Genomic DNA, 131,283 nt, shown 5'->3' with positions numbered 1-131,283 from the left:
TTATAGGTTGTTGATGTCTTTGAAGAAGTATTTCTCTGAGACATAAAACTGAATTAATTTAAAACTAAAGCAAAAGCTAAATAAATCAATTAAGTTGGATTTAATAGGTTCCATTAATTTACCCACACCCTTAATTCAAGTCAGTGTGATGATAGATTGTTCGTCATTACTAGAAACTCTTTTTGAGTTTCTCGGTGGAGGGCATGCTTAACTGAAAACAAAATTAAAAAGCAATTTAAAAATACATTAATTAATTATTTTATGAAGAGATAAATGTTTTGAAGAATAATTTTTTTACAAGGAGAAAACTGGTGTAATGTATGGGCCATGCAATAAGAAAATAATCACCCTATATTATGTAAATGGTTAATGCAAGTTGGAAAAGACCACTACCCAGTTTTCGGATTTACAGTCCTCCGCTTTTCCTTTATAAATAATTGTAAACGAATATTATCAGTATTCTAATTAGAAGAAAAAAGCTTATACATGTTAGACAAAAGGAACTATCATTAAAGAGTAGAAATTTATATTAATCAAAAAAAAACTATGAATATCATGTTGTCAATTTTTATTTATTATCATATTATAATTAAAAAGCAAGAAAACCAACCCAACTAATAAATCCTACGCCTAATATAACTTGCTTAAGGTTCATATATTTACAAGATACAATTTAATTAAAATGATCATTAGCTAGGATCAAGTTATAATTATAGCTAACATTTCCCTTATAGTTGTTGGTAGCCTTGATTAACCTCGCAAGCAGATGACAGAATGATTGCATGAATGCATTGCAGAGGCCATGGATGAGTGTAATTCTTGGTTTTATCGAAAAGTTCATTTGTTACAGAAATTAGACTACTTGATGATAATAAAATTTAAGAACAGGACATATATGTTTCCTCAAAAAGCACAGTTACATATTAAAGGACCTTAGAGAGGATAACTACATGAATTGACATTGCCATTGACATGGAAAATTAGGTGATCCTTGTAAAGATTGTGGAGCAAAACAGAACCTAGTCCTACTCCAGCAAAAAATAAGCTAGTCTACTCTTGAAAGATACAGATAATAGGATTATGCCAATGTAAGGGTAAAAAGAAATGTTCAAAGAATTATGGAACTGCTGTTTTTACATATTACTAGTAATTAAAACGTCAAGTTCATTAGTAACCTGCCACTTGTTTTGTCTTAAAGAAAAAGAAATAGATTAGCATGATAAGAAACGAACCAATCAATTACTCTTGAAAGATTTGCAAAATACTCTGAATGAAAAGAAAATTATCCATCTCAAAATAAGATAAAAGGCAAAAAACAGTTTCAATCTCCTCCCACAAATCTCTTCTTATTACGACTGCCATTCAACCCATTGTTGAATGAAAATAACCCGAACCAATCTAAAACAGGAGCAAACCCCATCAACAACTCCCCTACTTCTTTATGGAGACCTGGAACGGGAATTCTATGGAATTGTCACCAGTGCCAACGACGATGGTGTGCTGGCCTGCAGGTAAAGCAACATAGGCTGATCCGGTGACGATGCTCAAAGTGTTGCATGAAATAAGCTTGAAGGTCACCACCTCCGTCGCGCCGGCGGCCACGAACACGCTCTGGAATCCAATCACCTGCTTGATGGGAGCATCATCAAGACCCTGCGGTGGACGTGAGAACAGGATCACGGTTTCGGTACCGTCGACCTTCCCGGTGTTGGTCACAGAAACATCAATGGTGATATCCTCCTGGTTGCATGCGAGGTCACTGATGCGAGCTCCGTGGCATGGCGGGATGTATGCCGAGTGGTTGTAACTGAGCTGCACGCAGTGCTGGTTGAATTGCAGCTTCTTGCTCAACCCCTTCTGAGTTGAGGTCACGGCATACGTGAACTGAGTGTAGCTGAGACCGTAGCCAAATTGGTAGATGGTCGAGCCGTTGTAGAACTTGTAGGTCCTTCCAGGGTAGTCAAGCTCATCAATGGGACGAAGGTTCATTGATGTCATGGGCAGCTGAGAAACATAGTCACCTGGGTACCACGTAACTGGAAGCCTTCCTCCTGTGAAAAGTTATCAGCAAAATAAAATAATTAATGAAATTCAAGTACATAAGCAATATCAACATGTGGAAAGAACTAAAAAATAATAATATATATATATATATATATATACCTGGATTGTGTTTGCCATAGAGAACATCTGCAATGGCAGCACCACCTTGTTCGCCAGGGTAACCAGCCCAGACAATGGCATCAATGTCATTAGAATTGTGGAATTCAGTAACATTCACACCTCCAGCTGAGAGGATGAGAAGAACAACAGGGCCCTTTGATGCTTGAGCTACTTGCCGGACGAGCATATTTTGGGAACCAGGAAGATCAAGATCAAGACGGTCGAGGCCCTCGCTCTCGACATCCAGATCAAGACCTATGGCGATGATCGTAGCATCGGCATCCCTCGCAACCCTGACTGCAGGGAAGATGAATGTCTCATTCTTGCATAAAACATCAGCACAACCCATCTGGTACGTAACATTGGCATACGCCTTTAGGCCATCAAAGGGCGAGACCAACTTGCATGGAACACCTTCACAAAAAAGTTCGCAAGATGAACACCATTAGAACCTATAGTGAATTGCACCAAATACTCATTCCACTTGGTCATTTTTCAAAAGAGAAGCCATGTCTCACCTGCATAATTTCCGATCATGACCGAGGTGGCATTAGCATGAGGGCCGACGATGGCAATATTCTTGTGCTTATCGGTGCTTAGAGGCAAAGCACTGTTAACATTCTTGAGCAAGACAATCCCTTTCCTTGCTGCATCTGCTGCCAAATCAAGATGCTCCTTGGAACAAATATCTTTGGCATTTAGTGAGTCATAAGCAGGTTGGCCATCAAACCAACCAAGCCTCATGAGAACAATGAAGTCATTAATCAAGGCGCTGTCCATATCACTTTCTTTAACCAAACCCTGCAATGATGCCGACTCAAGGTACTTTTGATAGTAGGACTGGCAATCCATGTCCAACCCTGAATGTCAAGTGACCACAAGGTAAAGTATTTGCAGAAGCAATTAGTTAAACATCATAAGGCAGTTCCTTAATATCTAACTCGAAATATTCAAAAAAAAAATAATTGGTTGATATCAAAATATTACCAGCTTTTAAGACTTGAGCAACTCCATCATATGGAGTGTCATCCAAGAACTTCTGACTCTCAACTATAGTCTGGATTGAATCGCAATCAGAAACAATATAACTGCAAAAAGGAAAGAGCAAAACAAACTAGATAAATGAATAAAGTATAGCACGAAATGATGAATACTAAACCAAATTCAATTGTAATTGATTTCTGAAAAAACAAGTGAAGATTTAAATCATGGAAAATAACAAAATTTATGAGATTTTCTTTTGTCAAAAAGATCGTGTCTTTATAAAGTGCAGAAGGATATTGTAACTGATTGCAGATCGCAATATGAAAGAACTGAAGATCTAATGATAGTTCAACATATCAGAATTAAAAATTCCTAATCAAGTTGAAAAAGAATGATGATTGTAAAGTACCCATGGAGATTCCAGTCCCCTCTGATTGTTCCTCTCAAAAGCCTTGCATCAGCACATGTTGGGATGCCCCAAATATTATTATACGAGCACATCACACTGCTAACATCACCATCCTTAACGCACATCTCAAAAGGACGAAGGAACGTCTCAACCATATCTTGTTCAGTAGCCTATAAATTTGCAAGGCATGTAGTAATCAGGAGCAAACACTCCAATATACCAGCAAATATAGAACATCAAAAAGTAGCAGTAAAACTTACATTAGCACTGAAACGGAACCGATCGATGAGCATGTTACCCTTATCGGTCCATTTGTCGAGATCATATGCAGCATAGTGTTTGCAGCAAGCTGAAACCTTGAGCGGTCTGGTATTTGGATCCTGGGCAGTTTCTTGGCCCTCAACATCCTGCAAGCCCCTGACATAGTTGACAGCATAGCGACCGGCGACGTAGGGATCTTCACCAGGAGTCTCTAGTGTTCTTCCCCATCTTGGATCCCTGACCACGTTGATGTTAGGGCTCCAAAATGTGAGACCTGCCACCCCAAGATTGTTCATAGCCCTTGCCTCTGTGGAGACAGCCTATAAATAAAACAACACAATGCATTAGATATTGATCCATCTACTATTAGACCATTGATGTAATTCTTCAATGTATACCTACCTTGTAAGCATTGATAAAGATCACATGGAATGTAAGATCAGAGTAATGACAGGACTAATCTTATTTTGTAAAGACCATATAATGCGAAAAGGCTGTCTTTTTTTAAGAAAATGTTACTTACAAGTACTACTATTAGGAATAGATAATCATATCGTATTAGAAGGAACGACATAAGATTAATAAATTGATAGATTGCATCCATGATCAATATCATCACCTGGCCAATGGCCTTCCACAAGGACTCATTGAAGGAGGAGGTGGTGGTGATCGGAGTTGGGAAGCTTGTCGCAGCCGGCACGATCTTGCCAAACTTCGACCCATCGCCGACGTTGGAGACGCCATGCAGGGCCTCGGACCACCAGTTGTACTCCGGGATACCGACACGAGGGGCACCCTTGTTCAGGCTGCCGAGCAGCTGGGCCTTCTCGGCGAGCGTCAAGCTATCAGTCAAGTGCTTCGCCCTCTGGTAGTACGACAAGGATTTATCGCAGTAGCCCAACCTGGTCATGTCGAGGCCGGCTGCTTTCAGGCGATTGGCGTCGCAAACGTACTTGTAGTTGTAGAGCGGCGTGTTTGGGTCGGCCGCGGTGGCGGAGGTGGCGAAGGCCACGAGGAGAAGGAGAAGAGCATAGAGAGAAGAAGAAGACATTGTGACCTCGCACCCTCTCTCTGATGCTTATAGGAGGGAGGGGGAGTGGAAGAAGGAGACGTGGAATGAGGCTGTGTGATGGGTATTTATAGTGGGGAGAAGTTGGAGAGAGATTGAGAGAAGAAATGGAGGGCCTCTAGTTTGAAATTTGAACTCGAGATAAAAACAAAATTATCTCCGTATCTTACCAAAACCTTCATTCAGTTAAGAGTTGAGATTAGATTTTCCCTGAAAAACAGAAGCATCTCTTATCCGCATGACTACCTAAAATCCGAAATTGGACCTGATTTGAAAATTTGATTGGTTATTCGTTTTGTATTTTCTGACCTTACAGAGCCTAGTCCATGTAGCATCCTGGTTTAATTTGGATCGACAAAACATGAGACCATTCGACGAAGATTAGGACCCAACTTCAACTTGCTTCAATCTTTTAAACTTTTAACCCTTTTATTTTGTGTAGGGTTGCAAATCGGTTGATATTTGTTGCAAAGTTTTAGCAAGGCCTATCTAACAACTAATCTCTGAATGATAGAAAAGCTTTTCAATCAATCATATCAGTTGTTCAACACTTCAATTTTATTTATTTATGTGTTTATTATTATTATTATTATTATTATTATTATTATTATTTTTTTTTTTTTTTTTTTTTTTTTTGAGATCGAGAACCAACTCACTCAATACTTTGTATGCAAAATTTCTCAAAATACACCCTCTTCAATTAGAATGTGCAATTTGGATGCTTTCTTCTTTGATGAGAACACGACCATTTATAACTCAGGACTTGTTGGAGTAAATGAGTCAAATTCATCTGAATTAATACCACAAGCCATGTCGATGGTTGTATCCTTCGAGCTAAAGAAGGATACACATTTCTTCACACTCGGCATCCACCAGATCATTACTACATAGATCTAAAAGCGACCAGTAGATGATCCAATAGTCACCAGGTGCAAAGAAAGGCCTATCCTTCGTTCCCGCCAAGGATACAACCACCGGGTATCAGTCACTCTCCATGATCTGCTCCTCTCATCTACACCTTGTGATTGAAATTGCTTCTTGTTGTCGTTCACTTGTCGTACCAACAATTGGTCGAAAGGTATTGGTGGAGTTCTGAGATGGTTTTATAAACTAATTCAAAAACTTTGTTTGCTTACTAGTAAAGACGAACAATTTTTTTCTAGAATAGCAATTCTCCAAACAAAATCTTATTTTTTTTGGAATAATAATTCTCCAAATAACAGTTTAAAAAGGTGACGACACTCAAGTATTCGTAGCAGTTCTAAGATTTGCTACAATTGTGATACCACCTCCTCAACAGCCTAACCGATATCTGAACGTAGGCATAAAAGAACACCAATTCCTAAAAGAAATGCTATCGTTGCTAGATCAATCTACTTGATATTTAATTCAGCCAGCAACCTTAACGTTCTTGTTAGACTAAGGATTCAAATCTATTCAAATCTAATTACAAGTACCACGATCAGTCCATTGTCGGCCCTAAGGAATCCGTGCTATAGTGACCCCTAGTCCACATAAGTTATAGGTTAGGTCCGCCCTGGTATCATTTGTAACAACTCAGATGTTAGCCTAGCTCGATTAACTCGCTCCTCGACTATAACAATATATACATATTATACCACTATAAGAAAAAGAGGCTTTCCCAACTACTGTGATCTGCCGATGCTAGAAAGAAGCGTCACTATTTAGTCACCGCGCCAAAATTTGTCGACACTTGTTAGTAGTATCGGTATATTACAACGCTTAAAAGCATTGGAAGTGGAAAGCCAGGCGATCAATGACGGTTTTTACAAATAAGATAACTAAGACGATGCTTGTAAGCATCGTCGGAAGCCTAGGGATAGGCGATACTTACAAGCGTCGTTGTAGATAGGACAAAGCTAACTAAGACAATGCATATGAGCGTCGTCGGAATTCTAAAAAAGACAACGCCATAGGCGTTGTCATACACTAATTAGGTTAAGATGATACTTATAAGCATCGTCGGAAACCTAAGCTAAGGTGATGCTTATAAGTGTTGTCGAAAGCCTAAGTCGTCGGAGGCCTAGGGATCGACGACGCTTGTAAGCGTCATCGGGCCCCATAAATCCTTGATTTTTCCCCCACCTAGCTGCCATTATCCCTATTTTCAACCCCCTTTCTTCCCCGACCCAGCCTCCATCTCCGTTGAGCTTCGCCTCCGCCCATCCATGGAGGTCTCCTTCTCCTCCTCCCCCTCTCCCTCTCCCTCTCCAGTGCCTCCCACTTCCTCCTCCCCCTCCTTGCTGCCTATACCCACCGCCAATCTACGGTGTTCTTCGAAGATCCGGCCAACCACCCTCCTCCGGTCGACTGCCTCGTCAGTTGCGGATCTCTGCCGGCTTTTCTCTATGCTGATAAGTTTCTATTTCTAGAATATTTTCCTTCTTAGTTGCTACTTTGATTTTGCTCTAGAATTTTAGAAAACCTAGAGATTTCTTTAATTTCTTGCTAATTTCTTCCTGATTTAGTTCAAATGGAGGGCTTCACACCGGGGGGGGGGGGGGGGGGGGGGGGGGGCCTTATATGTTTTGAAGTCCTGATTTTGGTGCCTCCGGACTTGGATATCTCACCTACATCATGGTTAATATGGAGGAATTTAGTTTTCCAAGCAAAATTCAAAACTAAAACATAGTTGACATGGGATTTGATGGATCTCGTCCTGTTAATCTCTTAATATCGTTTGAAGAGAAGTGGACAGGTTAGTTTATGCTAATTTCTTGGTTTTCCAGTATTGGTGAAGACCTTGCCGTTAATGATGGAAGATTTTGACTGATTTATATCATTCTAGAGTATGTGGTTAGCCAACTTAAGTACTAAGTGATTTTTGCTAATTCTTGTGGAGTATCTTCCTGATTGCATATAGGGGCACTTGGCATGACAGCATATGCCCTATTAAAATTTCATTTGAAATATATTAATGTAGACTTAAGCAAACTCTGAGTGGAAACACTTTCAATACTACAGACTTTTTTTTTTAAAGTCAACAAGAATAAAATTTTTAGGCAGGCAGATATATTAAAGAGAAAAATCCTTTGTTGATTGGCTCAAGCATATTTTCAAAATTTTTAACAGATTTTGGAAAAATATTTTGGCTTTTAATATTTAAGAAAAAGAAGCAAGACAAGAAAATCAATTTAAAGTATGGCCCTATTAGAACCCTTCAATTAATATCCAAATTTTCAGTACAATCTATATCCAAAAATATATCAAAGCATATATACAATATAACTTGCAAAATTTGTATATTCATTTTCCTCCACTTTCTCACTTAGTGTCTAATTTTGTTTCTCACCTTCTCACATAGCGCAAAATCTGTTTATCAAAGCATACATATGTAGGTATGTATATGTATAACAACACACCCATATGTTTGGCAAAGTAATAAAACAAGTTTAAAGGTTTTAGCCCTTTAAATTGATTTGACAGTGCAGAACCACTATTTTAAGCACAGTAAATACGAGATCAACTCATGGCGACAGTTGGGAAGAGATGGCGTTGGAGAACGTAGAGGAGGAAGTCGGTTGTTGATCATCCTTTCAAAATATATGGGAGAAGTCAGAACCCGGCAAACAAAGGGATGGGGGCCACCGTGTATTGACTTTGACTGTGCGGACTCCTGAGTGGACTAATCGAGGGATCTCGGTGGCGTAACATTGCGTCCTAACTTAGATGTATGATGTATCGTAGTTAGATTGGCCTAAAATAAGGGAAACTACGATTTAACTCAGAGCTATCTGATAGATCTGCAACAACTTATTTAAACTTATCTTTTCCCCAAACATAAAACGAACTTACCTCGTCTCTTTTCAACCTCTATAAAGTCCCCGACTCCTCATATCACTTCGTTGGCGGCATTCGTTAGCGCTTCTCTTTCCATCACAAAGGAGAAGAGAGGTCAAAGATGGCTCCCTTCCATCTCTTCTTCCTTCTCTCCTGTGCTGCCGCCATTATCTCCCCCTCCTTCTGTCGTTCCCTTGCACCGAGTCTAACCTCAACACCGAGCCGATCTCTCGCTGCCGCCCCGCTCGGTCCAACGCTCGGCCCCATCCAGACCAATGGGAAGAACTTCAGCAAGGTCTGCGACCCGGCCCGCTTCCAAGAACTAGATCTCGCCATTGATGAGTTCCCTTACTGTGACAAGTCACTACCATATGAGGTGAGGGTGAAGGACCTCATCGGCCGGATGACGCTCGCCGAGAAGGTCGCACAGCTCGGCGACAAGGCCGATGGCGTGCAGCGGATCGCGCTCCCCAAGTACCACTGGTGGTCCGAGGCGCTCCATGGCATTGCCACCACTGGGTTTGGCACCCATTTCGGTGACATTGTCCCCGGTGCCACCAGCTTCCCTACCCCGATCCTCACCGCCGCCTCATTCAACGAGTCCTTGTGGAAAAAGGTTGCTCAGGTATGTAACAAGTTCATAGCTTTCGATCTTCATAAGTTCTTGGGTGTTATTGTTGTACCTTTTTTTGTATTACTTGTGTTGCACCCGTTTATATATTTTGATGTGCATGTTTGGAGGTTTGTGATAATAAGTTACATGCATTGGGTTTAATACCGTATATGTTAATAAGAGAATGGGTAGTTATGGCTAGAACAAAATTTTCTGTTAACGATTTTCCTTTTTTTTTTTTGCATCTTAAAAAAAAAAAAAAAGATTGCCGTTCTTTCTTGGGTGATGCTGTCCGTTTTACGTCTTTATAATGGAGTGTTGCAAACGTATATCGTATAAGGTAATTAGGTAAAGAACTTTTTACATTTTATGTATACATACATGTTTTTGTTTGTTCCATTTATTTGATTTAAACAAGACACTAAAGTTTAAAAACAAATAGAGGTGAAATACTTTACATGCCCTACTTGTTCTACAATTGATGTCTTGCTCACTTCTTTGGACTGAAAAAGCTTTGATTCTGCAATTAGTGAAGAAGGTATGTCTTGTACTGGTGGGAACGGCCTAGAGGAAGAGGGCCGTGCCGTCAACTCCGGTGATCTATAAAGATAATTCTTTGGAACTGTAGGGGGGCGGGGAAACCTTCCTTTGCCCTAGCTTTTCGTAAATTAATGCAGCAGTATAGTTCAGACATATGTGTTTTGTTCGAAATCCGATTATCCGGAAGAAGTCTACAGAAGGCTAGGAGAGCAATTCCGAGATCTTGGGGGTTCTATGCCGTAGAATCCCAAGGGCTGTCAGCAGGTGGCATTATAGTTACTTGGAAATTGAATTGCTGTACTTTGGATATTTTCAACATGTGCAATTAAGAAGTCATTATGGTGGTATCTGAGGGGTGTGAGCGGCCTTGGATTTTTGCAGCAGTTTATGCCAGTACAGATTACAGGGTTCGGAGGATATTTTGGGAGGAGGCATCGATGTTGGTTGATCAGGGTGCTCCAGTATTGATAGCAAGAGATTTCAATTGCATTGATGATTCACAGGAAAAGATGGGGAGGAAGGCTTTCAGTCATAATAGGAAGGTGAGGGAATTTCAAGAGTTCATTTCGGCGAATGGTTTGATTAACCTTGGTTTTGAGGGCCCAAGGTACATTTGGTGCAACAATCAACAAGGTTCGGCACGGGTTTGGGAGAGATTGGATAAAGCATTTGCTACTGCCAATTGGATTCAGGACTTTTCAGAGTATCGGGTGTGTCATTTGCCGAGGATTGCCTCGGATCACAGCCCTATATTGGTGAGCATAGAGATCTATACACCAAACCACTGTCCTTTCAGATTTGAGAAGTTTTGGTACTGCTATCCTCAGTCATGGGAAGTAGTGAGTGAGGCATGGGGTATGCCAGTCAGGGGGGATGCGATGTATCGAGTGAATCGAAGGTTGGAGTTGACTAGGAGACTTCTATTGAGGTGGAATAAGGAAGAGGTTGGAAATATTTTCAGAAGGGTTGAGGAAATTGAGGAGGCCATTTCTAGGCTACAGTCTTAAGAAGCATCGAGAGGAGGATTGTCGGTTGGGGAGATGACAGAGCTCAGATCACTTTTATCTATGCATGATTCTCTACTCCGTCAATAGGACATCTTTTGGAGGCAGAAGTCAAGGGTTCAATGGATTTTGGAGGGGGATCGGAACACCAAATTCTTTCATCAATCGACATTGATCAGGCGGCAGAGGAACAGGATCAGGGCTATCAGAGGAGATGATGGACAGATGACGGAGGATCCGGATATGATCAGTCGTGTTCTGGAGTAGTTCTTTAGAGCTAGATGGACTGAGCATACCGGGTGTGGGAGTCCTACCGATTTGGTGTTGCCCTCGATGGGGGTTTCGGCGGAGGAGTCCTCAGCATTGATTAGGCCGGTGTCGGGGAGGGAGATCCAGGAGGCAGTTTGGTCCCTTGCGGGGGTAAGGCACCCAGTCCAGATGGCATCCCTCCGGTGTTTTTCCGCAAGTACTGGATGTTAGTCGGGCAGGATGTGATTGAGGCTATCCACCAGTTTTTCAGTACGACGATGATGTCTCTTGATTGGCAGAGGATTTTTGTTACTTTGATCCCCAAGCGACAGGGTCCTACTGAGCCGGGCCACTTCTGCCCTATCAGTTTGTGCACTACTTTGTATAAGGCTACGGCGAAGATTTTAGCAGTGAGATTGAGAGATATATTAACTAGGCTTATCAGTCCAGAGTAGGGAGCCTTTGTTGCTGGGCGGAGTCTATATGTCATGTCTTACTCCTTTGCCCGAGGGCGGTATAGATTTGGAGCTGTTTGTCTGCGCTGTTACCCCTGAGATGGGAGTTAGTGAAGGATTTATTACAATTCTTGAGGGACTCTTCCAGGAGGCCTAGTACAGCTGAGCTGGGGGTAGTGGTTGCCTATCTAGCTTATCATATATGGCTGGATAGGAACGGACGCTTGTTCGAGGGGAGAGGGTTGCTCCCGAGGATTGTGGTGGACAGAGCCGTGACCCAGGTTGCGGAGATCTTTTCTGTGACTCCATCAACTTTATCTGAGTTGGCCAGGGATATATGGGGTACCTTTTCTGTTGTTGCAGCGCCTAGGTATGCTTTTCTCTCCTGGGTACCCCCTGGTTATCTTAAGGTGAACTTTGATGGCGGTATGCCAATGGATAGAGCTTCTGGTGGAGCAGGCTTTGTTGTTAGGGACCATTATGGCAGATTGATTGCAGCTGGAGATCAGAGCACACCTGATCTGACTGTTATTGGGGCGGAGCTATGGGCTGCTTGGGAGGGCATCCGGTATGCAAGATGTGTGCTGGGTGCCGACAGATTGTGTATTGAGGGAGACTCTGCCACAGTGATTGACTAGATACGGGGAGTAGATAGGTATGGTGACGGTCATCTGTTGATTCAGAAGATTCTCAGATTGGTCCAGGAGATGTTCGCTGTCCAGATTGGTCATATGTTTCATGAGGTGAACAGAGCTGCGGACTGGGTAGCCTCATACGTGGCACGTCATTCTGGGGACGTCATCTGGACGAGTTTAGGGGGTGTTCCTCACCTGTTGCATTGTTTACTTTCCTTTGATTTGGCTGGATATACTCAAACTTGATTTATTGGATTTGAAATGCCGTTTTGACCGCAAAAAAAAATAAAAGCTTTGGATTTTTTAAGCACATGCTGGTCTCGGGCCTGTCATGACTCTTAATCGAGTAGCTAGAAGCCTTTTGAGTAGTAGTGGATTATGGAAGTGAAATATATTTTTTTTCTACTAAGTATATGTCATTATTGATTGTTTGTTTATTATTATAATTAATTGCCGTTTGTTTTCTAAATTATAGGCTATATCCACAGAAGGAAGGGCGATGTACAATCTTGGCCATTCTGGGTTGACCTTTTGGAGCCCCAACATCAATGTTGTTAGAGATCCAAGATGGGGAAGAGCTCTTGAGACACCGGGGGAGGATCCCTTCATGATTGGCCGCTATGCTATTAACTTCGTAAGAGGTTTGCAGGATGTTGAGCAAACCGAGGGTTATCAAGATTTTAGCTCTAGGCCTCTTAAGGTTTCAGGCTGCTGCAAGCACTTTGCTGCCTATGATCTTGACAAATGGTTCTTCGAAGATCGGCATAAGTTTGACGCCAGGGTAATGCTATAGATTTCAAATCTTGATTCATTTCCACCATAATTGTTCTGTTTAGATAATGTCAAAGTTTGTTTTATTTGTTGATTCTTCTATTATATATATGACTCATTTATATTATAAGTGAATAACATAAAACCGGTCTTTAACTAATTAATTTCTTCGCTATCTATTTTAGTAGCTCCTCTTTAATTTTCTTCATTTTTATATAATCTCAGAAGTGGTCTATTTTCTAGGGTTCAGTTGCCAATGAAGAATTTGTTTTCCTAGAAGTGACAAACTATGAAGAAATTCTAGAAAGAAGAATTAAAGTTTACATGCTCAATCAATATATTGGTCTACTACAACTTACATGCAATCTCAATGATCTTTTTACATAATATATTTGTTTTACTGAATATAGTTTGTTAATTTAAATTTATGAACTAACAGAAAAATATTTTTCCTAATGAGCATACTTTTTTATCTAAATCTATATTCTATAGGTTAATATTTATTTTTGTGAACTCTAACGATATTTCTTGAGTTGTTTTAAGGTGACCGAGCAAGACATGGTAGAGACATTTATGCGACCCTTCGAAGTGTGTGTCAAGGAAGGTGATGTCAGTAGTGTCATGTGCTCCTTCAACAAAATCAATGGCATTCCAGCTTGTGCTGACACCAATCTACTGACTCGAACCTTCCGAGAGGAATATAAGTTTAATGGGTAAGATTTTCCTTTCATATGTTGTGGTGGATTTCCATCGTTTTGTTTTTCTTTATTTGTTCTTTTATATAATGCCACCATCTTATAATCCTGGTTCTATAGATGCTAATGTGTAATATTTTCCAGCTACATTGTTTCTGACTGTGACTCGCTCGATGTCATATATCGTGTAATGAATTGGCTTGGTGACACCCAAGAGGATGCCATTGGCCAAACTTTGAAAGCTGGCAAGTCATAAGCTTCCTTCTAGTTTCTGTTTTTCTCTCTCTCTTTTTTCGTTTTTGTTCTCCCTGAAAAGAATTCCTCTCTATCTTTTCTATTTAGCATCAGATAAATGTTCCTAGATTAAGTTCTGTGATGTTGTAGGATTGGATTTGAATTGTGGATGGGGCCAATATAACATCTACCAACACTGGGGGGAGTCAGCAGTGGCTCAAGGAAAAGTGAGGGAGACCGACATTGATAGAGCTTTGACGAACCTTTACATGGTTCTCATGAGGACTGGATTCTTTGACAACATACCGGCTTATGAGAACCTCGGATCGAAAGATATTTGCAGCAACGAGAACATTGAGTTGGCCACCGAGGCTGCAAGGCAAGGAATCGTCCTGCTAAAGAACAATAATACATTGCCTTTGAATCCAAAGAAAATTAAGCTCGCTGCATTGGTCGGCCCTCATGCCAACGCCACCACTCCCATGATTGGAAACTATAATGGTATTTGGTCGAACACATTGTCCAGTTCCTGTAAGCTCTTACAACATTTGTGTTTGATGTAATTCCTTTGCCGATGTAGGTATTCCATGCCGATACACATCTCCATTTGATGCCATTGGAAAGGATGTTAAGGTTGATTACCAGCAAGGATGTGATGTTCTTTGCACGAATGTGGCTGCGTTTCCCTCGGCGGTAGCTTCTGCGAAGAATGCCGACGTCACATTCATTTTCGCAGGGTTGAGTCTCGACGTGGAAGCCGAAGAACGAGATCGGATGGATCTCCTCCTTCCTGGCAATCAAACTGATCTCATCAATCAAGTTGTAGCTGCTTCTAAGGGCCCCGTTGTTCTGGTGATCTTATCAGGTGGTGCTCTTGATATCACCTTCGCTGAGAACAATCCTAAGATTGGTGCCATCATCTGGGCTGGCTACCCTGGTGAGGAGGGAGGTCAAGCCATTGCCGATATCATCTTTGGACGCTACAATCCTGGTAATCTATTTTACTGATTAAATATTCTTGGATTAATTTCTTCTACTTTCATGGTGGAGATTTAGTCGTAATATTGTTATGTGACAAACCATTTTAACAGCCGGAAAGCTCCCATTGACGTGGTACAAGAATGACTACGTCGAAGCACTCCCCATGAACTCCATGCAGCTGCGACCAGTCGACGAGTTGGGCTACCCCGGTAGAACCTACAAGTTCTTCAACGGCACTGTCCTCTACCCCTTCGGCTATGGACTCAGCTACACTGTCTTCAACTACGGCGCCATCAACACCACCACTAGCTCCCTCGCCATGAAGTTGAGCTCCCCGCATTTCTGCAAGCCCCTCACCTACATGACTAACTTCACCGCTCCCCCTTGCCCATCCCTCAACACCCTCGACTACGGGTGCACCGAGGAGATCAGCTTTGATGTTGAGGTGAAGAACACGGGGAACATGGATGGGTACCACACCGCGTTGGTGTACTCGAAGCCTCCGCCGGAGGTCGCCAATGCCCCCATGAAGCAGCTGGTGGCATTCCAGAGGGTGTTCGTCCCTGCGAAGCAGTCAGCTACGTTGAGCTTTTCCTTCAATGCTTGCAAGGCGTTGGCGTTGGTGGAGAAGACGGCTTACGTCGTGTTGCCTGCAGGGAAGCACACCATTGTGGTCGGAGATGGCCCCGATTCGGTTTCCTTCCCAGTGGAAGCCATTATCGTTGCTGTTAGGGTTTAGCATTTTCGACAGAGACCAGCTATAGCAGGTTCCTAGTGTCATCTTTATTAGGGCTTTAGCTTTCTCTGAGAGCCTATTAGGTTCGTATATCTTAATTTCTTGAAGGAACTTCTTGTTCCTTTAATTGATGATCTTGTATTGACAATTATAATCAGAAGACTTTTTATTGTTACATTTCTTCCTTACCAGATAATTACGTGTTTTAAACCAATATTCCATGCAAAGATGCCAAGCAAGTAAAAATTATATTCTGCTCTAAGTGACAATTTTTTTCAAAACGATGGATAAGTATGGAAGTTTTGGCTTCTTCAAATTAATTTTCACTTCCAATGTGAGGCCTTTTGTGAAGAGGTGACGTGATTGTTTTAATGTCTTGGGTTGGTTATTTCTGGGAATGGTTTTCTTGGGCCATTAAGGACAATTATTGGGGTACCTCTAGGTTACCAAAACTAGACAATAATTGGTAAGGATGGCGCATATAGACTCACCCAAAAAAATTAATCTAACCAGATCCGATTTATATTACACTTGGTTGAAGGATTTTTTGTTTTGAGTTGAGTACGGATTAAAACTTTTGACTCGGTTTTTAAATGGGTCAGGTATGGATTTTCTGGATCAAAAAAAGTAACGTTTTATTTAGGCCGGGATACTTTAGGTTGAGTTTAAATCATGACCATGGACGAGGATTTTATAAGTGGACAAGGATTGCAGTAGACGTGCACTACAAAAAAATTGATCTTTCCCGATGTTTTTTACATTTTTTGCCGACGCTTATAAGCGTCGGTAAAGACCCACCCCACGCTATGCAAAACGTCGCCGAAGCGTTGCCTATATCTGAGTAGGAAAAATTTGTCCCGAAGCTTTTGAAACGCATCGTAAAAGGTTGATTTTTGACGACGCTTTTAAGCGTCGCTAAAAGTACCAAAGCCAACGCTTAAAAGCGTCACCGTTAGCCTTAAATTTAAAAAAAAAAATTATTTTTCCATAAAGAATCAAAACATACTCCAATGGACTGGGAGAAGAAGTCGCCGGCGGGGGCCTACGGGAAGAGGAGCCAGCGGGGGCTTCGCCCAAGAGGCCAAGAATAGCTACTTCCACCTGCCGGCGCGAGAAGCGTTCTTCGCCGGTTCGCCCTCGCGAGTCGCGCCCCAGCCCCGATGGGAGATGTCCTGCGGCTCCTGCCGAGAGAGGAGAGTCTCTCTCAGAAATGAAGAGCCTCTCTCTCTCAGCTCTCTGGCTCCCCTTCTTTCTCTGGAGAGGACCCAACTCCCTCTCCTCTCTCACGATCTCCTTCTCCAGCTACCTCCGAGCCACTTGATTAGTAACCAATTCCATCCTCAGCTGCTAATCCGAACATAATTAGTAACCGAAAAACAAAGAATCAGAGTCCTCACAAAAAAAAAACCTTTTGTAACACTCTCCGTCCCCCACGGAGGATTAGGGTTTGGGAAGCGGAGGTAAAAGCTGGCTAGCAAATTCCTGTGGAAAAAACGAATCTGAGAAATAGAGGAGAGGGAGATAGCGTGCCTTCTTGAGGGCTAGCGCGAGCCCTCACCCGCACGTTCTGCCACTGCTCCTGCGCATCATCCTCGCAGCTATCGACAACCCCATCCCTTTCCTCCTCCTTCTTCTCCCGCCGCTGACGGTGGGGCGATGCTTCTCCTTGTCGGGCTTCGCCAGCTGCTGGCGACTCTTCTTCGGCTCGCCGTCGGGCTTGAGCTTGGTGCGCTGGATGAGGGAGCTGAGGTAGCGGCTTCGACGCTCGAGCTCCTCCGAGGCGCCCTCCATTATCTTCCGCTCCTCTCTCATCGGGAGCTGAGGTAGCGGCTTCAACGCTCGAGCTCCTCCGAGGCGCCCTCCATCGTCTTCCGCGGATCCGCTCTTCGGATGAGGAAGAGGAGAGATTTTTAAGGGATTATGTCGGCGCAGGATCAGCTAGGGCATCGGGAGGGAAGCGAGCGGTTTTGAAGGGATTTGGCCTTTGACGACGCTTATAAGCGTCGTCTTAGGTCCAGACTTTTGCCGACGCTCTAAAGCGTCGTCGATTCTCAAAATGTACCAACGCTTTTTATAAGCGTCGGCAAAGTCAGGCGCTGAACTAAACTTTTACGACGCTTCTCCATTGCGTCGGAAAAAAAGCGTCGAAAAATCTCACTTTTCTTGTAGTGGTGCTAGGCAATGACTCAAGGATTGAACCTAAGAAATGAGAATAAGATATGAGTCAAATAGTCAAATCAAGTCATGCGAGTTGGCCTATGGATAGAACATTAATAGAAGGATTTCGATGTGTTATTCGGGAAAGGTTGGGTATGTGTCATGGTTTCATTTGCATATTGTTATTCTAGCTTGATCTGACTTGAACCTGACCCAACTTAACCCAATGCTACTCCTAATTCAGCGAGATTTTGGAAGGAAGTGGCTTGTGTGAAATCTGGTACTACATTTACTATGATTCTGGACACTCAGAAATCCTAGTTTTGCCCTTGCCAAACTTGCGAAGAAACACACAAACATGGGAACTATAAATCACGTACGTCCTTTAAGATCCAGTCAGGAAGCTGAACTTGCGACTCAAATTTGTAGAGAGCGTCAGAAGTCACACTACAACTGAAATACCACTACCGTATCCTACCAGCCAGCCTAACAGGCACAGGATTGTGCTCATGAATAAAAACAGACTAGGATTCTCATGCAATTTATCAGAAAGGGGAGAGGATCCAAGCTGTCGTTCCAACAAGCTTTCGATCTTCTGAGAATCTGATGTTTTTGATCTCGCTAGGAATTCCTTACTCCCGCCCGGGTGGCAAGTTGTTGAGATCTAAACAGAAGTCGTTTCACCAAATCGGCTGCTTCAAATTTAAACTCAAAACTAGGTCGCCCTCCCTTTCTCCTATAAAACCCTCGCTGCCTCATTTATCTTCTTCGCTCTTCTTCATTCCTCCATCTCCTCATACCAAAGAGAAAGAAGAAAGGAAAGATGGCACCCTTCCGTCTCTTCTTTCTGCTTTCCGTTGCCACCATTATCTCCCCTTCGCTCTCCCGCTTCCTTCCCCAGAGCGCAACCCCTACCCCAGCCCAAAACCAGTCTCTTGCCGCTGCTCTGCCACCTTCGAAGCTCGGCCCCATCGAGTCCAACGGGAGGAACTACACCAAGGTGTGCGATTCCGCCCGCTTCGCCGACATGGGCCTCGACATGGACGACTTCACGTACTGCGATGGGTCCCTGCCGTATGAGGTGAGGGTGGAGGACCTCATTGGCAGGATGACGCTAGCCGAGAAGGTCGCCCAGCTTGGCGACCGGGCTGATGGAGTCGGCCGGATTGGGCTCGCCAACTATCGCTGGTGGTCGGAGGCTCTGCATGGCGTCTCGGACATCGGCCATGGAACGTACTTTGGTGACGTCGTCCTGGGTGCCACGAGCTTCCCTACCCCAATCCTCACTGCCGCCTCCTTCAATGAGTCTTTGTGGTTGAGGATCGGTCAGGTATGCATAAATTCAAATCATCACATCTATAAAAGAATCTTGATCTATTTTATTCAATTAGTTTAGAATGCATGGAGGACTAATCAAAGTGTTAGATATACGATGTGCATGAGACTTAATACATCAACTTAAGATCATTCAGGTTATTGTTATCTTGGTAGTTTATACATGAGGTTTACGAAAAATATTACAAAATACAAACACTTTACCTTGAACAACACAGTTTTCTACGCAATGTTGGCCGCAAACAGGTCCATTAATTGTTACATTCTAGATGCCTGTGGTGCCTATAGCTAGGTGGTATGTGTGTGCTCCGTTACCAAATATATCTCCAAAAGATTAAGCTTTGAAATTGTCAATATTTTTATCGGCTGGGAATCTTGATTCCAAGTTTCTCTCTTTATTTGTTTTACATTTTCTACTGTAAAACTTTGCCTTTTAATGATTATTAAGTTCCAAAAAAACTTTTAATTTTCGAACTTTAACTGGGCTTGGCTTGCATTGCCTCTGTATGATGCATTTCCGTTTGGTTTCACACCCATGAGTCTAGTTACTCAGTCCAGCGATCTATCTTATTTTTAGCATGTCACGATTAGACCTAGTTTATTATAAGTGCATAACGCAATCTATTTCCTTCCCTCCAGTAGGTTTCTTCAATATCTTGCAGTGTTGTGATAAGTATTACTTGTGCTTTGGCTGTAGGTCACTTCCACGGAAGCAAGGGCTATGTATAATTTAGGCCACAGTGGATTGACCTTCTGGAGTCCAAATATCAATCTCGTCAGAGATCCAAGATGGGGCAGAGCTCTAGAGACACCAGGAGAGGATCCGTTCATGGCTGGCCGCTACTCCGTCAACTTTGTCAGGGGCATGCAGGATGTCGAGGGATCAGAGGTTGCTAAGGACGCGAACTCCAGGCCCCTCAAGACTTCAGCTTGTTGCAAACACTACGCTGCCTATGATGTTGACAATTGGTTCTTCCACGAACGATACTCTTTTGATGCTAGGGTAATGCTTTAGATGATAAACTTTGACTCGCTTCTATTAGTTTTCTAATTATTTTACATATAACATATCATTTATTAAGTGTATATAAACAATATATCGACTGATAGATTCTTAGTTTTGTATTCTAACAAAACAAAGCTTCTTTATTGGTTTGAAGGTCACCGAGCAAGACATGGTTGAGACCTTCGTTCGCCCCTTTGAAATGTGTGTCAAGGAAGGTGATGCCAGTAGTATCATGTGCTCCTACAATCTCGTCAATGGCATACCAGTGTGCGCGGATGCCAGGCTCTTGTCTCAGACCATCCGTAATGATTGGCAATTTCATGGGTAAGATGAAACCTTCTGTTCTTTCACCACCTTATAATCGCTAGATTAATTCATATATACTGACATATATCTTTCAGATATATTGTCTCCGATTGCGACTCGATTGCGGTAATGGTTGAAAATGTCAAATGGCAAGGTGATACTGCTGAGGATGCCGTCGCTCAAGTGATGAAAGCTGGCAAGTTTTCTAACATCTCATGTAGCTTCTTTTTTTAACATTTGATGAATCAGTGCTAAACTAAATTCCATATGCTACAGGATTGGATTTGGATTGTGGATATCCCAAGGATCCATATTATGAGACCTACACCATGTCGGCAGTGGCCCAAGGGAAAGTCAGGGAATCCGATATTGATAATGCTCTAAAGAACCTGTACATAGTCCTCATGAGGGCTGGTTTCTTCGACGGCTTGCCGGCCTACGAGTCTCTCGGAGAGAAGGATATCTGCACCAATGGGAACATTGAGTTGGCCACTGATGCTGCCAGGCAAGGAATTGTCCTTCTGAAGAACAATCTCACATTGCCTTTGGACGCAAAGAAGCTTGACCTTGTCTCCTTGGTTGGTCCCCATGTCCAAACCACCAAGACTATGATTGGAAATTACGCAGGTACTTTATCAAACACTCTCTACTTCGAATCATTCATCCAAATAAATATGTTTGATGTAATGTTTTCCCGGTTTTTTTGTTTTTTTGTTTGGGTGGATCTAGGCGTACCCTGTCGATACACATCACCTTTTGATGCCATTACCAAGGAGGTTAAAGTTGACTACAAGCAGGGTTGTGCTAATGTGGCTTGCACCTCCCAAGATAGTATTGTCTGGGCTGTCAACTCTGCGAAGACCGCCAATGCCACAATCATCATTGCAGGGTTGGATCTCGGGGTGGAAGCTGAAAGTCTAGACCGGACAAATCTTCTCCTTCCTGGCTTCCAAACCAAGCTTATCAACGATGTTGCAGATGCTTCGAAAGGCCCTGTAGTTTTGGTGATCTTATCCGGTGGAGGTGTTGATGTCTCCTTTGCCCAGAACAATCCTAAGATTGGTGCCATCCTCTGGGCTGGATACCCTGGTGAGGAAGGAGGCAAAGCCATATCTGATGTCATCTTTGGACGCTACAATCCAGGTAATTAACTAGTTGTTGCCCTCAGCTTAATATAAAGTTTAATTATAATCATTCTTAAATCTTGCAGTAGCTAGATTAATATGATTGTTTCTAACAAAGAAAAGTCTTTTCAATTGATTTATTTGAATACACTCCATTTCATTTGACAGGAGGAAGGCTACCCTTGACATGGTACAAGAATGACTATGTTGACATTCTCCCCATGACCTCCATGCAACTACGTCCAATCGATCAGCTGGGTTACCCTGGTAGAACCTACAAGTTCTTCAATGGCACCGTCCTCTACCCCTTCGGCTATGGCCTCAGTTACACTACTTTCGAGTACAGCAAACTCAATTACGAGACGAGCTCCATCACCATTAACGTGAACTCCACGGACTACTGCAAGCCGCTCTCCTTGAAGCCCAACGTCACTGCTCCACCCTGCCCGGCTATCAATGTCGTCAGTTTGCCATGCGAGGAGGAGATCACCTTCGACATCGAGGTGGCCAACACGGGCAATATGGATGGCAGTGAAGTTGTTCAGGTGTACTCGAAGCCTCCGCCGGAGGTCGCTGATGCCCCCTTGACGCAGTTGGTGGCATACCAGAGGGTGTTCGTGCCGGCGAAAGGAAGGAGTAAGGTGAGCTTCAGCCTAAATGCCTGCAAGGCATTGGCCTTGGTGGAGAAGACGGCATACGTTGTGGTGCCTTCAGGGAAGAGCACCATTGTGATTGGCAATGGCGATGGGGAAATTTCTTTTCCAGTGGAGGTCAAGCTCCAAGTTTAGGTAGATCTTACGTTGTTTGAGTGGCATTCAATGAGTGGTTGAATGATTTTTTTAGGATCTTTAAGCTTCCTACTTGGAACTCCTGGTTCCTCTGTTTTGTGATCTAATAAAGCGGTATTTAATGCATGCTTTTTGTTCATAGGAAACATTAAGGAAATTTTAGTCGTTTGCTGTCAACGACCTTGTTGAAGAGCATAGTTTATTCGTCATGTTTAACAATGTTCCATGGTAATAAGATTCTGATAACCTGAGGTAAAGGAGTTGGACTTGTTTGGCTTAGTACTTGGGATTCAAAATGACCAATATTCCCATCCAACGCTGGTTATTTTGATTAAAAATTCTGATTAAATCATCCAATAAGGCTAATTTCATCTTATCTGCTGCTATAAAATTTAAAGCAAATCATCCCCAGTACTACAAGAATACTGTTCAATATTATCCATGAAATCTTAAATATATTTTTAGATTATCTTCTGGGATTCAGATATTTCAAAAGAACTATTATGATCATTGAAAATTGTTGTATGATAATCTTTTAGATGATGCCATATCCCTTATAACTTTCCTTTCAGAAGGGAACACAAAGTTGACCGATGACGACCCCCATATGACAAGGTTTTTTTTTTTAAATTTTTATCTCAATAAGCCTTGGATCCACCAAGTTTGCTTCAACGAAGAAAAAGGGGGAACAGGAAGAAAAATAATATTCCTTAAGAAATTGACAGCTACCAGCGTTAGTGCTAGTCCTCTGTTATGATATTGGATCTCAGTCACTTTTACCTAACCATCCATTTGAAAGTGGAATTTGAGCTAAAACACAAGTCACCAACAATTGAACTTTGAGGTGAAACTCTTGTAAGAGATCAGCACATAACAATCTTGAATCCTGATTAACTCTCATGGACTGCTATATGGTTGCAATCTCAGTGGGACCAGCAACTTGAAGAGTGGTTCCGTTTCCACCTCATTGAAGAGTTACCTTTTTTGCTCTCTTTTCCTTTTTATTTATATGCTGTGTGGTGCTTACAATCATGTTTACAAAAAGTGATAGGGAAGTACTGAGATAATATATCAATAGAGAAAGAGAGAGAGAGAGAGAGAGAGAGAGAGAGAGAGAGAGAGAGAATATAAGAATGTATTCGGGAAAAAATAAAAGAAGAATAATAAATAACATTATGGAAGATCAAGTGTGTGAAGAAGATTATATAGAAGAATGGATGAAGGGGAAAGATTATATAGTGCATGCGTCTACTCTGTGTGTGTGTGTGTGTAAGAGAGAGAGAGAGAGAGAGAGAGTGAGCATGAGCTACATATGTTTACATTGAGTACTAAAAAGCACTGATATGGTTACATGTTACCACACTAGATAAACTACACTAAAACAACAGTTGCTCTGAGCTCCAAAGCATCATAAGTTTAACAAGCTACACAAAAATAGAAAGCACACTTTAACATATCAAAGGCTCTACATCGCCCTCTACCTAGTGAACATAGAAAAAGGTCCAATATCAGCAATCCAGTCATGGCTTTCCACCTCGACGAGCTCTGATGCTCGCACCAGGTGTTGCAGGCACGCTTCCAACGATGGGGCTGGATCCAAAGATCGGCGTGCCAAAACTAAAGCCCCCAGGAACCATACCCGAGCCGCCGCCACCACCACCACCAAGCCCAGGAGAAGTAATGATGCCCCCAAACCCAAAGAAATTCTGAGGCTTGTAAGGTTTAGGCTTGCTCTGAATGTTTCTTCCCTCAAGGCACACTGCAAAGGTGGCCAGGAGGAGAGCAAGGATCAGCACCATCTCATTAGTAGACCTCTCCATGTCTTGGTCCCTCAAAGGAGCTTGCATGGATGGTGAGGTGGTGTACCAATCCCATTTTATAGCAAAAGCAATAATAACTCAGGACCAGCTTAGCAGTGGCCAGAGCCTTTAAGTGGATTTTTATTACCAGCTCAGTTGCCATGTGAGCCTCCTTCATGGCCTTTGCTTTCTAGTGGACCTAAGACTGGTTTGTGGACACCTGGTTTCCTCTGACTGGTCCAGGACTGTAGAATTTCAAGGGTCCATCTGAAGCTAGTGATACGCATACTGCTCAAATCTCAATCTAGAAATCTGTAGTGGGTTTAATTACATCTATGCAAAAAAAGAAAGAAAGAAAGAAAAAACAAACTACCAACCATAAGGTTGCATTTGATGCAAAGACTGAGGAACAATTGATGTGTTAGATGGACACCTAGTTGGACGTCTTAAAGGAGAGAAGAAGGGAATTATTGGAAGGTCAAGATTGACTCACCTTCCTTTCTCTTCCAGGCAATGAAGGAGCTCTGAACCGGGACTTGCCAGTCCTCTGGAGATCCTACAAGGTGAGGGGACGGTCATTTCACCAAAACAAAAAAAAAAGGAAAAATGAAAAAGAAAAGAAAGAAATAGAGCAAGAAGAGAACTATAATTGTTTATACCTTTTTGTTTTGTATTTATCTATTAGTGATGCAAAAGTTCAAAGAGAAGGAGATCACCTCGGGCAAATTAGGGTTGTTATATGGTTCGATCAAGTCTTTAAGGTTTAAAAGTTTCTTTTGCTGTGTCAAAAGATTTTGTTTTGATCTGCAAGCAGAGTGCCTCTTATCATGGCGCTGGAAAAGGGATTGTTTCAAAAGTTTTGTTTCAAAAGAGAGGAAGAAGGGACCGAGAGGTTTAGCTTCACTTAAATTCCAATACTATCCTTTTACTTTTTCCCAAGAAGCATTCATTTAGTAGCCATCTCATCTTTCCAGATAAGCTGTTCCAAAAAGTTTTGGTCCCATGAAACGACTCAACTAGCATTTTGTAGTAAATAACCATGTCAGAATATTAATGAAGTTTAAATTCCTAGCACCAGAACCCCAACCACCAACTAGTGCAGTTCCACTTGTGGTGCCTGGCAGACCAGCAAACATTAATGCAGAACTATGAAAGAAATAAGGATGGGAGGAGGTGGAAAAAAATCTTAAGGGCCCCCCATCTGACATGGAGATAATATGTCTGACTACAATACTTTATTTTTAAGATCAAAATTTAAGGGCTGTTATGGTAATACAACCATGTCTTTGGCAGAGATAACCCTCCAAAGTCATGTAAGCACAAGCAGGGATCATTGAGGATCCTTTTTAAGTTCAACTCAGTTGGATTAAGCTTCAAATTCCACTTTCAAGGTAATGTCCAAATGTAATCACATCATTTATATTGTCTAAGCACCAAACAGAAATAAGTATGTGGAACTAAAACATGACGAAGAAATTAACATGCTAGTTTGCATGAGCGGAGCTGTCAATATTGCAGCTAATACAAAAGATCAACTAACGAGATCTTAAAGAAAACTCTCTTATGTGCTGTTGGATGATAAGTACTAAGAAGGTAAGCTAAATCATCAGGAACCACTCTTATTATGTCGTTAACACACAGCTACTTTTGCTGAAACATATTAGTTAGGACTGCAGCATATATATGCACAGAAATGGCACTTACACAATCTACAGGAAATATTTAAAATTAATAAATGCGTTCTTTAATGCAATCAAAGCAAATTTTTAGGTAAGAGCTAGTGAAACAGCTAGCCATACATTCACTGGACAATATTAATGGGTTATGACAATTTAGCAGAACCTCTATTGCTAAAGCTACAAAGGGAAACTATGGCAGACAAAAGTTAACAAACATGGCATATTTTTCCCAAAAAACTAGCATGGCATAAAATGTGCAAATTAATCAAACATTATGCATAGGAAAATTGATTCTGTGAAGAGATACATCCATATAGAATTTCTTTCCAGTATAGAGATAAAACTGGTAATATAGAATACCTGGGAGGAGACAACCAAAAAAAGAAAAATAAATAAATGGTCACGAAAGAATGGAGAAAATAAAGATAGCAACGTTTTGACAAATAAAGTCTAGAGTTTTCAATGTGCAAAGTGGAATTAAGATGCTGCACTGAAACTTAATGATAAATTAAATATGAGTAAGGAACCAAATATGGATTAAATTACAAGAAAGTTGAAGGTTCACTTGGTCTAATTCTCATATGAATTGATGAGGAGGTTGGGGATATGACTGAAAAAACAAGGATGGAAGCAGCGGTGAGCTATATTTCAGGAGTCTAAAAAGATTTCTGAGATAAGGTTGAGGTTTTGCCAGACATGATCCAAATATGAACATACAAACTTTTCTGACATCTTTAACTTGGGTAACTAAAACACAGGCTCAGGCATTGAGGTCAGTCGATAATGCTCAAAGTAGTTATTTGAAATTCAATGATTTTCACATTTATCACATTATAATAAGCACAAATAAGCTGGTGGATTTGTTGATAATGATGTCTCTATCACATGAGCATTTTCTTCATGAACTAGAAGGAAAACTAATTTTAGTATGACAATTTGATTGTAAAGGGAAAAGTGTAAGTGCTTCTAAAGGTGATGGTACCTTTTTTATATTTCTTGGTCAAGATTTTTAACTTCAGATTCCAGTTCTTATCACCTTTTCCGGTGAAGATCAATGTAAAACCTCTGAGTTGTTCCCGAATGCTGTTGGAATGTACAAACTTGCTAGGCTGGTTTTAAAGATGGCAATCATTCTACTCTGCTTGCCAATTCCAAAACACCTAAAGGACCAATCATCATATTCTAGCAAAGTATTATATATTTTGAGTTAATGATTTAATTGATTCTCTACTTTTGTTCAGCTAACTCTACTGCTCGGCATTACATCCTTCCAATTTGATTAACTTCTCCATCTCATATAATACACAACGAATTTCTCTGCTTTGAGCATGAAAACTCTCTCTGCCCATCAAGAATTCATGAACAACCCCATCCACCTCCACCCAACTGCAACCTGCAATCTTCCGAACCTGTAAATCATTCATCTTCCTTCTCACCTGTCCTGCATCATCCCATCGCCCAGACTCATTGAAAATGTTAGAGATAAGTGTGTAAAACCCGCTATCTTGAGGGCCCAATTCAATTATTTTTCTCCATACACGATCAGCCACTTCAACTTTCTTATGAATTCTACATGCACTGAGCAGGGTCTTCCAGATAACTGCATTAGGTTCCACCAGCATCTTCTCCACAAACTCCAATGCCTCTTGCAAAAGCCCGGCACGGGCTAAAAGGTCAATCATGCACCCATGGTGTCTTATGTTCGGAGTTATCTTGTAGTAATTGGTAAAGAGATCAAAAATCATCTGGCCCTCATTGACCAAACCTACATGTGCACAAGCACTTAAAACACCAATGAACGTGATATCATTAGGGGTCCTAAGGGAATCCTCTTGCATTCTTGAGAAAAAACAAAGGGCTTCCCTGCCACGACCATGGGCTGCAAGACCAAAGATGATAGAATTCCAAGCTGACAATTCCTTATGCTTGAGCTTTTCAAAGATGCCAACAGCATCCTCAATGCAGCCACATTTTGAGTACATGTCCACAAGAGCCGAACCAAGGACCGAATCCACTTCCATACCCATCTTGTCCATGTAAGCATGGATCCACCTCCCCTGACTGAGAGCACCAAGCTGTGCAACCGCTGGAAGAATGCTCACAAGCGTGATTTTATTCGGTGCCACACCTGCAATTTGCATCTCGAGGAAAAGGTCCAAGGCCTCCTTGAACTGGCCATTCTGTGCATATCCTGATATCATAGCTGTCCAAGTGATCACACTCCACTCTGGCCTCATCTGGTCAAAGATGCCCCGAGCAACTTCCACGCTGCCGCATCTCAAGTACCCAGATATCAATGAATTCCATGAGAACTCATTCCTCTCAGGCATTGAATCAAAGAGGTCCTGAGCAATCTCCATCTGCCCATGTCTTGCATACCCATCAACCATAACGCTCCAAGAAACTACATTTCTCTCACCCATTCCATCGAAAACCTTTCGGGCAGTCTTCAAATCCCCGATTTTTATAAACCCAATGATCAAATCATTCTGAGAAACAACATCTGGGACGTTGCATTCCGCAAACAGTTTATGAGCATCATGGCAAGCAAGGCACTTTGCATACATTCGAACAAGAGATCTCTGAACAAAAACATCACAAAGGACGCCTCTTTTGACAGCCTGCGTGTGGAACTGCCGGCCTTCTTCCAAGGCAGAGAGAACACGGCATGCTTTGAAGAGGGAGCGGAAGGTGAGACAATTGAGAGTGAGAGCGCCATCAGAGAGAAGCCGGTGGAATTTGAGGATTGTGCGTTCTGGAGTGATGACAGGAAGGGGGTGATGGGGTTCCTTGGGAGCTCTGCGGATTCTCTTTGGAAATCTTCCATGTTGTTGAGGAGGAGGCGGCAATTGATACTGAGAGAACGGCGCGAACATTTCAAACTTCGACGGCTTGTTAACGGTCAAATATGTAAATGGGTTTCTTCTCCCTTTGATGCTTGATATTTATCCTGTGGAGCTAACTTGCTCAGCGCAAGTCCTTTCCATCGAGAGAAAAAAAAAAAAGTGAGAGAGAAAGTTAGTAATTTTTACCTACAATATTTTTTAAAAATAGAAAGTTTATTTTTTAACACCACCATCAGCATCATCTCCACTACTACCCCATTGCATTGGTGATAACCCCCATCACTACCATGATCATGACACTACCGTATCTATTGTCACCAAGTATGCCATATTGATATTGCCCCACAAGACTACAACTAACACTATCACCATCCTATTACCTCCACTACTACCCCCACTTCTACCATCATCATATTAATATTTTTAAAATAATTAACTATATCAAATATATTTATAATTTAAAATTCTGAAAAATAAATTTTTATTTTTAATTATAATAATTAAAAATTAAAAATGATGCCCAATGACATCTTAGAATATTAGTTATTTTTTTAAAAAAAATTATTCTCTTTTTATCATTGGGCACCAACTTGCTCAATTCCCTTGTCCAATCCTTTGTCATGTCATGGCAAAATTATTATCATAATAGACATAAGTCATAGGGTAATAACACCATCATGGTTACTAAAATCCTTTGAAAAGCCCATATAATTTTATATTAGGCTACAATATTCAAATATTTATTTGCGTAATATTTAGTTGCTGTATTATTGTACTAACTGTTCATTATCGTAAGTGCTTATGATGGCCTTTTAAAAAGCAAAATGATGGCATTATGGATTTCCTTTTATTTGAAATATCATTTTACACTTAAATGGTTGCACTCTAGATATTTTAGAAAATAACATAAAATTGCAAAAAATTCTTGTGGACTACGGCAATGTGAAAATAATGACCGTTTTTATAATGTTAAGTGGTCATAATATATAGCATCTTTTTTGGGTTATCAAACGCGTTTGAATTCTTAAATTAACAAAGATGCCCTTAAAATGGCCTGTTGTTACTGTCATCTAAAACCATGCCTCAATCTCCTGAAATGATAGACTCCATCGCAACAACTCATTCAATTAAAAGAAGCTAAAAAAATAAGAACTGATGCAAGAAACCAGGAGAGTAGAACGCTATGGTTGAAAGATTCCAAAAATCTGGAAGGTTAGGGGATAGACAATCCCCACCCATATAGGAAACTCCTCTCTTTTGCCTTGATATTTTTGTATAAATAATCTACAGAAGTTGATACTTATATAGCCTTAGGTCTCGCAATCAGTATACTAATCCCAATCAATTAACAATAAAGGATTTCCAACTCTGGAGACTGGCAGGGGATAAATGAAGAGAAGAAAACTCCATGTTTAGCTTTATATCCATCAAATTTTGTACAATGATACAACAATCTAGCATCAGCCAATAAGTTCAAATGCAACCATCAGCTACTCCTAACTTATGATTTATGTTTTTCTTCTCTCTTCAGAATAATGGTGGCAGTACCTCTTCAGATCAGAGCCCAAATCCAATTGGCAAATCCCAACTCAAACTTGAGGATCTCATACTACATTTATATTTTTCTTAACTTATGATTTATGTTTTTCTTTCCTCTTCAGAATAATGGTGGCAAGGGTATATAGAAAAAAACCCAATGTATATCGCTACAACCAAAACATAATGTTACACAAAACATAAAGACACATCACCTCCATGAGCTGCCCATGGTGGTTTTTTTTTTCCAAAAAGATAATTTACAACAATATCACATGCAATGTACATTGAATTGCCAAGAAAATTAAGAAACTGCAGCTGAATATGAGGCAAGCAGAAACTATACTGCTCGGCAAAATGCCTAACAACAGATCTTCAGATAACCATCTTCTGTTCCAACAAGAAATAATCGTGAGAAAGGAAGCACACTGATGGTGGAGAGCACCGAGAGGTTTCTCATCCCCTTATCAGCAGAATACAGCTTCTGAAGTGAGAGCCAATGTTGTCCACCCTGCTGCCAAGAGACCATTCATCAGTGTATAAATCAAGGAAACAATGAGTGATTATTGTGTGGATATTTTTCAAAAAAGTGAGAAGCAGAGATGGTGTCAGGTCCAAAAATATTGGAACCTCTTCTGTAAGGTTCCAAGGGAGGTCAATAATGGAGGTTGCTGAAGCTCAGACCGAAACAGTGGGGTCCTTAATAAATGAACCCCACCACAAACTCTATGTGGTCAAAGACCACAATGTTGTCATTAAGGATTCAAGAATGAAGCATGTTCAAAATCATAATATGTATTACTCCATTTAGAAAGCAAGACAGACTAATGTTTACATACTTCAGTGGTTGATCTAGAAAGAGAGGTCAGTGCAATCTTATTTCTGGAAACTGAGAGTACATCCTGACCCCAAATGGCGAAGCTGAAGATGCCGTCGGAATGGCCTCTAAAAACATTCAATTGAGAAGCCAAGTTCCTGCCATACAGTGTTGAGAAAAAATTCAGTCAAGGTACAAGCATTCATTGCTCTGCTTATATACTGTTTCCTGCAATTTGAATAATTTAATGTGCTTCCTTGATGTTGTTGTGCCACTTAGGTGAGCAAAGTGTTTCCAAGAAGTAATAAATAGCAAGCCATTGAATAATTAGAAAATCAAGGCAGAAAGACAGGAAAAGTGTGTGTAACATTTCTTTTGCAGCAAGGAACTTGGAATATTCAATACTTCAAACATATGAGGTGCACATTTAAATAAAAGTCTTAAGGCACTCAGTGCCTACTGCTTACCGTTTCCTTAAAAAGAATTTAAAGAAAAGGTGCACATTCAGTGACTAGCTGCCAAAAATTTGGACTTTGTTTTCCTTTTTCTTTTCTTGAGAAAATTTTAAATAACATTATAAGCTTCATTTCAATTCAAAAATATGAGCTGAAAAGTTGTTCAGCAGGAAGGTGGACGAGGTTGTACTAAGCATGAATAAGAAAAACATGAAGTCATTGATATACCAAAACTTTAAAAAATTACAAAGAAAGAGCCGGTAATATACATTTTAATATGTGATGGAATTTGATGACGAAGAGTCAAGTGACTCCTCTACCTTTTTCTTTATTCTGGATGCTACTCAATTCTCTAATAAAGCAAACATTCCATTTCAAAATAAAAGTTCTTTTGCCATCGGATACAGCAAAAGTAGAATAAGACTATAAAATATGAATAGATGGTAATGGTCAAATGATAGTACCTTCTCAGATCCCAAACTCGCAAGGTTTTATCTAGAGAGCTGGATACAAGCAAATGATCCTCTGGTGATACTAACTGTATACACAAAAGTTTAACTGACAATTAGATAATAGTCAAAATGATATCTGGTTAACTGCTTTACAAAGCATACTTTAGTAATGTAGCCATCATGTGCTCGCCAAAGAGCAACAATATTTCCACTCCTTGCATCAAGCAACCTACAATGTCCTGAACTTAGCCCAGCAGCAATCCAAGATGGCGAAGCTACAGCTCTCTCTGCTTGAAGCTTTTCAGAACCACAGGGGCAAATGGCTGACACAAGTGATGAAAAAGAATACTCAGCTACATCACTCTTCCACAGGTGCAGTTTCCGGTCTTGAACAACATCAATGAACCTGCATGCAGTAACATTATAAACAATAATATGCATATACATTGGCATATAAGTACAAGCATGTCTTTAAAAAAGATTCTTTTTTTAAGCATACATGTTTTTATAAAGAGGAAACAAGAAAGGATGGGGAAATATAGCAAAGTAACTTGATGGACTATAAAAATGACAACCAAACCTTTTCCCACTAAAATAGTCTTTGGAGCCAGACCCAGTTGAGCGGGCTACATAGAACTAGAATGAGAAGATTTTTTACAACTGGTTGTCAACCTAACAACGACATTTCACATCTTGTGTCAAAACATACTAGTCTATTCCAGTAGTGGCCATGCAATTTTTCCACCAAAAGAAAAGGTCATGCTTATGCCGAAGTGCACAATTCCTTGCTGAAGGATAGTTATGGTAATATGAAACTCTGCCCTCTAGCTATAGTCGAAAGCCGTAGGTCTGCAAGCAACGCAAGCACAAATTTAATATCAAAATGAAATACATCAAAGCAAGATATGCTGAACCGGCCGGAACCGGTCCAGTACAGCCCTTGAAATCGGTTCCGACCCCATCTGGGTCAGAACCGATGGGGTCGGAACCGATCGATTCCAAGTCCGTACTGGTACGAACCAGGCCGATTCCCACCGGTACAGGTTAATTTTGAATTTTGCCGCACGCAGCCTTCTCTGCAGCCGGCAGCGGGTGGCCACTATGGCCAGACACTGTCTTCCTTTCGGCCACAGCGCCATGTGCTGTGGCTGAAAGTGGCACAGGGCCACGCGTTTTTCCGACAGCACGTGGCTGTTCAATCACTTTGAGTTTGGCCTCTCCCCGCTTGGCTATAAAAGCCGAACGAGGAACACATTTCAGAGGCAAGGGAAGGGAAGGGAAGGGATTAGCCAAAAAATTGAGGAAGGAAAGGGAAGGGTTGGGATTAGCCCAAAAAATAGAGGAAGGGAAGGAAAAGGTAGGGATTAATCAACAAAAGATGGAGGAAGGGAAGGAAAAGGAAGGCATCCAGCAGAGGAAGGAAGGGCGGATGGATCCTTCAGAGGCCGCGTAAAAAATATTAAGGAGGTGAGAGAGCATCGTTTCCCTTCCAAAAAAAATTCAACAAAGGCTAATTAAGGTGTGATTTCTTTTCCTTATATTATTTTTTTAATATTTCTTTTAATGTACTTAAAAAAATGTCAAAAATTGCAAAAAATAGAAAATGATGCCCAATATTTCCATTTCGTCTTGAATTTTTTATATGTTATAGATCTATGGACGATGTGCATGGTGACGTTAATTTTTTAGAATATATATATATAATTTATATTTAATTAAAAATAAAAAAGTTTAAAAATTAATTTTTAATAAAAAAATAAAAAAATAAAAAATAAAAAATAGTAGAATGTTGTACATAATTTAGAAGTCATTTTAGAGGCAAAATTTCTTTTAGTAAATTTAAAATAATTAAAAAATTAAAAATTAATTTAAAATTTAAAAAGAAACATGCTCCTTGAAGCCATTTAGGAGGACAGCATGCAGCTGCAAATGACCTCGCATATGGAGCAGGATCCATAGATGTATCAAGTTCCGAATCTTTCTATTATCCGTGGCCTCAGGCAGCCTATGGATATGGTGCATCGGAGTCATCTTCCGGTGGCTACCATTCTGCACAGCCCGAAGGGTCTTACAAGTAGAATTTTGCTGCCGGCATATTCGGATGCCCCCTCCACAGCCATATTATCAACAACAGGACACCTTTTAGAGCCAGAGCTTCAGCAAGAGATCCAAGAGTTCTTATAACCCGACGCGCATTCCTCAGGAATTGAGCATATAAGACTACAACGCCGCTTGATTAGAAGGATGGGTTAATCTGCCTCGTTATTATGCTGAAGATTTGAATATCCACGAGAAGCATTGCCATTCGATCCGATTTTAGATATCCGATAGTGCTTTAAATGTATGTAATTGATTGCATCTTAATTTGAAGATATTTTATGTTCATCTCATGATTTCAATCATTTGGAAGTAATAAGATGCATCATCTAGTTTAAACCTTAAACCTAAACATAGAAACATCAAAAAAAAAATCCAAAAAAGAGAACTCCCAAAAAAAAAAAGGCATCGGGGCCGAAACCCGGCCGAACCAGCCGAACCGGTACGGTACCGGTTCGATTCGGTATGGTACTGGTACGGGTGCCCACCGGTACATTGGTACGGTCGGTACGGCGGACTTTGCATCAAAGGTTAGAAGTCAACCGAGTATGTACAAAATTTAGATCAGAAATCAGAAGGGTTGGATGGTCACGTAGATAGCATATCTAGTTATCTAAACCAAAAAACACGTTTTCGCAAGATTCGCCTCTCGGTACTGGACCTCGTACTAGTGCCACACTAGCACTATGTCGGTATAGTATGGTATAGGATCTTTCGGCATACCGAGTATCGGTACGCCACCCATACCGGGTACCGGTACTAAACCGATATAGTATGGTACGTCTTGTATCTCTCAACTTTCTGATTAAAATTATCGTAGCTTATCCAATAACTTGAACTGTTTTGACATAGTGATGGCTTTTTCAGATAAATGCAGTAGGCACATTATCGAGCATGCAGCTAACAAAAATCCTAAGTGTAGTCGTAGCAACATATATATGTCCACTGCATTGTCATGTTGCTACATCTACATGCCTCTTCAATTTTTCTGGACTTCCGATGGTTAGAGAAATTACCAGAAGTTCTATATAATAAAATATAAGTATCTCCAGGCACAAGAGAAGCAAATAACACCATCTAAACAAGAAGATAAACACCATTATATATAGCACAAAATCAGTTCAACGATATGAAATTGTCTGGAAAACTCATTCCAAGAAAACCATATTTTTAACATGTGGCCGATAATGAATTTAAAATTACCTGACTGAACCGTTTCCCATGCCAGCTATAAGCTTATCATCAGACTCTATGTGATTCATGCATGTGTACAAACTACCACTGAATGCATTAGACAGTATTCCGCCGGAGAGTGCATTTGGAGTAAGCATGTTGGGCTGCTCCGTGTTCACCTTGGTTGACAACGACAGTGGGAAATTTGTTGATGATTCAGCATATGCTGCTATCAGCTTCCCAGTTTGTCCATTCCATATATGGATGGTACCATCACAAGAAGCTATCCTTCCACCAACAGACAATATGCAGATAGAGTTCACCACCTATAAAGAAATAAAAACTTTCAAAATAGTAGTAGCAGAGAAAGAAACATATGAAGACAAGGAGATAAACCTGAAAGGCAAGTGAAATCTACATCACAAAACTATAATAATATTTTTTTTCCTCATGGAAAGATGGAAAATGAAGGCTTCCTGATCTTAAAGAAAGAATATCGCAATTAGCATTAACAATGTACCAATGAGATCCTCAAAGAAAATACAATAGAGGAAGCTAACCTCATCATGGCCATAATAGCCAGATATGCAGTTCATTCTAGGCAATTCCCACTTCTGAACACTTCCTTTGAATCCAGGACCAACTCCTCCAGTATAAACTGTGCATTCATCATGACAAACAGCTAAAGATCTCAGAGCTCCAGGATGAGCACGGGCAGAGTAAAGAATTGACGCTTTGATCTTCCAAGGAAGTTCATCTTTTGAGCCTCCACTGCGCCCAAGAAAATCAGGAACATCCCAACTAGCATCAGGACTGGGGAACCAAAACCATGGTTCATGGCTCCCAAGGTTTGAGGTTACTGAATGATTTCCTGATGCAGTTGGTTGATGCTCATTTACAAGCCTGGAATTTATCGCCGACATGCCACTTTTAACTGCTTGCGATTGCGGAATAGACCAACCAACACCATTAAGCAATAGTTTGGCAGGATTGTACTCTGACGAAGAAATTTTTCCAAAAGCAAGCATCTGAGGGTTCAAATTTTCACCAACACTTCTACAAGTTTCCCCAGAAGACTCCCACTTAAAATAAAAGCGTAAGACAGATTAGAATGATGATTTATAAGTATACAGGATAGGATATCTACAAGAAGATAGCCTTGGGATCACCAACAAACTAAGACATGCTCTTGGGCTCCTTGGCAGTTCAAGAGAAGCATGTTTACCTTCCAATTGTAAATCTTGTGAAGAATTTGCTCTAAAAGAAACCATGTGGGACAACACTTGCGAAGATTCTCTATGCCAATAAGGGAAGCAAGTGGAGGATACAAAAGCAAGCTGCAAAACATTCACACAACTTCATATATCATTACATCATCAGGGAACCTGTAGGAGTTCTACAAAATTATAAAACAAAGTAGCTTTCAGATAACGACTTTGATATTGTTTTCACCTACATAAGGTCTCTTCGGGTTTCAATCTGAAACTTTTCATCTATCTTTAATCGAGAAACCTTAGAATCTCTCCCATCGGGACCAGTTCCATAAGTTGCTGCTTGAGAAAAGGCCAGCTCATCAAACAGATCTTTAAGTCGCGGCATGACAAATACAGAAGTATATTCTGGTCCAATCCTTTGACAGACTGCAATGAGTGTAGTTGCAGCAACCTAGCCAAGATAGCAGATAGTTTGAGTAAATATAAAAAAAGAAATAATATGAGAAAGAAAAAGAACTGACATGTGATAACACACTATAAAACGAGAAATGGATCCCAAGGAAAACAAAGGATAAAGAACGTCGGGTTAGTTGCCTGAATCACGGAAAGATCCATACGAGTCTGCATTAAAACCTTCACATGGAGGAAGATTTGGTCCTGCAAATTTAAGAAAAGAACAATAAACAAGATGAAGAACTTTCGAATTAAGTGAATAAATAAAATAAGCAGAATCAACGAAAACTACTTAAACCTGAATTAACTCCTTAAGGATCGTGTCTACAGGCAGGACCAAGACCAAACCATCCAAGGTAGAAAAGCTATCGATTAAAGTTAAAGCATTCCAGCCGTGCACAGGCTCAGGCTTATTCATCCGAGAAACATCGATGCTTGAGAGAATAACATTCCTTAGTAAAGGCAGAAGCTGCCTGACAATAAAATTTTCTCCAAGAAGACCACCTGTTAATCAAATGATCCATGGTAGATTATGAATACTAACAACCATCGAAAACAGAAAATCAATAAAAGGGAATCTCATAACAAACTGAAATACCAATTCTAACCAGAGCATCAATTCCATCAGCGCAAAGTACTTTCCCAAAACAGTGGATTAGTGGTAAAATTGTCTGGAACATGATTCTGATGTTAATAATAATCCAATATTGTGTAATTATATTTGAGAGAGGTCTTAATCAAGAAGCTCATCCTGCAAAACTCACCTGATGAACTGTAATGGGAACACCAAGCTCTTCGCTAGAACCAATCAAAAGGACAGCAGCAGCAGAAGCAGATATCTTGTTAGGTGAGTTGCATAAACTAGAGATCACTAAAGGATGTATCTTCTCTAGATATGCTTGTTTCCCCAATCGGTTCCACAAGTCCTGCACAAAGGAATCTTGAAGGAGAGAGACCTTCAGATGTGAATATTCTGATACCTGGAGTGAAAATCATAACATACAGGTGATCAGAATGTGTAAACTATTATGCCCACACAAAATGCTGCATGCAAATTGGCAAAACCAGTAAAAAGTAAGCAAGCTACATGAAATCGTCCTATTGGTTTTTTTCTTAACCGGCCTGTAAAATCTTCTGAATGATGGGCAAAATCAAAGCTTTTATTGCTTGAATGCTCAAGCACTTCAGAAACTCTTTCAGCAGACATAAAGCTGATTCAGTTTCAACATCCGACAAAGGTGATGTGATAAGTGGTAAGCAGTAGGGCGCACACATTTCTGCAGCAAATCTTCCCATAGCTTTCAGGGCTCCTTCACTTGCAAGCTTAGCAGCATATTGAAGGCGATGCCCAGTTTTAGTCAACAGCTGAAGTGGGGAAAGAAACAAATATGCAGACCTGACTGTTGGAGGAAAGTAATGCGACTCCAGAAAGCATTTCGCTGATGGTCTCCTGGACAGAGAATGAAGCACTGAGAGGCAGTGAAGCATCGGATATTATGATGCATAAAATACTAGAGATACTAACAGGATGAGCTTATTGTGAAGGAAACATTATGGGTAAATAATAAAGAGAGACACACTGTGGTTATTACTTCATTTCATTTTCCTTCTCCCAATATGGGAGTTTAGTTCTCCCACTTCCATTGTGAATAATCACAGTTTCAGTGTTAAGAGACCTTCTATATGGTCAAGAGTCCATCTAACTTGTTCTGTTTTTACCTAATCCTATATTATTTCAGAGCATAGTTTTTAATCACAGAATGTCAAATACCTCTTCCAGTCCCTCTGGATGGATGCTTCAACAAGAAGTGCAATGTGAGGAGGCAGTTCCTGCAATGCTCCTGGTATGATGCCATTTTCCTTGTATGCAGCTAATGAAACAGGGTCAAAAAGTGGCCTCTTCAAATAAAGTTCAGCCAGTATGCACCCAATGGAGAATATGTCCTCTGCAAGATCTTCAGAACATACTCCCAAAGAGGATGCTTTCTGTCTCCAGTGCAAAAACTCTTGAAAGCCCATTGAACCACTATCATCAGACTCAAAATATTCAAGAAGACAACCTAAATTAAAATCAGATGGAATTGAGGGAGCACTGGAAGGTGATTCTAAATTCTCCATTTTGGAAGGCTCATTTAGTGGAACTACCACGGGTGAAAAATTCTCAAAAAATTTTTCTACATAATGATAGCTTGGATTTAAATAGCGCGCAGATTCACAAAATAAAGAAGCTTCTTCTAAATCTTCCAAATAACCAGTTCCTGAAGGGAGATGATCCTGAGAAGTAAAGTGCAACCGACTGGCATTATCAGAAGACATACTTAAGTTTTTCTCATTATCATTTCCTCGAACTTGATACTTATTGCATGATTCTTCATGGCTATGATAACGAGAGTGAGGTACCGTTCCATGGCGCTTAGGATGTGGTTTCATAAAGAGCTGTCGACGCCCCATAGATTTCAGCATTAATGGATCAGATGCAGGCAACATTACATTCTTGGCAGTAATAGATGCTTGGCCAGAAAGCTTGTAACCAAAGGTTATGTCGATCCAGTGATGAATTTCTCGTGATACACGATCGCTTTCTAATGCAGCTCGATGTAATGAGATAAATTCTTCAGGAGATGCAGCCCATGATGGCACAGCCAGATCACTCATCTCAGAATGGATAGAGGAGAAAATTCGAGGGTCACTGTAAAACTCAGGAATGCACTCATCTGGAGTCCACTGGTAAAGCCTTTGCATGTTAGATGGATACTCATTAGGCTCATAGACAGAGCGCACAGCAGAACGAAGTATTCTCAAAGGCAGCCTTCTGGCTTTGTAACTGCAGACTGCTAATTCAGAAAGGCATTCATCAGAAACATGGTGGGGAATTTCTGATGTTGAATATGTGAAATCCAATTGCTCATCACCTTTTGCCAACCTCCATTTGCTCTTCTTGAGATCCCTCCAACCAGCATCAGAATTTTCATCTGGCTTTACACTGAAATCTATGACCCAAGGCATCACTGTATGAAATGTATGATCCCCCCACCTCCTCCCAGCTAATCTATTTAAGACAAGAAGGTATTCATAGTTGCTCAATTCACCTCTCCACCACCGCTTGAAATCGGAATGCCAATCCATAGACATTGGCAGCTTCAAATCAGCATAAATAGCTTGACAAGGACAGTTCTCCATGCAGCAACATGCCCTCAAACAAGCAGGTTCTTTCAAACTCAGGCGACCTTTCAGAAGACACATATCGCTCACGCTCAGCCATGACCAACATGAATTGGTTAACTGGATGGTGGAGGGGCATATGTTTCCATGAGCAACCCCCAAACCATGCATGTATGCTAAAGCAGAAAGCACCTGATAAATTAAAAACCTAATGTGCCAATCTGACTTCAATGCCTTGGGGCTATAGTGCAGAACATTGTCCAGAGTGTTTGGAGCCTTAGCATGCAATGAATAATCATATGAAGGTGTTTTCAGAATACCTAAAACAGGGGCAATATTAGGATGTCTCACACTGGTAGGAATAGTGCTCTTGCTGAATGCAGGAAAACCAACTAACTTTAAAAACTCTGTACCATAATCCCCAGCTAATTTTCCTTCCATTAGGAGATTTAGGGATGAAATCACAAAGTCTTCAGTCAATTCAGATGTATATTTGCAAATTAGATCTTTGATTGTGGCAGAGGAACCCCTGTAGACATGAGCAAATGGACTCAATGCAGAGATCACTCTTAAACATGTCCCCTGTTTGTAAGCAATGGTGGTGGAACCTTCAATATTCTGGGCCACCAGGCCTTCCCCTGAACATAGGGAGTCATCTCCGGACAAAGATGGCACGCCATCACTGAGAATACCAGCATCAAGTTCAGCTTGACAATGACCTTGTTCTGATGAGGACATCTCATCTTTACCATCTGTGAAATCATTGTTCAAATAGTTGTGGCCACTGCAGGAAGTGAGGTCAAGTATACATCATAAAGCTCTTTAGGTGTCAATTTTGCACATTCCCAGAGATAGGGATACTCGGTTAACATACATAAATGAAAAACATGATGACTTACAATTTTGCAACCAAGAATCTTTTATCATCATTAGGTATCCCCACAAGCTCAAATTGAGAAGAGACCTCCTCACTGCAATTCAGCACTACAGATTTCCAGCATGAGACATGAAGGGAAAACAAGTTGACAGGAAGGGAAAAAAAGCAAAAACTTCAAATTAATGTGACAAAAAGAGATAGATGGGAAAATTTAATTTACCCTGCAGTATTGTCTGCTCCCCGGTTCAAATATGACTGCAGCGATAGAAAGATTATGAGTCAAAAAAAAAAAATCAGAATGATACATCAGTCATGGAGCAACTTTATAGCAGTCTCAGACAAGAAGAAAGAAAATGGCAGGCACATTTAACACTTAAAACTAACAAGATCAACTAGTCCAACACAAGAATATAGGATTGGAGGAACATACGTTATCCTCTATGTCTTAACCAAAAGGAACTAAAATAATGAATTTATGGCAATTTTGAATGAATGAAGTCGTACAGATCTTATTAGACCTATTTGAATTTTAAAATAACCACATCATTTCTGCATCCAAATTGAGAGAAGGTACTATATGGCAAAGACAGCAGTTATTTTTAATCACCATCTACTCAGTGTAGAATGGTCAATTTTACTACACGTCATACAGCTCAGAGATCTCAATTACTTAAATTACACCAGTCCTTGACAAACATCTTTAAGTATTCTTTAGTATGACTTGGACACCATTGTACCTCACAAAAAAAAGAAAAAGAAAAGAAAATCCTGAGGGTAACATTAAACCATTCTAACTTTACGATATTTTTTTTCCATGTCATCGAGTGAAATATCTAAATTGACAGTAAATTCTTTTATGTCACTTGAAAACAGGGACTTCAGGAAACTTAAAAACCAAAGTGTTGATTTGTTGGTGAAACAACTCAGTTTTCTTGCTGAGACATTCCCATGTGCATGTTCATTTTAATATGTGTTAGTATTCATTTTAAAACCTAACTTTCGATGCTCAGTAGCTGGGTCATTATCTGGATAGGAAACTAAGCTTCATATTCAGATTTCCTTTAAGGGTTTTTGGGTACATAGAAGAGCAATACTTGCTCTAACTTATATAGATATAGCCATCTTTTGGCAATTAGTTACTTCTTTAGAGCATGATGGGTAATTTAATGTAAGCACAGCAGCACTGATGAATTTAACAATCAAAATTAAACTTTAATGGTTAAATGATTAAAAAGAAAATTTATTTATTGGTGCAAAACTATCCAATATCATCTTCAACACAAGAAAAAATATGATTCACATGTTTCATTGTGTATCCTTAAAGTATCTATGAAAAAAGATTGTGCTGTTTCGACAACAAAGCATGCCACTTGTTCGCACATTAGAGATGTCATGCGAAGCATGATAAGTTACTTGCTAATCCCACTAATATACAAAGATAGGACTGAAAGGCCGCTGAAGGTGCAATATATTACTTGCTTCATCCAATTCGATAGCCCTCTTCAACACCCAACTTCTATCTATCCTTTTCCAACTTATGAATACTAAATATCACCCAGGGTCCATCTAATCTCTTTTCCCTTAAATCAATCAAACCCCAACAAAACAGTCTATTAGTTACAAACCACATGGCGTAAGAATTCAGAAAAGCAGCATGTTTGCTGAAAGCATGCACTAATGTTAGTTAGCGAACAAAAAGATCAAATATTTAGAACAAACTCCGGAGGAGAGAAGTAGCCAACTAAAAAGTAAAGTGCAAGGAACGAGATTTCGCTGGGTAATACACTAAAACCTCTGTTAAACAAAAAAAAAGTTCGAATTTTTGAAGCCGGATCTGGGAGGGAAAAGAACCACACATAAAATCAACGAGAAGGAGGAAATTTCGCTAAAGAAGACACAAAACCCTCAGTTAGGAGACAAAAGGATCTAATCTCTGGAACTTGTTGACGATAAAGAAGCGAAATTCTGTAAAAGGAGCGATGAGACTGAGACCTGGACGACAGCGGTGGAGCCAAAGGGCAGGGCGGAGTCGGAGACCCCATAGCGGAAGACGAGATCCGCCGAGAGATCGGACCGGACGACGCGCTCCAAGCACTCGAAGCACGGAAGCGTCGCGCCGTCCATCGCTCTCCCTGGAGGCAGACCAGAGCGCGGCGGCGACGGCGTGAGGATCTCGCCGGAGCTCCGCCCTTGGCCGAATAGAACAAGGAAAGGGAAGTAGCGGCGCGTCCAAGGGGATGTAAGTGGAACCATTGGGGAGATATGAGCCGTCTGATTGGTGGTTCTCATTGGAGATTAGATCATCCATCAGACGGCTTGGATCTCTTTGATCTGAGATCAGTGGGCTCTCAGGTCTCGCAGGCCCACTAGCAACTGGCCCCCAATTAATTAAAGCCCAACTTAGCAAGCACAAGTAACAAAGAGGCACCTTGCTACGTGGAGAAGATTCTCGTAATATTGGAATAATATTGTCTAGTTAACTTTTTTTTTTTCTCGGCCTTAAATTGATGGAATTAGGCCCTGTTTGGGGGAGCTTTTGGAGGGCCAAAAAGCACTTTCTGGCCCTCTAAAAGTACTTTTAAATAAAAATTGGTGTTTGGTAAATTTTTCGGAAAGCTGTTTCAGCTTTTGCGGGAAGCTGAAAACAGCTTTTGGGGAGAAGCTCCAATTTGGAGCTTTCCGAAAATGCTGTTTTCAGCTTTGTCGGAAAGCTGTTTTTTGGACCAAAATACCCCCATTTAAATCTCACTTTTTTCCCCAAAACCCTCATCCCACCTCTTCCTCTCTCACCCATCCTCTCCCTCTCCCTCTCTATCTTCTTCTTCCTCTCAACACCGCCGCCTCTGTTTCTTCTTCCTCTTTTTTTTTCTTTTTTTTTTTGTTTTGGGAGCTCGTGGCTGCCCACGGTGGCAGCCACCATGCCAGCCACCACCCATAGCCGGCGACCCTTCTATATTTCAATGAAATAAAATAATAAATAAATAAATAAATAAATAAATAATAATAATGAGTGAGTGGCAAATAATTTGATCTAAATAAATAAATAAATAAAAATATTAGTAATTATTTAACCAATTTTATCACCTAGCTAGAAAATTTGTTAAAGAGATAAATGGTCATTAGAAGGATGAAAAATTGATTTACACTAATAATTATAATATTTTATATATTTATTATTGTATTATACTATAAATATAATATTATATTACATTATATCATAATACATTGATATATTATGTTAAATAATTTAATATTATATTAAATTATTATTCTACAATACATAATGTTATAGTACTATATTATAATAATATTATATTATATTACATTAATATTATATTATATCATATATTTATGTATTAATACATATTATATTTTATTATGCTCTGTTGTATACTACTGGTAATGTCCTTTATTGTCATTTTGTCACACAAAAGTACTTTCTCAGTTTGTTTACCAAATACATGTTAAAATGCCACAGCACTTTAAAAATGTAGTTACCAAACAGCAAACAGCTTTTTATAAACGCTCTGCTTCAAACAGCTCTACTTCCAACAGCTCTACTTCCAAAAGCTCTACTACTAACAGCTCCCCCAAACAGGGCCTTAGACTAAGGCCCTGTTTGAGGGAGCTTTTGGAGGGCCAAAAAGCACTTTTTGGCCCTTCAAAAGCACTTTCAGATAAAAAATGGTGTTTGGTAAAATTTTCGGAAAGCTGTTTCAGCTTTTGCGGGAAGCTGAAAACAGTTTTTGGGGAGAAGCTCCAATTTGGAGCTTTCCGAAAACGTTGTTTTCAGCTTTGTCGGGAAGCTATTTTTTTGACCAAAATACCTCATTTAAATCTCACTTTTTTCCTCCAAAACCCCCATCCCGCCTCTTCCTCTCTCAACCATCTCCTTCCTCTCCTTCTCTTTCTTCTTCTTCCTCTCAACGCCGCCGTCACTGTTCCTTCTTCCTTTTCTTTTTTTTTTCTTTTTTTTTTGTTTTGGGAGCTTGTGGTTGCCCATGGTGGCAGCCACCATGCCACCATGCCGGCCACCACCCATGGTCGGCGCCCCCTCTATATTTCAATAAAATAAAATAATAAATAAATAAATAAATAAAATAAAAAATAATAATGGGTGAGTGGCAAATAATCTGATCTAAATAAATAAATAAATAAATAATATTAGTAATTTTTTAACCAATTTTATCACCTAGCTAGAAAATTTATTAGAGAGATAAATGGTTATTAGAAGGATGAAAAATTAATTTACACTAATAATTATAATATTTTATATATTTATTATTATATTATTCTATAAATATAATATTATATTACATTATATCATAATACATTGATATGTTATGTTAAATAATTTAATATTATATTAAATTATCATTCTATAATACATAATGTTATAGTACTATATTATAATAATATTATATTACATTACATTAATATTATATTATATCATATATTTATGTATTAATACATATTATATTTTATTATGCTCTGTTGTATACTACTGGTAATGTCCTTTATTGTCATTTTGTCACACAAAAGTACTTTCTCAGTTTGTTTACCAAATACATGTTAAAATGCCACAGCACTTTAAAAATGTAGTTACCAAACAGCAAACAGCTTTTTATAAACGCTCTGCTTCAAACAGCTCTACTTCCAAAAGCTCTACTACTAACAGCTCCCCCAAACAGGGCCTTAGACTAAGGCCCTGTTTGAGGGAGCTTTTGGAGGGCCAAAAAGCACTTTTTGGCCCTTCAAAAGCACTTTCAGATAAAAAATGGTGTTTGGTAAAATTTTCGGAAAGCTGTTTCAGCTTTTGCGGGAAGCTGAAAACAGTTTTTGGGGAGAAGCTCCAATTTGGAGCTTTCCGAAAACGTTGTTTTCAGCTTTGTCGGGAAGCTATTTTTTTGACCAAAATACCTCATTTAAATCTCACTTTTTTCCTCCAAAACCCCCATCCCGCCTCTTCCTCTCTCAACCATCTCCTTCCTCTCCTTCTCTTTCTTCTTCTTCCTCTCAACGCCGCCGTCACTGTTCCTTCTCCATTTTCTTTTTTTTTTCTTTTTTTTTTTTGTTTTGGGAGCTTGTGGTTGCCCATGGTGGCAGCCACCATGCCACCATGCCGGCCACCACCCATGGCCGGCGCCCCCTCTATATTTCAATAAAATAAAATAATAAATAAATAAATAAATAAAATAAAAAATAATAATGGGTGAGTGGCAAATAATCTGATCTAAATAAATAAATAAATAAATAATATTAGTAATTTTTTAACCAATTTTATCACCTAGCTAGAAAATTTATTAGAGAGATAAATGGTTATTAGAAGGATGAAAAATTAATTTACACTAATAATTATAATATTTTATATATTTATTATTATATTATTCTATAAATATAATATTATATTACATTATATCATAATACATTGATATGTTATGTTAAATAATTTAATATTATATTAAATTATCATTCTATAATACATAATGTTATAGTACTATATTATAATAATATTATATTACATTACATTAATATTATATTATATCATATATTTATGTATTAATACATATTATATTTTATTATGCTCTGTTGTATACTACTGGTAATGTCCTTTATTGTCATTTTGTCACACAAAAGTACTTTCTCAGTTTGTTTACCAAATACATGTTAAAATGCCACAGCACTTTAAAAATGTAGTTACCAAACAGCAAACAGCTTTTTATAAACGCTCTGCTTCAAACAGCTCTACTTCCAAAAGCTCTACTACTAACAGCTCCCCCAAACAGGGCCTTAGACTAAGGCCCTGTTTGAGGGAGCTTTTGGAGGGCCAAAAAGCACTTTTTGGCCCTTCAAAAGCACTTTCAGATAAAAAATGGTGTTTGGTAAAATTTTCGGAAAGCTGTTTCAGCTTTTGCGGGAAGCTGAAAACAGTTTTTGGGGAGAAGCTCCAATTTGGAGCTTTCCGAAAACGTTGTTTTCAGCTTTGTCGGGAAGCTATTTTTTTGACCAAAATACCTCATTTAAATCTCACTTTTTTCCTCCAAAACCCCCATCCCGCCTCTTCCTCTCTCAACCATCTCCTTCCTCTCCTTCTCTTTCTTCTTCTTCCTCTCAACGCCGCCGTCACTGTTCCTTCTCCATTTTCTTTTTTTTTTCTTTTTTTTTTTTGTTTTGGGAGCTTGTGGTTGCCCATGGTGGCAGCCACCATGCCACCATGCCGGCCACCACCCATGGCCGGCGCCCCCTCTATATTTCAATAAAATAAAATAATAAATAAATAAATAAATAAAATAAAAAATAATAATGGGTGAGTGGCAAATAATCTGATCTAAATAAATAAATAAATAAATAATATTAGTAATTTTTTAACCAATTTTATCACCTAGCTAGAAAATTTATTAGAGAGATAAATGGTTATTAGAAGGATGAAAAATTAATTTACACTAATAATTATAATATTTTATATATTTATTATTATATTATTCTATAAATATAATATTATATTACATTATATCATAATACATTGATATGTTATGTTAAATAATTTAATATTATATTAAATTATCATTCTATAATACATAATGTTATAGTACTATATTATAATAATATTATTGATGACCCAAAGATTGATTCAAAGATTGATTTTGATGATCACAAAACCTTGAAGTATAAATACTAATGTTTGTGTTGCAAGGAGAAAGATATTTATTTTGCAAGGAACATAGCAAGTTGGAAGAATGCAAGAAGGCCTCCAAAGTTCTCAAGAAAAGTTGGAAGAAAGCTACAATTCATTGGCCCAAGCTTCAAGTTCAAAGAATTCAAGTTGAAGGAGCAAATTCAAAGAAAAATTCAAAAGAATAGTCCTCGAGTCGACTCCTGGAAGTTTCGAGTCGACTCTGGCACTCTAGAGTTTCAAGGAACAGTGCTCGAGTCGACTCCGGGACTCTACGAGTCGACTCCGACTGAGAACAAACAAAAAGACAGAGAGTTGATTTTCTGCGCTACAGTGATCTCGAGTCGACTCCCAACTTCAGGAGTCGACTCCCAACTTCAGGAGTCGACTCCCAGCTACAGTGCCGGCAGACTACTATTCACAGATCAACTCCTGTTTCAGCCGAGTCGACTCCTACTTCAGCCGAGTCGACTCGAGCACGCTGGGAGGCATAACGGCTAGTTTTTTCTTGATTCCAACGGCTCTATTTTTGTCTCTAACGGCTAGATTTTTGTTGGGACTCCCTCTAAAGCTATAAAATCAAGAGAAGAGCTAGGGGAGAAGGTATGGAAGTGGGAGAAAACATTTAGGGAAGAGATTTGAAAGAGATTACAAGGAAAATCTTCCATAAGCACAAAAGGGCCATTCAAAGTAAAATAGAGAGAAGAAGAGCATCCAAGTGAATCCCAAAGCTTCCTCTCCATCCGTGTGCTGCCTCGGAGATCCTCTACTTCGTGCAAAATCAGAAGAGGGGGCAAGTGAAGAAGAAGCCGAGTTCCTCCATCTACAAATTAGTTTGAGGGCTTCTTCTCTTTTCTTTACTTATTTACATTTGCTATATTTGCTTATTTGAGAAGCTTGTATTTGATTTAAACTCTTGTTCTAATATCTTGTAACTTGATTCAATCAAGGGATTGAATCAAGGGGTTAAGGTTTGTTGGTGAGCCAAAGGGAAAAACCAACGTTGTAAGGTTGTGGTTGGTGAGCCTTTGGGGAAAACCAACCGGGTTGATTGTGAACCCGGAAAACAATCATTGTAAGGTTGTGGTTGGTGAGCCTTTGGGAAAACCAACTGGGTTGGATTGTGAGCCCGTGAAAATAATCGGTTGGTTCTAGTCGGTGAGCCTGTGAAAACCGACCGAGTTCGTTGTGATCTCGCAAAACAACAAGTTGGGTTGTGAGCTTGTAAAACAACCGACTGTAATCTAAGGGATTATAGTGAAATTTCCAAGAGGTCTTGGGGAGTGGATGTAGGTGCTGGGGTGCACCGAACCACTATACATCTTTGTGTTTGTGATGCTTTATCTCTTGTATTTCATGCCTTCCATTCATGCTTGATTGTGTAATATCTCTAGATTTGTTTCTATAGAGTTATAAGTGATTTGCTTAGCTTCCACTCCATTCTTACCATACACATAGATTAAAATTGATCATACAACTATAAGTTAATGTTAGATCAATTGCACCCTAAAGCCATAGTATAATTGCTCTAGCTTAATCTTCCACTGCTTTACTTGTAATTGCCTAGAGCTTAAGTAAATAACATCTTATTATTCCGCTGCATTCTATTCAAAGTAAAAATTAGGGAACATAATTTTTAGAAAACCCAATTCACCCCCCCTCTTGGGTTGTCACCTTGGGCAACAAGTGGTATCAGAGCAGGTGCTCAAGATTAATTGTTGATCTCACGATCAAGAGCCAAAGATCATGACAACTCAAATAGATAGTTTTCTAGGAGAGGGACAGTTAATTGATAGGCCTCCACTGTTTAATGGCATAGACTACACATATTGGAAAGCACGCATGCGCATTTTTATTCAATCACAAAACTATTATTTATGGAAAATCATAATAAATGACCTTCACACACTCTCTCAAACTATTAATGAAAAGGACTTAGCACAATTGAATGCTAATGCTATGAACATATTATATTGTGCTATTCATAAAACGAAGTTTAATGAAATTTCTGCATGCTTATCTGCTAAGGAGATCTGGGATACTTTAGAAAATATTTATGATAAATCTCAGATTAGCTCACATGTGCTTCAATTGCATACTAACAATGAGATTGCAGAATCCTTCACAGTAGCCGAGTCGACTCCCAGTTTGTCCGAGTCGACTCCTAGAGAAGAACAGTCTGAAAGGCAGAGACACATTCTTGAAGACCCTGTGAACGAGTCGACTCCAAGTAGTTCCGAGTCGACTCCCAAGTTAGCCGAGTCGACTCCGACAAGGCCCGAGTCGACTCCGAGGCAGAACAATTCAAAAGACAGAGAATTATCTTTTAGGCCTCTGAGAACGAGACGTCTCCCGAAGATCTCGAGTCGACTCTCAAGTCAGTCGAGTCGACTCCATGTAAACTCGAGTCGACTCGAGGAAGAAATAACAGCAAGAAAATTCAAAAGCTTCCTAAAGTCAAAGAAGAAGAGGAAGCAAGAAGAAAGGAAGAAAGAGATAAAAAGCAAGAAAGCTAGAAGCAACAATGAACTACAAGAGGTAACTAACTTATGTTTTATGGCACTAGAAAATAAAGTAAAATCTGAATCTAGTGAATTTCATGAAGAATTTTCTTATGATGAACTTTTAAATGCTTTCCATGATTTGTATGGTGAATGTAGAAAATTAGCTATGAAAAATAAAAATCTTAAAAAGCTAAATTTGCAAATTTCAAAAGAAAGAAATTCTATTGCTGAAATACAAGACAAACTAAATTCTGAAAATAAAAGCTTAAGGTTAAATTCAGAAGAATTGATTCAAAAAAATCATAGCTTAATCAAAACAAACCAAAACTTGAGTAAAGAAGTTAACCAACTGAAATCTCTTATTAACAAGTTCACTGTAAGTTCAGAAAGATTAAAAATGATGTTTGAAAGCCAACATGCTGATTTTGATAAATCAAAATTTTGGCTTGATTCCTTCACTTAGCAATGAATCCCTAAAGAAAAATGTTTTGAATTTATCAAGCAAACCATTAAATAAGATAACATATTTCGAACATGAAAAGAATGGACATAACAACTTTACCTATCGTTCTAACATAATTAAATCAAGTAGTAAAGTTATTACAATTAAACAAATTTGGGTTCCAAAAGGAATCATATGTCCTAACTCTCAAGGACCCAAGTAAGCTTGGGTACCCAAAATAAAAATATGAGGATGTAGACATAGGTGTGCCAAGATACCCATGGAACAAATAGAACTTTCATACAAATGGGTGTTCTAGACACACGTCAAAAAAAATGAAACTTAAAACATACTTATGAAAAGTAATTTTTAAATAAAAAATAATAATAATAATAATAATGAAATCAGTAATCCTTGCATCTCATCATTATTTTTGCCTTAGTATTTGATTAAAATATGAATTGCAAGTATTGATCAATTTTATGATATAGAAAATACTTTTGGAAATATAATCAAATCACTTCATTTTATAGTATACTTTACTCACTATTGGATAAGTTGCTAAATGATTAATCAATTTATTAAAAATAACTCTATGAATTCTCTATATGCTTGATTGAGAGTTTTTTATCCATGGCATTATTGTTTATTGATCATAGATATGATAATGTGTACTTGGTGTGCTTTTGAATATATGCACTATGAATACCAAGATTAAAGAAACCATCTTTGGCATATAAAATCAACTCATGCTAGTATGTACTTAATCTCAAAAGACCTTGCCATTGGCTTACTTAGATTATCTTCTGAAAGGTCAAAGTTTGCTATGCATGCTAACTAAGGAAACAAACAAAAATCAATTTCTAAATTGTTGTTTCCATCACTAAGTTTTCAAAAGCTTACATTGGATTTGTTCTTGGCAAATAAAATTAAAATATTTTCTGTATTTGCTAAATCATGTAAAAATGTTTCAAATGATAAAGGTTTCCAAACTGTGAAGATAAAGAGTATCATGGCACAATGTTGAAAACCAAAATCCTGATAAAGTTTATACAGAAATTAATTATTTCAGCACCAAGGACACCTTAAGTAAAATAGGGTTAATAGAATTCTTGAAGAAATGAAAAAGACAATTGTGTATGATAGTCATCTACTTAAATAATTTTTAAAAAAAAGCTATCATCACTGCTTGTCATACATATGATTTCTATTAGATCTATTTTTTGATGAAAACTCCTTTTGATCTTCTGAAAAAATGGAAAATGAACCATTGCATATCTTTCACATTTTTCAGTCGTACATGTTATGCTTAATATGCTCTTATGAAAATAATGCCAAATCTGATAGAGATATGTCTACCCTTGGATATCATTCATCAAGCAATGCATATAGAGTATTCAATGAAAAGTTTTTAGGTGCAAAAATATCAAGGTATCTTATTCTTTATGAGACTACTGATTTATTATCAAAATACTAAAATTAAATTATATATGTATATGGTTAATCTTTTACATATAACAATCTAAAAACTTGTTAATAATTATAACCAAATTGAGTTTTTCAGAAATACATTTAATGAAGAAAAATTGTTTGCTTAGAAGATGAAATAGATCTTAATTCTTGCATGATTAGAAGTAAAGATCACCATTATTATTTGCTTGCTTTATGAGCTTTATATTCTATCAAATGAGTGTGTAGAATGGACTCCTATATGCTTACTTTATTAAAGAAGATATATGTTAAATAACCACCATATTTGAAAACACTCATTATAAATATGATAAAGCAATATATAATTTGGAACAAGCATCAAAAGCATAATATAAAAGCTTAAGTAACCTTTTTGATAGAAAGTAATAGTGATAAATCTACACATCAAAAAGAAGAATTTGTGATATCTTATTTGCCCAAAATATGCATTGATGACATCATTTTTGGTTCTACTAATGAAGAGTTATATGAAGATTTTACTGAGCTCATGTAAGGTGAGTTTGAAATACGTATGATGAATGAATTAACATCTTCTCTCAAACTCCAAATTAAGACAAACAAGAAAGGGGATCTTCATTGACCAAAGTTAGTCCACAAGAAAACTCTTATAGAAGATTGGCATGAAGAAGGTATGTCTATAACCCCATCTTGTAGAATTTGAAAAGGATGAGCAAAGTAGATCTATTATTTTAAAGCTGTAGTGAAGCATGATAGAATAATTATTTTATCATACAGCTAGTAGACCAGATTGTATGCTCATTATGTGCACTTGTGCAAGCCTTCAATCTAAGTTTAATGAATCATATTTTATTGATAACAAATAAATCATAATCTGAATTTTGATAGAAACAACTGTTTAAGATAAGTTGATTAAAACTTAGCTAGCATGTCTTATTAATAATTATCTTAAGCAAATAAAATCTAAACTAAATCGTTTTTGAGAAATTGATTTGACCTTGATAAAACTTCCTATTGCCTCACATACTTGTCCTTGAACCATCTTGGTTAATGAAACTATCTCTTTAGTTCAAGTGATATGTGCTTGCTTATATTTAGGCAATCTCTGGCGTAAAGTGACTCAATATTCAACTATTGTCATATCTTATATTGAGTCATCTAGTTAAAAAAAATATGTTGGATGAATGTTTTGTATCTTGAAGAAACCAATGACTTTCTTTCAAGAAAGAAAAGGAGTTTGTTAATAATGCAGGATCCTTGAGCAAGAAAATGAGAGATCTCAACTTGAAGGATATCTCCATGTAAGATACAATAAACATTTACTTGCAAATAAGAGAGAGGACCTTCTTCAGCCAAAGGTTCATACATAAGAAATCTAGTAGGTATTTGACTGAAGAATGCAGAATGGATTGGTAATTCTAGATACTTCTTGAGCAAAGTCAACAACTTAAGTCTTATTATGGCATGATTAAGTTCTTTAATTATTAACTTTTGATATCATGGCTCTATACATATTGATTGACTTATGCTCTTAGAAATTGTTTCATGGTTTGCCTAAACTAAATGATTTCTTTGCCTATATCATAACCATGAAATACACAAGTATATGCTTAAAAGTTTGATGTAAAATAACTTGTGAGAAGTTATGAATCCATGAGCATAATAAAAATGTTGTTTGCATGATATACATATATATGATACACAAGATTAATTCTTTATTCTGCTCTTTCATGTAAATTACTTGAGAATAACAAAAAGAGAGAGAGATAAAGAAAAGAAAATGAATATTATTCAAGAGGTGTAGAATCTAAGCAAAGGCAAATACTCCAATCTTAAGGAAAAGTAAAACAAGCATAATATATTTGGCACATTTGGAAGGGATAAAATCCATAATTAATTACACTTAAACAGGGAGAATTCGAAGCAAACATTTTAATCCTTCTATATTGCTCATCATAGGGATGGTGCCAATGGGGAGGCTAGTGGTAGTACCCGGCACTATTTGACCCAACTATTCGGTGTAGGGCATATTAGGGACGGCACAAGAGGGAGGCTAGTGGTAGTACCTCGTGCCCCTTCCCAACTCCACCGGATAGGGAGCAAATAGAATATAAAGCATAAGAAAGTTGAAAATGAAAGACAAAGTAAATGAAAATATATAAGAAGAATCAAGTCTAATTATTAGTCACTTGGAAACACACCATAAGGATGAAGTCAATGCAAGATGATATTTAAATAGGGGGAGTGTATTTGAAAAGAATTGACTTTGATCCTTGACATGCTTGTTATTATTATTTTAATGCATGACTTAACACTTAATATATTTTGCATATAGTATGATGTCTTGATTTATGGGTTCTCAATATTTTGTAATGTTTCATACTTGGACAATTTGATTGAATGCATGAATTGCTACATAACATCTTTTGTTTAGTTTTATTGAAAAGAAATTTCAGATTTGTCATTCACAATCATTGTTAAAATCTGAAAGCTAAATAAAATTGTAGAAAGGAGAAGAGAAGAATATCTCTATTTAGGGAAAATAAATTGATTTTGATCTATCTTTCTACTCGCCTAACTTTGATACATAATGTCCTAATACTTGTTAAAATATCCTTTATTTTGTATCGAAACTCAAAATTAAACATAAAGATTCTGAAAGTGCTTTAATGGTATTGAAATATGTATTTTTCAATCATAATAATTTAAGATGAGCCACAATGTGAAAGATATATATCTCAAATTATGACTTAAAAGGCCTCTATTGAAAATCTTTATGAAATTCAGAATTTGATTTTGTATAAAAGCTTAAACTCCATATGATTACTAAATAAAATGTTAATGTAAGAAAAACAGAATTTATTTTGATTGCTCCGATACGCATCCGAAACATATCTTTTCTTATCATTAAAATGTACCAATATTAGTCTAAATGATGTGTCTTTCAATGATCTTGATTGCAAGTAAATATTTTTAAAATATATGACTTTATTTTAATATTTAAAAATTTATTGAGTTTCATGTATACATTGCTGAAAAATTGTAATTAAGAAATTGAGTTCTATAAATACATATACTTCCATGATCATCTATATGTTTTTTCTCTCCTATATCATTAAAGACTTTCATCAATAGAGTGAATGATCTAAAAGAAAGAAAATGTAAATGCTTTTGAAAGAAACTAAGCTTCAAATGAATTACTTTTGATTAATATTTCCATACATTTTCTCTAAGATTAGGAGAAAGCATAACTTGTTCTTAAAAGATTAAAAAGAGTGATTACTATAAATTGTGAATATTTCTAGATCACTCTACGTTCTTGATATCATAAAGTTTCAGCTCTATTCACGTTTATCATTAAAATCTGAAATTCGACAAAAGAAAAGAAAGATTAAAGAAGAATGCATCTTTTAAGGGGGAGCTTTAGATATTCAGTATCTTATCCTAAAGTCACTTCAATTTGATGCATACCTTGCACTTTATGGATTGATTTTGATGAACCTCCTTATATTGCAAGACATGCTTTAATTACCTTGAGATGAGTTCTATAAAGGTTGTCTTATCTCAAACCTTGAGTCTTGTGAAAATAAGCTGAAACTTATAGAAAATATATTTTTGAGATTGACGATTTTATTGAACATTATCTTCAAATTTTAAAACTCTTAGATGGAATGATCAATTGAGGGGGAGAAAGAAAATTTCAGAAGGAGAGGTCTGATGGAACTTAATTGCATAAATTTATAAAGGAGAGAGAAAGAATACTAAATGAAAAGTGATCCTAATACTCTCCAATATGTATCATCTGAAATTTAAATCTGAAAACCTTTATGATACACCTTGAGGCGTGTTATTTGGTTAGTATATCTTATGCATAAATCATGAACCAAATTGCAAGTTGATCTTAAGAGCCTTTAACTTAATGACAAAGGGGGAGAATAACGTGTTGAATGGTCTTGAGTATCTCTTAGAAAATTTATTTTGAAATTTACTAATAAGTCCTAATTAGCTTGCTCTTTAGAACGTCAATTCTGTGCCAATTCATATTTTTATATATGTATCAAATTGTGCTTATTTTCTAAAGAAATAAAAGAACTTTGAAGACATTAAATGATCCAACATGATGATATGTCTCTCAAATATATAAGTTTTGATCTTTTACTCTGAAAATTAACTAAAATTGCTCTCATGTTTGATAAAATACTTAATAGATTGGGCAAAAGGTCTTAAATGAACAAGCTTTCATACTTATTATTGAAGAGAGGTTAGATTTCCACTCGTGTTTTCTTTGAATATCATTTGTAGTACTTCTTGGATTAACCTAAGGAAGATTCCACCTACACTTGAATAGAAAACTATCTGTGGTATCAAATTAGAAAACTTCTTGAAATCACATTTAATGTGTTCTGTTCTGAAATTATCTTAATTGGCTCTGATCTGTGCTCATTAATCTGATTCCAATATTATTGCCTTGAGTTATATGATTCATATCCTTGCAATAATTTAACATTCAAATCAGAGTACAATAAGGAAAAGAAATATATGAGTATTCTGATCTTTGTGCTTAATGTTTCCCTATCTTTTTGATGTTGTCAAAAAGGGGGAGAAATATCTAAGTATATGCTCATAATGCTTTATGTTTTGAATTGAATACAAATCAGCTGGAATTGACATATATTGATTATCTTAAGTTGATTAAATCTAAAGCATTATCATGAAGTATGTTTTTTTAAATATATATGTTTTCTACTTCATGCAACTTTGCTATGTATTACTTCTAGAAAACAATATCTTTTATATTGCATATACTCCAAGTTTTGTCATCATCAAAAAGGGGGAGACTGATGACCCAAAGATTGATTCAAAGATTGATTTTGATGATCACAAAACCTTGAAGTATAAATACTAATGTTTGTGTTGCAAGGAGAAAGATATTTATTTTGCAAGGAACATAGCAAGTTGGAAGAATGCAAGAAGGCCTCCAAAGTTCTCAAGAAAAGTTGGAAGAAAGCTACAATTCATTGGCCCAAGCTTCAAGTTCAAAGAATTCAAGTTGAAGGAGCAAATTCAAAGAAAAATTCAAAAGAATAGTCCTCGAGTCGACTCCTGGAAGTTTCGAGTCGACTCTGGCACTCTAGAGTTTCAAGGAACAGTGCTCGAGTCGACTCCGGGACTCTACGAGTCGACTCCGACTGAGAACAAACAAAAAGACAGAGAGTTGATTTTCTGCGCTACAGTGATCTCGAGTCGACTCCCAACTTCAGGAGTCGACTCCCAACTTCAGGAGTCGACTCCCAGCTACAGTGCCGGCAGACTACTATTCACAGATCAACTCCTGTTTCAGCCGAGTCGACTCCTACTTCAGCCGAGTCGACTCGAGCACGCTGGGAGGCATAACGGCTAGTTTTTTCTTGATTCCAACGGCTCTATTTTTGTCTCTAACGGCTAGATTTTTGTTGGGACTCCCTCTAAAGCTATAAAATCAAGAGAAGAGCTAGGGGAGAAGGTATGGAAGTGGGAGAAAACATTTAGGGAAGAGATTTGAAAGAGATTACAAGGAAAATCTTCCATAAGCACAAAAGGGCCATTCAAAGTAAAATAGAGAGAAGAAGAGCATCCAAGTGAATCCCAAAGCTTCCTCTCCATCCGTGTGCTGCCTCGGAGATCCTCTACTTCGTGCAAAATCAGAAGAGGGGGCAAGTGAAGAAGAAGCCGAGTTCCTCCATCTACAAATTAGTTTGAGGGCTTCTTCTCTTTTCTTTACTTATTTACATTTGCTATATTTGCTTATTTGAGAAGCTTGTATTTGATTTAAACTCTTGTTCTAATATCTTGTAACTTGATTCAATCAAGGGATTGAATCAAGGGGTTAAGGTTTGTTGGTGAGCCAAAGGGAAAAACCAACGTTGTAAGGTTGTGGTTGGTGAGCCTTTGGGGAAAACCAACCGGGTTGATTGTGAACCCGGAAAACAATCATTGTAAGGTTGTGGTTGGTGAGCCTTTGGGAAAACCAACTGGGTTGGATTGTGAGCCCGTGAAAATAATCGGTTGGTTCTAGTCGGTGAGCCTGTGAAAACCGACCGAGTTCGTTGTGATCTCGCAAAACAACAAGTTGGGTTGTGAGCTTGTAAAACAACCGACTGTAATCTAAGGGATTATAGTGAAATTTCCAAGAGGTCTTGGGGAGTGGATGTAGGTGCTGGGGTGCACCGAACCACTATACATCTTTGTGTTTGTGATGCTTTATCTCTTGTATTTCATGCCTTCCATTCATGCTTGATTGTGTAATATCTCTAGATTTGTTTCTATAGAGTTATAAGTGATTTGCTTAGCTTCCACTCCATTCTTACCATACACATAGATTAAAATTGATCATACAACTATAAGTTAATGTTAGATCAATTGCACCCTAAAGCCATAGTATAATTGCTCTAGCTTAATCTTCCACTGCTTTACTTGTAATTGCCTAGAGCTTAAGTAAATAACATCTTATTATTCCGCTGCATTCTATTCAAAGTAAAAATTAGGGAACATAATTTTTAGAAAACCCAATTCACCCCCCCTCTTGGGTTGTCACCTTGGGCAACAATTATATTACATTACATTAATATTATACTATATCATATATTTATGTATTAATACATATTATATTTTATTATGCTCTGTTGTATAATACTGGTAATGTCCTTTATGGTCATTTTGTCACACAAAAGTACTTTCTCAGTTTGTTTACCAAACACATGTTAAAGTGCCACAGCACTTTAGAAATGTAGTTACCAAACAGCAAACAGTTTTTTATAAACGCTCTGCTTCAGACAGTTCTACTTCCAACAGCTCTACTTCCAAAAGCTCTACTACTAACAGCTTCCCCAAATATGGCCTAAGAAGCTGTCCTCAGAAATAATTAGCATTTTCTTCTCTAAAAAATATTTTTTTATTCAGCTACTTGTTTTATAATATTATGATGAAATATCTTGTATTTTTATGGAAAAAAATTTCTATGAATAAGCGGTGGTTGCGGTGGCCCCAGCTCATAATCTTAAATGAGAGACATAGGTATTTTCATCTATTTTATAGGTAGATGCTGCCTATAAAAGAATAACTTAGCAATTTTTTTTTTATCAAAGAATGGAGACATGGATGAGGTGGTTAACGGAATATTTTACCTCCAAAGAATGATTTGCAATTGATTTGCAGTTGTCTTTGGCCACCTCGTCATGTGAGGCTGGTTGCTGTTCAAGACTAGACAGCTGACCCGGGAAGAAGCTGATGGCGCGACGTTGGGACACGTGGAGAGAGGGTAAGGTGTGGGCCGGTCGGAGGATGAGGTGTCCTCCGGCCGGGCTTTTCTTGTTGCAGTGGTTGGCAGTGGGGCCCGGGTTTTATGTGGCCAGTACAGCCTGAGGGGGTCTCACATGCTATTTCCCCTCTTGTGGTGACCCACATAGAACCCCGTTGACCCCCTTCCTTCGTCCAATCATGCTAAAGTCATCAAAAATGATGATTGGCATGCAGAGAACTTCTTTCCCAGAGATCAAAGACTCTCCTTCTTGACCTCATACGATCGACCATCCTCTAAAATGTTCCTCGTCTGAGTAAGAGAGGGAAGGAGGGATGGCTAAGACTATCGTTGCTCGTGTGGTGTCTCAGCTTGCCAACCTTCTCCTCCAAGAAGCTGCTTTCTTGCGTGGGGTGAGGGACCAAGTCGAATGGATGAAAAACGAGTCTTCAAATTTTCGATACATCAGTTTGGTTGACTATTTCACAGAAATACGATGTCAAAGCAATATTAAAAAGATATCGCGAAAAACAATATTTTAGAAGACTTGGAAAAGATGACAGAAGTATAGCTGAAAGAGAAGCTATATAATTTTTTTTCAAGACAGAAAGTATTTTGTTGTAATGGATGACGTATGGGAAGTTCTGATGTGGGAAAGAATATGCCAAGTCTTTCCTAATAGAAACAATGGAAGTAGAGTACTCCTTACTACCCGTAATATTGAAGTTGCAAAGTCTATCGACCCATCTATTGATCCATATGAATTGCATGTTCTAGAAGATGCAGAGACTAGTTGGCAACTTTTTCGCAGGAAGGTTTCTCCAAATCAAGATATCCCCGGCGAGTTACAAGGTGTGGGTCGGAACCTTGCAAAGAAGCGCAGCGGTCTACCTCTTGCGTTGATTGTGCTAGAAGGATTTACGTCGAGCGAGTTTGAGAGAGATTAGACAGAGTATGTGCTACAGCTGGGTGGGTTCAGTGCTTTCCAGATCATCATGTCAGACACCTGCCGAGGATTGCCTCGGATCATAATCCATTACTAGTGAGTACTGAGACACATATCCCTGTTCGTTCCCCTTTCAGGTTTGAGAAGTTCTGGCTTAGTTATCCACGGTCCTGGGAGATGGTGAGGGAGGCATGGAGCTCCCCGGTTAGGGGTGATGCTATGTATCGGGTATCCCGAAGGTTGGAGTTGACTAGGAGGCGGTTGAAAAGGTGGAATCGGGAGGAAGTGGGGAATATTTTCAGGAGAATAGAGGAGGAAGAGGAGGCCATTTCTAGATTACAGTTTCAGGAAGCACAGAGTGGAGGGTTATCGAAGGAGATGATGGGGGAGCTTAAATCACACCTGGCATTACATGATTCCCTTCCCAGACAGCAGGAAACATTATGGAGACAGAAGTCCAGGGTACAGTGGATTTTAGAGGGGGACCGAAACACCAAGTACTTTCATCAGGCGACAGTGATCAGGAGGCACCAGAACAGGATCAGAGTCATCAGGAGTGAGGATGGCCAGTTATCAGATGACCCGGTTATGATCCGGAGGATTGTGGAGTGCTTCTTCAGCGCGAGGTGGACGGAGCAGTTTGGAGAGAGGGGCCGAGTGGAGATGCTGACGCCGGCAGTGAGGGTGTCGGAGGAGGAGTCTGCAGAGTTGATCAGGCTGGTCTCGGTGGAGGAGATTCGGAAGGCGGTCTGGTCCCTTGAGGGGGACAAAGTGCCAGGGCCGGATGGCTTTCCACCGTTGTTCTTTCGAAGGTACTGGATGATAGTGGGACAGGACGTGATGGCGGCCATACAATAGTTTTTTACTACAGCAGTGATGTCTTCGGACTGGCAGCGGACCTTCATTACCCTGATACCGAAACGGCCGGATGCCTCTGAGCCAGGTCACTTTCGCCCGATTAGCCTATGCACCACTTTGTACAAGGCTACAGCGAAGATTCTAGTCGTCAGGTTGCGGGACATTCTTGCGAGGTTGATCAATCCAGAGCAGGGAGCTTTTATAGGCGGTCGGAGCATCTCCGACAATGTCATGCTAGCTCAGGAGTTCATGTTTGACTTGGGAGGGCCCCGATGAGGAAAAGCTTGATGGGAGTCAAGCTGGATATGGAGTGGGCCTACGATAGGATGCGATGGAAGTTTGTATACCAGTCTTTGCAGGGGTTTGATTTTCCTGGAGCATGGATTCGGTGGATCATGGGCTGCGTCAGGGATCCTTCTTTTGCCATCCTGGTGAATGGCACACATTCTCGCTACTTTGTGTCTACGGAAGGGCTACGACAGGGTTGTCCCTTATCCCCTCTTCTGTTTATCATTTGTGCGGATGCATTATTCAGAGCTCTGCATCAGACTGTGTTCACCCAAGAGTTGGAGGCTTACAGGCCAGTGATGGATGCCCTTTCGATCTTTCATCTACTCTTCGCGGATGACTATTTGCTGTTTGCCCGAGCGACCCGTCGGGATGCTCGGGCTCTTGGTAGGATTCTTCGGGACTACTGTGCTATGTCTGGTCAACAGGTTAACTTCTCGAAATCTGCAGTTTGCTTCAATCCGTCGACCAGACAGGAGGTGAGACACTCTATTAATGAGATCTTGGGGGTTGGCGAGCAGGATGGCACGATGAGATACTTAGGGGTTCCGCTTTCTGGCCGGCGGTTACGCGGGAGAGATTGTTCCTACTTGGAGACTAGCATCAAGCAGAGGATGGAGGGTTGGCAGATGCATTCTCTATCTATGATGGGAAGGATTACTTTGGCTTAGTCAATTCTCTTCTCGATCCTTGTTTATTTACTTTCTCATTCCTTCATTCTAGTGTCGGTTCTGAGGAATATTGAGCAGCTAGTTAGAAACTTCATCTGGGGGAGGCAAGGCGGTAGAGGTGGTATTCATCTGTTGGCATGGAAGGTGGTGTGTCAGCCTACTAGATGTGGTGGCTTGGGGGTGCCGTCTTTGCTGGTGCGGAGGGAGACTTTAGCAGCCTGCCACGCCGCTAGATATGTCATGGAGCCCGACAGTATGTGGTCCTCACTAATGAGGGCCAAGTATGGGGATTTAGGGCCCGGAGTGAGAGCTGTCCGCCACCACTCTCCGGTGTGGAGGGAGATGTGTGCCAGAGCAGGGTTGGTCCTATCGGAGATCAGATGGGCTATTGGTGATGGCCGCTCCATTGATGTCTTGGAGGACTGTTGGGTGACCGCAGTGCCGATCAGCCGTATGCCGACCATGGTGGACTCGGTGCGCTTAGCGGGCCAAAGGGTCAGTGACCTGTTGGACCCAGAGGAGGGCAGGTGGAGGGAGGGGTTGGTTCGAGAGGTATTTGGGGTACAGTTGGCAGAGATGATTTTGGGTCTTCCGGTGCCATTGTAGGGGGAGTCTAACAGGTTGGTCTGGGCGCCGTCGGGCCGATCACAGGTGCGAGCTACGGATCTACAGGCTCTTTTCAGTGGGGAGCCAGCGAGACGAATTGAGGGAGGATGGATTTGGCGGATGCGGATTCACCCGCGAGTGGCGCTCTTTATTTGGAAGGTGGCCTGGGGCTGCCTTCCCACCAGGAGTGTGCTAGTCAGGTGGGGTATACGGGTCCCTCAAGGGTGCGAGGTGTGTCCGGATATAGAGGAGACCATTTGGCATGTTCTTCTATAGTGCCCTAGGGCGAGGGAGATTTGGAGGTGGTCTCCCATCCCTATCCCCCACTTCGTAGAGATGACACAGGATCTGTTACACTTGTTGCGAGCCTTGGTGCAGAGCCCTAGGTTCGCGGAGGCTGGAATACTTAGAGCATATCTGGCTTACCATATTTGGTTGGACCGGAATGCACGACTGTTTGAGGGCAGGAGGCTCTCGGTGAGGATGGTGGTGGAGAGAGCTGTGCTTCAGACCGAGGAGGTTTTGTCTTGTGCGGCCTTGCCTTCACTTGGGACGACTAGGGACATCTGGGGTACCCGCAGTGCTGTTTCAGCGCCTAGGTTTGCCGTTGTTTCTTGGGTACCCCCACCCCTTAGTTATCTCAAAGTGAATTTTGATGGCAGTGTGGCGATGGATGGGAGATCATAAGGGGTTGGATTTGTTATCAGAGACCATTTTGGGAGTTTGATTGCAGCGGGCGGCCGAGGCACGATAGGTCTCACTGTTGTTGGAGCAGAGCTATGGGCAGCCTGGGCCGGCATATCCTATGCGAGGCGGGTGCTCGGGGCCGGGCGGGTGTACCTTGGGGGGGACTTTTCTGTTGTTATCGCTTGGATCCGGGTTGCGGATAGATACGGAGATGGTCACCCACTTATTCGGGAGACCCGCCGGTTGGCTACGGAGATGGATGAGTTTTAGGCTGTACACGTTTTTCGAGAGGCGAATAGGGCAGCAGACTAGGTCGCCTCCTATGTTGCACAGCATTCTGGAGAGTTCCGCTGGACATCCACAGTAGAGCTACCGCCCCATTTGTATTTTTTGCTTTCTTCTGATTTGACAGGTTGTACTCACGTTAGAGCTATATGAATTGCCGTCTTCACCAAAAAAAAAAAGAAAAAAGAACGTAATTATCCTACATGGTCCGAAGTAGATATATTGCAAATGCTTCTTGGTCCTGAATCTGGGAGGAGGATCTTTTTTCTTCACTGTTGTTGTACCGGCGAGGTTGCCAAGGCTGTAGGTGGCCCTGAGCCGTGGCTTTTTTTTGTCTTTGGCCCATTTTTCAGATTGTAGAGGGCCAACTACGTGTGAAGTTTGCCTATGACTGGCTCTCCGTTTAACCCCTTCGTTCCCACCTTTCTTTTATGTTTTTCCTCAATGCTTTGTGCATTTAACATCATTATCTTAATGGAATGATGGCGATTTTCACATTTTCTCAAAAAAAAATACTACAGATATTGTTGTTTAGAGTTTCATGCTTTCTAGAACTTGAAAATGGTAATATGCAATTCAGTCAATTCAATGAAAAATAGAAACTTGCTTGGCTGCAAGAGTCCATCTGCTATGACGAGTATAAACTCTATTTTCTCAATGTGAATATAAATTATATTTTTTTATTATGCTAAGTTGAGGGTGAGCCTTAATATAATGGTAAGGTTACTCCATCATGATGTATTATAGGTTCAAAATACAGAAATAGCCTTTTTTATGTGCAGAGTTAAGGTTGTATATGTCACAACCTAAGCCTTCCCCCCAAATAGTTAGCCGAAAGGTGTTATTTAGATTCTTTGGTCATATGTATGTATCCAAAATCTACCTAGTGCATAACCGATGCGGGACTAAACACACACTCGTACAGATCCTCACATACTTTTTTCGTTTAAGCCTTGACATCCTCGCTAGACTAATGGTACAAATTCATTCAAATCTAATCACAAGCACCACAATCAGCCCATGATCAGCCTCAATAGGCTCATACTGCAGTGTCCTCTAGTCTATGTAGGCTATGGGTTGGGTCCGCTCTGATACCATATTCATATTTTCTTAAATTATATTTTTTTGAATCATACATGAATAAATTTCTAAAGGGCTATAAAGAGTTCATAGTCTATAATTAACCCTTTAATAATAGAATAATCATGAAACTATTCTTTTCATAATAAAAATATAATTTTTCATAATTTAGAGTCCATAATTCATTAAAAGTCTTTAGCATTAAAACATTCATAGAATCAATCTTTCATAACAATCATAATTTTCATAATGTCATATGCTCGATCCTTAATTTTAAGAAAACATGATATCATCAATGTTTAATATTATTTTCGTATTTTCATATAAATCACAAGCATGGAAAATGTGTGAAAATTTTGAAAATTAATAAAAAATGTCAGGATTACTTAAAAGTTTGAAAAGTAATAAGGAGTATAAAATTTACTTACTGAGCAGTGTAGCTCATATTTTTTTTATTTTTCTCTCTTTTCATATGAATAGAGTCACTGGGAAAGTGGGAATAAAGGATGGTTCAAATTTAGAGTTCGTGCTAATAAGCTTAGCGATTTTGTAGAAGAATTTTAGTATTTTAAACTAACTAGAATTTGTGCTTGATGACTTTCTGATTTTAAGGATTATGGATTTTCGTATTTATATTTGGATTTAGATGCTCTGAACCAGTATTGGTTTTATTTAATGGATGATGAAATTGAACTTTTATTTATTATATTTTGTTTGTGATGGATTTTGAAACTAAGATGTAATAGTTGGCTTTATGTTATTATGGACTACACCCTTCGGTAGCATGGTCGTGTTATGTCTCGAATTTAGGGCGTAACAGTACATATCTAACCCTCCGAAAATTCTGCAATGATAGAAGCCTTATGCATTGGGCCACCCTATCCAAAAAGTGTATTGTTGCCCAGCTGTGCAGCCCAAGAGGAGGGGTTAATTAGATTTTTCAAAAATCTTTAACTAATAATGCAGCGGAATTGAATGCTTAATAGATGAATGATGATTTCAGCAAATATGTACTAAGTAAACATTCAAGATATAAAAGCAAACAAATACAAGAAATTTATAGTGGTTTGGTGACAAAACCTAGTTGATTTTCTCAGGCAACATTACATTCTTGGCAGTAATAGATGCTTATCCAGAAAGCTTGTAACCAAAGGTTATGTCGATCCAATGATGAACTTCTCGTGATACATGATCGCTTTCCAATGCAGTTCGATGTAATGAGATAGATTCTTCAGGAGATGCAGCCCACGATGGCACAGCCAGATCACTCATCTCAGAATGGATAGAGGAGAAAATTTGAGGGTCGCGGTAAAACTCAGGAACGCACTCATCTGGAGTCCACTGGTAAAGCCTTTGCATTTTAGATGGATGCTCATTAGGCTCATAGACAAAGCGCACAGCAGAACGAAGTATTCTCAAAAGCAGCCTTCTGGCTTTGTAACTGCAGACTGCTAATTCAAAAAGGCATTCATCAGAAACATGGTGGGGAATTTCTGATGTTGAATATGTGAAATCCAATTGCTCATCACCTTTTGCCAACCTCCATTTGCTCTTCTTGAGGTCCCTCCAGCCAGCATCAGAATTTTCATCTGGCTTTACACTGAAATCTATGGCCCAGGGCCTGTATGAAATGTATGATCACCCCACCTCCTCCCAGCTAATCTATTTAAGATGAGAAGGTATTCTTAGTTGCTAAATTGACCTCTCCACCGCCGCTTGAAATCAGAATGCCAATCCACAGACACAAGGACAATTCTCCATGCAGGAACATTGTCACGCCCCGTGCTCGGAGCGTGACAGACGCCGCATGCCCGCACGGCGGACCGTACAGGAATGCAAGGCAACTGATCATATCAAAGCAAATACAAATGCTTAAAATTAACTTAATTATTTAAGTTATTCAAAGCAATCTTATGAAGTTTCAAAATAGCAAATGTCAACATAATTCAAATGTCCAAGCTAATCTCGCTAAAATTTCAATAATTGAGCAAAATCTTCCAATATCTAGTGCACTCCCCAATCCTGTGCGATCAAGCTTTTAGATCTGAAAAATAGAGAAAATATAATAATGAGCTACACTAGTTCAGCAAGTAACATAATACCCCAGAGTGGGGCCAAAGCATACTAGTATTTAATCAAAGCACAAAATAATGACTAAAAAATAAATCACAAATAATATATTTTTTTTTCTTTTGAAATTTGCTAAGTGTTTTCATAAAAACTCTGACATCAGAATTCCAACACAAATAGGCTATGGCCACATAACCCAGTGGCATGGATTGCACAAAGTGCCTAACACCACTATTATTAACTACAGATGGTACGATGTCCAAATACCACTATTCTAATCACTGGTAGTACGGTGTCAAAATACCAATTTCTCACAGATACAAATCAACAGGGCCAACGAATAATCCCCATTGGCGAAGCCAGAACAGATCATAGCCATGCTGAGAATACATACATATAAAAATAGATTTCATAAGTTGCCCAGTCATATTTTACGGATTTCAAAGCATATAATATAATTTTCAAATGAAATTTAACATGTCTGACCCATTTTACTAAGTACAAAACATATCTGAAAATTTAATCCACTAATAATTATTTTACCAAATAATTTAAAAAATACACTTTGAAGCATTAGGTTACTTACCTCTTCACGCTTAAATCCTATTTCAGGTAGGCAGATCAGGTTCACCTATTTAAATATCATTAAATATAATTATTTTTTTATTAATTTCAGAGCTAAGTAAAACCAAATATACTATTGGGCACGACCCAATAGGAACCAAAATGACTGAAGTAGGCCCAAGTTGGGCCCACAACGGGTACGATCCTAATAGGGCCCAACACGGTTGAAGTGAGCCCAAGTTGGGCCCACAATGGGTATGGCCCATATGGGGCCCAACAAGGCTGGAGTGGGCCCAAGTTGGGCCCACAATGGCTACGGCCCAAATGAGGCCCAACAAAGCTGGACTGGGCCAAGTTGGCCTATAAAGGGTACGGCCCAAATATGCCAACAAGGCTGAATTGGGCCCAATTTGGGCCTATAATGAGTACGACCCATTTGAGCCCAACACAGTTGAACTGGGCCCAAGTTGGGCCCATAGTGAACAGGGCCGAAGCTTGGCCCAGTTCGGCCCACGATGGGCCTCCTTCCCCATACTCCCACGGACAAGGTAGGAGGAACCGAGAGGAGGAAGAAGCTGACTGGGTGGCCAGCCTAAGTGGCCGGAGACTGTCGCCCGGTCGACGGCCAGCCGACCGCAGTGGCGGCCGGCGGCCACCGCGGCGACGGGCAAGAGAAAGAGACCAAGAGTGGTCTCAGTTAGGGTTGAAACAGGGGAAGAAATCAAGGCTATTTTTGGCAATGGAGCGAAGGCATGGAGGAGGAGGACTCACCGGCGAGTGGTGGAAGGGAAATCTCGGCCGCGACTACTCGATCCGGTGGTCAAGCGGCGGCAGCGGCGGCGCTTTCCGAAGGGGAAGTAGATCTCAAAACAGGGGAATGCTCGGGTGGTGATGGTGGTTGGCAGTAGGGCGCACACATCTGCAGCAAATCTTCCCATAGCTTTCGGGGCTCCTTCACTTGCAAGCTTAGCAGCATACTGAAGGCGATGCCCAGTTTTAGCCAACAGCTGAAGTGGAGAAAGAAACAAATATGCAGACCTGACTGTTGGAGGAAAGTAATGCGACTCCAGAAAACATTTCGCTGATGGTCTCCTGGACAGAGAATGAAGCACTGAGAGGCAGTGAAGCATCGGATATTATGATGCATAAAATACTAGAGATACTAACAGGATGAGCTTATCTTGAAGGAAATATTGTACGGAAATAATAAAGAGAGACACACCGTGGTTATTACTTCATTTCATTTTCCTTCTCCCAATATGGGAGTTTAGTTCTCCCACTTCCATTGTGAAAAATCACAGTTTCAGTGTAAGAGATCTTCTATATAGTCAAGAGTCCATCTTAATTGTTCTGTTTTACCTAATCCAATATTATTTCAGAGCATAGTTCGTAATCACCGAATGTCAAATACCTCTTCCAGTCCCTCTGGATGGATGCTTCAACAAGAAGTGCAACGTGTGGAGGCAGTTCCTGCAATGCTCCTGGTATGATGCCATTTTCCTTGTATGCAGCTAATGAAACAGGGTCAAAAAGTGGCCTGTTCAAATAAAGTTCAGCCAGTATGCACCCAATGGAGAATATGTCCTCTGCAAGATCTTCAGAACATACTCCCAAAGAGGATGCTTTCTGTCTCCAGTGCAAAAACTCTTGAAAGCCTATTGAACCACTATCATCAGACTCAAAATATTCAAGAAGGCAACCTAAATTAAAATCAGATGGAATTGAGGGAGCACAAGAAGGTGATTCTAAATTCTCCATTTTGAAGGCTCATTTAGTGGAACTTCCATGGGTGAAAAATTCTCAAAAAAATTTTCTACATAATGGTAGCTTGGATTTAAATAGCGTGCAGATTCACAAAATAAAGAAGCTTCTTGTACATCTTCCAAGTAACCAGTTCCTGAAGGGAGATGATCCTGAGAAGTAGAGTGCAACCAACTGGCATTATCAGAAGACATACGTAAGTTTTTCTCATTATCATTTCCTCGAACTTGATACTTATTGCATGATTCTTCATGGCTATGATAACGAGAGTGAGGTACCGTTCCATGGCGCTTAGGATGTGGTTTCATAAAGAGCTGTCGACGCCCCATAGATTTCAGCATTAATGGATCAGATGCAGGCAACATTACATTCTTGGCAGTAATAGATGCTTGGCCAGAAAGCTTGTAACCAAAGGTTATGCCGAACCAGTGATGAATTTCTCGTGATGCACGATCGCTTTCCAATGCAGCTCGATGTATGAGATAAATTCTTCAGGAGATGTAGCCCATGATGGCACAGCCAGATCACTCATCTCAGAATGGATAGAGGAGAAAATTCGAGGGTCACTGGAAAACTCAGGAATGCACTCATCTGGAGTCCACTGGTAAAGCCTTTGCATGTTAGATGGATACTCATTAGGCTCATAGACACAGCGCACAGCGGAACGAAGTATTCTCAAAGGCAGCCTTCTGGCTTTGTAACTGCAGACTGCTAATTCAGAAAGGCATTCATCAGAAACATGGTGGGGAACCTCTGAAGTTGAATATGTGAAATCCAATTGCTCATCACCTTTTGCCAACCTCCATTTGCTCTTCTTGAGGTCCCTCCAGCCAGCATCAGAATTTTCATCAGGCTTTACACTGAAATCTATGACCCAGGGCATCACCGTATGAAATGTATGATCACCCCACCTCGTCCCAGCTAATCTATCTAAGACAAGAAGGTATTCATAGTTGCTAAATTCACCCCTCCACCACCGCTTGAAATCAGAATGCCAATCCATAGACATTGGCAGCTTCAAATCAGCATAAATAGCTTGACAAGGACAGTTCTCCATTAAGCAACATGCCCTCGAACAAGCAGGTTCTTTCAAACTCAGGTGACCTTTCAGAAGACACATATCGCTCACGCTCAGCCATGACCAACATGAATCGGTTAACTGGATGGTGGAGGGGCATATGTTTCCATGAGCAACCCCCAAACCATGCATGTTTGCTGAAGCAGAAAGCACCTGATAAATTAAAAATCTAATGTGCCAATCTGAGTTCAATGCCTTGGGGCTATAGTGCAGAACATTTTCCAGAGTGTATGGAGCCTTAGCATGCAATAAATAATCATATGAAGGTGTTTTCAGAATACCTAAAACAGGGGCAATATTAGGATGTCTCGCACTGGTAGAAATAGTGCTCTGGCTGAATGCAGGAAAACCAACTAACTTTAAAAACTCTGTACCATATTCCCCAGTTAATTTTCCTTCCATTAGGAGATTTAGGGATGAAATCACAAAGTCTTCAGTCTATTAAGATGTATATTTGCAAATTAGATCTTTGATTGTGGCAGAGGAACCCCTGCAAACACGAGCAAATGGACTCAATGCAGAGATCACTCTTAAACATATTCTCTCTCTTCTTCTCTCATCTCTTCTCTTCTCTGTTCTCTCTCTTTCTCTCTCCTTTCTCTATATTCTCTCTCTTGTTTCTCAGTCTCTCTCTTTATTTGGATTAATTGTCTCTCTCTAGTTCTGCTCTCTTTTCTCTTTCTTGCTGGACTTTTTCTCTCCACGGGACTTTCTCTCTCTATCTGGACTTTCTCTCTCTACTTGACTTGTGAACCAGATACATTGATGATCCAGGATGACCTGTGTTATCGACGGACAAAATCTAGACCCTGGCTGAACCTGACCTGAGATTCTCTCTCCTCTCCCTCGTTCTCTCTCTAGACATGCTTAGGGATCCTAGTGTAAGCTTTGTTTTTTTTGTTGCTTGGATCCAAGTTGACCCAGTTTGGAGATCCTGAACTGTCCCGATACTTAGATGGTAGACCGGCCCTTTACCTCGGCATTGTCAAATCTCTTTGGAATTTGATCATCATTAATCTTCATTGAGTCACTTAAATTATATATGATCTTGATCACTTTAGTTCACCTTATTCAGGCCGACCCATACAGTCGGTTACCACCACCTGATTGACATTTCCTTTCATCCATTCTGATTTGGGTATTAGGTCGTTTTCAAATAGTGTTTAATTTTGACTTCGCTTGACCTCTGACATGATGATGAAATTAATGATATTTTAATTATATTAAAATAGGTGCACCTGACCCGTCTAGTTGAAGTGGGATTTTGAAGTGATAAGAGATAAGTAACCTAATTCTTCAAAGTGTTTTTTCTAAATTTTTGGTAAAATAATAATTATTTGATTAAATATTGATTATAATATCTATTTTATACTTTGTTAAACGGATCAGGATGTTAATGTTATGATTATTTTAAAATATATTATATACTATGTTATGAAAAATATGACTAGCAAATCATGAAAATTTTGTTTTATAATATGCATTCTCAGCATGGCTATGATCTGATCTGGCCCTGCCAATAGAGATTATTTGTTGGCCCTGTCGACTTGTAATCTATGAGAAATTAGTTTCGACACCGCACTATCAGTGACTAGAATAGTAGTTTTTAGGACACCGTGCCACCGGTGATTAAGAATAGTGATTTTTGGTACTTTGTGTATTCGGACCCATACCACTGGATTATGTGGCCATAGTTTGATTTCTAATTTCTAATTTCTGGCATTTCTTATGAAAACTATAGCATATTTCAAAAGAAATATGCATTATTCGAGAAATAATTTATTTTTTAGTTACTATTTTGTGCTTTTAACTAAATTATTTGGTGTGCTTTGACCCTACTTTGGGATATTATATTGCTTACTGGGCTAGTATAGTTCATTATTATATTTTCTTTATTTTTCAGATCCAGATGCATAATTGTTCGAGACTTGAAAAATGCGCTAAATCTTTTGAAGATACTTTCAGTCATTAGAGTTTTCGCCAGTCTAGTTAGAATATTTTATTTGATTTTTGTTCGTAGTTAGGAATTGTTAACTTATGCCACTTAGAGCTATTGCAAGAATCATTTGGATAAATTTTTGATTAGATAAATTTTTAGAAATTATTATTGCTTTGATATAATCTGCAGCCTTGCATGCTTGTATGGTCTGTTATATAGATATGCGGCATCTGTTCCGCTCTGAGTTTGGCGCGTGACAATACATCTTAGACAAGAAGAAAGAAAATGGCAGGCATATTTAACACTTATAACTAACAAGATCAACTAGTCGAACACAAAATATAGGATTGGTGGAACATATGTTATCCTCTATGTTAACCAAAAGGAACTAAAATAATGAATTTATGGCAATTTTAAATGAATAAAGTCGTACAGATCTTGTGAAACCTATTTGAAATTTAAAATAACCACGTCATTTCCGCATCCAAATTGAGAGAAGGTACCATATGGCAAAGACAGCAGTTATTTTTAATCACCATCCACTTAGTATAGAATGGTCAATTTTACTACATATCATGCAGCTCAGAGATCTCAATTACTTAAATTACACCAGTCCTTGACAAACATCTTTTAGTATTTTTTAGTAGGACTTGGACACCATTGTACCTCACAAACAAAAGAAAAAGAAAAGAAAATCCTGAGGGTAACATTAAACCATTCTAACTTTACAATATTTTTTTCCCCTATGTGATCGAGTGAAATCTCTAAATGGACAGTAAATTCTTTTATGTCACTCGAAAACCGGGACTTCAGGAATCTTAAAAACCAAAGGGTTGATTTGTTGGTGAAATAACTCAGTTTTTTTGCTGAAGACATACTCCCATGTGCACCTTTATTTTAATATGTTTTAGTATTCATTTCAAGTGTCCTGTACACGCATTAGAGAAGTGGGTTCCTTGCTTTACTTGTTGGGGTGGTTGGCAGTGGGGCCCGGGTGGACTGACTGAGGGGTCTCATATGCTATTTCCCCTCTTGTGGTGGCCCACCTACATGATGGGATTGAGGAGAACTTCTTTCCCACAGATCAAGGTCTCTCCTTCTTGGCCTCACACGTTCGACCATCCTCCAAAATCTTCTTCGTCTGAGTAAGAGAGAGGGAAGAAGATATGGCTGAGTCTCTGGTTTCCAATATTGTGTCTCAGCTTACCATCACATGTCTCTGGTTTCCAATGGCTGAGTCTCTGGTCTCTGGTTTCCAATGGCTGAGTCTCTGGTCTCTGGTTTTTGTCTTCTTTAGTTGTCTTTTTTCTCCGCAAGACAGCTCACTGGTTGCCATCACATGGCTGTGGTTAGGAGTCCATATTGCATCATTTTCCAACAACGATAGAAGGGCCTCTTAATGCAATAGGTCATGTAGATGATAACTATAATAAGTCTTAAGTTCCATAAGTTAAGAGAATAGATGGAATCGCATAAAAAAATGTTATTGCTGATATATAATCTTAATCATCAGATGTTAGGAAACTGGCAGTTACCCACATCACCCACTAAAAGAAGAAAATAATTACAAAAGATCTCCTAAACTCATAAAATAAGAATCTGAGGGTTCGAAAGACAGTATGAGGCTTAAAATCAGCACTACTGTTGCTCATATTGGTCTTTTTTGCTCCTAATTTGGTATGTTCTTTCTAGATTCCATGAATTTCATTCCATCACTTGCTGATGCTGAGTCTAACCTGTGGAGATGCAATTTTCATAATCATACCATGAGTCATTTAGTTATTCTACTAAATAATAAAATATGATGATTGGTCCATCTTCATTTCAATGCTAAAGGCCTTATCATGCATACGATGGGATGTGTATATGGCGATCCTAAAATATCATTTAGCTGTTCTACTAAATAATAACATCATGAGGATTGGCTCATCTTCATTTTGAAGCTAAAGGCCTTATCATGCATCGGATGGCATGTGAATATGGTGCGCTTAACATGTCATTATGACAACCAAGTCACCTATCATTCAAGCATGCATCTCAACTATCTTCTTGGAAGTTGGGTTACAGCAGTAATCATTTGCATCTGAAATGTTATAACCCATATATGGACTCCCTTACTGATTATTAGTTGTCATATCGTCAAGTTTATTAGCAAAGCCAAGCGGCCCTAATAGCTTAGCCAAACATTTGATGCTATAATGATGGGAAAAGTTTGAAGCCGAAGACATGATCCTGGAAGGAAAAGATGCACCAACGGTGCCTATTGGCCATCAATTTTTTGCGATTTTGCTCTATATTAGCGATAAAGTGCCTGATAAACACCATTTCGCCATCAAATATTAGGAGGACAACACAAGGCTTAAGCCATGCAAATTTTTGTTAAAACAACTAAAATTTGACACCTTAATTTCCAATAATCTTTCCATTGTCAAAGTTGACACCTTAAGTTATTTAATTATAATAAGGTAAAGATTGTTTTACATCATGGATTGTCATAAATAACCTTGGCATTTGTCGTATTATTCTTATTGCATTATATATCGATCGTGTTGGGCACGGAACATCGACAAGTCGATAGGACTATGTTGATCATATCCCCCGGCATGTAATCTACATCCACGCAAGATGGAATAAATGAAGCTCATATGATCGATCAACAACTTGAAGTTTACTGCATTATGAGATAATTCGTTTACTGCATGCACCATATTACGGTGCATCCCCGTCGTTTAATATTGTGCACACGATACTATAGTGCCAAAAATTCTACACACATCAGCACGTGAAAATATCACACCACCTCTCTCCAACGACTCTTCTTTCCCATCCCTATCTTCTTGTACTCATCTTTGGAAAAGTCGATCGAGCACGCCATCGATGACTAATTCAATAGTGCAGCAGCCGTCCACACCGTCGCTGACGAATTCAATAGCGCAGTTGCCTCCCAAGTACTAGTCAGTGCGTCTATAATTCAAGGGGTAATTAATTCCCCACCCTCCAATAAAAGCCCCGCTATAACAAAAAGTTCCGGTTGACCGGTCTTAAAATCTTCATTTTCAAGATTGAATTCATTTTCGGTCTTAAAATCTTCATAATTGAATTCATTTTCAAGATTGGAAACTATCTCAGATACACAACTTTAAATATTTCAGAACTGTAGCTTTGCTAGGACGTCAATATAAGAAGAAGGCGGAGCCATTTCGCTCAACTGTGTCAAGGGTCATAAGATTAAGTAGAAGTACCAAACCTTAACAATATGTCTAAGCAGAGGTGACGCTATGTTTCCCAAAGCTAATTCATGGATTTGAGCTTATATTTCATGCATGTATACTGGTTAATTTCCAGGGCACTTGGCGCTAACAAGTGGTAAGCATGACACGCAGGTTGGAAGGCAAGGTGGCCATCATCACTGGCGCGGCCAGTGGGATCGGGGAGGCCACCGCAAGGATCTTCGCAGCCCACGGCGCCCTCGTCGTCATCGCCGACATCCAGGACGAGCTGGGCGCCGGCGTCGTCGCCTCCATCGGCCCGGACAAGTGCAAGTACAAGCACAAGCACTGCGACGTGCGCAGCGAGAAGGAAGTAGAGGAGCTCGTGGGCTTCGCCATCAAGGCCTACGGCCGGCTCGACATCATGTTCAGCAACGCCGGGATCTCGGAGAAGATAACCAGCAGCATTCTGGACGTGGACTTCGACGTGCTCGATAATGTCATCGCCGTCAACGTCCGCGGCGTAGCTGCGACGATCAAGCATGCAGGGAGGGCGATGGTGGCCAGCGGGACACGAGGATCGATCATATGCACGGCGAGCGTCGCGGCGACGAGAGGCGGATACGGGCGGGCAGTGTACACAACGTCGAAGCATGCGATGGTCGGGCTCGTGCGGTCGGCGGCAGCGGAGCTTGGAAGGCATGGAATACGGGCGAACTGCGTGTCGCCGGCCGGCGTGGCGACGCCGAGGGTACAGAACTATACTGGGCTGAGCCAGAGTCAGACAGAAGAGTTTTTCGAGGGCATGATGGTGTTGAAGGGAGGAGGGCCGTTGAAGGCAAGTGATATTGGGGAGGCTGCACTCTTCCTGGCGTCCGACGAGTCGGCGTTCGTCACCGGACAAAACCTGATCGTTGATGGGGGGGTGACTGCTGTTGGTGCGACCCCTCCAGTCCCTGCAGCCCAAGTGAAATGAAACGATGCACTTTGAGTGCTGCGCGCAAAGTGTAATCAACCGATGGCATGCCTTATTAAAATCATAATAATAATATAGTAATAAAAGCCAAGGCTTGCGTTGCTTTGGATTATTGGGATTAGAGTTTAATTTCGTTGTTTTGAGTTTGCAAGTATTATAATTAGAACACTGGCTTGGACCCAGGTGGCTTAATTTGCAGGCTATGAAGTTGGATTTTTGATAAAATCTTATTTGGAGGTGAAAACTTATAAATTATAGAGTACTGCGCGTTCCCAAGGTAAGGATACGATGGTTGGTATTGATCCATCCCAACTTCTGAGAGAGAGAGAGAGAGAGAGAGAGAGAGAGAGAGAGAGAGATCTGTTGTCTTCAGAGTTGGTGGATAGGGAGTCGCGGAAGCCGAGGTATGATTCTAATCAGGTCATGTCACTATAGAAAAAATTAGTTTTACCGACGTTTGTAGCAATTTTCAATCTAGCACCAAAATTTTACAATCGCTCGTCGTTTTACTGACTGGCCTACGACGACGTTTATAAGGGGGTTCTATATACACCCCCCCTATTGCTATGGACACCCCCCAAAAACCAAAAAAAAAATACCCAAACTAACCTTTAGTGTAATTACCATATTGCCCTTGAAATTTTCTCAGTACACCCCCCCTTCCTCCTCCTCCGTTTCGTTTTGAAAAGAAAAAAAAAAAACACCCCTCAAACCCCCCTTAAACCCCTCGATCCATTTACATCGTTTAGGCGATCTTTGAAGGAGATTTAAGCCCCATTCGAAGCATGGACAAGCAACTAGTGATTTGGGACGAAGAATCGGCCGCAAAGGTACGTGTTCCACCTTGTTTCGAAATTTTTTTTTTTCACGGTTCGTGCTCCGTTCGGCACTGGATCGCCGAACAAAAGGCTTCTGTTCGGCTGAACAGTGCCGAACAGAAGCCTTCTGTTCGGCAACCCTCAACCGAACAGAAGCCTTCTGTTCGGCTGCACAGTGCCGAACAGAAGGCTTCTGTCCGGCACTGTGCAGCCGAACAGAAGGGTTCTGTCCGGCTCTGTGCAGCCGAACAGAAGCCTTCTGTTCGGCACTGTGCAGCCGAACAGAAGGCTTCTGGTGCCAAATCGCGTGCCGTGCTGAATTTTGTGCCGAACAGATCCTCTGATTCATAAATTCTTGGTGATAAATTATTTTATATGTAGGGCTATGCTACAACCGAATCGAGTATAATTGGATCAGAATTTGTACTGGATTACACAAGCGAATTTACAACTTACGAGGTATTATAATGTATTGTGCAATTTTGTATTAGTTTAGCGAGCTATTTTTACAACTGTGTACTTACATAAATTGTTTAATGTATAGATCTTCAAGAGTAGAGAGGACTTGTGTAATTGGTGTCGTGAAGCTGGGAGGCGAAATGGTTTTGTTGTTGTAATCAAATCATCCGATGCAGGTACCATTTCTAAGAAACCCAGAATTACGTTAGGTTGTGAGAGGGGTGGGACGTACCGAACCAAAAAAGAAAAGCGAATAAAGACTGCCTGTGGGACAAAGAAGTGTGGATGCCCTTTTGCATTAAGAGGAAAGAAATTGGATACTGCGGATGATTGGATATTACTGGTCGTATGTGGAGTGCACAATCATCCCGCTGCAGAGAATCTGGAGGGGCACTCATATGCAGGGAGATTATCTGAGCAGGAGACGGAATTGTTAGTGGATATGTCGAAGAGTTTGGTTCGTCCAAAGGACATATTATCCACATTGAAGGAAAGAGATGCCCTCAATGTTACGACTATCAAGACTATCTACAATGTACGTCAACGGTTTAAGGTTGTAGAGAAAGCCGGGAGGTCTGAAATGCAACATCTATTAGGTAAATTATCAGAGGCTAAATATATTGAGTGGCATAGGAATTGTACTAATACGGATGTTGTGCATGACTTATTTTGGGCACACCCTGGCAGCATTGATTTGTTCCGTGCATTTCCCCGTGTGTTGATAATGGATTGCACGTACAAGACGAATAGGTATCGTCTTCCGCTCTTAGAGATTGTGGGGGTGACATCTACTGACATGACATTTTCAATTGCTTTTGTATACTTAAATTCTGAGCGGGAAGAAAGCTATACTTGGGCATTAGAGAGATTGCGCAGTGTCATAGCTGATGATGTTTTGCCTGAGTTGATTGTTACAGATAGAGACTTGGCTTTGATGAATGCAATTCATAGAGTATTTCCTACTGCTAGACATTTATTATGTAGATGGCATATTAGTAGAAATATTTTGGCCAAGTGCAAAAAATTTTTCGAATTGAAGGAGAAATGGGATAAATTTATTATGAGTTGGAATGTACTAGTGCTGTCCTCCACGGAAGACGAGTATAATGATCGCTGGAGTGCACTGCAGAGAGAGTTCGGTACCTATCCAGATGCACTACAGTATGTGTCAGATACTTGGCTGAGCAAATACAAGGAAAGATTTGTTGCGGCGTGGACGGATACATGCAGGCACTACGGAAATGTGACGACAAATAGGTATCACAAATAAAGACTCATTTAATTTTAATTTGCCTCAATTGTTATATCTAACTTTCATTTGTTTACTAGGGTCGAGAGTGCACATGCAAAGCTCAAAAAGCAGCTTGGATCAAGCCAAGGAAGTTTCGAGTCATCTTGGACTAGAATACATGGATTGATTGAGTTGCAGCACAGCTTCGTTAAAGCCTCATTGGAGAAGAGTTTATTGGTAGTGCAGCACAACTTCAAGCCAGCTGAATTCAAAGAGTTGCGAGGTTTCATATCTATAAGTGCGTTAAATCATGTCCTCGCCCAATCGAAACGAGCCAATTCAGTTGGGTTTGATGATTCAAATTGTGGGTGCGCTATTCGACGCACACATGGTATACCATGTGCTCACCAGATTGCGCGGTACAGGGTGGAAGGTCGGCCCATTCCTCTCGACTGCATAGATCCTCATTGGAGGAAACTTGATATTGTGCCTACCCCCCCCCCCCCCCCCCCGTGCAGCCAATTCAGTTGAGTTGTGATGCAGAGTTAGATCTGATTGCGCTACGATTCAAGAAGTTAGATGGGGCTTCTCAATTGCAGATGATCAAGAAGTTACGAGAGATTGCAAGTCCAGACAGTACACCTCTTTTAGAGCCTGCAAAACGGAAGACCAGTTCACGTGGGCGCGCTTCAATGAAGGTTGATACGTCTACTCGACGTGACCCGTCTGCGTTTGAGTTGGTTCTATCTGGACAGGATAGTTATTCACCTGGTGTTGAGAAAGTTACCATCCGCAATCCATCTACTCAGATTCAAAAGAGGCGGCCCAAGCAAAAGGTAAGTACCAAATATTTATTTCCTTACAATAGGTATCACAACGTCTACGGGACGGTCCGTGCCGTGCCGGTATGTGATGTGCCGATACGGGACATGTCGGGACGTGCCGTGCCGAGATGTGCCGATACGGGACATGTCGGGACGTGCCGTGCCGAGATGTGCCGATACGGGATGTGCCGTGCCGAGATGTGCCGATACGGGATGTGCCGTGCCGAGATGTGCCGATACGGGACATGTCGGTACGTGCCGTGCCGAGATGTGCCGATACGGGACATGTCGGGACGTGCCGTGCCGTGCCAGTACGGGATGTGCTGAGACGGATAACTATTTGGATATTTCTGCCATTGTTACATATTTTCTATCATTTGATATTATTTGCAGGTTTTTCGTACTAGAGCCCAGTCACATACGCCCATTATCTATATTGATGCTATTCCTTCTGCCTTGAGACCATACATCCAGCATATCAAGGATGTAAAAGCTGATGGGAATTGCGGATTTAGGGCAATAGCTGACTTACTGGGATTTGGAGAAGATGACTGGGTGCGTGTTAGGAAGGATTTATTGCAAGAGTTGCAATGTCATTCGGACCACTATCGCACATTATATGGTGTGGAAGGGACGATTGCTGAGATCACTCATGCATTATCATATTATGATGATTGTCCACCATATGACAGATGGATGACTATGCCGGACATGGGTCATCTTATAGCATCCTGCTATAATGTTGTCCTATACCATCTCTCGTTGCAACAATGTCTGACCTTCCTACCTCTCCGTTCTGTGCCAGTACCTCTTCTATCCCGCAAAGATATCGCTATCGGATTCGTAAATGGAAATCATTTTGTTGAGGTACTACGTTCACAACACTTGCGAATATTTAATTTTGCTTATTTAATTTTGCTTATTTATAATTTTGTAGCTATTAATATTTTCTTATTTCTAATTTTGAAGGTGTTCTTGTTGCCGGGACATCCCGTTCCGCCAGTAGCGACCAACTGGCGAAAATATCATCTTCCTTGTGCTACCGGATGGAAAAATTCATATGAAGCCCGGATTCAACAGTTCAAAGAGAGCATCTCACCTAATGTTATAATTAGCGAGACAGTAGAGTTAGATTGATTGTTTATATATGTACAATTTTTGAAAGTTGTAAATTTTTTTGGGCTCTTAGAGTCATGTACTGTGAAACTCCATCATCAATATAAATCAAAAAATATCTGTCTTCGCATTGTTAGATTGATTGTTATGTGCACTGTTATATTTGTGTAAAATAGAACGGGCCAGGCTTTACAAAGATTACACGTAAATGTACCAAAAATATATATTTTTCATTAATATCAACAGTTTCAAATTACACAAAAAAAAAGTCGAAGCTACATAATCAAAATAAAGGCTCCATCATCAATCCCTATGACGCCGTCGTCGACGCGTGTACTGCTGTACGTCCGAATGAGAGGGTGCTGGATCCGAATGAGAGGGTGCTGTACTCGGGCCAGGCTCATCACCCAGAAGTAACTGATGCATCTGACAAATAGCATGAAATAGGTGCCCGGCACCTAGTGACGTAGCCTCTGAGGGACCCATCCATACAATGTCGGTACTGATACCGAGTGCATCTGCAATACGCCGCCGGTGCATGTCAGCATCATCATGACCTCCCCTAGCTCCAGAATGAGTACTCGAGCGCAGATGAGGAGGCTGAACTGCAACGTGCGTGATACGGAGATACCACTCCATGTATCCCAGTACGCTGTCTGATGGCCGGATAACTGGGTGGCTCCTGCTCGCCTGGCTCAGCACGTGGTCCTCCCACCGCTCCCAAAGCTGATCCATATAGGAGTAATGTATCCGGTACGAGCCTGCTGTGGAACCTCTGTTGGCTCGCGTAGGGGCTAGTGGCGCTCGAGGGATGGTCTGAATACGACCAAACTGTCTAAGAACCCTTTCTGGATGATAGGGTTCTACGATATCAAGGCACTTGATGGAGCCACTAAAAAATGCGATATCAACATATGGGCGATCTCCCCGAAGCCGATGATGGGGATCCCAAATAACCTGCAAAACAAAAGGTCCATTTCAGTTTTATACTATATCGCATATTAAAAGTACTGACAAACACAAGCAAATGGTAATATGATACGTACCTCATCGATGCTCAAAAGGTCCAATGACTCACGTAGAACCACTAAATGGTCCATCGTAGTACGGGATGGAGTACCGGGCATCCAGCGGTGCACGCGGGGACTGGCATCAGTATACTCAAGCGACGGGTGAGGACTGAGTGCTGGAAAATGCTCATAAATCCATGCCTGCAGAAGCGTCATATAACCACTGATCTGTCTCACTGATGACCTCGACGCAATCCCCAACTGCCGATACAAATATGCTAAGGCAGCTGTACCCCAGGCATATGTGCTCACCCTATCCAGATCCCGCAGTAAACACAGATACGCTATAGGCACCCTGGTCCCACTCTTATCAACAAAGAGTGTGCAGCCTAACAAAAATAACAAATAGGCTCGTGCTGCACACTCTATCCTCTGCTGGCTGTCTCTATCAGATACAGAGTGAAACTGAGTCCTCAGCCACTCCATCCTCACAGACTGACCGCGCGATGACAGTACCTCCTGACGCGCGTCTCCAGCTGACACCCTCAACAACTCCACAAGTAGCTCCTCAGCATCCCGATCACTCATCCTCTCAGGAGAAACTGCTACTGAGGCACCTGCGACAGGAATCCCTAAAATGGCGGATACATCATCCAACGTGATAGTGATCTCGCCAAATGGTATATGGAAGGTGTTCGTCTCGGGCTGCCATCTCTCTACGAAGCCCGAAATCAGAATCTTATCGGTGAATCGATAAGAGCACTGTACTAACTCTATGAGGCCCGACTGCCTCAATAGTGCTTTGAACCTGGTATTTGGTTGGTTTGAAGACCACCACTTCCATTCACCAACCTTGGCAGTATGGTTCATGCACTTTAGTGGAGCCCGTTCCTGTAATATAAATGTATAATTACTACTACTTTATAAAACATCAATAAACAAAATATAATGCTATAACAAATAAACAATACCTGTTGCCTCCAGATGGAAGCTGCTATATGCGTCCTGAAACTGATCAGGACGGACTCATCCTCTGGACCTCCTGGACATGGTCCAACGGACTCATCGTCTTCACCCCTAGCGGGCATATCATCATGCTCTGACTCAGGAGAGGGCGATGGCATATGAGCAGGCTCGGGAGAAGCAATCCTAGCACGACGTCTCCTAGCTGACGCCGTAGGTCTAACTCTGGAGGGACCGAGATCCATGTCTGAAAATATAGAAATTCAATGTTAGGCTATATCAAAGAAAATAATTCAATTGCATACATAAATGATAAATGATAAAACAAGCCAAAAAAGAAACAAGTTACTTCTTGGAATCTACATGATTGGGTTTTGTGATAAATAATTCAATGTTACTTCAATTGCATACATAAATGATAATTCAAAAGTATACGACTCGTAAACTCAAGACATAACTCAATAATAGACTTTACCTAAAACTATGCCGCAGTTCTTAGTTTTTGTTTTTAGTTTTTGTTCGTTAACTAATGTTGTGGTTTTATTATTTGATAGAGCATTTGATATGAGATAATCATTCCAAGATCAAGAATGACATCGATGAAGGTAACAAGATCATCATATTTGGATGCACCATGTTAATGCTATATGATAATGATTCTAAATTATCCCTACTTCTCAAATTACTATCTAATCTAGTAATGAAAAACTTGTCCTTGATGTTGGGTATCCAATTCACCCTAAGGACGTGATCTAGGCTAAAATTTGGGAATAAAAATAATCCTTAGTCTAGCAACAGAAAAAAAAAAATTTGGATTCGGCCCCATGGGGACCAAGATACATTGGGTCGGCCCCATGGGGCCGAACCAATGTATTTTGGTCGGCCCCATGGGGCCGACCCAATTGCAGCGGGTCGACCCCATGGGGCCGACCCAATTGCAGCGGGTCGGCCCCATGGGGCCGAACCGAAGGCACTGGTTCAAAGAACCAGTGCCGAACGATTTGGGGAGGCGGGGGGGGGGGGGGGGAGCTACCTCGAGGTGGTCGTGGAGGCGCCGGCGAGGTGCTCGTTGCTCGGGAGATGGCCGGGGAGGTGGTTCCGGGAGAAGCCGGCGAGGTGGTCGGAGATCGGGAGAATGCCGGCGACGAGAGGGAGAAGGGGGAACGGGGGGGTTTTGGGCGTTGGCGAGGTGCTTTGGGCGGAACAGTTCAAAGGGAGACGGAGGGGGTTTGGCCGCCGGCGAGGTGCTTGAGGCGAGGTTTTTTGGGCGGAAGGGAGAAGCCGGCGGGTGTTTTGGAGGGGAAGAGCGGGGTGGGGGGGTTTGGGGGGTGTAGAGAGCAATTTAGGTGAGGGGGTGGGGAGGGTGGGGGGTAATTTAGGAATTTTTAATTTTTTAGGGGTGTCCTTAGCAAATGGGGGGGTGTAGAGAGTATTTAATTTTTTTTTAATTTTTGGGGGGTGTCCTGAGCAATAGGGGGGGTGTATATAGAACCACCCCGTTTTTAAGCATCGTCAGAAGTGAAATTTACAGCAAAACCAGCGGCCGCCTCCCTCCTCCTTATTCTGTGTCCTGATCAAGCCCTAGCTCCTCTCCGACGACGAGCGACTGACCTTTATTCTCTGCGACGCTGAGCAACGTCTGACGTCAAGGTCCTCTCCTCGTCCCTCCTCTCCGGTGCCGAGTGACCGCACGTCCGCAACCTCCTCTCCTCCTTCCTCCTCTGCGGCGCCGACCGGCCGATTCCATCCTCCTCCGCTCTAAAAAGATGTATGATTTGATAAGCCCACCGAATAGAAAATTTCTTAATAATTTATTGGTGGATGTGTGTAATCCGAATACTTTTGTGTTGAATATTAAATAGAAAATTTCTGTTGTGATGGTTATTAAATAGAAAATTTCTGCTGTGACCGTTTTAGGGAACTAGTTTTGGCCCCCCCTCTCCCCTATTGCTGTTTGTAGGTTGGATGGGTGTTGCTTGAAGCTTTTTGTTGATTTGTGCCATTGGCTTCAGAACCAATAGCACAGTTTGTTCTCTTTCCTACTCAATTCAAAGTGTTGAAGTTAAGACGAGATATTTCTTTTATTGTTAATTTTAAGCTAGTTGAAAGATGTAATCATTTTTGTAATTATTCCATTAAGTTGATCCTCCATGGATAATGATGTTTGATGGCGAAGGCTACTTCCCCAACATCTAAGCTTGGCCTGACGTGCTTCTAACAAACAGAGAAAGATGCGAAAATTTAATTTACCCTGCAGTATTGTCTGCTCCCTGGTTCAAATATGACTGCAGCGATGGAAAGATTATGAGTCAAAAAAAAAAAAAATCAGCATTATACATCAGTCATGGAGCAACTTTATAGCAGTCTCAGACAAGAAGAAAGAAAATGGCAGGCACATTTAACACTTAAAACTAACAAGATCAACTAATCCAACACAAGAATATAGGATTGGAGGAACATACGTTATCCTCTATGTCTTAACCAAAAGGAACTAAAATAATGAATTATGGCAGTTTTGAATGAATAAAGTCGTACAGATCTTATTAGACCTATTTGAATTTTAAAATAACCACATCATTTCTGCATCCAAATTGAGAGAAGGTAATCTATGGCAAAGACAGCAGTTATTTTTAATCACCATCTACTCTGTATAGAATGGTCAATTTTACTACATGTCATACAGCTCAGAGATCTCAATTACTTAAATTACACCAGTCCTTGACAAACATCTTTCAGCATTCTTTAGTATGACTTGGACACCATTGTACCTACCAAAAAAAAGAAAAAGAAAAGAAAATCCTCAGCGTAACATTAAACCTTTCTAACTTTACAATATTTTTTTTCCTATGTGATCGAGTGAAATCTCTAAATTGACAGTAAATTCTTTTATGTCACTTGAAAACAGGGACTTCAGGAAACTTAAAAACCAAAGTGTTGATTTGTTGGTGAAACAACTCAGTTTTCTTGCTGAAGAGATATTCCCATGTGCACATTCATTTTAATATGTGTTAGTATTCATTTCAAAACCTAACTTTCAACGCTCAGTAGCTGGGTCATTATCTGGATAGGAAATTAAGCTTCATATTCAGATTTCCTTTAAGGGTTTTTGGGTACATAAAAGAGCAATACTTGCTCTAACTTATATAGATATAGCCATCTTTTGGCAATTAGTTACTTTCTTTAGAGCATGACGGGTAATTTAACGTAAGCACAGCAAATGATGAATTTAACAATCAAAATTAAACTTTAATGGTTAAATGACTAAAAAGAAAATTTATTTATCGGTGCAAAACTATCCAATATCATCTTCAACACAAGAAAAAATATGATTCACAAGTTTCTTTGTGTATCCTTAAAGTATCTATGAAAAAAGATTGTGCTATTTCGATACCAAAGCATCACATTAGAGATGTCATGCGAAGCATGATAAGTTACTTGCTAATCCCACTAATATACAAAGATAGGACTGAAAGGCCGCTGAAGGTGCAATATATTACTTGCTTCATCCAATTCGATAGCCCTCTTCAACACCCAACTTCTATCTATCCTTTTCCAACTTATGAATACTAAATATCACCCAGGGTCCATCTAATCTCTTTTCCCTTAAATCAATCAAACCCCAACAAAACAGTCTATTAGTTACAAACCACATGGCGTAAGAATTCAGAAAAGCAGCATGTTTCTGAAAGCATGCACTAATGTTAGTTAGCGAACAAAAAGATCAAATATTTAGAACAAACTCCAGAGGAAAGAAGTAGCCAACTAAAAAGTAAAGTGCAAGGAACGAGATTTCGCTAGGTAATACACTAAAACCTCTGTTAAACAAACAAAAAGTTCGAATTTTTGAAGCCGGATCTGGGAGGGAAAAGAACCACACATAAAATCAACGAGAAGGAGGAAATTTCGCTAAAGAAGACACAAAACCCTCAGTTAGGAGACAAAAGGATCTAATCTCTGGAACTTGTTGACGATAAAGAAGCGAAATTCTGTAAAAGGAACGATGAGACTGAGACCTGGACGACAGCGGTGGAGCCAATGGGCAGGGCGGAGTCGGAGACCCCATAGCGGAAGACGAGATCCGCCGAGAGATCGGACCGGACGACGCGCTCCAAGCACTCGAAGCACGGAAGCGTGGCGCCCTCCATCGCTCTCCCTCTGGAGTCAGACCAGAGCGCGGCGGCGACGGCGTGAGGATCTCGCCGGAGCTCCGCCCTTGGCCGAATAGAACAAGGAAAGGGAAGTAGCGGCGTCTCCAAGGGGATGTAAGTGGAACCATTGGGAAGATATGAGCCGTCTGATTGGTGGTTCTCATTGGAGATTAGACATCCATCAGACGGCTTGGATCTCTTTGATCTGAGATCAGTGGGCTCTCAGGTCTCGCAGGCCCACTAGCAAGTGACCCCGAAATAATTAAAGCCCAACTTAGCAAGCACAAGTAACAAAGAGGCACCCTCCTACGTGGAGAAGATTCTCGTAATATTGGAATAATATTGTCTAGTTAACTTTTTTTTTTCTCGGCCTTAAATTGATGGAATTAGACTAAGAAGCTGTCCTCAGAAATAATTAGCATTTTCTTCTCTAAAAAAGATTGTTTTTTATTCAGCTACTTGCTTTATAATATTACGATGAAATATCTTGTATTTTTATGGAAATAAATTTCTATGAATATGCTGTGGCTGCGTTGACCCCGGCTCATAATCTTAAGTCGGAGACATAGGTATTTTCATCTATTTTATAGATAGATGTTGTCTATAAAGAATAACTTAGCAATTTTTTTTTTTTTATCATAGCATGGAGACATGGATAAGGTGGTTAACGGAATATTTTACCTCCAAAGAATGATTTGCAACTGATTTGCGGTTGTCTTTGGCCACCTCATCATGTGAGGCTGGTTGCTGTCCAAGACCAGACAGCTGACCCGGGAAGAAGCTGATGGCGCGACGTTGGGACACGTGGAGAGAGGGTAAGGCGTGGGCCAGTCGGAGGATGAGGTGTCCTCCGGCCCGGCTTTCCTTGTCGCAGTGGGCGGCAGTGGGGCCCGGGTTTTATGTGGCCAGCACAGCCTGAGAGGGCCGAGTGAGGCGGCTCCCATGCTGTTTCTCCTCTGGTGGCGCCCATGTAGAACCAGAAGAGGGGATTGAGGAGTGGATGCAAGGTGGAGGATTCCCTTCATGTGGAGAACTTCTTTCCCAGAGATCAAGGACTCTCCTTCTTGACCTCATTCGTTCGACCATCCTCTAAAATCTTCATCGTCCGAGTAAGAGAGAGGGAAGGAGAGATGGCTGAGACTATTGTTGTTCATGTGGTGTCTCAGCTTGCCAACCTTCTCCTACAAGAAGCTGCTTTCTTGCGTGGGGTGAGGGATCAAGTCGAATAGATCAGAACAGAACTGCAACGAATGAAAGGCTTCCTCAAAGATGCCGAGGGGAGGCGAAAGAGTGGAGAATTGGATACGTGAGATAAGAGATGTGGCATATGAGGTGGAAGACATCATAGACAGGGTCAGGTTCACGGCTGAGAGGCAGCATCAAAGGAGAGGCTTCATGGGCACCATTTCCAGGTACTCTCACAAACCTTGTCAATTGTTCACCCTACATAAAATTGGTTCTGAAATTGGAAAAATAAAGGAAAAGATCGATGGTATCGCTAAGAGCAGAGCCACATATGACATTGTTAATCTAGGTGAAAGTGGCGTTGAGCAGAGCAATGATTGGGATGATAATCTGCGAGCACTGAGACAACTCCCTAAACATTACTTTGACGACATTGATGTCATAGGCTTTGAGGATGATAGGAAAAAATTAGCGGAACTATTTGTTGACCCGGAGAACAAAAACCGCAGTGTAATTTCCATAGTGGGTATGGGTGGTCTCGGCAAGACCGCCCTTGCAAGGAAAGTCTATAATACACATGAAGTTAAACAAAATTTCGATACATCGGTTTGGCTGACTATTTCGCAGAAAAAAGAGGGGGGAAAGTGTGGTCAACGGGAAAGTAATGAAATGCCTCGTTTGGTTGGAGTTTTCAAAGGAAAGAGATGGAAAATTTGTATTCCCATTGGAATATGATTCCCACATTTCATGGGAAAGTCTTTCCCATGAGAAACATGGGAAAGTTACTTTCCCATGAGGTGGGAATCACTCATTTTTTATTTTTTTCCAAAAAGACCCTTCAGCATTAAAGACCTAATTTTTATTAAGAGCATAATAGGAATTATATATAACTTTCCTAGGAAAGTGGATGGTCAACCAAACATAAGCACTTTGAAAATTTAATTTGTCACTTTCCCATGGTTAACCAAACATGCCAAAAGTACTTTCCTAGGTATCCTCTTCCTAGGAATCTGATTCCCAGGAATCATATTCCTAGGAGGGAAAATACTTTCCGCGAACCAAACGAGCCCTAAAGGATATCGCAAAAGACAATATTTCAGGAGAATTAGAAAAGATGACAGAAGTAGAGCTGAAAGAGAAGCTATTTAATTTTTTTCAAGACTGAAAGTATTTTGTTGTAATGGATGACGTATGGGAAGTTCTGGTGTGGGAAAGAATACGCCAAGCCTTTCCTAATAGAAACAATGGAAGTAGAGTACTCCTTACTCCCCGTAATATTGCAAAGTCTATCGACCCATCTATTGATCCATATGAATTGCATGTTCTAGAGGCTGCAGAGAGTTGGTGATTTTGTAAAAAAAATTTAGTATTTTTAATTGACTATGAATTTGTAGTTGATGACTTTTTGAATTTTAAAGATCGTGGAGTTCTGTATTTATGTTTGGATTTAGATACTCTGAACCAGTATTGGTTTTATTTAATATATGATGAAATTAGACTTTTATTTATTATATTATGTTTGCGATGGATTTGGAAGCTAAGATGTAATGGTTAATTTCGTGTTATTATGGGCTACACCCCTCAGTAACACGGCCATATTATATTCTAAATTTGGGACGTGACAGTATGCATCTAACTCTTCGAAAAGTATGCAATGATGGAAGCCTCATACATTGGGCCACCCTATCCAAAAACTGCATTGTCGCCCAGTTATGCAGCCCAAGAGGGAGGATTAATCAGATTTTTCAAAAATCTTTAACTAATAATGCAGCAGAATTGAATACTTAACATATGAACAAAGATTTCAGCAAATATGTACTAAGTAAATATGCAAGATATTAAAGCAAGGCAAAGACAAAAAGTTATAGTAATTCACAAGTTGCTTGTGTATCCTTAACGTATCTATGAATAAAGATTACGCTATTTCCATACAAAAGCATGCCAATTGTTCGCGCATTAGAGACGTCATGCGAAGCATGATAAGTTGCTTGCTAATCCCTCTAATATACAAAGATAGGACTGAAAGGCTGCTGATGGTGCAATACATTACTTGTTTCATCCACTTCGATAACCCTCCAAGCACTTGAAGCACGGAAGCATCGCGCCCTCCATCGCTCTCCCTCTGGAGGCCGACCAAAGTGCGGCGGCGGCGGCGTGAGGATCTCACTGGAGCTCTGCACTTGGCCGAATCGAACAAGGAAAGGGAGGCAGCGGCGCGTCCAAGGGGATGTAAGTGGAACCATTGGGGCGATATGAGCCGTCTGATTGGTGGTTCTAATTTGAGATGAGATCATCCACCGGACGGCTTGGATCTCTTTGACATGAGATCAGTGGGCTCTCAGGTCTCCCAGGCCCACTAGCAAGCGGCCCCAAAATAATTAAAGCCCAACTTAGCAAGCACAAGTAACAACTAACAAAGAGGCACTCTGCTAAGTACAATTAGATTAATCATTATATATTAGCTTGCATGGAGCCATAATGCTCCACCTAAACTAAATTTACGTAATATATATATATATATATATATATATATATATATATATATATATATATATATATATATATATATATATTACGTAACCAAGTGTCTTGTACACTCGCGGAAAGTGGGTTCCTTGCTTTCCTTGCCGCGGTGGTTGGCAGTGGGGCCCGGGTGGACTGACTGGAGTGTCTCAAATGCTATTTCTCCTCTTGTGGTGGCCCACGTAGATGGGATTGAGGAGAACTTCTTTCCCACAGATCGAGGTCTCTCCTTCTTGGCCTCGCACGTTCGACCATCCTCTAAAATCTTCTTCGTCTGAGAGTAAGAGAGAGGGAAGGAGAGATGGCTGAGTCTCTGATTTCCAATGTGGTGTCTCAGCTTGCCAACCCTCTCATCCAAGAAGCTGTTTTCTTGCGTAGGGTGAAGGATCAAGTCGAATGGGTCAGAACAGAACTGCAACGAATGAAGGGCTTCCTCAAAGATGCCAAGTCTAGGAGGAAGGGAGACGAAAGAGTGGAGAATTGGATACGTGAGATAAGAGATGTGGCATATGAAGTGGAAGACATCATAGACAGAGTCAGGTTCACGGCTGAGAGGCAGCGTCAGAGGAGAGGCTTCATGGGCACCATTTTCAGGTACTCTCACAAACCTTGTTTATTGTTCACCCTACATAAAATTGGTTCTGAAATTGAAAAAATAAAGAAAAAGATCCATGGTGTCTCTGAGAGCAGAGCCACATATGGCATTGCTAATCTAGGTGAAGGTAGTGCCGTGGATGGAAGTTCGCTGTCACTCAGAGAATCCTCTCCTTACTCTGATGATGATGACATTGATGTTATAGGCTTCGAGAATGATAAGAAGGAAATAGTGAGTCAATTGCTTGATGGGAATGAGAAAGCACGATGTGTAATTTCTATAGTGGGTATGGGTGGGCTTGGCAAGACTACCCTGGCAAGAAAAGTGTATAAAGAAATTACAAAACATTTTGATACCTTTGCTTGGGTTTCAGTTTCTCAGAGCTACCGAGGCATTGAGCTCGTGAAGGACATCATGGAAAAAGTAGGAATCAAAAAAAAGAAAGAAGACTTAGAGCAGATGGGTGAAGAAGAAGTGAGAAAGATGCTCCGTGATTTCCTTAGAGACAAAAAGTATTTGGTCGTGATGGATGATGTATGGAGAGTTGATGTTTGGAGAGAAATGCAGCGAGTATTTCCTAATGGGAACAAGGGCAGCAGAATACTGCTTACAACACGTAACATTGAGGTTGCAAGAGATGCCGAGCCATGGATTCCTCCACATGAACTGCAGCTTTTAGATGCCACAGAGAGCTGGAAACTCTTTCGTAAGAAGGCATTTCCACCAAATCAAGATGTCCCAACTGAGTTGGAGGCATTGGCCCAGAAGCTTGCAAAGAAGTGTGGTGGACTTCCTCTTGCACTGGTGGTGTTAGGGGGCCTTCTGTCAAGGAAAGATCGTAGCTACGATACGTGGTTGAAAGTAGCTCAGAGCATGAACTGGGCATCTACTAGAGATGGGAAGGAATGCCACAATATATTGGGCTTAAGTTACAATGACTTGCAATATCCGTTAAAACCATGTTTCTTGTACATCGCTGCGTTTCCAGAGGATTCCATTATCTCTGTTTCCAAATTAGTTAGGTTGTGGGTCGCCGAAGGTTTCATATTGCAAGAGCAGCGACAGACAATGGAAGAGACCGCAAGGGATTGGTTGGATGAGTTGGTGCAGAGGTGCTTGATCCAGGTTGTCCAGAGATGCAAGGCTCGTGGGCGGAGTTGTGAGTCCGTACGCATCCATGATCTGTTGCGCGACTATGGCCTTGAAGAAGCCAAAAAGGATGAATTTCTTCATGGTTGCAGTGGTGAGGACATGGCAGTATCTGATCGTATATCGAGTCATCGTGCAGCTTTCTACAATCGTATCAATGAGGATGTGGTTGTTTCCTCACCGCATCTCCGCACTTTGCTGGGCTTCAATTTAATTTTGACTAATGGGGGAAGATTTTTGAATGGGTTAAACTTATTAAGGGTGCTGGATTTGGAGAATGCACAAGATTTGAAGGAGTTACCGAAACAGATGGGCAGCATGATTCATCTACGATACCTGGGATTAAGAGGAACTGGTTTGAAAAGACTGCCATCCTCCATCCGACATCTCCTGAATCTGCAGACTCTGGATGTGAGCAGAACAAAAGTCCAAAGGCTTCCGAAATCATTCTGGAAAATCCGGACGCTGAGGCACGTATACATTAATATACACATGTTTTTAAGCGCACCGATAAATGGTGATCACAAGAACTTGCAGACTCTGCATATCGAGGACTTTGGATTTGATATGGATGTTATGAAGATCGTTCGTTCACTAGGCTTAAGATTCAGCAAAAATTGGGTTACTACACCGGGCTTTGCTTGGGACGTGATTGACAAAGCATGTGAGAGAATGTTTGCAGCACTCGGAAAAGCACTCGAGAAAATGGACCGCCTCGTCTCCTTCTCTCTGAGTTTGGGCAAACTTATAATCCCTGGGGACATCCTTTTCGCTCGGGCACCAAACCTGCACAAGCTCCGTTCATTGACACTGCATGGATGGTTTTTATTCAAACAACAGCAGCAGCTCCCAGACAGAACTCAATTTCCGCCAAACCTCACCAAGCTCGTATTATGGAATTCTGAATTGGAGCAAGACCCAATGCCAGTGCTCGAGAAGCTGCCAAACCTCAGGATTCTTGGACTGCATCGGGATTCATATGTTGGAAAGAGCATGTCGTGTTCTTCTGCTGGTGGCTTTCCTCGACTGCAATACCTGATATTATTCTATCTAAACAATTTAGAGGAATGGAGAGTGGAGGCTGGGGCGATGCCCAGCCTCACCCACTTAACCATTCATTGGTGCGCGAAATTGAAGATGCTTCCTGAGGGATTGCAGCACGTGACCACACTTCGAGAGCTGAAGCTGATTGAAATGCCCCGTGAGTTCAATGGCAGGGTCAGAAATGAGGTCCGACACATCTCCTCCATTATTTTTGTAGATGAGCTTGATGAGACATAATATCACCAGTACCTGTGAGACACTTCCTCTCTCCTCTATTTCCTCTGTTATTTCCATCCCTCGAGATCCTAGTAATGGAATAAATTTCTTGTATGATTGAATACGCTCAAAGCTCGCAATTATAGCACGCTACATGTTTGATATAATATCATGCATAATATTATGATTGATTTCTTTCTGATCTTCGAACATTCTAATTGCTGAAATTCTTATTCAAATTTTTTTTTCCCTTATCTAGTTTAAGAAAACAGAGCATTGAACTCAACCAAGTACTACTGACCTTACTGGAGATTGATCTTCACTATTTCTGTTGTTTTTTGTCAAATACAAACAGTTGGATGACTCGGTCCATCTCTTATAACACCTCATGCATTAAGACACTGATAACATCATTCATACACCTAGGACCGGCCAAGAACAGTTAGAAAAAGTAGAAAGTAAACACTGAAAAACTCAGAATATGTACTCTAAACATTAGGGGGAAATGATTGTTATTACGGTTGGTTGTGATACTATGACTCCTTTAACTTAGGGGAAAACTCTATTAATGGAATAAACTTCTTGCATCATTGAATACAATCAAAGCTTGTAATTCATAACTTAGTAATTTCAAATATAATTCAAGATAATAATATATTATTAGTACTTTAGTAATTTAAATTCACCCTTCCTTTAGAATCCACAGTATGGGAAAATATGAATGTCATTGAATGCATCTTGGTACTCACCTCTTCTGAAGTTATTTCTCCATTCGATTAATCAAGAAATTTAATTCTAGTTCCTTCCAAATGATTGGGTTTTAATATATATGGCCAAATTTCCACCATGCCAAAGGATGCGCATGTTTTGTGAGCTATGTAAAAAAAATTCAACACCTAACTTTATCATTTCCATCTAAATAAATAACCAATATGTTGTTTCCTATCTTGCAGGATAGCCATTTTAATTGGCATTAGTTGAAGTGATGATCCAGTCAATAAGGTTCTCTGGCTCTCTTTAATATGTGCAAAGAAGCATTTCTAGCTATTTCTTATGGAACCATGGAACCGTTGATTGTATTAGTTCTCAATTTTCATTTTCACATCATATGTTTCTTTAGATATGATGGAGTTGTTAATTTTCCATAATGTATTAATAATGCTTTGGCACAAGAACTTCGATCTGAACTTGCAAATATTTGGCAATATATGTTATATTCTGATGCAGTCTTCTTTTCTGCTGTTTCTTCAATAGCATCCTTAAAACTACAGCTTCTTACATTCCTCGACTTAAATTTAGCATATGCACTAACCCTCACCTAAGCCTCACATAAAGTTCATGATTCCTTTTGTACTCAGAAAAGGAAGAGCACAAGCTCCATCTTATTTCATTAAGACTATGGCACAAAGTTCATGTTTCTCAATAACACTTATTGCCAATGGCTTGGTAAAAGGACCCATGACATTTCAGAAGAAGATACATATGAGGCTTTTTTTTTTCTTTTTCACATGTTCTTACCAACTCCGGATGTTAGTTTGACACAATATTTGACATTAATTGGTTGGATTTCTCACTTAAACCAACCGCTTGTGATCATATATATGTGTGATATGTTTTTCCCAAAACATGAGATCCTCCGCTGAGATTTATTAGGATTTGGATGCTAAAGTTGATGGAATGATTGTGCGTTAACATTTCTTGCTGGAAAAATATTTGATCGAGCGTGTCATGATCGTGCATGTATATATATATATATATATATATATATATATATATATATATATATATATATATATATATATATATATATATATATATATGGATCAGGTTAGGTCGAGTCAGTTAAGTTAATTTTCTGAAAACTAAAATCCAAACCAAACAGAATTTTTTTGATTCAAAAATTTCTCAGACAACCACAAAACCAAATTTTAAAAGAAAAAAAAATGATACTAAGAAAGGTTATTCAAGGGTCCATTCCTAGATGGACATTCAGTATTTGCATAACATTTGTCCATTTCAAATAAAGGAAACAGACAATCAGCATAAGCAAACAAACAACCTGGTCATCCACCTGGTTTCCATCTCAGCAAGTCATTCTGCTACGATTGCATGATCACATGATAGTCACATATTCTGCAGAACACCGATAAGAACTTGGAATGTAATGCTCAATTAAACAAAACATATCTATGTGAACCCTGAAAAACAATATTATTTCATCCTCTTCTTCTTTCTTAATGTGTGTCTGTTTAATTTCAATGGGCCAGGTTGGATCTTGCACAGTTTCAGCCACAGGTTAAAACCTTCAACATAAGGCTAGCCCTGCCTCAAGCTCAGCCAAGGATACTATGCCGAAGGCCGACTCGACATAAGTCCTGTTGCCTTCTACATCTACCAGAGTTCTAACTCTCGCAGGGCAAGGCCAAAGCCAGAACTGAACATATTTCAGCAGAGCCAATCCAGACATAAAGCAGGAGGTCATGCTGATAATATGAAGAGGTATCTCGTATGGCTTTACACGCATAGAGAAGTGGGTTCCTTGCTTTACTTGTCGCGGTGGCTGGCAGTGGGGCCCGGGTGGACTGACTGAGGTATCTCATATGCTATTTCTCCTCTTGTGGTGGCCCACGTAGATGGGATTGAGGAGAACTTCTTTCCCAGAGATCAAGGTCTCTCCTTCTTGGCCTCACACGGTCGACCTTCCTCCAAAATCTTCTTCGTCTGAGTAAGAGAGAGGGAAGGAGATATGGCTGAGTCTCTGGTTTCCAATGTCGTGTCTCAGCTTACCAACCTTCTCATCCAAGAAGCTGTTTCCTTGGGTGGTGTGCTTGATCAGATCAAATGGGTGAAAACCCAACCTCGAAGATGCAGACTCCAGAAGGAAGAGCGGAGATGCAAGAATGGGAAGCTGGATAAGGCAGATAAGAGGTGTAGCATATGAAATAGAAGACGTCATAGGCACCATCAACTACATGGGCGAGAGGCGACACCAAAGGAGAGGCTGAATGGGCTCACTACAGGAAAACAGCCCTTTCCTGGCGTTTTTTATAGCCTATGCCGATGCTTATAAGCGTCGGTGAAAACAAAGCCCACGCTACCGAAAGCGTCGGAAAAGCGTCGGTTATACGGAAGTGGGAAAAGTTTTTGCCGACGCTAAGCGAAAGCGTCGGCACAAGTTAAGCTTTACCGACGCAACAAAAGCGTCGGTTCGTCCGACGCAAAAGCGCGTCGGCATAAACCGGAACTGGGCGTGGCGGATAGTGGCGGAATTTTTAATTTCTACACCAAAATGGCAAGTTTTTACCGACGGTTTATAGCGTCGCTTTAACATTTTTATCGACGCTTTCCTAGCGTCGGCGAAAGCGTACGGGGCAGTGGTTCTAACGACGCTTTAAAGCGTCGGGAGTGGATTTTTTTTTTAAAAAAAGAAAAACAAATACATATTATAACAAAAAAAAGCTGCATTACATTTACATCAAAACAAGCATTCAGATCATTCAAAAAATTCATATTGTCATATATGATGAAATTTACATAATAAGTTTAGAATTACAATGTAATTTAAAAAATATAAGAAAGATACATATAAAACTCCTTAAATAACAGTCTAAAAAGTATTACGGACCAGATTTAGCGCCATCATCATCTCTACGAGCTGTTGAAGTATCAGGAATCTACAAAAAAAAAAGAAACTTTAAAAGTTAGAAATATGAAAATCATTAACTCATGCAAAATAAGTGGTAATTATGTAAAGTCATCGAATACATATAGTTATTTACCTGAGGAGGGAGAAATCGCTGTAACATAGATGAAATATGCTCAAGCTGAGACTGCAAAGTTTGTTGGTTCTGCTTCAACTCCGCCAACTCTGCCTGATGGCGATCCTTCATATCTTCAATTGTTGCCCGAAGTCTACTAACTTCTGCATTGCTACTGCCTTCTCCAGCATTTCTTGTATACATGCCCACCGCAGACAACTGAGTGGGGGTAACTCCAACGCCATAACCCTTCACTCTACCATAACGCTCTGGACCCAATAATTCAGCGAGCACCTGAGCTTCGACATGACTGGTCCCGTCGGATGATGATGACTCCCCGACGTGCTCTGAAATAAGAGTTGTTACTCTGTCCTATATCTCTCAAAAGAAAAAGTCATATCAATGTATGCCAATAATAGAACTAATAAAAATATCGTTGAAAGATTCAAAGATGAATACATACAACTATATCTCTTGCCTCCTCCCGAACAAAACTGCCATCTCGGTGGGTGTGAGTCATCTTATAAAACTCCACCTTACCAGGCTCCCTTCCGTTATCATCCATCTACAACAAAATGTATATTGGCAAACTAGTTATCATGATATATGCTATATGATAGAACAGTTTCAAAGAGTTTCAAAAAAACTTACGAATTCAGCTTTACGTCGAGCATAACTCATCGAGCCTGAAGTATGAGGAACAGTCTGAGAGGCTCGTGCAGCTCTACCAATGTTGGAATATGTCTTTCCAAAAAAAAATAAACAATATAAATTTGTAATCTAAATTATTAGTGAATACAATCTAAGGTATTAAAAAAATATACACAACCTGAGCTTTCTCGGAAAACCAATAGTGGACAAGCTCCCTCCACTGATGAGGGATTACATCAGTGGGACAAACACGGGCAACCTCCTCTTCTGTCATACCATCGTGCTTCCAGTCCGCCTTTAACTTGGCCCTATATTCTTTCCACTTGCGATTGACGGACTTCAGCACCCAATCATGGCTCTCTTTAGGGAGCAAAAACTTTTTCTACACCAAAGTAATTAAAGAATGTTATAACAATGTTAAATAAAAAAATAAAATTGTGATAGTAAGCAAATTTAATTCTTTACCTCAATAACTTTAAGAAGCTCAACCTTATACGAAGGAAGCATTTCATTCCATTTCGTATAGTTGAGCGGACACAACTGACCCTTCCGCGCAATCGATCCTAGAAAAGTCGATAAAATGCTTGCAGCCCTCTTGATGGGCTGCCCCAGTTCATTGCAATGTACCACGATCTTCTCATCCTCGCTAGGCTCCACACGTCCTGTGCTCGAGTGGGTCCTCGTGTCCTCCTCACTCTCCCTAGTCCATCTATAAAAATAAAATAAAATATCCATTAATTAAAACATTAAAAGCAAATTATTTAATATAATTAGAATGTAAGAAAAATTAATATATAAAATGTAAATCAAATTACCCTGGATGTGCACGCCATCCATGTCTGGACAATCAACAGGTGGCACGTGCTCAGACTGAGACTCGTGCTGAGTATGAGACTCATACTGAGAATGGGACTCGTGCTGCTGGGGCTCGTCGGGCTGCTGGGACCGCAGGGACTGATCGGAAGAAGATCCCACGGATGTGTGCTGAAACTCAACATCTCTGAATCGTTTTCCTCGCGGCATGTTGTTACCTAGCAATCCTATAATCACAAAGAACCTTTCTATCGCCAACATGGCATACGGCAAATGGCACAAAGAGAGATTGGCACAATTCATAGTGTTAACAAGATTGGCACTTGTTTTTATTAATTCTCCTTGTCTTTTTGTAAGCATAAACATGGACAAAATGACAAATTGAGGTTATGGCACAATTGAGGGTAGGTGCTTAATTTATATGCTAGTTAGAATGATTGATACTATCCTATTATTAAGTATCTCAAAGATCCTTCAACCAAAGTTGATAGAAAGTTAGAACTCCATGTCATAAATTATTTGGTCCTAGGAGATGAGCTGTACCAAAAGAATGCAGATGGACTTCTCTTGAGGCTAAAATGAAATGAAACCAGACACTATTGATCTTCCCATGAGCAAAATATCATGAAAACTCGATACATTATTTTAGAAGACAAAATATAACATGAACCATGAGCATAGGATACAATAAAGCACTCTAGATCAACTACCATCTTTCAATCAAACAGCATATTTCTCCATCATAGCATTTATGGCAGGTAAGTGAGTAGCAAGCAAATAACGAATAATTATAATCCATGGTTAATTAGCTAATCTACACTATTCTTGGCTTCATTATTTTGCAGATAACTAAGCAGATTCACATCGTTGATGATATATATAGACTGCATGGTCTTCCTGAATTTTATAAGGTATGCTTCTAAAAATGAACAAACAAATAAGTAAACTAATTGCATTGGCACTAGACAGTCCACAAGTCCATCAAAGCAGAACCATAAGTTATGAGGCAAATGGCTAGTCTGATAATGGTCCTAAAGTGTAAAGGTTGCAACCTTCTCTTATTGATGAGCTATTGGCAGGGGAAGGCATCATGCCAAACCTTTGCATGGCAATGTATAATCTATTTTGCAAAATTTAGGATCCGATTCTCGTTACAATGGATGTTCATTCAAATTATGCTTGCTTATAACAACAACGACGGCAACAACAACTGGATTTTAGTTATTTTATTTTGAACCATGGCCAGACCTACTTTCTTAAAATTGTGGATACACATGCTGTTCAATCATCTCCTAGGATGTCCAGCGTGTCAAGTGACAAGAGTGGCCTTGCATATTGGATAGGATATGAAGTTATGATCATCCTAGCAAAGCAAGAGGTCATCACCACTGCTACATTTGTTTTTTAAATGGCACAAGGAATGTCTACAGCGGACATCCAACATCCCTAGGACGGTGTGTTCTTCCATGCAGTTCAGTTCAATCATGTAATGACATTCAACATCTAAAAAAGACTGATTTATGTGTATTTACAAGAACGAGCATATATAATTTGAGTGGACATTGATGTGGATAAGACCAAACTTGGATATTAAATCCAAGCCTCCTAGAGGATTAGCCCGATCCTCTTGTAATAAGCACTTCTCCCAAAGTAATCCTCTCTCCGCTTCATGGGGTGCAAGCCAAGCCCTGAGAAATCCAAAGGCCCAAAGTTTCAAGGGATCTAACATATATAATTTGTCGGACCACAGGTGATGTAAGATTTGATTGTCTTTGCTAGCATACTTTCATTAACATTACTCAAATTCAAGAAATGCAGTAATACCCGGTTGAAACAAATAGAAACTGTCGCCAAAACCGTTAATTTCATAAGCACACTACAAATTCCTTCTAAAATAAGCATTCAGCATACGAATCATTAAGATGCAAGGCTTCATTTTTGTAACCTATCTTTGCCTCTAAAAGTTTTTTGAATTACCTCTTTCTCAGGCGGAGGGAGATGGGGACGGCCGGTCGGCGCCGCAGACGAGGGAGGAGGAGAGGAGGATGCGGACGGTTGCTCGGCGCCGGAGAGGAGGGAGGAGGAGAGGAGCTTGCCGTCGGACGTTGCTCGGCGCCGGAGACGACAAGGGCCGGTCGCTCGTCGTCGGAGAGAAGGGAGGAGGAGAGGAGCTAGGTTAATTTGATCGGGATGCAAAATAAGGAAGAGGGGGCCGGCGGCTTGGTTTTGATGTTAATTTGACTTTTGACGACGCTTATACGCGTCGTCGTAGGAGGCGAGTACGACGACGCTAATAAGCGTCGTTTATTCCTATGGTTTTGTCGGCTTTTTCTGTAAGATTATGACGACGCTTTTATGCGTCGTCTATTATTAACAATTACCGACGCTTAGTTAAAGCGTCGGCAAAGTTTGGCTGTGTCCTGTTTTTCCCGACGCTTGTCCCTAGCGTCGGGAAAAAGGCGTCGGCAAAGCCCAATTTTCCTGTAGTGGCTCCATTTCGAGGTACTCTCACAAACCTTGTGAATTGATCACCCTCCGTAAAATTAGTTCCAGAATTGAGCTGATAAAGAACAAGATCCATAGTATTTCCCAGAACACAGTAAGCTATGCCCTTGCCAATCCAGGTCAAAGTAGTGCAGTGGATGGAAGCAGGGGTGGCAATCGGGTCTGGTCAGACATAAACGGATCGGGTTAGATGTAGGTCGGGTCAGAAAATTGTAAACCTGAATCCAACCTATTTATTAAACAGGTCAGAAAATTACAACCTGAACCCGACCTGTCTATTAAATGGGTAACCCAACCCAACCCGTTTAACCCGTTTAATAAAAAAAAATTTAGTTTAACCCGTTAAACTAAATTGATAATGATAAACATATTATGCAATAAAACAACAATAACCAACATGTACACCTGCAGTCCTACCCTCACCGGGCCTCACCTCAGTCTTTTTAAATCATTTCATGAGTAATTTATATGAGTGAAAAACAAGTAACTGAACTTCAGATTAGTCAATTTTGATTCAGATTAATATCATTAGCTGAAGAATGAAGCAAGAAGCCCTTCAGAACCCGCTACCTTCTTCCGATCATGCTAAAGTCATCAAAAATGATGCTTGACATGTAGAGCACTTATTTCCCAGAGATGAGGATGGACTCTCTTTCTTGGCCCATACGTTCGACCATCCTCAAAAATCTTCTTCGTCTGAGTAAGAGAGAGGGAAGGAGATATGGCTGAGTCTCTGGTTTCCAATGTCGTGTCTCAGCTTACCATCACATGTCTCTGGTTTCCAATGGCTGAGTTTTCTTTTTTCTCCGCAAGACATGCAGCTCACTGGTTGCCATCACATGGCTGTGGTTAGGAGTCCATATTGCATCATTTTCCAACAACGATAGAAGGGCCTCGTAATGCAATAGGTCATGTAGATGATAACTATAATAAGTCTTAAGTTCCATAAGTTAAGAGAATAGATGGAATAGCATAAAAAAATGTTATTGCTGATATATAATCTTAATCATCAGATGTTAGGAAACTGGCAGTTACCCACATCACCCACTAAAAGAAGAAAATAATTACAAAAGATCTCCTAAACTCATAAAATAAGAATCTGAGGGTTCGAAAGACAGTATGAGGCTTAAAATCAGCACTACTGTTGCTCATATTGGTCTTTTTTGCTCCTAATTTGGTATGTTCTTTCTGGATTCCATGAATTTCATTCCATCACTTGCTGATTCTGAGTCTAACCTGTGGAGATGCAATTTTCATAATCATACCATAAGTCATTTAGTTATTCTACTAAATAATAAAATATGATGATTGGTCCATCTTCATTTCAATGCTAAAGGCCTTATCATGCATACGATGGGATGTGTATATGGCGATCCTAAAATATCATTTAGCTGTTCTACTAAATAATAACATCATGAGGATTGGCTCATCTTCATTTTGAAGCTAAAGGCCTTATCATGCATCGGATGGCATGTGAATATGGTGCGCTTAACATGTCATTATGACAACCAAGTCACCTATCATTCAAGCATGCATCTCAACTATCTTCTTGGAAGTTGGGTTACAGCAGTAATCATTTGCATCTGAAATGTTATAACCCATATATGGACTCCCTTACTGATTATTAGTTGTCATATCGTCAAGTTTATTAGCAAAGCCAAGCGGCCCTAATAGCTTAGCCAAACATTTGATGCTATAATGATGGGAAAAGTTTGAAGTCGAAGACATGATCCTGGAAGGAAAAGATGCACCAACGGTGCCTATTGGGCATCAATTTTTTGCCGTCTTGCTCTATATTAGCGATAAAGTGCCTGATAAACACCATTTCGCCATCAAATATTAGGAGGACAACACAAGGCTTAAGCCATGCAAATTTTTGGTAAAACAACTAAAATTTGACACCTTAATTTCCAATAATCTTTCCATTGTCAAAGTTGACACCTTAAGTTATTTAATTATAATAAGGTGAAGATTGTTTTACATCATGGATTGTCATAAATAACCTTGGCATTTGTCGTATTATTCTTATTGCATTATCGATCGTGTTGGGTACGGAACATCGACAAGTCTATAGGACTATGTTGATCATATCCCCCGGCATGTAATTTACATCCACGCAAGATGGAATAAATGAAGCTCATATGATCGATCAACAACTTGAAGCTTACTGCATTATGAGATAATTCGTTTACTGCATGCACCATATTACGGTGCATCCCCGTCGTTTAATGTGCACACGATATTATGGTGCCAAAAATTCTACACACATTAGCACGTGAAAATATCACACCACCTCTCTCCAACGACTCCTCTTTCCCGTCCCTATCTTCCTGTACTCATCTTTGGAGAACACGATCGAGCACGCCATCGATGCCTAATTCAATAGTGCAGCAGCCGTCCACACCGTCGCTGACGAATTCAATAGTGCAGTTGCCTCCCAAGTATTAGTCAGTGCGTCTATAATTCAAGGGGTAATTAATTCCCCACCCTCCAATAAAGATCCCGCTATAACAAAAAGTCCCGGTTGACCGGTCTTAAAAGGGGTAATTAATTTCCGGTCCTTGAGCCCCTTTTATTTTTTTTTAAAAGGCCGAAAATGCCCCTGCTCTCTTCATCTCCCATTCCCAGAAGGAGAAGAAAAAGACCCCCCCGCCGACCCCGGCCCGCACCCGCCCGAGTTCCCTCCTGCGGCCACCGCCGGCCCCGACTCGCCTCCTCCCGAGCCCCTTCTCGCGACCCCACCTCCGCCCGAGCTCCCTCTTGCGGCCGCCGCCGGCCCCGGCTCGTCCCCTCTCGAGCTCCCTCCTGCAGCCCCGCCCCCTCCCGAGCCCCTTCCCACGGCCCCGCCCCCTCCCGAGCCCTCTCCCGCGGCCGCGCCGCCGGGATTGGCCCCGCCCCTGCCCCCTCACGAGCCCCCTCCTGCGGCCGTCGCCGGCCACAACCCGTCCTCCTCCCACGTCTGCCACGGCCCGGCCCCTTTCCGAAGTCGCCGGCCTAGCGGGAGTAGAGGTGTTCTCCGATGGCCAGCCGCGGCTGCCGCCGCCGGCGGCCCCACCTCCCGCGGCCCGGCTCCCTTTCGGCGCCGTCGGCTCGCGGGAGGAGAAGAAAGAAGAAGGGAAGAAGAGAAGAAAAAAAAAGAAAAAAAAAGAAAAGGAAAGAAAAAGAAGAAAAGAAAAGAAAAAAAGAAAAAAAGAAAAGAAAAAAAGAAAGAAAAATAAATAAATAAATAAATGCATCAATATATTTATATATATGAATGAACAAATAAATAAATAAATAATATATTTTTATGAAATAAAATAATTATAAATAAATAAAGCTGCTGCGGCTGGACCTCCTCACGCGGCCGCCACGGCCCGGCCCCCTTCTGGCGCCACCAGCCTCACGGAAGGAGAAAATAGAAGAAAAGAAAGAAAAAAGAAGAAAAGGAAAGAAAAAAGAAGAAGAAAAGGAAAGAAAAAAAGAAAATTAAAAAACAAAAAGAAAAAAGAAAGAAAAATAAATAAATAAATAAATTTATAAATAAATAAATACATATATATATATATATATGTGATGAACGAATAAATAAATAAATAAATAATATATTTAAAAAATAATAAATAAATAAATAAAGTGGCTGCGGATGGGCCCCCTCCCGCTGCTGCCATGGCACAGCCCCTTTTTGGCGTCGTCGGCCTCATGAGAGGAGAAAGTAGAAAAAAAAGAAAAAAGAAAAAAAAAAGAAAGAAAAAAAGAAAAAAGGAAAAAACAAAAGAAAAGGAAGGAAAAAGAAGATTTAAGTGTGTGTAGAGAAGACTTAATTGTTATACAGAGAACACTTAACTGTATGATGCACACAATTAAGTATTCTCTATATACAATTAAGTTTTTTCTGCACATACTTAACTGTGTGATGCAGAGAATACTTAACTCTGTGCAGAGAAGAAAAGAAAAAGAGAAGAAAAGGAAAAGAAGAGAAGGAAAGAAAAAGAAAAAAAAGAAAAAGGAAAAAAAAAGAAAAAAAGGGAAAAAAAGGAAAAAAAGAAAAGAAAAAAAAAGAAGAAAAAGGAAGGAAAAAAAAAGAAAGAAAAAGAAGAGAAGGAAAGAAAAAGAAAAAAAGGGAAAGAAAAGGAAGAAAAGGGAAAAAAAGAAAAAAAGAAAAGAAAAAAGAAGAAAAAAAGGAAAGGAAAAAAATACTTAACTGTGTGATGCATAGAACAGTTAACTGTGTGCAGAGAATATTTAAGTGTGTGTGCAGAGAAGACTTAATTGTATATAGAGAATATTTAACTTAACTATGTGATGTATAGAACACTTAACTGTATGCAGAAAAAATTTAAATATGTGCAGAGAAGATTTAATTGTGTATAGAGAACACCTAACTGTGTGATGCACATAATTAAATGTTCTCTGTATACAATTAAGTCTTCTCTGCACATACTTAATTGTGTGATGCAGAGAACACTTAACTGTGTACAAAGAAGATTTAAGTGTATGCAGAGAAGATTTAATTGTGTATAGAGAACACCTAACTGTGTGATGCACACAGTTAAATATTATCTGTACATACTTAATTTTGTGATGCAAAGAACACTTAACTGTGTGCAGAGAAGATTTAATTCTGTACAGAGAATACTTAACTGTGTGATGCACACAGTTAAGTGCTATCTGTACGCAGTTAAGTATTCTTTATGTATAATTAAATCTGTGTGCAGGGAAGACTTAATTGTGCACATATATAGAATACTTAATTGTCTTCTTTTTTCTTTCATTTTCTTCTTTTTTTTTCTTTTCTTCTTTTTCTTTCCTTCTCTTCTTTTTTGTCCTTTTCTTCCTTTTTCTTTCCTTCTCTTCTTTTTCTTTCATTTTCTTCCTTTTTCTTTTCTTTTCTTCTTTTTCTTTCCTTTTTCTTCTTTTTTTCTTTCTTCTTTTTCTTTTCTTTTTCTTCTTTTTTTTTTGTCTTTTCTTCCACTGTATCTATCAATATCAAGAAAAGAAAAGAAAAAAGGAAGAAAAGGAAAGAAAAAGAATAAAAAGAAAAGAAAGAAAAGAGAAGGAAAGAAAAACAGAAAACTGTGCCAGACTATATTAAGTGTTAAAATATTAATTAATTGTATGCCCAGCTTACTTAAATGTTTGCTATACTATATTACATGTGTACCAAGCTTACTACCTAACTGCCACTCATTCATTATTTTTCTTTTTTTCTTCTTTTTGTTTCGTTTTTTTCTTTTTTTTCTTTTTCTTTCCTTTTCTTCTTTTTCTTTCCTTTTTCTTCTCCATTTTTTCTTTTCTTTTTCTTCTTTTTCTTTCCTTTTTCTTCTTTTTCTTTCCTTTTTCTTCTTTTTTTCTTTTCTTTCCTTCTCTTCTTTTTTTTCTTTCCTTTTTTTCTTTTCTTTTTTTCTTCCTTTCATTCATTCATATATATATATATATATATATATATATATATATATATATATATATATATATATATATATTCCCTTTCTTTCTTTTTTTTCTTCTTTTCTTTTTTTTCCTTTTCTTCTTTTCTTCTTTTCTTTTTCTTTTTTTTCTTCTCTTCTTCCATTCTTCTTCTTTCTTTTTTCTTCTCCTCCCGCAACGTTGCCGGCGTCGGAAGGGGGCCGGGCCATGGTGGACACAGGAGGGGGCCATGGGAAGGGGCCGGGCCGCGGTGCCTGCGAACAGCCGCGGCGGCCGTAGATGGCCCGCGGAGAATTCTTCTCCTCCCGCGAGGCCGTCGGCCCCTGGACGCGGTAGGAGGGTGGGTCGTGGCCGGCAACGGCCGCAGGACGCCACGGCCGCTCTTCCTCCTCTTCTTCAGCGCCTCCCCACCGTGGGGCAAGGGCGGGGGTATTCTCGGCGACGCAGCAAAGCGAGGGGGCTCGGAAGGGGGCTGGGGCGGGGGTATTTCCGGCGGCGCGGCCACTGTAGGAGGCTCGAGAGGGGTTGGGCCATGGCCGGCACCGGCCATGGCGGGCCCGACCCCTTTTTTTTTCTCTTCTTCGGTGGGATGGAAGATAAAGCAATATGAATTAAAATATTCTTTGAGGGCATTTTCGTCTCATAATAAAGTATTGAAATATGGCTGGACTGAATAATCGGTTAGAGACCGGTCAATAAAGTATTGAAATATGGCTGGACGGAACAATCAGTTAGAGACCGGTCAATAAATGTACCGGTGATTAATTACCCCATAATTCAATTCATTTTCAAGATTGGAAGCTATCTCGATACACATCTTTAAATATTTCAGAACTGTAGCTTTGCTGGGACGTCAATATAAGAAGAAAGGCGGAGCCATTTCGCTCAACTGTGTCAAGGGTCATAAGATTAAGTAGAAGTACCAAACCTTAACAATATGTCTAAGCAGAGGTGACGCTATGTTTCCCAAAGCTAATTCATGGATTTGAGCTTATATTTCATGCATGTATACTGGTTAATTTCCAGGGAACTTGGCGCTAACAAGTGGTAAGCATGACACGCAGGTTGGAAGGCAAGGTGGCCATCATCACTGGCGCGGCCAGTGGGATCGGGGAGGCCACCGCAAGGATCTTCGCAGCCCACGGCGCCCTCGTCGTCATCGCCGACATCCAGGACGAGCTGGGCTCCGGCGTCGTCGCCTCCATCGGCCCGGACAAGTGCAAGTACAAGCACTGCGACGTGCGCAGCGAGAAGGAAGTAGAGGAGCTCGTGGGCTTCGCCATCAAGGCCTACGGCCGGCTCGACATCATGTTCAGCAACGCCGGGATCTCGGAGAAGATAACCAGCAGCATTCTGGACGTGGACTTCGACGTGCTCGATAATGTCATCGCCGTCAACGTCCGCGGCATAGCTGCCACGATCAAGCATGCAGGGAGGGCGATGGTGGCCAGCGGGACACGAGGATCGATCATATGCACGGCGAGCATCGCGGCAACGAGGGGCGGATACGGGCGGGCAGTGTACACAACGTCGAAGCATGCGTTGGCCGGGCTCGTGCGGTCGGCGGCAGCGGAGCTTGGAAGGCATGGAATACGGGCGAACTGCGTGTCGCCGGCCGGCGTGGCGACGCCGCTGGCTCAGAAATATACTGGGCTGACCCAGAGTCAGACAGACGAGATTTTCGAGGGCATGATGGTGTTGAAGGGAGGAGGGCCGTTGAAGGCAAGTGATATTGGGGAGGCTGCACTCTTCCTGGCGTCCGACGAGTCGGCGTTCGTCACCGGACAAAACCTGATCGTTGATGGGGGGGCGACTGCTGTTGGTGCGATCCCTCCAGTCCCTGCAGCCCAAGTGAAATGAAACGATGCACTTTGAGTGCTGCGCGCAAAGTGTAATCAACCGATGGCATGCCTTATTAAAATCATAATAATAATATAGTAATAAAAGCCAAGGCTTGCGTTGCTTTGGATTATTGGGATAGAGTTTAATTTCGTTGTTTTGAGTTTGCAAGTATTATAATTAGAACACTGGCTTGGACCCAGGTGGCTTAATTTGCAGGCTATGAAGTTGGATTTTTGATAAAATCTTATTTGGAGGTGAAAACTTATAAATTAGGGGAAATTAATCACCGGTACATTTATTGACCGGTCTTTAACGTTTAATCCCTGTTGACTGGTTGTTTAACGATCAGTCCAGCCATATTTCAATACTTTAATATGAGACGAAAACACCCCCTAAGAATATTAAAATGCCCCTGCCCCTTTTGATCTCCCATTCCCAAAAGAAGAAGAAGAAACAGGGGCAGCCGCCACCGACGCCGTCTCGCTCCTTACCGAGCCCCATCCCGCGGCCCCGCCACCTCCCGTGCCCCTTCCCTTCCTAATCTCCCGTTCTCAGAAGAAAAAGAAGAAGAAGAAGGCCCGGCCGCCGCCGACCACAGCTCGCCTCTGCCCGAGCTCCCTCCTGCGGCCGTCGCCGGCCCCTGCTCGCCCCCTCTCGCGGCCTCTTCCCTCCCGAGCCCCCTCCCATGGCCCGCCCCCGTCCGAGCTCCCTCCCACGGCCCCCGCCCGAGCTCCCTCCCGCGGCCGCCGTCGGCCCCGGCTCGCCGTCGACGGCGGCCCCGCCCCCTCCAACGGCCGCCACGGCCTGGCCCCCTCCGGCGCCGCCGGCTCACAGGAGGAGAAGAAAGAAGAAAGAAGAAGAAGGGAAGAAGAGAAGAAAAAGAAAAGAAAAAAAGGAAAAGGAAAGAAAAAGAAGGAAAAAAAAGAAAAAAATAAATAATTAAATAAATGCATAAATAAATAAATCAATAAATATAAATGAACAAATAAAATAAATAAAATAAATAAATAAATAATATATTCTATAATAAAATAAAATAATTATAAATAAATAAATAAAGCCGCCACGGCCGGGCCCTCTCCTGCGGCCCCCTTCTGCGGCCGCCATGGCCGGGCCCTCTCCCCCGGCCTCCGGTGGTGCCGGCTTGCGGGAGGAGAAGAAAGAAGAAGAAAGGAAGAAGAGAAAAAAAAAGAAAAAGAAGGGAAAAAAGGAAAGAGAAAGAAGAGAGGGAAAGAAAAAGAAAAAAGGAAAGAAAAAGAAGAAAAGGAAAGAAGAAGAAAAAAAGGAAAGAAAAAGAAGAAAAGGAAAAAAAGAAAAAAAGAAAAGAAAAAGGAAGAAAAGGAAAGAAAAAGAAGAAAAAGGAAAGAAAGGAAAGAAAAAGAAGAAAAAGAAAAGAAAAAGAAGAAAAGGAAAAAAAGAAAAAAAGAAAAGAAAAAAAGAAGAAGAAAAAGGAAAGCAAAAGAAGAGAAGGAAAGAAAAAGAAAAAGAAAAAAGAAAAAAAGAAAAAAGAAAAGAAAAGAAAAGAAAAAAATAGAAGAAAAGGAAAGAAAAAGAAGATTCATGTATGTGCAGAGAATACTTAATTGTGTACAGAGAACATTTAACTGTGTGCATCACACAGTTAAGTGTTCTCTGTACACAATTAAGTCTTCTCTGCACACACTTAACTGTGTGATGCGTGGAACACTTAATTGTGTGCAGAGAAAATTTAAATGTGTGCATATAAGACTTAATTGTGTATAGAGAATATTTAACTTAACTGTGTGATGTATATAATACTTAACTGTGTTGAGAGAAGATTTAAGTGTGTGCACAGAAGACTTAATTGTGTGTAGAGAAGGAAAGAAAAAGAAAAATAAAAGAAAAAAAAGAAGGAAAGAAAAAGAAAAAAAGAAGAAAAAGGAAAGAAAAAGAGGAAAAAGGAAAGAAAAAGAAAAAAAGAAAAGAAAAAGAAGAAAAGGAAAAAAGAAAAAAAGAAAAGAAAAGAAAAAAAATTGTCGATTAACTGTGTGCAAAAAGCAGAAAACTGTGTGCAAAAAGCACAAAACTGTGTTCGGAGGTAAATTTAGTGTGTGCCAACGTTAATTAAGTATATTTCCAGGTTACATGCTCTAGGCTTACAACAATAAGTGTGTGCAAATGACACATATCTGTGTGCAGTAAACAATAAATTGTGTGCACAGAGCAGAATGCTGAACTTAACTGTGTGCACATGGCACATATCTGTGTGCAGTAATCGATAAACTGTGTGCAAAAAGCAGAAAACTGTGTGCAAAAAGCATAAAACTGTGTTCGGAAAATTGTGTGCATGGAGCAGAATGCTTAACTTAACTGTGTGCACATGGCACATATCTGTGTGCAGTAGTCGATTAACTGTGTGCAAAAAGCAGAAAACTGTGTGCAAAAAGCACAAAACTGTGTTCGGGGGTAAATTTAGTGTGTGCCAACGTTAATTAAGTATGTTTCCAGGTTAATTGAGTTTGTGCCATGCTCTAGGCTTACAACAATAAGTGTGTGCAAATGACACATATCTGTGTGCAGTAAACAATAAATTGTGTGCACAGAGCAGAATGCTGAACTTAACTGTGTGCACATGGCACATATCTGTGTGCAGTAATCGATAAACTGTGTGCAAAAAGCAGAAAACTGTGCAAAAAGCATAAAACTGTGTTCGGGTAATTGTGTGCACAGAGCAGAATGCTTAACTTAACTGTGTGCACATGGCACATATCTGTGTGCAGTAGTCGATTAACTGTGTGCAAAAAGCAGAAAACTGTGTGCAAAAAGCACAAAACTGTGTTCGGGGGTAAATTTAGTGTGTGCCAACGTTAATTAAGTATGTTTCCAGGTTAATTGAGTTTGTGCCATGCTCTAGGCTTACAACAATAAGTGTGTGCAAATGACACATATCTGTGTGCAGTAAACAATAAATTGTGTGCACAGAGCAGAATGCTTAACTTAACTGTGTGCACATGGCACATATCTCTGTGCAGTAATCGATAAACTGTGTGCAAAAAGCAGAAAACTGTGCAAAAAGCATAAAACTGTGTTCGGGTAATTGTGTGCACAGAGCAGAATGCTTAACTTAACTGTGTGCACATGGCACATATCTGTGTGCAGTAGTCGATTAACTGTGTGCAAAAAGCAGAAAACTGTGTGCAAAAAGTACAAAACTGTGTTTGGGGGTAAATTTAGTGTGTGCCAACGTTAATTAAGTATGTTCGGGGATAAATTTAGTGTGTGCCAACGTTAATTAAGTATGTTTCCAGGTTAACTGAGTTTGTGCCATGCTCTAGGCTTACAACAATAAGTGTGTGCAAATGACACATATCAGTGTGCAGTAAACAATAAATTGTGTGCACAGAGCAGAATGCTGAACTTAACTGAGTTTTCTGCTTTTTGTAGAAATAATCCTTTTCTTCTTTTTCTTTTCTTTTTCTTCTTTCTTTCCTTTTTCTTCTTTTTCTTTCATTTTCTTCCTTTTTCTTTTTCTTCTTTTTCTTTCTTTTTTTTCTTCTTCTTTCCTTTTCTTCTTTTTCTTTCCTTTTTTTCTTTTTCTTTCCCTCTCTTCTTTTTCTTTCCTTTTCTTCTGTTTTTTTTTCTTTTCTTTTCTTTTTTTTTTCTTCTTTTCTTTTTTCTTTTCCTTTCCTTTTCTTCTTTTTTCTTTTTCTTTCCTTTTCTTCCTTTTTCTTTATTTATTTATTTATTTATTTATAATTATTTTATTTTATTAGAATATATTATTTATTTATTTATTTATTTTATTTGTTTATTTATATTTATTGATTTATTTATTTATGCATTTATTTAATTATTTATTTTTTTTATTTTTTTTCTTTCTTTTTCTTTCCTTTTCTTTTTTTTTTCTTTTTCCTCTCTTCTTCCCTTCTTCTTCTTTCTTCTTTCTTCTCCTCCTGCGAGCCGGCGGCGCCGGAGGGGGCCGGGCCGTGGCGGCCGTTGGAGGGGGCGGGGCCGCCGTCGACGGCGAGCCGGGGCCGACGGCGGCCGCGGGAGGGAGCTCGGGCGGGGGCCGTGGGAGGGGGCGAGGCCGCAGGAGGGGGCTAGGGAGGGGGCGAGCAGGGCCGGCCGCAGCCGCAGGAGGGAGCTCGGGCGGAGGCGCGCCATGGTCGGCGGCGGCCGGGCCTTCTTCTTCTTCTTTTTCTGCTGAGATCGAAAGATTAGGAGGGGAAGGGGCACGGAAGGTGGCGGAGCCGCGGGATGGGGCTCGGTAGGAAGCGAGACGGCGCCAGTGGCAGCCACGGGAGGGAGCTCGGGCGGGGATGGGCCGTGGTCGGTGGCGGCTGCCCCTGTTTCTTCTTCTTCTTCTGGGAATGGGAGATCAAAAGGGGTAGGGGCATTTTCGGTATTTTTTGAAAAAACAAAAGGGGCTGAAGGACCGGGAATTAAACTTAATAGAGATAATGGACGAAAAATTTTAAGACCGGTCAACGGGGACTTTTTGTTATAGCGTGGTCTAAAAGAGGGTGGGTGATTAATTTCCCCTATAAATTATAGAGTACTGCGCGTTCCCAAGGTAAGGATACGATGGTTGGTATTGATCCATCCCAACTTCTGAGAGAGAGAGAGAGAGAGAGAGAGAGAGAGATCTGTTTTCTTCGGAGTTGGTGGATAGAGAGTCCAGACTGGAGATATGGTTCTAACCGGTCATGTCACTACAGAAAAAATCGGTTTTACAGACGCTTTTTACAAACATCCGTAATTTTCAGTCTAGCGCCAAAATTTTCCGACGTTTTTAAAAAGGGTCGGCAATAGACGACGCTACTAAGCGTCGTTGTACTGACTGGCCTACGACGACGCTTATAAGCATCGTCAGAAGTGAAATTCACGGCAAAACCAGCGGCCGCCCCCCTCCTCCTCATTCTACATCCTGATCAAGCCCTAGCTCCTCTCCGACGACGAGCGACCGACCCTTATCCTCTCCAACGACGAGCGATGTCCGACACCATGGTCCTCTCCTCGTCCCTCTCCTCTCCGACGCTGAGTGACCGTACATCCGCAACCTCCTCTCCTCCTCCCTCCTCTGCGGCGCCGACCGGCCGATTTCATCCCCCTCTTCTCAAGAAAGAGGTATCATTTGATAACCCCACCGAATAGAAAATTTCTTAATAACTTATTAGTGGATGTGTGTAATTCGGATACTTTTGTGTTGAATATTAAATAGAAAATTTCTGTTGTGTAGGTTATTAAATAGAAAATTTTTTGTTGTGATGGTTTTAGGGAACTAGTTTTGGCCCCCCCTCCCCCCTATTGCTGTTTGTAGGTTGGATGGGTGTTGCTTGAAGCTTTTTGTTGACTTGTGCCATTGGCTTCAGAACCAATGGCACAGTTTGTTCTCTTTCCTACTCAATTCAAAGTGTTGAAGTTAAGACGAGATATTTCTTTTATTGTTTTAAGCTAGTTGAAAGATGTAATCATGTTTGTAATTATTCCATTAAGTTGATCCTCGATGGATAATGATGTTTGATGGCGAAGGCTACTTCCCCAACATCTGAGCTTGGCCTTACGTGCTTCTAACCATTAACTACTTAACCCACCATTTCTAGGTAGGATAAGCAGCTAAGGTGGAAACTTGGGAAGATGAAGAACTGCCCTAGAAATTTAGTTAAATTACAGATTATGGTGGGCATATACGCCTATGCAACTCTAAATGATACCAGTATGATACAATTATACAATATGAAACACAAGATACAGAGATTATAAAGCTATTTTCCATTCAGAAACCGCTCCTGATTAGACCACAGATCCATCCAGAAGCCTAGTCGAGTTCCTGAGTTAGATCCACAGAAGCTAATTAGACCACGAGTCCAATCAAACGGATCCAGACTGGGGGTTTGGATCTTCATGTTTCCAAACAGTCTTTGACGTCAGATCTCCTCTATTTGCAAAATATCGGCACTTTGTCAGTTTTTGGCAACAATTTAAATGCGATCACGAAAAGCTGCAGGCCGTGACTAGTGCAAAGTTGATGATTATTACGTTCAACTCCAGACCAAAGGAAGATATTCTAAGATTCTCTTGTATATAAGTGTGAATTCTTTCAAACTTCAGATGGATTACTGCATATATCTCCTACAGAAATAAAATTATTATAGAAAAGCCCTTCCGGATGTTTGCATATTGCATTTTGTTGGAAAACATGAATGATAGCTATATTTCTTGCATAGCAATATGTACTACACCCTGCCAAAGGAAGATACTGTTCGAGAGTCTCCCGTGTCAAAGTGTGAACTCACGCTTGGAGGAGTTCAAATTTTAAGATGGAAATAACTACATATATCCCAAAGAAATAGAAGTATTAAAGGAAAAGTCCCTTCAGATACTTCCAAATTACTTTTTGTTGGAAAACATAAATAGTGAGTAACTGCTTGCATTAGTTCATGTACAGACAAACCTATATATATTGAATAACATTATTGCATGCATTTACATATAAAGCAAGTTCTTTTGACAACAATACATGCTCAACCTTTAAAAAATTATGTTTGTGAGAAACAGTAATTCAAGAGTGGAAACTAGAATGGACAAAAGTTGAATAAATAAGTCGAGATTCAATGCCGAATATTTGAATGCAGTTTAGAATTTCGTTAAATTTGCTTTTGATAAATCTGATATAATTGGACAGATTTTTTGTCCATGTCGAAAATATGTAAATTATTTTGCTCTCACTCCAAAAACTGTTGAAGAACATTTAGTATGGAATGGTCTTCTAAAGGATTATAAAGAATGGATATTTCATGGAGAGTCTAAATTGTCGTCTTTATGTAACCAACCCTTAATTATGGAACACACTGCTATTATTGGATCTAGTAATACAGACAGAAATCCTATTGGGGAAGATGATATGAGGGGCTTACTCAGAGATGCTCTTGAACATAATGTTAGAAATTTAACAAATTTCAGTGGAGAGCAAGAAGCAGCTGCAATAGGTGATGAGCATACTGTTACTGAATCTATACATATTGAGGAACCTATAGACTCTAAAGATAACACAACTCGATATCATAACTTGCTGAAAGATTATGATCAAGAATTATATCCGGGTTGTAAGAATTTTACGAAGGATTTTTTTCTGATGCATTTATTCCATTTGAAATATTTGATGGATGGTCTAGCAAGTCTTTTACTATGCTTCTTCAATTATTAAAGGATGCATTTCCAGAAGGTGTTACTTTGCCATCATCTTTTTATGAAGCCAAAAAACTAGTAAAAGACTTGAATCTTGGATATAAGAAGATACACAATTGTCCAAATGACTGTATTTTATACCGTGGTGAAAATATTAATGATGATTCGTGCCAAACATGTAGATCTTCACGATGGAAAAAATAAAATGAAGACGAGTCTGATTTGTCGAATCAAGTGGATGTTGCACAGACTAAAAAAGAACGGACTAAAGTTTTGAGGTATTTTTCTCTCATACCTAGATTGAAAGGGATGTATGCATCATCAAAGATGGCTTCCTCGATGAGATGGCATGATAAAGGCCATACAAGGTATGGAATATTAAAATACCCAGCAGACAGTTTAGCATGGAAAGCATTTGATGATAGACATCACGAATTTGCTTCTGATGTTCGCAGTGTTAGGCTGGGTTAGGCTACTGATGGATTTAATCCATTTCAAATGATGAGTTCTACATGCAGCACTTGGCCAGTTATTTTAGTTCCATATAATTTGTCACCATGGATGTGTATGAAACAGTCTTCACTCATTCTGTCAATGGTTATTCCAAGTGATAAAGGCCCAGGTAATGATATAGATATTTTTCTGCAGTCTTTAATAAATGAACTAAAAAAGTTATAGAAAGGTATTGATGCATTTGATGTTTTCATCGGGCCGAACATTCAAATTGCGTGTAACTCTTATCTGGACAATCAATGATTTTTCTGCATATGCTAATTTATCTGATTGGAGCACTAAGGGCCGTATTGCATGCCCTTCTTGTAGAGATTCAACCCCTTCATATTGGTTCTAACCTGGAGGAAAATTTTGTTATATGGGTCATCGTCGATGGTTAGAAGCAAACCATCTATTTTGATTTTAGAATAATCTATTTCATGGTACCATAAAGTTGCGATCTGCCCCTATTCCACCAACTGGAACTGAAGTTCTTAAACAAATGCATGGCACTAACTATATATATACCCGGTAAGGTCTCCAATTGTTCAAAGAAGAGGAGAAGGGGGGAAGTTGGCAGCTCAATGAAAGAAGGGTTAATAACATAGGTTTTTGAGGAAGCTGACAACTTCGAGAATGATGACAACATTTATGGACAGAAAAATGACAAAGGCGCAAACTCGATATCTACACAGAAGCACTTATGAAAAAAAAGAAGCATTTTTTTTGATTTACCTTATTGGGAGTATATCTTCGACATAATCTTGATGTCATGCATATAAAAAAAAATGTTTATGATAACTTGATTGGAACATTGTTAAATCTTGAAGGAAAGACCAAAGACAACTTAAAAGCACGTCTTGATTTGAAAGACATGGGCATAAGACAAGAGCTTCATCCGAAAGAACTTGCCAATGATAAATATTGTAAGATAAACACATTAACATAAATAAGGATTTCGGATCACTTACAGATTTTTCTCTTAGATTCGATTCACTGATCAATGAGTGGATTTTACCAATGAAAATCTACTGTTTTCCACAACCTAAATGCCCAAGTCACTTGCAGAGAATCTCATAACCACCCCCTTTTTAAATGAAGCCTTATGCATAACTGTCAATAGACAGTTTCAGGGTTGAAGAGATGTCTATGGAAAGACATCTCTTTTGGACATGAGATCATGTCTTTTGGTTACCGGTTTGATTGAACCATCATGGGTGGACCAAACCCGTTTTTCCAACATCTCCCACTCACACATGATGGGTTCAACAGTGTGAGTTTTAACATTACGAACAAGTCTTTTCTCTGCGATTTTCATACAGACAAATAGATCGTGCGACCAGCATACCAATAAAAAAAATGATAACGAGCTCACACTACCATACATCTGTTAGGAATATATAGTAGTTCAGTAGAGTAAGTATGCAGTACCCCAGAACATTTAAGTCACATTTCAAGTACCTCATGATCTCACTTTAACTTATCACATTATTTGTTTTCTGTTTTGTATTCACAATCATGCTTTAACACGTAGTCAAGATGATTGGTCGACCAGTGAATACAACAAAGAAATGAGACACAAAATGATCTTCCTTTCTATCTCGAATCTCTTAATTGTAGTTTAGTTGCTTTTCCAGATATGTCCCAATAAATCGAATCAAGCATGATTGCAGGTAACATTCCAAGATAGCATACACTGAACTAAATCTCAAGAAACAGTAAAAGTAATAAGGGTACTAACAGAGGTAATTATAGCCTCAGGGCTCACACAACGAGAGAGAAGAGATCAATTCTCTCGTTACCCTTATTGGTCGAATTATGCACATGTGGTATGAAGCGCATGTTATGGTATTTTTTTCCTTTTCCATGGAGCGTATGTTGATTCTCATTATATGAAATACCATACAAATGATAGTTCAGACACACTTAGTGTCCAACTTGAGTTCACCGCTCTACTTTCTTTCTCATCATTACTACAGAACTCACATTTGGCATTTAAAACAGACAAGGTGATTTGTGGGTTTACTCACCTTCGGTCACAAAATATTACATAGTGACCTCATCTTGATTTATTATCAAGGCGACATTAATTTTAAGCTTGAGCTCATAAATACGTTATGCTTAAAATTGTCTCATCTCTATCAACCACAAGTTATAGAGGCGATTGCCCGTGTGAGAAGGCCAATCTAATTTCTGTCCAACATACATTTCTTTAAATGAACTAATCATATGCACTAAGCATTAACGCATATATATATATGCATATGTGTGTGCTTAAAAAAAAAATAAGAACTTAGCATTAATATAAATACATACATGTGAATCCCAAATGAGAAATTAAAATATCTCATTATTCAAACCATTAAGTACATCAAAGTCTACGAAGACCTAAAGATTTCACATGTCTCATAAATACATCTCTAGGAATAGATTTAGTAAACGGATCTGCAATCATTTGATTCGTAGATATGTACTGTATGTTCACTCTCTTTTGTGCAACCATGTCTCTCACAAAGTTATACTTTGTATCAATATGCTTAGTCTTTGAGTGATATTTGGGATCTTTTGTATAAGCTATCGATGCTTGGCTATCACAATGTACTAGTACTGGATATGCAGCATTTTTCATAACCCCCAAATGATTAAGAAATCTCTTTAACCAAACTGCTTCTTGTACTGCCGCTGAAGAAGCTACAAATTCAGCTTCCATCGTGGACAAAGCTATACAAGTTTGTTTCTTACTACTCCATGAAATTGCCCCATTACTTAGTAAGAAAACATAACCAGAGGTTGATTTTCTTTCATCCAAATCACCTCCCCAATCAGCATCTGTATAGCCTTCAAGATGCAAATCATTTCCTTGATAACATAATGAATAATCCGCAGTACCTTTTAGATATCTCAATATCCTTTTGACCGCTTTCCAATGGTCATGGCCAGGATGTGATTGATATCTACTTACCATACCAACTGCAAAGCAGATATCTGGCCTTGTACACATCATTGCATACATAAGACTTCCAACTGCACTGGAATAAGGAACTCTTTTCATTTGCTCTTCTTCTTGTGGAGTCTTCGGGCACATTCTTTGGCTTAACGCTTCAGCTTTTGCAATGGGAGTATCAATGGGTTTACAATCTTGCATATGAAACTGTTCAAGAATTTTCTTTATATAAGGCTCCTGTGAAAGAGATAATAACCTTTTTGAACGATCTCTTTCAATTTTAACCCCAAGAATATAGTTAGCCTCTCCCATGTCCTTTATTTCAAAATTCGTGAACAACCAATTCTTAACTGATGCTAAGAATTCTTTATCATTAGCAGCCATTAGTATATCATCCACATAAAGTGATAAAATCACAAATTTGTCTTTGGATCTTTTAATATAGACACAGTGGTCTTCATCAATCATGGCAAAATCATATGATATGACAGCCTGATGAAATTTTATATTCCACTGTCTAGAAGATTGTTTAAGGCCATAAATCGACTTCAAAAGTCTACACACTTTGTGCTCTTGGCCTTCTTTAATAAAACCGATAGGTTGTTCCATATAAATTTCTTCTTCCAATTCTCCATTGAGAAAAGCTGTTTTTACATCCATTTGATGTAATTCAAGATCCAAACTAGTTACTATGGCTAAAATTATGCGAATTGAGGTGAATCTCACAACAGGAGAAAATGTCTCTTCATAGTCAATCCCCTCTTGTTGTGTATAGCCTTTTGCTACAAGGCGTGCCTTATATCTTTCTATTGTGCCATCTGCCTTGCGCTTTATTTTGAGAACCCATTTGTTCCCAATTGCTTTCCGACCTTTCGGAAGATCAACCAATTTCCAAACTTGGTTTGATCTCATTGACTCCATTTCTTCTTCCATTGCTTTCATCCATTGCTCTTTTGCAGGACATTTAAGAGCTTCATCAATATTTCTCGGTTCATCTTCCTCTTGAGGTGTAACAAGAAATGCTTCTCCTTCAATCTCAAATCGTCGACGGGGAACTAATCCAAGGTTACTTTTTCGTAATTGAGATTGTTGTGAAATAAATTCATCATTTCTTGAATTTCTCCCACTTGAACCAGATGTTGTTGATGGATTTTCAAGATTTTTTACCAATTGAGTTTGATTAAACAAATTATCATGGTCCTCTATCTCAAATAAAGATAAACCTTTATTTATTTCACCCTGATTTGGAAAATCATTTTCCAAAAATGTGGCATTACGAGATTCAAACTCAGTAATACTTCCATTGTCAGTGTTACCAACGAACACATATCCTTTGGAGGTTTCAGAATATCGAATAAAAATACTCTTTTTGCCCCTTGGACCCAATTTTCCATATTTATGAGAAGAATCATGAATATATGCAGCGCATCCCCAAGGTCTTAAATTACTTAGGTCAGGTTTGCGACCGGTCCATAATTCATAAGGGGTGGAAGTTACTGATTTTGAGGGTACTAGGTTAAGTACATATGCAGCTGTTAATAATGCATCACCCCAATAGGTGATCGGCAAATTAGCTTGTGCCATCATAGACCTAACCATTTCCAATAGGGTTCTATTTCTTCTTTCCGCAACACCATTTTGTTGTGGAGTACTAGGAATAGTTAACTGTCTACCTATTCCCTTTTCATCACAAATTTGTTTGAACTGATCAGACAAATACTCACGTCCACGGTCAGTTCTTAACACTTTGATTTTTCGGTCTAATTGATTTTCAACAAAGTTTAAATATCTTATAAAGCAATCTAATGCATCAGATTTGTGAGATATCAAATAGACATAACTGAAACGTGTATAATCGTCAATAAACGTGATGAAATAAGAAGCCCCATGTCTTGCCCTTATATTCATCGGCCCACAAATGTCAGAATGAATTAATTGCAATGGAAAATCGGCTCTAGTTCCTTTACCAAATGGTTTTCTTGTTGTTTTTCCTGCTAAGCAATATTCACATATAGCTAGATTAACCTTTTCAACAGGGCCTAATAATCTCTCTTTGGCTAATCTATTCATTCGTTGTTGCCCAATGTGACCTAACCTAGCATGCCAAATATTTTCATCCATGTTTGGATTACTAGTAGATGTAACAAAGGAAAAAGAAGTACTTATTACATTACACATACTATAATCAGTATCAAGTACAATAAAACCATTTAGTACATAACCAGATCCATAATAAGTTGTCCCTAGCAATATGTCTACACCATTACCATGAAAATTTAAGATATAGCCAAACTTAAGTAACATAACAACAGAAATTAAGTTTCGCCGAATATCTGGAGCATATAATACATCATGTAGAATTAAGGGTTGACCACCTCGCATATTCAATTTGCAGGTGCCAATCCCCTTTACTGCAACTCTTGAATTATTTCCCACGTATATCCATCTTGCTCCTTGTGGAATTCGACGATATTCCACAAAAGCGTCTCGATCTCTTGCTACATGGTCTGTGGTCCCTGAGTCTACAGTCCACAAAAGATGAGATTCAGCTAAGAACACAGAACTTGAAACATAAGACATACTTATATTTGTGCTAAGGGTTTTTACCTTCTTTGCCTCGGAGCATTCACGAGCAAAGTGACCCTTCTTGCCACAGTTGTAGCATCTCAATTTTGCTTTGTTCCTCTTAAAAGGACGCTTTCTTTTACCCGGCTGGCTATGCTTGAGCTTCTTAGAGGTCTTGCCATTACCATTGCCTTTCTTAAAATGACCACTAAAATGTTTTCGCTTGAAGCCCGAAGCTCCTTGCGAACTAGTGTTAGCCATATACACTTCATTAGAGGTTTTATTTGCCTCAAGAAGGTCTTCCTCCAATTCCAGATGACGACCAGCATCAGTGAAAGTTCTAATGCTTTCATTATGGGTTAAGTGAACTTTCATGTGCTCCCAACTGTGAGGCAAAGATCGAATTATAGCTTGAACTTGTTGTTCATCAGTTAGCACATGTCCAGCATCTCGCAGTTCACTTATCATGTTCGACATTTCCCTTAAATGCTGCTTCATATTATTATTAGTGCGTTTCTTATATGTGTCGAACTTGATGGTCAGCTGCCTAAGTTTGGTGACAGAAGTTCCACCAAACTTTTCTTTTAATGCTTCCCATATTTCCTTTGCCATCTCAAAAGGCCTGAACTCTCGCATGATATCATTTTCCATGCTACTCAGCAACGTAATCCGAGCAATTGAGTTCTTCTTTTTCCAGGCAATATAAGCCTCCTTATCCTTTATGTGTTGAACCGTTATTCCATCCTCAGGCTCATTCATGGTATGGTTTAAGGCTTCCAGCGCCTCTTGTTCCTCCAATACATATTGGATTTTCATTTGCCATATTTCATAATTTTCACCATTCAATTTCTCACCCTTATTAAGTTCAGCTACTATATTCTTAGATGCTGAAGCCATTGCAGAAAACTAAATTTCTACATAAAGACAAACATGCACACAATTAATGCCAAGCACAACACATATTTTTCTTTGCCACTAAACACAAATAAAATTAATGCTAATTCACACAATGGCATGGAATTGAAAGTTCACTATAAACATTAATTTTGATTCTTAGCAGACAAAGTTCTAGTTCTTAAGACAAATTATATAGTAAGTCTTAGAACTCCCACTTAAAACATGTATACTAAAACATTAAAAATTATATAAACATGGAGACATTTATTATCATAAAAAAAAATTAAATAATTAATACACAAGTAAAGAATATAAGTCATTCTAGCTTCGACTAGTTTTCAACTAGTGATTTTGCCATCTAAGAACCCGAACCCTCCTTGGAATAGTATCCTCAATTTCTGTTTGAATCATAGTTGATACTATTTGTTCGATCCAAGGAACCATTATTCTACTAATGGTATGACCTCCTGCTACTGTTAAAATTCCACTAATCTCATGCATTAAGTACTCTTTTATAAATGCTCTCACCAATTGAGCATAATCTCTCACTGCTAAGGAATTCCAAATATCTCTTAGAACTTGTTGCCATGATCCAAATAGAGAATCATACAACACTTGGTACCGTTGATGTTGACATAATGCATGTCCTAGATGAATGATTTCTTCCATCATATAATGAATAGTTTGTACATGTAAAATCATGTCATCATTAGGATCCATCCTTATAACTCGTAATGTGTGCAACAAATCTCTAAGCCTCGCCCTTTGTTCCGGGGTCCTTGCTGCCCTCGGAACCCTCACTAAGAGTGGTACTCGTGGCATTATTTCCTACAACAAATGTGGAAAAAATGCTTAGGCATAACACTTAAATATAATAACACACAATTAAAGGATGCGGGAACATTCAATTTCAAAATTTCCAAATGTCACACATACAATCACGGTATGATTGGAAAAATTTCAGAAAAAAAATTTTCCTGTAATTTTAACTCATTTTCGAATATAAATAATAATAATAAAAATTATTTTATATTCGAAAAAATATTTTAAAAAAAATTACAGAAAATTAGGAAATTAATTATTATTATTTTGAATCCAACGGTACAAACTACGTCTCAATATATTTCTCCAAATCATATTTGGAAATTTTCTCTCCAGAAAATTGGTGGCCCGCCCGTTAAACTTCCACCGTTGAGAGCGGGAGGTGTACGTTGCTCTGTTAAACCAGCCTCACGCGGTCCCCTCCGCTTCAGGAGAAGTGCGACCCAAGCTTTTGCTGAGGCCACGCATCCCACCACCCAAACTTGGAATGGGCAAACGAACCCTTCGCACCAACCGCACCCAGACTCGTTGACGAGACCCAACGTTCAAACCACCAAATGCCCCGTTTGGGTTATAAGCTCCCACTGCCTTCTTTGTTTAAATATTATATTCTTCCCAACGTAACCCATCTCTCCTCCTTTCCCTTCTTCAGGATGTTTGGATGAAAAAAAAAAAAAAGTAAGAAGAAGATGAAGAGGGGAGAAAAAAAAATGGTTTGGGGCAGTTGGGCTTCCCTTTTTTTTTTTTATGAGGTGGCCGCGTGGGAGACGCCATCCGTGAGCCGTTTAGAGGCCGCGCCACTGTGCAAAGGGAAGGTCTTCTTCATAAAAAAAAAAATTTGCAGAAACAAGCCTGAAATTTTCGGGCCTTGTTTCTCCCTCCATAGTGAACGAAATTAAGTGTATTATATATGGATAGAAAGCTTGTTTCAAGGGCTTTCAATTGATATAAGTTTCGTTTCCCAAAACAAACTGTGGAGAAAGTTATCAAGTTTCAAAGTTCCGGGTTTTTGATCTTTATGAATTTATATCTCTCAAACTACTGCACCAAACATCACCAAACTTTCCAGATATCATCTACATATCATATAGTATCTTCATGCAAAAAAATCACGGCCTAACTCTATGTGTAAACAAAACCGCCATTAATGGCCATTCAAGGTGGTGAGTGCGAGAGCAATGGATTTAAGATATTAAAACATGTAATATCCACTCCAAAACATTTCAGAAATCGAACAAACATGCTCTGATACCAATGTAAGATAAACACATTAACATAAATAAGGATTTCGGATCACTTACAGATTTTTCTCTTAGATTCGATTCACTGATCAATGAGTGGATTTTACCAATGAAAATCTACTGTTTTCCACAACCTAAATGCCCAAGTCACTTGCAGAGAATCTCATAACCACCCCCTTTTTAAATGAAGCCTTATGCATAACTGTCAATAGACAGTTTCAGGGTTGAAGAGATGTCTATGGAAAGACATCTCTTTTGGACATGAGATCATGTCTTTTGGTTACCGGTTTGATTGAACCATCATGGGTGGACCAAACCCGTTTTTCCAACAAATATTTTATACCTTCTACATGTTACACAATGTCTACTCAAGAGAAAGCTCTTTTTTAACGGTTCTGAAAAATATGAAGGTTCCTGATGGATATGCATCGAATATTTAAGATGCGTTAATTTTAAACAGCAAAAACTTTCAAATCTTAAAAGTCACGATGGTTACATTTTGATGCAAGATATCTTTCCATTGGCTTTAAGATCGTCAGCTCAAAAATAAGTTCTTGCAATTGTGTCTGAGTTATTATCCTTTTTTAAGGCATTATGTTCCAAAGTTCTTGATCCAAAGGAGCTTGATCAATTGGAGTTTAATGTTGCACTTACACTATGCCATATGGAGAAATTTTAAGGTAGTATTATTTCGATATGATTGGGTGAATATAAACTCATCTAGAGGTTTGAGGCAAGATATAAATGGCTTCACACACTACCAGAAAACATGCGTATAGTGACGGAAAACTAGTGACACACCGTTATCAGTCACTATTTGTGACAGATTAGTAATTGACAGAAATTTGGTCACCGTGGTGTGAACTTAGTGACCGATTAGTGACAGATCGGTCACAGAATACGCAGGTAGGATGGGCACTAAAATTAGTGACCGCCATAGTGATCGGGTATCTGTCAGAAAACTGGTAATCGAAATTACAACCAGACAGTGACAAATTCAGCCGTCACAAATATTATAACCCAAGGATTTATAAATTTTTAAAAGATTATTTTGGGTAGTGACGGATTATTGACAGAAATTTTCGTCACCAAATTTAATTTTTCATTCCAAAAATATTAAAAATATTATTTTTGAGTAATTATAAATTTAAAAAAAAGATAAAAAGAGGGAAATCCAAAATGAAACTAAGTGTGCCCGCCGCCCCGTCCAAATTTCTTCGATAGCCCAAATCCCAATCGCTCTCCAAAAAACCCAAATCCCTTCTTCTCATTCCCAAATCCCATGGCGCCGGCCACAAACGATGACCCATTTGCACCCCTAGTGATTAATGGCAGTAAACCACTTCTTAGATGTCTTTTAAGTCCTAGCGAAATTTTAGATGATTCTAGTGATACTAGAGAGGTGGAAAATTTGAATGTTCAACCGAGAGAGAGGTGGAGGATGATCTGAATTATTCAACCCCAGCCTCACTCCTAGTAGACAAGGAACTACAAAATTAAGCAACATGTCCCAACTGAGTTGGAGGCATTGGCCCAGAAGCTTGCAAAGAAGTGTGGTGGACTTCCTCTTGCACCGGTGGTTTTAGGGGGCAGAGGAAAGATCCTAGCTACGATACGTGGTTGAAATTAGCTCAGAGCATGAACTGGGCATCTACTAGAGATGGGAAGGAATGCCACAATATATTGGGTTTAAGTTACAATGACTTGCCATATCCATTAAAACCATGTTTCTTGTACATCACTGCGTTTCCAGAGGACTCCATTATCTCTGTTTCCAAATTAGTTAGGTTGTGGGTCGCCAAAGGTTTCATATTGCAAGAGCAGCGACAGACAATGGAAGACACCGCAAGGGATTGGTTGGATGAGTTGGTGCAGAGGCGTTTGATCCAAGTTGTCCAGAGAAGCAAGGCTCGTGGGCAGGTTAGCCGCATACGCATCCATGATCTGTTACGCGACTATGGCCTTGAAGAAGCCAAAAAGGATGAATTTCTTCATGTTTGCAGGAGTGGGGACATGGCAGGATCGTCCCCTGCCGACTTCAGTCCCATTCCCCTTTTGGGAAGAGCGGAACAGAGGATCGCAATTTGCGATCCTCTCCGGCTCTTTCGGGGATGATCAGGGCGAGGGCGCCGCAGGTATCCCGCGGCACCCCCCCCCCTCCAGCTAATCCGCGGCCGATCCACGGCCGCGGATTTCGCTCGGCCGCCGTGATCTTCGCGGCGGAGAGCCGTTACGAGGGGGTGATAAAAACCCCCCATCGCCTCCAAGCCCTCTTCCCTACCCTCTAAGCCTCCTTCTCTTCCTCTCCTCCCTCTCCTTCCTCTGCTCCCACTTCCCAAGTCGCCGGTGAGCCGCCTCGGCCAACCACCACCACCACCACCCGAGCCTCCCCTGTTTCGAGATCTCCTTCCTTTTCGAAAAGTGCCGTCGCCGCCGCCGCTTGACACCGGATTGAGCCTCCCTTGGCCGAGATCCACAACCTCTGTCGACGCCGGTGAGCTTTCCTCCTTCTTGCCTTCGTCTTTTGCCAAATAACATGAAATCTTTCCCTATTTTTGCCCCAAACCGAGACCCTTCTCGGTTCTTCCTCGACGCCAGTCACCGCAGCAGCCACCAGTCGTCGACCGGATGACGGCCCCGCCACCTAGGCCGGCCACCCTGCTGCCCTCCTCCTCTTCCAATCTCCCTCTCGGTTTTCCCCTGCTGTGGGGGGGGGTGTTGGGGAAGAAGAAGGCCCATGTGGGCCGAACTGGGCCCAGTTGGAACATGAAAACAAAAAAAAAAGATGAAACCCAGTCCAGACCCGAAATCCGAAATCCAGTTCAGACCCAGAACCCGAAACCCGAACCCAGTTAGGTTGTGGGTCGCCGAAGGTTTCATACTGCAAGAGCAGCGACAAACAATGGAAGACACCGCAAGGGATTGGTTGGATGAGTTGGTGCATGATCTAGGTTGTCCAGAGAAGCAGGGCTCGTGGGCGGGTTAAGAGCATACACATCCATGATCTATTGCGTGACTATGGCCTTGAAGAAGCCAAAAAGGATGAATTTCTTCATAAGTGAGGATATGGCAGTATCTAATCGTATATTGAGTCATCATGCAGCTTCCTACAATCGTATCAATGAGGATGCGGTTGTTTCCTCACCGCATCTCCGCACTTTGCTGGGCTTCAATTTAATTTTGACTAATGGGGGAAGATTTTTGAATGGGTTAAACTTATTAAGAGTGCTGGATTTGGAGAATGCACAAGATTTGAAGGAGTTACTCAAACAGATGGGCAGCATGATTCATCTACGACACTTGGGATTGGGAAGAACTGGTTTGAAGAGACTGCCATCCTCCATCTGACATCTTTTGAATCTGCAGACTCTGGATGTGAGCAGAACAAAAGTCGAATGGCTTCCGAAATCATTTTGGAAAATCCGGACGCTGAGGCACGTATATATTAATATATACATGTTTCTAAGCGCACTGATAAGTGGTGATCACAAGAACTTGCAGACTCTGCATATCGAGGACTTTGGATTTGATATGGATGTTATGAAGATCGTCCGTTCACTAGGCTTAAGATTCAAAAATTGGGTTACTACATCGGGCTTTACTTGGGACGTGATTGACAAAGCATGTGAGAGAATGTTTGCAGCACTCGGAAAAGCACTCGAGAAAATGGACCACCTCGTCTCCTTCTCTCTGAGTTTGCGCGAACTTATAATCCCTGGGGACATCCTTTTCGCTCGGGCACCAAACCTGCACAAGCTCCGTTCATTGACACTGCATGGATGGTTTTTATTCAAACAACAGCAGCAGCTCCCAGACAGAACTCAATTTCCGCCAAACCTCACCAAGCTCGTATTATGGAATTCTGAATTGGAGCAAGACCCAATGCCAGTGCTCGAGAAGCTGCCAAACCTCAGGATTCTTGGACTGCATCGGGATTCATATGTTGGAAAGAGCATGTCGTGTTCTTCTGCTGGTGGCTTTCCTCGACTGCAATACCTGATATTATTCTATCTAAACAATTTAGAGGAATGGAGAGTGGAGGCTGGGGCGATGCCCAGCCTCACCCACTTAACCATTCATTGGTGCGCGAAATTGAAGATGCTTCCTGAGGGATTGCAGCACGTGACCACACTTCGAGAGCTGAAGCTGATTGAAATGCCCCGTGAGTCCAATGGCAGGGTCAGAAATGAGGTCCGACACATCTCCTCCATTATTTTTGTAGATGAGCTTGATGAAACATAATATCACCAGTACCTGTAAGACACTCCCTCTCTCCTCTATTTCCACTGTTATTTCCATCCCTCGAGATCCTACTAATGGAATAAATTTCTTGTATGATTGAATACGCTCAAAGCTCGCAATTATAGCACGCTACATGTTTGATATAATATCATGCATAATATTATGATTGATTTCTTTCTGATCTTCGAACATTCTAATTGCTGAAATTCTTATTCAAAATTTTTTTCCCTTATCTAGTTTAAGAAAACAGAGCATTGAACTCAACCAAGTACTACTGACCTTACTGGAGATTGATCTTCACTATTTCTGTTGTTTTTTGTCAAATACAAACAGTTGGATGACTCGGTCCATCTCTTACAACACCTCATGCATTAAGACACTGATAACATCATTCATACACCTAGGACCGGCCAAGAACAGTTAGAAAAAGTAGAAAGTAAACACTGAAAAACTCAGAATATGTATTCTAAACATTAGGGGGAAATGATTGTTATTACGGTTGGTTGTGATACTATGACTCCTTTAACTTAGGGGAAAACTCTATTAATGGAATAAACTTCTTGCATCATTGAATACAATCAAAGCTTGTAATTCATAACTTAGTAATTTCAAATATAATTCAAGATAATAATATATTATTAGTACTTTAGTAATTTAAATTCACCCTTCCTTTAGAATCCACAGTATGGGAAAATATGAATGTCATTGAATGCATCTTGGTACTCACCTCTTCTGAAGTTATTTCTCCATTCGATTAATCAAGAAATTTAATTCTAGTTCCTTCCAAATGATTGGGTTTTAATATATATGCCAAATTTCCACCATGCCAAAGGATGCGCATGTTTTGTGAGCTATGTAAAAAAATTCAACACCTAACTTTATCATTTCCATCTAAATAAATAACCAATATGTTGTTTCCTATCTTGCAGGATAGCCATTTTAATTGGCATTAGTTGAAGTGATGATCCAGTCAATAAGGTTCTCTGGCTCTCTTTAATATGTGCAAAGAAGCATTTCTAGCTATTTCTTATGGAACCGTGGAACCGTTGATTGTATGAGTTCTCAATTTTCATTTTCACATCATATGTTTGTCTAGATTTGATGGAGTTGTTAATTTTCCATAATGTATTAATAATGCTTTGGCACAAGAACTTCGATCTGAACTTGCAAATAATTGGCAATATATGTTATATTCTGATGCAATCTTCTTTTCTGCTATTTCTTCAATAGCATCCTTAAAACTACAGCTTCTTACATTCCTCGACTTAAATTTAGCATATGCACTAACCCTTACCTAAGCCTCACATAAAGTTCATGTTTCTTTCTGTATTCAGAAAAGGAAGAGCACAAGCTCCATCTTATTTCATTAAGATTATGGCACAAAGTTCATATTTCTCATTAACTCTTATTGCCAGTGGCTTGGTAAAAGGATCTATGACATTTTAGAAGAAGATACATATGAGGCTTTTTTTTTTCTTTTTCGCATGTTCTTACCAACTGCGGATGTTAGTTTGACACAATATTTGACATTAGTTGGTTGGATTTCTCACTTAAACGAAACCGCTGGTGATCAAATGAACTTGCAGACCCTACAAATGCTGCAAACTTCATAGATGAGATCCTTTCGATCATAAGTGTAGCTATGCTTCCCCTAAAACATAGGATCCTCAAATGAGATTTACTAGGATTTGGATACTAAAGTTGATGGAATGATCGTGCGCTGACATTTCTTGTTGGAAAAATATTTGATCGAGCGTGCCATGATCGTACATGCATGTTTGCTCGCTCTCAAATTGTGAGACACGGGCTGAAGTCGGCAGCCCCTACCGACTTCAGTCCCATTCCCCTTTTGGGAAGATCGGAACAGAGGATCGCGATTGCGATCCTCTCCGACTCATTCGGGGACGGCCAGGGCGAGGGCGCCGCAAGTCCCGCGGCAACCCCCCTCCAGCTAATCCGCGGCCGATTTGCGGCCGCGGATCTCGCTCTGCCGCCGCGATCTTCGTGGCGGAGAGCCATTACAAGGGGGGTGATAAAAACCCCCCAAGCCCTCCTCCCTAGGGCCACCTCCGAGCTCCTCCTCCTCTTCCCACCTTCCCTCCTCCTCCTCTCCTTGGTGACCGGCGTGCCTTCGTGACTGAGCGTCGTCCGGATCCCCCTCACGACCATCCCCTGTTTCGAGATCCATTCTCTCAGTTTCAAACATCGCCGCCACTGCTTGACACCGGACCGAGCCTCCCTCGACCGAGATCCGCCACCTCCGTCGACCGCTGGTGAGCCTCCCTCCTCTTTTGCCCTTGATTCCATGCCAAATAGCATGTTTTCCCTCTCTATTTTGACCCCAAACCGAGACCCCTCTCGGTCTCTTCTTCCCTGTCAGCCACCGCAACGCCGCCGGCCGCTATGGCAGCCGGCTGGCCGTCGACCGAGGGGTGGC

General features: G+C 40.2%; 9 protein-coding genes, 1 long non-coding RNA gene and 3 pseudogenes across 20 annotated transcripts; 6 read left to right on the top strand and 7 right to left on the bottom strand.

The window, feature by feature from the left end:
* Nucleotides 1–1,063: 1,063 nt before the first annotated feature.
* LOC103721605 (putative beta-D-xylosidase 2) lies at nt 1,064–4,868 on the bottom strand. The gene is made up of 7 exons (XM_008811872.5): nt 4,437–4,868; nt 3,817–4,137; nt 3,557–3,726; nt 3,151–3,251; nt 2,682–3,023; nt 2,164–2,577; nt 1,064–2,051 (listed from the first exon to the last, which is right to left on the bottom strand). The coding sequence occupies exons 1-7, from the start codon at nt 4,866–4,868 to the stop codon at nt 1,432–1,434; spliced, it is 2,400 nt and encodes a 799-aa protein (XP_008810094.5). The 3' UTR covers nt 1,064–1,431.
* Nucleotides 4,869–12,678: 7,810 nt separating this feature from the next.
* LOC103721604 (beta-D-xylosidase 4-like) lies at nt 12,679–15,603 on the top strand. The gene is made up of 6 exons (XM_008811871.5): nt 12,679–12,964; nt 13,498–13,667; nt 13,794–13,894; nt 14,034–14,384; nt 14,464–14,874; nt 14,975–15,603. Exons 1-6 carry the CDS (start codon nt 12,683–12,685, stop codon nt 15,601–15,603), a joined length of 1,944 nt encoding a protein of 647 aa, XP_008810093.5. The 5' UTR covers nt 12,679–12,682.
* Nucleotides 15,604–16,845: 1,242 nt separating this feature from the next.
* LOC149768444 (uncharacterized) lies at nt 16,846–17,196 on the bottom strand. The gene is made up of 2 exons (XR_016399690.1): nt 17,131–17,196; nt 16,846–16,944 (listed from the first exon to the last, which is right to left on the bottom strand). It is a non-coding gene; the product is annotated as an uncharacterized LOC149768444 (long non-coding RNA).
* Nucleotides 17,197–18,580: 1,384 nt separating this feature from the next.
* Nucleotides 18,581–22,492, top strand: LOC103721603 (beta-xylosidase/alpha-L-arabinofuranosidase 2-like). Its single transcript, XM_026810223.4, has 7 exons — nt 18,581–19,087; nt 19,790–20,095; nt 20,253–20,422; nt 20,500–20,600; nt 20,681–21,031; nt 21,134–21,547; nt 21,697–22,492. The coding sequence occupies exons 1-7, from the start codon at nt 18,581–18,583 to the stop codon at nt 22,314–22,316; spliced, it is 2,469 nt and encodes an 822-aa protein (XP_026666024.4). The 3' UTR covers nt 22,317–22,492.
* Nucleotides 22,493–23,637: 1,145 nt separating this feature from the next.
* On the bottom strand, nt 23,638–29,206 carry LOC103721602 (pentatricopeptide repeat-containing protein At5g48910-like). 2 transcript variants are annotated; one of them, XR_015975887.2, is made up of 2 exons: nt 26,777–29,206; nt 23,638–24,671 (listed from the first exon to the last, which is right to left on the bottom strand). XR_015975887.2 is itself a non-coding variant. In XM_088717096.2 (2 exons), exon 2 carries the CDS (start codon nt 28,668–28,670, stop codon nt 27,042–27,044), a length of 1,629 nt encoding a protein of 542 aa, XP_088573222.2. In that variant the 5' UTR covers nt 28,671–28,773; nt 28,871–29,206; the 3' UTR covers nt 26,916–27,041. The 2 variants fall into 2 exon arrangements, 1 of the variants encoding a protein (XP_088573222.2); XM_088717096.2 differs by lacking the exon at nt 23,638–24,671 and having other exon boundaries at nt 26,916–28,773; nt 28,871–29,206.
* Nucleotides 29,207–30,283: 1,077 nt separating this feature from the next.
* Nucleotides 30,284–43,096, bottom strand: LOC103721591 (protein serine/threonine kinase). Of its 4 annotated transcripts, none has more exons than XM_089929259.1 (17): nt 42,869–43,095; nt 41,097–41,131; nt 40,899–40,970; nt 38,609–40,783; nt 37,960–38,287; nt 37,602–37,817; nt 37,436–37,508; nt 37,136–37,341; nt 36,979–37,041; nt 36,627–36,835; nt 36,396–36,507; nt 35,731–36,252; nt 35,201–35,496; nt 32,063–32,306; nt 31,913–31,986; nt 31,016–31,151; nt 30,284–30,690 (listed from the first exon to the last, which is right to left on the bottom strand). In XM_089929259.1, exons 1-17 carry the CDS (start codon nt 42,998–43,000, stop codon nt 30,538–30,540), a joined length of 5,046 nt encoding a protein of 1,681 aa, XP_089785385.1. In that variant the 5' UTR covers nt 43,001–43,095; the 3' UTR covers nt 30,284–30,537. The 4 variants fall into 4 exon arrangements, with proteins under 4 accessions (XP_089785385.1, XP_089785386.1, XP_089785388.1 ...); XM_089929260.1 differs by having other exon boundaries at nt 30,284–30,687; XM_089929262.1 differs by having other exon boundaries at nt 40,899–40,983; nt 42,869–43,081.
* Nucleotides 43,097–67,288: 24,192 nt separating this feature from the next.
* On the bottom strand, nt 67,289–70,613 carry LOC149768443 (protein GFS12-like; annotated as a pseudogene). The gene is made up of 3 exons (XR_016399626.1): nt 68,687–70,613; nt 68,047–68,367; nt 67,289–67,342 (listed from the first exon to the last, which is right to left on the bottom strand). The product of XR_016399626.1 is annotated as a protein GFS12-like (transcript).
* A 4,587-nt stretch (nt 70,614–75,200) lies between these two features.
* LOC103700412 (short-chain dehydrogenase reductase 3b-like) lies at nt 75,201–76,367 on the top strand. Its single transcript, XM_039119496.3, has 2 exons — nt 75,201–75,323; nt 75,437–76,367. Exons 1-2 carry the CDS (start codon nt 75,310–75,312, stop codon nt 76,236–76,238), a joined length of 816 nt encoding a protein of 271 aa, XP_038975424.2. The 5' UTR covers nt 75,201–75,309; the 3' UTR covers nt 76,239–76,367.
* A 7,713-nt stretch (nt 76,368–84,080) lies between these two features.
* Nucleotides 84,081–87,095, bottom strand: LOC103698733 (uncharacterized). 2 transcript variants are annotated; one of them, XM_088717098.2, is made up of 3 exons: nt 86,673–87,095; nt 84,910–84,944; nt 84,081–84,417 (listed from the first exon to the last, which is right to left on the bottom strand). In XM_088717098.2, the coding sequence occupies exons 1-3, from the start codon at nt 86,802–86,804 to the stop codon at nt 84,273–84,275; spliced, it is 312 nt and encodes a 103-aa protein (XP_088573224.1). In that variant the 5' UTR covers nt 86,805–87,095; the 3' UTR covers nt 84,081–84,272. The 2 variants fall into 2 exon arrangements, 1 of the variants encoding a protein (XP_088573224.1); XR_602759.5 differs by lacking the exons at nt 84,081–84,417; nt 84,910–84,944 and adding an exon at nt 85,137–85,427 and having other exon boundaries at nt 86,673–86,812.
* A 658-nt stretch (nt 87,096–87,753) lies between these two features.
* On the top strand, nt 87,754–94,745 carry LOC103698734 (putative disease resistance RPP13-like protein 3). Of its 4 annotated transcripts, XM_088717093.2 has the most exons (4): nt 87,754–88,219; nt 90,894–91,109; nt 91,206–93,554; nt 94,473–94,745. In XM_088717093.2, the coding sequence occupies exons 1-3, from the start codon at nt 88,077–88,079 to the stop codon at nt 93,538–93,540; spliced, it is 2,694 nt and encodes an 897-aa protein (XP_088573219.2). In that variant the 5' UTR covers nt 87,754–88,076; the 3' UTR covers nt 93,541–93,554; nt 94,473–94,745. The 4 variants fall into 4 exon arrangements, with proteins under 4 accessions (XP_088573219.2, XP_088573218.2, XP_088573217.2 ...); XM_088717092.2 differs by having other exon boundaries at nt 87,941–88,219; nt 90,894–93,554; XM_088717091.2 differs by lacking the exon at nt 94,473–94,745 and having other exon boundaries at nt 87,941–88,219; nt 90,894–93,736.
* Nucleotides 94,746–107,473: 12,728 nt separating this feature from the next.
* LOC120106586 (short-chain dehydrogenase reductase 3b-like) lies at nt 107,474–108,630 on the top strand. Its single transcript, XM_039119580.3, has 2 exons — nt 107,474–107,603; nt 107,717–108,630. Exons 1-2 carry the CDS (start codon nt 107,590–107,592, stop codon nt 108,510–108,512), a joined length of 810 nt encoding a protein of 269 aa, XP_038975508.3. The 5' UTR covers nt 107,474–107,589; the 3' UTR covers nt 108,513–108,630.
* A 15,080-nt stretch (nt 108,631–123,710) lies between these two features.
* LOC149768442 (signal recognition particle RNA) lies at nt 123,711–123,864 on the bottom strand (annotated as a pseudogene).
* A 2,339-nt stretch (nt 123,865–126,203) lies between these two features.
* On the top strand, nt 126,204–130,276 carry LOC148714954 (putative disease resistance RPP8-like protein 2; annotated as a pseudogene). The gene is made up of 3 exons (XR_015974808.2): nt 126,204–126,599; nt 127,635–128,860; nt 129,776–130,276. The product of XR_015974808.2 is annotated as a putative disease resistance RPP8-like protein 2 (transcript).
* Nucleotides 130,277–131,283: the final 1,007 nt, after the last annotated feature.

The sequence above is a fragment of the Phoenix dactylifera genome, chromosome 2, assembly GCF_051530095.1.
Source record: "Phoenix dactylifera cultivar Ajwa chromosome 2, Ajwa_hap1_PhDact_Kaust_v1.1, whole genome shotgun sequence".
Lineage (NCBI taxonomy): Eukaryota > Viridiplantae > Streptophyta > Magnoliopsida > Arecales > Arecaceae > Phoenix > Phoenix dactylifera.
This window is presented reverse-complemented; position numbering and strand designations above follow the sequence as displayed.

Excerpts from the sequence above, each read along its gene's own strand:
- LOC103721602 (XM_088717096.2), bottom strand. The coding sequence starts at position 28,670 with ATGTTCGCGCCGTTCTCTCAGTATCAATTGCCGCCTCCTCCTCAACAA.
- LOC103721604 (XM_008811871.5), top strand. The coding sequence starts at position 12,683 with ATGTACAATCTTGGCCATTCTGGGTTGACCTTTTGGAGCCCCAACATC. Across the intron at positions 13,668-13,793 it reads GAGGAATATAAGTTTAATGG|CTACATTGTTTCTGACTGTG; the intron begins GTAAGATTTTCC and ends AATATTTTCCAG. Across the intron at positions 13,895-14,033 it reads TGGCCAAACTTTGAAAGCTG|GATTGGATTTGAATTGTGGA; the intron begins GCAAGTCATAAG and ends GTGATGTTGTAG.
- LOC103721603 (XM_026810223.4), top strand. The coding sequence starts at position 18,581 with ATGGCACCCTTCCGTCTCTTCTTTCTGCTTTCCGTTGCCACCATTATC. Across the intron at positions 20,601-20,680 it reads CGCTCAAGTGATGAAAGCTG|GATTGGATTTGGATTGTGGA; the intron begins GCAAGTTTTCTA and ends CATATGCTACAG. Across the intron at positions 21,548-21,696 it reads CTTTGGACGCTACAATCCAG|GAGGAAGGCTACCCTTGACA; the intron begins GTAATTAACTAG and ends TTCATTTGACAG.
- LOC103721605 (XM_008811872.5), bottom strand. The coding sequence starts at position 4,868 with ATGTCTTCTTCTTCTCTCTATGCTCTTCTCCTTCTCCTCGTGGCCTTC. Across the intron at positions 4,138-4,436 it reads TGTGGAAGGCCATTGGCCAG|GCTGTCTCCACAGAGGCAAG; the intron begins GTGATGATATTG and ends TTTTATTTATAG. Across the intron at positions 3,024-3,150 it reads TGCTCAAGTCTTAAAAGCTG|GGTTGGACATGGATTGCCAG; the intron begins GTAATATTTTGA and ends CTTGACATTCAG.
- LOC103698734 (XM_088717092.2), top strand. The coding sequence starts at position 88,077 with ATGCCGAGGGGAGGCGAAAGAGTGGAGAATTGGATACGTGAGATAAGA. Across the intron at positions 88,220-90,893 it reads TTCATGGGCACCATTTCCAG|GGTGAAGGATCAAGTCGAAT; the intron begins GTACTCTCACAA and ends TTTCTTGCGTAG.
- LOC103698733 (XM_088717098.2), bottom strand. The coding sequence starts at position 86,804 with ATGGAGGGCGCCACGCTTCCGTGCTTCGAGTGCTTGGAGCGCGTCGTC. Across the intron at positions 84,945-86,672 it reads GCTCCACCGCTGTCGTCCAG|TCATATTTGAACCAGGGAGC; the intron begins GTCTCAGTCTCA and ends CCATCGCTGCAG. Across the intron at positions 84,418-84,909 it reads GGAGCAGACAATACTGCAGG|AGCGGAGGAGGATGGAATCG; the intron begins GTAAATTAAATT and ends ACATCTTTTTAG.
- LOC103721591 (XM_089929259.1), bottom strand. The coding sequence starts at position 43,000 with ATGGACGGCGCGACGCTTCCGTGCTTCGAGTGCTTGGAGCGCGTCGTC. Across the intron at positions 37,342-37,435 it reads TGATGCTCTGGTTAGAATTG|GTGGTCTTCTTGGAGAAAAT; the intron begins GTATTTCAGTTT and ends TTTGATTAACAG. Across the intron at positions 31,152-31,912 it reads CGAGTTTGGGATCTGAGAAG|GAACTTGGCTTCTCAATTGA; the intron begins GTACTATCATTT and ends ACTGTATGGCAG.